Consider the following 144179-nt stretch of genomic DNA (forward strand, 5'->3'; position numbering starts at 1 on the left):
TGCAGCATTTGTACTGGGTGTGTGTGACCTGTGGACAAGGTGAGACCATGGCCAGACATAGAGCTGCCCCATCCCAATCACAATCTCCGTCCAGCCTTTGGTCTGTGCCTGAAGCAACAACTATACCAGCCTCGGACAGCTACACACAGTGGACCTGGTCACAGAGGCATCTTCTGTGCCATGGAGGTTTTTGCTGGACACCCACTTTAGAAGGAACTTGGAAAATTATTTTTTTATCTAGTTAAAACTTCCCTTTCTGGTATTCTCAGAATAAAGTGTTTTGATTTCAACCAATTTCTTTTAACAGTCTTGGAAATAATTATGAAAGGTGATGAAATTATTTCCTATTCCTCTGAACTAAAGTGTTTATTTCTTTTTTCACCAAACCTTGATCTACTTAATCCGCTAAGCCTACATTGCACTGAACTTCCATTTTCAGCACTCAGGTCTTTACGAATGTGATGTCTGGAACAATCTTTCAAAGTTCAAAAATTTCTGACTGTGTGAAAAAAAATCCCAACCCTACAACAAACAGGAAAAAAAACCAACCACAACATCCCCCCCGCCCTCTCCCCGCCCCAACCTAAAAAAAGAAAGACTGAAAAAGAAAGAAGAAAAAAGTAAATTACTTGGAGTAGTGACTGAACAACTGACCAAAAAAAGTCCTTCACTTGAGAAACAGGTACCTAATAATAGCTTACAAATGATGCGGAGAAATGAGGAGCTCTTTTTATGTGCATGTATATATATATATACACATACACACACATGTACATATATATGTGTATATGTGTATATGTTTATAAGTCTGTGTATATATCTATGTATATAAATAATGTTATGACTTGACACTTTGAATTTGGGAGGGGAGAATATAGTGCAGTGCTTCAGTACTGAATACTGACAATGCTGCATTTTTTTTGAAGTTCAATCATGTTTCAAAGGATTAAAGTATTTTTCACTTGTTAAAAGAAATACAAGTATCTCTTGGCTGGCACCTCATACGATATGTCATGTCTATGCCTGTTGTGTTTTGGGATGGGCCAACATTTCCAACTCAAAAATCAAGATTTAAATTGGGAACTGTCAGACCCCTACAGTCATGCAAGTAGTGATGCTATTGTGAAGAAATGTAATTAAATTGTCTCGGTTGGGCATAGATTTGGCCAATCACCCAGTGTTCATCTTCTGTGCAAGTAATTATTTCATTAGCTATTAGGTTCATCGTCTTTAGGTGCATTATTTTCAGCTGGAGCATCGTGCTGATAAAACTACACCTTAATTAGGAATGCAGCATCCTTCTGTTCTCAACTTAGGCATCTCAAAAGCATTCTTGAAACATCAGATCCTCTGCCAACTGAGTTGAACAACATGATCATTATAATATTTTTCTTTCTAACATGAGATCAAAGCTCCAGAAGAGGTGACATACGTCTTGGATACTCAGACTCAAGCATGGAGGTCAATCGAACCCAGAGATGTATTGCTGCTGATTTTATAAGATAAAAGCTGCCTTAAAAAGAAGTGTTCAGTTACATGGCAGTACTTAAGTGCTGTCCTAAGTTCACATATACTGCGTGCTTTGTTAAGGTGTGTGGATTTTTTCCCTTCCTGCACTGCCATTTGTTTTAATACACAAAATGAGCCTGGAGCCAAGGGTCAGATCTGCAGAGGCCATTTCCTCTTGTCCTATTGCCTGTTCCTTGGCAGAAGAGACTAACTCCCACCTCTACATCCTCCTTTCAGAAGGCAACTGCCAGAGGTGGCAATAGAATCCCCTGAACCCTGCCTCTGAGGATTTTAGGAGAATGGGGGACAACCCTCACGTGGCCATTGGAAAACGAGAGCTGTTTTAAATTGACAAAGCACCAAGCAGAAGAGAACGTAATCCAGACAGAGGGACTGGTCATGTTTCCCGTGGCAAAATTCCCGATTGATGGAATGTGAAACTTTTCACTTGAATTAGTGCAAGAGCATTTCAAGGGCAACGGTCCAGAGAAATAAAGCATTTTTAATTGGGGTAGCAGGAGGGAGAAGGGAGCGCTTCTCACCCTGCTAATTGAAAAAGCAAACTCCCTCATTTCACACACCGGTCTGGTCCAGAGCCTTCTATTATGCTTTAGTTTATTTGAACACGGCACATCTGTGGCTCCAGTGCATTGCACACAGATGGCATCCCTTTCTGTTAAAGTACTTGACAAGAGCATAGATTACTTGTCAGTCTGGATCACCTCAGACAACATGAAGAAACTGCTTACATTATGCTTAATGATAGCTTCATTCATTACGCTCCTTCACCCTTTCCCTTCATCTGACTTCTGTTAGGGTCCTAAAACTCCTTTCATCTACGGGGATGCCCTGGGCATGGAAAAGCTGCCTCACACAAACAGCACATCACCTTTCCTTCCCTGGGGTGTGCAGCTCCTCATGAAAGCTCCTGTGAGACACCAGGGGCTGCTGCCTGAAAAATGGGAGAAAAAAAGCAGGTGGGCAGGAGGGAATGACAGCAGGCTGAATACACACTAAGTGCTACTCATTACAGGAGGTCCCTGGTGAATATGGCCACTACCAGGGGAGAATCATAGAATCATAGAATCATAGAATTTCCCAGGCCAGAAGGGACCTCCAAAGGTCATCTAGTCCGACCTCCCCGCAGTCAGCAGGGACACCCCCAACCAGACCAGGTTGCCCAGGGCCTCGTCGAGGCTCACCTTGAATATCTCCAGGGAAGGGGCATCAACCACCTCCCTGGGCAACCTGTTCCAGTGCTCCACCATCCTCACAGTAAAGAACCCTCTCCTAATCTCCAATCTAAATCTGTTCCCCTCCAGCTTGAAGCCATTACCCCTCGTCCTGTCACTACAGGCCTTTGTAAACAGGCTCTCCCCAGCCTTCCTGTAGGCCCCCTTCAGGTACTGGAAGGCTGCTATTAGGTCTCCCCGGAGCCTCCTCTTCTCCAGGCTGAACAACCCCAGCTCCCTCAGCCTGTCCTCGTAGCAGAGGTGCTCCATCCCCCTGATCATCCTTGTGGCCCTCCTCTGGACCCTCTCCATCAGGTCCATGTCCTTCTTATATTGAGGGCAGAGAATTCATGACCATCACCTCAGCAATGACAGAGAAGCAACAAGTGACCTTCCCACACTGGCCTTGATCTTGCCAGCATCACGCATGGTGTCACACACGAAGCAGCCTTGGCCCAGCCCCCATGGTGTGGGTAAAATTAGAATCATAGAATCATAGAATTGTCTAGGTTGGAAGGGACCTTTAAGATCATCTAGTCCAACCATCAAGCTAACACTGACAAGAAAACATCACTAAACCATGTCTCTAAGCACTACGTCTACCTGTCTTCTAAATACCTCCAGGGATGGTGCCTCAATCACTTCCCTGGGCAGCCCATTCCAAGGCTTAGTAACCCCTTCCATGTAAAAATTTTTCCTATTATCCAATCTGAACCTCCCCTGGTGCAACTTGAGGCCATTTCCTCTTGTCCTATCGCCTGTTCCTTGGGAGAAGAGACTAACTCCTACCTCTCTACATCCTTCTTTCAGGTAGTTAAACAGTGGACATCATTATCCACAAGGCAGTGGTAGGAGTCAAGTTCCTGTATCTGTTTTCTTACTTGGAAGAGTGGGATTGGGTGGGAAAGGAGACCAGGTTCTGGAAACCGTGCCTTGTGTCCTACCAGGGGCTGGAGGAACTTGCACATCTTCCAGCTGAACATCAGTTAAAGGAGGGGGTGGTACACACAGCCCAGACCATGTCACACCACTGGGCTGAAGGAGCAGGCTGCAAGTGGCTCTTAGCACCAGTGTTCAAAGGGACAATTTTACTTTGGGAGAATGACAACCCCTGGACATTTTGGCCTGGACATTTCCACGTGCCTGCTCATTAACCACTTCAACAGGCACCACAAACAAAGGACATACCACCTCTCTGTCTCAGGGTGTGCAGTTGTTTCCAAAATCTCCATGATATACTGGGGATTAATGTACAAGAAATGGGAGAATGCTGTTCTCATGCCAGTTACTTCCTTGCATTTTCCCCCTCTTCCCTTGAGCTTGATCCAGCTGTTGCCACCACCAAGGTTTAGTACAGGGCCATGGTCTTTCAGGTCATCTTCCTGGGTGGCAGCAGGTACCGCAGCAACTTGAATATGCAAACACCTTTTTTCCTGTCACCTTGACTTTGAGAGTCAAACAGCAGAGAGTCATTACCTGCACGTGGGAAATCAAAGGATGTTGCCATATCGCTCATCCTCTGAGATGGCAAAACATGGAAACATGACCTGACTTAAGTTTGTGTGCAAGTTTTGAGTTCCCATCATCAGAGCAGCGTTTCAGGACTGATGTACAAACACTTTGGATTAGAAGAGCATTCAGGATGGTCTGGTATGCAAATCCTGGGTAAGTTTGGCATGGAAAGAGACAGGCAATTTAAGCAGGTTTTGTGCTTTCTTTCATTTTGACCCCAGCCTAAAATGCTTTACAGACCATTTCACCTCACAGAATAGCTGGACGATCCCAGTCTCCTGAGACCCATCCCTTCTCTCCTCACCGTACCAATAAATGATTGATTAGGTATTTCACTCCCAGCCTATGCCACCAGAAGTAGTGATATTGGTAATACATGGGAACTTTGAGGTAAAAAGATTCGTGGAAGCAAATATTCATGAAATATGTCAACAGAATTTTGAACATAAATTGCATTTTACATATAGGAACTGGAAAATACCTTAAAATGACTCCTAAAATGAAGACGCCTTTGATGGAAAAAGAGCTTTGATGGAGGAAGGTAAAATTATTTTGGATAGTCAAAACTTAGCAGTCCTGCCTGAAATACCAGGGCAATATGGTCTTCACCACCACTGTGTCCAAGTGTCTGACCAGCTCTTTAGGCTTGAAGACAGGACAAAGTCAGTTTTCAAAAGTCACAGTGAAAATGTGGACAAGATTTCCTTTCCTCTCCTCTCTAAGCTCTAAGTTTATAAGAGGAAGATACTACTTCAATTTCAATCTGAAACTTCTGGAAGAGGCGTATTCTGACTCTGCAGACAGAATGTGTCTCTGTGATGAAGAGATTGCTGCCTCCCCAGCACAGGGATGTGTGGGTAGAGTGGGAGGGCAGGAGGACTGTTTTGGAGCTGGTCCATGTGGACTTCCAAAGGTGAATCCAGGCTGAGGAGAGTATTAATTCTAAAGAAAAGTAATAGAAAAGTAAATAGAAAAATGAGCATAGGCTTGCCTCTGAATCCTAATATCTTTATCCTTGGGGATTTTGATTCCATTACAAATATTAGCAAAGATCAAGGGCATTTTATTTTAAGGGCAAGTCTAATTGGAAAGAAGTTAATTCTACAAAAGTGGAAGTCAGTTAAAGAAATTAAAATTGCGGTGAGGTCTGCAGTGGATGTGTTGGATCCTTTAGGATTCTTCCCACACCTGAGTCAAACTTCAGTCTTCAAGGGACCTCCTGTATCTTCCAAACCTCAACCCATTCTTCCCTCTTGTCCTCTTAAGTCCTTCCAGCCCTTCGTGTCCGCATTTTGCCTTCGATGTTCTTGTGGTTCTTTCCCTCCCCTTGCCAGCGTGCTCCTTTGGAGGCAGAAAATGCTCTCTGCTACCTATATAGACCACCAAGAGAAGCAGGGGTGTGCTTTCCCCATTGGTTATTTTATCTCCTGCACACAGTGTGGGTACCCACTCTGCCTCTCGGCACTGAGAGAAAACAGCTGCATGCACTGAAATAAAAATCAATGACATAAAGGCAATTCTATGATGTTGCCCTTAATAAAAAGGTCCATAATAATAAACCCATTTAGGGGTTATTTTGGATATACAGAGATTTTACCATTACATTAACAGCTCCTGTAATTGTGCTAGCAGAAATATGGAACTACAAGATACCACAGAATGATAACTGCTCTATTAAAATTAATAGAAAATTAATAGGAAATGCGTCATAACTAATCAGTTGGAAAAGTAGCTGGTTAGAGAAACACACAAAATCTATAGGTACAGCATAAGCAAAATCAAGGAACCACACCACATTTAAAAACCTATTGCCTGAGTAAATGTCGACTTCCTGGTTTATAAAAAAAATAAATATTGTGAAATAAAAACACTTTCAAGAAAAAACATGCATTAAGTTACTAAACCAAACTAGCAAATTATAAATTTAACTTGATCATCACATTTGAAAGTAAGAGTAAAATATTTCAAAATAATCTCTATAATGAAAAAAACCAGTCTGAGAATAGCAAAGAACTGGAGTCTTGTTCAGAGGCCTCAATTACAATGATTTTATCAAATTTGGAGCAACCTGGTGGTTGTGAACGTGTCAAAGTCCTTCATTTATACATCCACTCTTATGCTTTCATATTGCAGAAAAAAGAAAAAAGACACCATTGGAAAATGGAACTACTAAAACATCTGCATGTTAAACTAAAATGTTGATAAAGCTATTACATTAATTTCTAGCAGATTTAATGGTACAGAAATTCATGGTTAAAATACGTTTTTTAACTGATGAAGAAGTCATTAGTTTTGGTCTTTGGAAATGTTTATGATAGGGACTAAGTAACGGGGGGGGGGACAACACGGTTCTGAAATTTCACTTCATAGGTATAACATTTATTTTGACCCAAGAAAATATTTCCAAGACATAAACACATACTTATAGCTGTGGTTATGCCAGCGGGCACACAACAGCCAGATTTCTTAACAACCTGCTTAGCTTTAATCATCAAAATCACGATCAATAGCACTCTTTATAGCCTTGAGATTGACATTCGTTAGGCTATCGCATTGCAAAACTGAACTGAAGACACGCATTAAACACACAGATCTATTACCCATTAAATTCTACTGCCAGCACTGCCAATCCTACCTCTACAGCATGGCCATTCTTCACCATTGGGATGCTCAGGGCTGGACCCTGCTCCTTGTCCCTTCCACCCACTGCAGGTGGTTATTACTGACTCTGGTACATAACCCGGCAGAGGTTTAGAGACCAAAGGACAGAAGTAAAGCAGGAAGAGGAGGAGACACCCCAGGCAGAAAGGGAAGGTAGAAATAGTTGCTGCTTTGGACGAGCAAACATCCCTGGGGACCAAAATTTTGTTGTGGTGAGTCTACCCACTGCTGGGTTAAACTCAGTGGAACAAGGACTGATTTTCAGAAAAAATAAACACAACGGAAAGTACTCAGTTCTTGCCAGGAATAGAATATTTTAATTGCCTGCTGGCATTTGTTAAAGCTCTAGCAGCTCCAGTTCATTCCTCGGGCACATCCCAGGGTTTGAGGTATTGTAGGCAGCTCTAAAACATGCAATGCTGCAGTTCTGAGTGTACACACCGGGGAGAGAAATATTAGGAGCAATTGTGTCCCCAGGGAAGGCCATCCTTCTGGATAGCAGGGGAGGCCACAAAACAGCATGAGTTTGCTCTTACAGGTATCTCTTAGAGGAAAAGAAAATTACAGGCAGTGCTTGCTATTTTAAAAGTATCTGTTGTGCAGTTTTTCATGTCAAGTAATGTGTGAGGTAACATCACCAAGGAGGATGGGGAGCGAATGGGTTGCTATTTCAAAGGGAGAATTAACACTCAATCAAATAGTTAGGATTTTGGTCCCACTGAAATAAGTAGGCTAGACTCCCACTTTTTATGACCACCTAGACATGAACCAGGCCTGTAGAAAAGATTTCCAATGGAAACTCTGAAGAAAAGGTACCGGTCAGACAGTTTACCTGGGGAATTTTGCCACCTCATACGGAGTAACTTACTCATATGCAAAATACCACAGGATACTTTAAATGTCTGTGAGGGTGGAAAATCTTAATATTACTTTTCAAATGAATGCACTTTCATCCCTCCGGCAACCTCTACACTCTACTTAGATCTGACTCAACTGGAGTTTTTGCTTGTTCTTGGCACACTGATTTTCTTTGGTGTAAAGAGGCTCCCTAAGACATTTCTCTGCCTGATGCAACCAAGTTTATGGCATTTGACAGGACCACAGTTGGCAGTGTTACATTTGGAAACCATACTATTAAAAACATATTTTTCATTACAATTTAGGAGTATAATTCCAACTAGGGAGCAGATTATGAATGAATAATTATTGCTTAATCTGCCAGAGGTTATATTTTTCCACTGTACATCTCAGGAGACCCAAGCCAACAAGCAAAGTGCAATGGTAATTTAATAAGGAGCTTATCCTATAGATATAGGATATAGAGCATGAAAGTAGAAGGAACACAGCGAATTAAAAAAGCAGCAAAGCAAGGATTGGGTCAAAGTGGAATCAAGACTTTGACATCATAATGTGAAGGACAACTGAAATAAAGATTAGTTATGACCTTCAGAGCAAGACATTCCTGTTTATGGTGCTCTGGCAATACATCTTCAAAAAACATTTCTCATCAGGATTGCTTTCATATTGAAGGAGGCACTGAAAAGGAGCTATCTGCATTTGTGCACCCGGTGTTCACACAAACCTGTCTCCAGCATGTTCTTCTATACAATCTGGACCACTCCGCACAGAACAAACCTTGATGTGTAGGTATGAAAAAAATGTTGACCTGGGCCGTAGCTGGCAATGACTATAAGGGGGGAAAAAAATGTGTGAGTTAGAAATTATCAAAACTAAGTTATCGTGATGGCATCTTCTGGAACTAAAGACCCAAGTGTTACGGGCAGAGTAGCATTGTACATAGGCCTTGAGACTGCACCATGATAAAATCCTTTGGGGAAATTTGAATAACGGAACAAATTACTCTTAAGTTAAATGATACACTTTATAATCCACTTCTTATTTTAGAAACATTTAATAATATTAAATTACCTAAATGGCTAGGGAGGGCTATGCTTAGCGATTTACTAATTGCCGGCAGAGTCATTCCAAAAGTAGAAACCCCAAATGAGCCCACCCCAGTTCTGGCCCACTCACTAATAGATTGTGACTATTCTGAAAAAGTTCACTTTCAGAATGTGAGAGCTGATTGCATTTGATATTGCTTTGGGTTTGAATACATGAGGTGACCTCCAAACCACTCTCAAGTTAATGTAAAAAATTTCTTGCAAGTTTAGTGAGATGAGGAAGCCACACACTTGAGCCTTCTCCATTGCTGCTTCTTCCCATTTGTTCAGAAGAAACTCCAGTAAACCATTGCAAAACTTAAATTAGCTGTGGTGGGAAGCTGCTTTTTTTGAATTTGCATAGGATGCAAATCAGTGACGGGGTCAACAACACATTCAGTCCAGTGAGCTGTCTGCTATTCATCCTTCTTAGGGCAGATCATATGCTTAAATTCATGTATATATCTACCTTTTCTTAGTTTTTCGGAGATATGCCTCAAGTCTTCAAATTACTTGTAATGAAAGTATAGTAGTACAGGCAGTGACTCTACTTCACTAGTAAGGCATAAAGCATTAAACTAATTAGCTGCTTGATTAATATACAGTTCTTTATGGCATAATGCTAATGTTAAAACTTTTTCTGTAAATTATGTATAATGTATTTATTCTATTCTTAACTTCTTTAACTTTAAGAAAACTACCAAAAAAGAATATATAATTGGAAAGAGCTCACAGGAATATTTTCACAATTTATATATCATTTATCACAATTATATATCATTTAAAACAAATAACTTCCCTGGGAATTTTGCTCTTTTCTATTTTTTTTGGTTTTGTTTTCAGTTTTTTTTGTTAGGTTTCTGTTGTTGTTTGTTTTTTTTAAACTGGGTTAGGATAGTTCCTGTAAAGTGTCTTCAAAAACATGAGTAGTGCTGAAATGGCAGAGCTGGGCCTGCAAGAAGGGGGAGAGGGACCCACTTGTATGTCTGGGAGGGCTGATAGACTTGTGGCAGTGAATTAAAATAAGGATGCTAAAGCTCTTACTGCCGTCAGCTGTCTGACCCATCTTTCAAACAGATGGATGGTCAAATCAGCATAAACTAATCTACTCACAAATCAGTTCCTGATTTGCTGGTTTTCAGCCTGGCACACTAACATGAACTAATTTAGATTTTGTTTTTTCTTAATAAACCATGGTGAAGCCAGTGTCAGTTCAGCAGCTGATTCGTGAATGGACTGGATGGGCTTGCCTCAGGGGTAAAAAGTGTCATGGGAGAGACGGGACAAATACCTGAGGGATTTGCCTCCCAATTTTCATCGGTTTCATCAACTCCTTCCTCCATTTTTATAAGCAGTCTGTCTGCCTATGAATTTTATTATATCTTTTGTATCATAGTTTTCATGGTACTGCCCTGCAATGGATACCTGAAAGGTACCATTCAGTGAAGCACTTTGAAGCATACTTAAAGCTCATGGCCTTTAACGTGTATTAATAATTTGCCATATTTCCACATATTTATCCATGCTTCATCTAACTCTTTTAACACCACAACATTTAATGGCTTTACCTGATGTAAAGACAGACCCCTAGCTGATGCAGAACCTAAAAAGGGTTTTTAAGAAGCTTTTGCTGTGCCAAACTTTAAAACGCATTTAGGCATTGAGAACAAGCAAAATCATAGAGAATTGAGCCTCACACATGGATGCTTTCGATTCCTCCTCTCCCACACACTCTGACACTGGGTGAAAGTAATCATCCCATGTGTGGCTGCTAGCAGCATGGGGCATAAAGGAGACATAGTAATGGTTTTAAACTGAAAGAGGGGAGATTTAGATGAGATCTCAGAAAGAAATTCTTTCCTGTGAGGGTCGTGAGACACTGGCCCAGGTTGCCCAAAGAAACTGTGGCTGCCCCATCCCTGGAGGTGTTCAAGGCCAGGCTGGATGGGGCTTTGAGCAACATGGTCTTTTGGGAGGTGTCCCTGCCCATGGCAGGGGGTTGGAACTGGATGGTCTTTAAGATCTCTTTCAACCCAAACCATTCTATGATTCAATCTTGCCCACTTTGGGGTTCCTTGTCATTGCCATATCACAGTAATAAGGAACTCATTTTCTTAAGGCTTGCTTGCCTGAGTGCCTCCTCTCCTTTCTCACCATCTTCCCCTGGCTTCACTTTCAAGGAATGTGAAGATCACCTCATATTTGACCTGGGAAGATTCAATAGATGCGAAATCTGAAGCAATCACAAAACCCTTGAGATATTTTAAGGAAACGGATGGATTTAATTGTTTCTCAAAGCCAGGAAAATATAGAGCACCACTTTTCTGTCTGTCTGGATTAAAAAATCTTCTTGGCCCACCATTATTTTCAGGTGTTAACGTAAAAGGAGCAGGGGCAAACTTTGGGTTGAGATCCTTCCCTGCCGTTGGTCTTCAGCAACAATTTCTAGCACCACATTATGAAACACCGCTGTCTAAGGAGACAAGCTGATTCCCCCACAAGCCTGTGACATCATTTAGTATTAAAGAAATTAAATTCGAAAGGGATGATCAGATTAGTGCCCAGGAAGTGGGGAAAAAAAATCTCTTTAAAATCCAAAGCAGATTTTAATAAATTAGAAGAGAGCCAATTTTCATCGTTTCAGCTAAGATTTCTGAGAAATCCAGTAACATCCACATTTTCACTTCAGCTGGCATGATGTCAGAGCTGAGATCTCTTGTCAGGAACAGTTGATGGAGCAGGTAGACCTTGGTGAGGAGTCACTGGTATAACAACAAAAACTGGTATTGTATGCCAAAACATAGATGTCAAAGAAATCTGGAAGATACTGAAGTGCATAGAGTCTGAATCAGAACCTTTTTGATTAATTTCCTTCACTTTCTGATTTCTAGCATTTTCTCCCTGTTGTACCTGCATTTCTTAAACCTACCATTTGTAAAGCAGGTAACACCATCAAGTGAAAGAACTCTGTCAATACAGAGGAGCGAGGTTGCAGCTGGCCTGTATCTCCATCACTTGATCAGACCAAAAGTCTTCAGATCCCTACAGATTTTCTGTTACCAGGGTAGCTCCCATCCCTCTCTCCCTGCCTCATGTCTTATAGCCAGTACTTGGGATGTAAATGTCAAAGAGCTGAAAGGTATCTATTAAGGTATTGACAGCCATTATAAAGGTCAGAATGCCTCTTCTCTTTTCTTGATTTTCAGCTGCTGTTGATAAAACTGGCAACGCTTTCTCTATTTGCACAGAATGGAAGTATCAGGTATATTTGATGAAGGAGCCTGAGTAAACTGCAAAATAGCAATTAAATTCCTGGAAGAGACAATGAAAAAATGTTTGCTATGTCACTGCTTAATGAGAAGAAGAGCCTGGCTCTTTCAGATTTTTTCATAAAGAGTTTCGATGACTTGTTACTAGTTAACTGTGAATCTTTTGATCTCCTGATTTTGACAGACAATGACCCTGTCATCATATCAAAGCGCTTCCTATTACAGTAAGTGGAGAAGCACGGCTCTCTGGAGATATCCTCAGGGCAAAATGTGTATGCACACACAAGGAAGATGGAGAAAAAGCATCCAGCCTATTTAGGTTTTTTCTGTACTGGAAACACAATTGTGTCATGGGACCCACTTACAACATGGTTTCATTGTGGAGTGCAGCTGGTAACCTTAACCTTTAAGCCTTGCTGTGGAACATAGTTATGGACCCATCAACACCACAAAATAGGACCATATTGTATTTGGGTCAGGGGATAACTATGTTGTAACTTCGTCCCTTGTCACGGCTGTGATTTTACCACAGACAAGGCCTTCCAAAGCCCAGTATTGTATTGTGTGTCTTGTTCACCACTAATAATTGCTGCTGCTACTCCTGCTGTAGGAGAACCACCTGCTGTGTCTCTTTCTTTTGTAAAGCAGCCCCTTTAACAGCAATAGTAGTAATTCTGGGAAACTCTAATACACACTATTAATGTCATTTTATTAGACAACGTTTTGCATAGCAAATTTCTGAGTTTGTACAGGAAGGTAAAGACCAAATCTGCAAAGGAGAGTGGTTGCTATCAGAAACTGTCTAATTCTGAGCTTTTCTGGTGTCAGTAAAATTCAAGGCTGTTAACGAGCCTCCTTTCAGCTTTTTCTACTGACATAAACTTGGTAGTGGCACATGAAGGTGTGTGCAGATTGCTACCTTAACATCACTGCCAGTGTTGGGTGGTAAACTCAGCAAGAGATGTGGTCTTTTCCTGTTGCATGTAAAATCCATTAGTCTGATATCTGGGGGGATAGAGGTTGGGAAGGGGTTGTGTGTTTGTATTTTGGAGGGGAGCAGGTGATGAGCTCATCTAAATTCCCACCTTCATTTCCAAAGTTTGGGAGGGACATGGGAAAATGCCTTAAGAGCTGCAGTGGGTCCAATTTTCCACTGTGCTCCTACAAACGGGAGGCTCAGTGAAGGCAACCTAGAGGATGGCATGCCTTAGGAGGAGACCCCTCCATGGAGTAATGCTCCCCACTTCTCCTGCTCTAGTCAAGTGGTGCAGAGCTCCTCTGAGGGGATAATCCATCCCAGCCCCACTGGATACTCTCCAAGTCATGAGGCAGCCTGAGAGGAGAAGGGGGATCTCTACAGCAACACACTGCAAGGCAACAGGTCCCTTGTGCCCTGAGCTACCATACATCACCTACCCTACAGCCTACAATGTGCTCAGAGGATGGCTTGTAGCTCTGCTACACACCAGACTCTTAGAGACCCTACCAGATCTTCAGACAGGGGTGATAATTTCCCTATTGATAATCTGCCCATTGAAGTATCTTATCAAAGGGCAAGGTGTCAGCTACCCGATCCCTTCATGCTCCATACACAAACACACCAAGAAGGGATGCCTTGACTGAGCTCAGGGCAAAGCAGCCCGGAAAATTTGAATCGCATTTGCCTTGAAATCTTTGCAGGGGAAAACTGAAAGAAAGACACATCTCCTTAGAGCACAGTGCAGCTTTCTAGAACAGCCCTTTCCTCAACAGAGGGATTGGCGGAGCGGCAGGACCTCCTTGCCCAAAGAAGGCCAGAGAAATGCAGCTGCCCTGATGAGTGGAACTGTGAAGCCTTCAAAACTGTGTGGATGGTGCCTCAGCACCAGGGTGGCTGGCATGCTAAGCACAGAGAGGGATGTGGGCACCTCGAACGGGAGAGGGGGGAAGCAGCAGCCCCTCTTGGCAAGAGTTCGGCACAACTTGCCCCGAGAACATGGCCAGAGAACAGACATTGCTGGGAATAAAGAAAGGGGAAGCAGATTGAGGACCAGAATAAACTTTGTTACTGCAATAGTTTTATTTGCAGTAATTTCATAGTTTATAAGTTTCCCTATGTCACCTTCCACCACTGCAACTTCTGCCTCTCCAAGGCTGAAAAACAACTTGCAGCACTTGATACCTCCTTGGCACTTTCTTTTTACCCCAGAGCACTTTGAAGTGCACCCCAAAACACACAAAGGCTGCATGACTGTCACGGGAGAAATGTGTGAAGGGAGCAGGAGGGCAGGGGAGGCACTGCACGGCGTCAGCCCCACATTCGGGTGGGAATACAGCCACTGCTTTACTGCTCTGCCTTCCCAAGGGCTGTCCTGATTTTACAGTTGCTGCCTGTAGTGCCTCCCCTGCTTTCATCTGCGGGAAGGTGATACAAAGCCGAGGGCTGGAACTACGTCTCACCCACTTTCCCCCTCCTCCAAATTTATGCACGAAGTCTGGTTGATGCTGATGCAGTGGCATTTCCCTTGTAAAGCCAGTCTCTGCCATGGTAGAGCCTGAGGGGATACACAGCTCTGCCTGTAGCTACAGTCATCTGCTTTTCAGGGAATTACTGCTGTCGGACCCGCTGCACGCTCCCGCTGCCAATTCCCTTCTGGCAGCTCCTCCTGCCAGAGAGCCAGGGGTCTCTGCAGGACACAGTTCTACCTGCTAATTCATCCCAGTTTTTGCTAGTAAAGATTGCTTTCCCTTTTCCTTTCTCCACTTTTTACACCTTCTTGCTGAAGTTTGAAGTCCCTTCCTCCAAAATAGTAAAATTGCATCTCCCATGCTGAAAAGTCTTGCAAAAAAAAGTTCTGTCCTGGTATAATTTATTAATTTTTTTTGTTCAGGAAAACAAATTTATCTTTTGGTGGAAAGTAGAATCATAGAATCATAGAATCATAGAATGGTTAGGGTGACCTCCCTCCACCTGCTGGCCACACTCTTCTTGATGCACCCCGGGATGCCATTGGCCTTCTTGGCCACAAGGCCCCAGGGCTGCCTCATTGGCATCCTATTGTCCACCAGGACTCCCAGGTCCTTCTCCTCAGAGCTGCTCTCCAGCAGCTCAGCCCCCAACCTGGACTGGGGCAGGGGCTTCTTGCTCCCCTCGTGCGGCCGAGCAGTCCGCACCCGATGCCCGCCTTCCCCCCAGGAACGCTGCACACACACTCAGAGACGCAGCTTTTTGTGCAAGACATTGTGTATTGAGAACTATGTACAAAGGGAAGAAGCTCCCAGGGAGAAGGGGCCCTCTGGCAGACAGCAGGCAGAGCCCCAGGGGACACAACCACGCAGGTGCTGCCAGAGGTGAGAACCTCTTTCAGGCTCCAAAGAGCAAGAGGCCCATGAGCCGACCTTGCAGCTCCTGGAACTCCCGCAGTGCCTTGGCGTGGGCTTCTGGATCCTCCGCCAGGCACTGGAAGAGGTTGACTGGCTCTGATGGCTGGGTGGCTGGGGGCAAGACGATGGCCTCGGGCAAGCACTCATTGCCAAAGATGAAGTGATGGAGGCGCTTCTCCTCCAGGCAGCTGCGCAGGTAGTCCATGACGTCCTGCAGCTGGAGGGTGAATGGCACGCTTGTCCCGGGGCATAGGTTCAGGAGGTGCATCAAGGCCGTCTTGAAGGTGTAGGAGGAAAGGACCGTGCCTCCCAGGCTGCCGGTGAGGAGCTGCAGACATTGGAGGTGGACGCTGTCAGGCAGGGCCCGCCTGGCCACGTGGCTGAAGAACTTGGCCTCTGCCACAGCAGAGGTCTCTGTCCACATGACGCCAGGGGTGAAGATGGCCTCTGGAGCCTGGCTGCTCAGGAAGAGGTCCGACTCGCCTCGCTGCACCCCGAAGAGCAGCTCAATGACGACGGATCTCCCGGAGGTACTTGTCAGCTCCAGCTTGCAGGAGCGGCGGGAAGGCAGCACCCTCAGCCGGTAGCGACGCCCAAGACCCATCTCCTCCCAGGCTGAGCTCACCAGCTCCTGGAACCAGCGGGCGATCTTCTGCGCATCCAGGTAGCGGCCGGTGCAGAGCTGGCACAGGAGGCCGGAGTCCTGATCTCTCTCCAGCGCCTCAAAGGGCTGGTGGACGAAGCACAGCATGGCGTCCTCCCCACGGGCCTCCTTCGAGCAGGTGCACGCCAGGTCCACGCGGACACGGTGCTTCGCTGGTGTGTCTCCCGCAGTGCCCAGCTCCACCTGGAAGGCATGTCCCCGGGAGGGTTTCAGGGGCACCAGCAGGCGGAACACAGCGTCAGGCCCACAGGGACTCCAGCCTTCAAACGCTCTGCCCACCCCGATGGCTGCCTGCGGCACCAGGAAGAAGCTCTGGGACAGGCGCTCCTGGAGGACGCTGAGGAGATCGCCCACCACCGTTTCCACCTCCTGTCTCCTGCAGGCCAGGCTCTGTGCTGAGTGCCGGATCTTCTCCCTGACCAGCCCCTCCTCCGCATGGAAATCATCTTTCCTTTTTAATTTGTCCTCCTCCTCTGCGATGCTGAAGGACCTGTCCCACTCATCAACGCTGTCTGCCGCACGGGTCCTTCTCCAGAGCCCCAAGCCGAGCGCGACAAGCAGCACCAGTCCTCCCGCAACCACCCAGAGCTGCCAGTGTTCCAGAGGAGCAAAGAGAAGGGCTCCCTGGGAAAAGTCGCCCTCCTCCAGCATGGGTTCCATCTCCTCCAGGATCCGGTCCGTCTCCTCCAGGATCAGGTCCATCTCCTCCAGGGTCCTCTCCTCCGCCTTCTCCAGCACACCAGTCATCTCTGTGTTTGGGAGCTCCGCATGCTGGTGCATGGTGACCCTGGTGGCCTCATCCTGCTCATTGCCAACCATGGGCAGGAGCCGGATGATGCACAACAAGAGCACTCCAAGGACTCTCCTCGAAGCCATGGCCAACAAGGAGTAGCGAGAGAGCTGCAAGCTCCCTCACCGCCGGCGCAGGCCGTACTGGGCCAGCTGCCTGCTGGCGCCTTTTATAGCCCCCCCCCCCCCATTGTGACACCCCCACCCCTCCAGGGATGGGGCAGCCACAACTTCCCCGGGCAACCTCTTCCAGTGTCTCACCACCCTCAGAGTAAAAAATTTCTTCCTGAGATCTAATCTGAATCTTTTTTCTTCCAATTTAAAACCGTTTCCCCTTGTCCTATCATTACACCTCCTGGCAAAGAGTCCCTCCCCAGCTCTTCTATCGGCACCCTTCAGGTATTGAAAGGCCGCTAGAAGGTCTCCCAGGAGCCTTCTCTTCTCCAGGCTGAACAAGCCCAGCTCCCTCAGCCTGTCTTCACAGGAGAGGTGCTCCATCCCTCTGATCATCTTCGTGGCCCTCCGCTGCACCTGTTCCAGCCGGTCCATGGCCTTTCTGTGTTGAGGACTCCAAAGCTGGACACAGTGCTCCAGGTGGGGTCTCACGAGTGCAGAGCAGAGGGGCAGAATCACCTCCCGAGACCTGCTGGCCACACTTCTCCTGATGCAGCCCAGGACATGGTTGGCTCTCTGGGCTGCCCACATGCACTGCTGGCTCTAAAATATTCAACATGTGGCCAGCTTGGCTTCTCAGCTAGAATTTATGGTTTTGTGCTTTTTTCCTTCTGAAAAACAAGACATAGTTTCTTTTTCTACAGACTCTCTCCCAACAAAAGTTTTCTCTTCTCAAACACTGCTAAAGAACAACCTGCAAAGAAGTGTCATGGGAGCAGGAATCAGCTCTCTGAACTTCAGCTGTCTTTAGCCAGCATAATGTGTATATTTTGTTTTTACTGAGTAAAAAAGCAGCTTCACTGTTGAAAAGCTTTCTTCACTCACCATGAAAAAAAAAAAAGCAGACACTCGCATACATTTAATTTTGCTTTTTTTGTTTTTGTTGTTCATCTGGCACAAAAAACTTACATTTTCCATTCTAAAATAAATGTTATTAGGCAACTGTAATTAATACCTGCTGGAGATAGCCATTTCTCTCCATGACAGGGCATTGAAATTGACTGTACAGGAGCCACGGGTTTCCACCGTGCATCTCAAACAGCAATTTTTTTGAAAGAATGCACCAAAAATGCCTTTTTTTTTTTTTTTTTTTTGAGAAAGTGCACTGGGCACTGTTTGATTGTTTTTTTGGTGGTTTTTTGTTTGTTTTGTTTTGTTTTGTTGTTGTTCTGTGGTTTGTTCGGGGGTTTTGTGACTTTTGTTTTCCATTGTTTTGTTTTGTTTTGTTTTGTTCTTCCTGGGTAGTTATTCCTAACTTAAAGCTGATATTTAACATCTTCCCTCTGTCCCAATACCAGGGCTTCCTTCTGCTTTGAATCTGTTGGCTGCTGAGAACCTACAGATGCTGAAGCAGGTGACTGAGTGTCTGCATAGACAGCACAGAGAGGAAGCAACCTAAAGGTGGCCCTGGTGACCGTGGTGGAAAAGAGAGGAGGCAGAGGGACAGCCCAAGGGCAGAAGGGGCATCATCTGCCTCTCCCTCTGAAGGTTCTTTTTTGCTTCCTGGGTAAAGGCATCCATTGACTGAAAACTGTTTTATTGCATTAGGGCACATCCTACAACGTGGGTGCTCCTGAAGGCATATTGATAAAAACCCTGTGCATCCCAACACCTGCAATTTCAACAAAGGCATCACATAGAAGGGGCTCCACAAGGACAAAATTCAGTCTCCAGCAATTTCAGTAGAGACAGTTGCGGATGCTGAAAATGCTTCTTTTGTACAGACTTGTTGAAATTAGATTAATGCCACAACCTGTTCTACTACTGGGGAGCCAAAACACATTGCACCCATGAAATAGCTTAAAAAAACAAATAAAACAATTAAAAAAATATTTCTGGGGGGGGAGAGCAATTAAAAAAAAAGTAATTAAACCTACATTTGGCAACGACGTGTCCAGGAGACAACTCTGGTGTCTTAGCAAAAAAAACATGTTTCCAAGATTAGTCTCATCCAGACTCTTGTTTTACAGAAATATAGAGGGACATTGTTTGACAGTTGTGAGACTTTGTAAATTCATTATTCGGGTTCACCCCTATAACTGCATACCTGGATTGCACTTCTCTACCACTGAGTTGCGTTTAATTACTCCTAGGTAAAACTGGGATGATTATTTTTGCCTATTTTGACCTTTGTAGCTACCCAGAAACTACTGCTTGTCTGACATATGAATAAGCTGTCACCTTTATTTTAAAAAAACAACAAACCAAAACAAAAGCAAACCCAAAAATGTATCTCAGTGGGGCTTCGTGCACTATTCTGTTTCAATACCATTTTAATTTCCTCCATAAGCCCTGCTACTCCTCTTCATAGCTTGGTTATGATTCTACATCCTTCCCTGCATCGCCTCAAATATATAATGGTCAGTAAGGATGATGTTGTTAATAATCACTAGAAAAAAGGCATTTCTTGAAAGAATTAAGAGATGATCTCAGCATTTCTCTGTGTCGTATTTGTTGAAATTGAATGTTTCCTTTGTGGCAAAGGAAAATGTGAATATTTCTCTCTCTTTTGGATACAACACTTATTGGTGTTTTCCCTGTGTATTAATGATGTTGTATTGCTTGCAATACCTTGACTTGAGACTGCAAAGTCTCAAGTTCTCTTCATGCACTATGAGCCCTCACTGCCTCTTTCTGAAGAGTTTTGGTGATATTGCTCTATTTCGGACATTGAAGCTAAGGCAGACATTGCTAAGAGCCACTCACTGTGGTGGCAGAGAGAAGGGACAAGACTCAGGGCTCTTGGTCTATGTGCAGGTCACATCCACACAGACAAGGCAGGAACTCATGCTTCAGCTTTATGGCTCAGTTTTTCACCAGTTCTATTCATTTTTGGGGCAGCCGAAAGTCACAGGTTCAAATTCACGATGGAAGCAATGTCACCATTTCTGCACCTATCTATCAGCTGCAGAGAAAAGCTGGTAGGCATGGCCAGTGTGAAATTGTGTCCACCAAAGAGATGTCATTGTTGGAAATCAATCTCTGTTTCCACTGAAGAAAGAGCAGGTAAGGACTTGACTTTATCAGACATTACAGATGTTGCGTCAGCAGCAAAAATATCTTTAGACCACTCAAAACTACTTTAACGCCCAGAGGCACATCCAAAGAAAAAAGGATGATTTTTTTCATCCTACTCCTACTTTCTCCAGAAGTATACTTCTCTCACAGTACTATATATTAAGGTGAAAGATCCTTTCCTGATGCTCAGTGGAGCTTATTCCCTCAAAACCATAAAAATAGATTGTTCATATGATTCCATTAACTGCTGTATTTCCAAGAGCTATTTTAATTCACCTCTGGCCCTCTGTAGCACTTCTTCCTTGCGTCCAGAGGCAGGCTTGGTTAGTTTTTTTTTCAAGAATAGGGGACACCTAAGGGTGACGAGACAGGACCAGGATGCATTGGCAGCATTCTCCTGGGGGGAACAGTTGTGTTCATTAGCCATGATGACAAAATAATGAATGGGAAAGAAATTCTGCAGACAAAACTAGGCTTATCACTGCTGTGAAATCTGTGTCGGGGATGCTGCTGGGTGGAGAGAGGGATGCTGGAGAGCGGAGACAGCACAAACCCTCCCCACCACTGATGCCGTGAGCAGTTCGCAAAAGTCTAACAAAAGGCTGAAAATTGTTATTTTTCTCCTAGTCCTACAGTGTGTTTCCCTGCCCATCCTGGAGGAGAGTGACCTTCTGGTCCAGAAGCGGCAGAAAAAATACAGGCAACAGCTGTACATACAAGGATGGCCCCGCAACAATTGTCAGGCTGTGATATACAGGTCACCAGGAATTTATTTCAAGCTGGTGGAGATTGGTGGAGCTCCATAAAGCTGTACGCCCTCAACCCAATGAAATAAGGTTAGTAAAATACATAAACCCTGATACTGCCTGGCAAAGTATGCCTCCAGTCAACCACAATTCACTGGTGGCATCGTGATGGATACTCCAGCAGCTGGGTTTGTTTGCTGATGGATCTGACCAGAGCATGCCTTCAGCTCCCTTCCTTTCCCTCCTTTTTTGCCTCCCCACTGCTCTGCTGCCCGTTAGGATCCAGGGTTGAGGTTTTCTGGCTGCTGAGTCAATGCCAAGTAGTGAAGCTTCAGCAAAACCTGCTGCATATCTCCTGGATGATAGCTCATCTCATCCAAGGTCCAGTCCAGGACAAAAATCCACATTTACAAAATAAAAAATACAACAGGAGACAAAAATTAAAAAAAAAAAAAAAAAAGACAATTTAAAAAAAATAAAAATCTGTGCTGATGCTGTCTGGTCTGTCTCACAGGAGAAAAAACACCAGGCAGAAACACTGGTTTTTTTACACTTCATACTACTGTCAGTGGGATGTTGAACAAGTGCCATTAATCAAGAGGTCTGTAATTCATTAGGCACAGTGAGGTACTTGAAATGTTTTTCAGTATCATTGTTCAAAGCCCCTGTAAAGGTTTTGTAAAGGGGAGCTAAAAAGAGTTAGCTGCTGCATTATAAAGCCAGGAGCAAATTTAATGGGAAATAACAACTTTTTCACCATTAACCCAATTCTAAATATTAAAACAGGGAAGTCTTCAGTGCCTTGGAGGATCACCCCAGATGTTTCCCTGTCAGCATCCTCAGTGACACTGCTCCAGGAAGCATTCCTCATGGGAAAGTGCAGACCCTACACTGTGCAGGATATTTCCCTTCAGGCCTATATCCCTGTTTCTGTGAGTACAAAACTGTCTCATAAGCAGCAGCAGTTGGGTATTTATCCTTTAATTAATACAGACTCTATCTAATACAACTACAGATAATCTCAATACTTATACCAGCGCCCAAATACGTTTAATTGCATTAAACTGTAAACCTGCGTGGTGTCTGATGGCAATTATTTCCACACATACTGCAAAACAAGACTTTTTCATAACCTTTTCAGTTAACTTCTTTGTCACGTGTAGTGAGTATGATTCACATTCTGCATGCAGCTTGGTTTATATTCACCTATCATGCAATCTCCTACAGGATTCCCTTTTGAAGAGAGAATTTTTGCTTTTTTTTGGTAGCTCTTCAGACAGGACACATTTTACATATTTATTTCCATTACCTTCACTGCTTCTCTTTTTACTCTTCTCTTGCAATATGGTGACAATATATCTGAACAGATTATTCAAAGTGAGGGAATGATAAGTTCTTAGCGATTGGCACAGTATTCTCAGTATGGAGAATCTTATACTGTCCTACTTGCAATATTTTCTTGAGGTTTTTTGCCCATGTGAACGTCTGTATTTCAATCAGAACCCAGGTACATTAGAAGTATTTTGACCCAGCCTTGACAATCTTCATTTACACATCCTGATACTGAATTCCACCTGAATTCTTTTTTGTTACTTGCAGATCCTGTTAGGCTTTGCTTGATCATCAGGAAATAGACTACATCAATTATTGTACAGGAATTAGAGCATTTAATTATTACTTTTTACTAAAATAAAAATCTGTGTATTTCTACTTCTCTTTTCTGCCTTTCAGTCTGGTGTGTATTTATAGATAATCTGTCTCATCTATTTCAGGCCTTTGGCTTTTTATCTAAAAATATCTTTTTTTTCTTAACAGTCAATAGTGATGGATTTTCTCAAAAGATTATGTCACATCATTGACTATTCTTGGTTCACCGATCCTCATGACCATGCCAGGAAGCCTGTCAATACCCTGATGGCATCACATGTGATGATGCTTCAAGAGCTCTACAGGTAGATTACACATGATCTGGAGACCTGTAGTAATGTGACCTCCTTTCTGAGACTGTGACACTGGATATTATAGGAGAATATGTCTAAGGGCATTTGTCTCCATACAATGCTCAACGTGATGATGATGTTGCAATGCCAGGAGTGACCACCCTGGTCCAGTAGCACCCAGAAACCACACGCAGCCTGCAGTTAGTTCCAACATGACTTCATGGCTGTTTTGCCCACTCCCACCTACACTTGTTCTACCACAACCAGCTCAAACAGCTCTTCCAAATGGAACCAAGTTTGCAATCTTTTAAAATTATCAATATATAACTATTTAAAGAAATAATTCACCACCATGTACCAGACGACCTGCAACTTTTTTACACAGATGTTAATGAGCAGCAGGCCCACCCTTCTTGAATGTCTTCTTACTGTCTCTCACTCACAAAACCTAGAATCTTCTCCTCTGGCACAATTGAAGCACTTGAAGAACAGAAATTGGTCAGCTGTTTCAGTTTTATCTTCATTAACTACTGCAAAAGTATGCACAGCTAATACACCTTACTTTCTGTGTGAAGTAGTGGTTGAGTTCATCACCTCAGGAGCCTGCTTCAAAGGCCACAGATTAATCAAGCTATTTTAGTATCATGAATACCTCTGCTGAGTTTTTTGCCTTATCTTCATTACAGGTAACTAATTCTATACACCTTTTTTGTTTTTTTTTTTTGTTTTTTTTTTTTTAAAAGCATTACCCAGGTCCTCCCTTGAGGTTTTGTGAACCCTAATCTTTTAAAACATTTAAGTCCCTTTGCCATTATTTAATTTCCTTCAATTTAGCTTACAGCCACAGAATATTTTCTTCATAAAACTCAACAACTGATATTATTAGGCAGTTTACTCAATAAATATTTAAATGCACATTTGAAACATGATTCTGGAAAGAAATATGACATAGTTTTATGTTACTTACTAACTTGCTATTATTTAAATATACATACTATATATCCTCTGCAGAAATTGTGTGTGTGTGTTCCTGTCTGTTACTTTCTCAGGGAAATACTGTAATGGTGAAGGCATTGGAAATTTATGAGAGTAATTTCCAACAATACTCCCCCCTTACCTCATCCCTCAAACTATCTCTGACTATAGGATAGGTCAAGAAAATCAGGCAAATGCTTGGTGACTCCAAAAATGAACCTCCTGTTCATACTACCAGTAGTTCTGCAAGACACTAACACCATAGCTGGCATAAAATGCAATTTCTGGTAAAATTAAAATGTATATTTTGTATTTGGTTAAAATATGCCTTTTTTAAAAAAAAAAAGATGTAAAGAAATAAATTTTTTGCTCAGGCTAAAATGAGATTTAGCTTTAGCTGCTAAAATAGGATTTCGTTTTAAAGAACTTTCATTTTGATAAGAGTGATGCTAGATATTCCTTCCACACCATTTACCCAACACTTCTTTTTATTCAATTATTTAGCAACGTTAAGTGAAACAGCATTTAGTTTACCAGGCTTTTTGCAGTGCCATTTGCTGAATCAGAAAGGATTTACAGTTCCCAAATAAAATTAAAATTATATGTACCAGGACTAATTAATTATATTTACTGCAGACAGTAAATATTCTTGCATGTAATTATTATGTTATAACTAAAAAATTGATGACTTTCAAAAGCAAATACACAAAGGGTGTATTTAACAAATCAGGCACACAGGAATCACAAACTTGCTATTTGAAGTGGACAAATTGCAGGCGTGGTTTTGACTGCAAAGAAAACTTATCTCTCCCTCCATCCATCTATCCAAGGTATTTTAAGGCATTATCACTTTGGCATCTACGTCCCAATTAGTGACAAGGGCTGCAGAATGAACTCCCATTTCCATTACAGTTTGCTGCTAATGGCAGGGCTGAGTTTATTTAGCAACAATAAGCACAATGTTGTAAGTGCCTACTCCATAAAATTCTTGTTCATACCAGTGCCTGCACACAAGTGTCACATTTTTAGACCCATAGCTGGGGCATTCATTAAAACTTTTCTGCATGCAGATGCAGTGCTGGGTCCCTGCCTTATAGTTTTGGGTAATCACCACCCTCAAGTGGCAGCCGTGTGGCTAAATGTACCGCGTCGTGAAGAGGTTTCATCAGGCATCTGAAACTTATTCGACATTTAGGCCTATTGAGGAACCGTCTTTGTTAGCAGGCTGGGTATAGCTGTGCCTTTCTCACAGGTTTATGTGTTTAATTAGCTGGCAGGATGGGGGAAAGAGTGGGAGCTGAGTGAGGAGGAGGGCTTGCAAAAGAAAATCGTGTGGAAGCGTGGTGCCACTCTGAAGGTGTCAAACACTGTTAATAAAAAAATTTGAAAGAAAGAAAGAAAAAAAAAAGGAACAACAAAAATAACTAACTTTTCCCTTCATGATAGAGACCTAATTGTCACTTGACCTGACTTTTTATGCAGCACAAATAATTTGAGAAATCAGTACACAATGACATACACAGCAGACAATTTACATCAGTATGCTCAGCTTCAAGGAAGAGTCTTTATTCGCGCTGCAGCCATAGATTCATCAGGAACAGAAACTGCATCTTTAAAAATGCCAGCAGTTTCTCCTCCTGCATCTCACTGGTTACGGGTTCAAATGTTGTGAGTGAGGCCGGAAATTAACACCACTGAAACTGGGTGAAATATTCATATTCTGAGCAAAACACATACACATAATTGAAACAATTGTGCCAAATGATGTCTTTGTCATCATTTTATATACACATGTAAATATAGGGCTGTGTAAAACCAGAAAACTAAGTGAATTTTCTTTTTTATTGCTGCTCATTTTTATTTTGAAGTGTGTTAGTTATAATTTGCATGGCAGTGATTTTGATTTTCCTGAGGGCAGAGAGCACTGATAGAAGCCATTTGGCCTCATTTTCATAAAAGGAACAGCCATATTAGAGTACTGTATTACTCCTTGCTGGCCCTATTACTCCTTGCCCAGTTGGAATAAAACTCCAACAGCAGGAAGAAACAAACCATACAGTCAGAGCAAACGTAGCAGAGGAATTGTCTTAGTTCTCATTATCTTTCCAGCCAAAAGCAACACCTTTGTTTTAATGAACTTTAGATCCCGGGTTTGGTTGACCCAAAGTGACATTTCAGACTTTTCTGAACTACGAGAAAAGACAGAGGCACCATGCCATATAAGAACTCCCTTTCAAACTTTTAAAATATTTTTGTAGGTTTTAAAAAATAATACTTTATCATAAGGGATTAAAATAATTAAGATTTCAGAAGGATTTGGGGAAGGGAGAAATCAATTAAAACAAATATTCAAATTTTTTTACTTCTAACCTCAATCATTCTGTGATTTGGTAATTTTACAATCATCTCCATGCTTCCAAACAGTTTTGTTGTTTTTTTTTTTTTCTTTTTTTTTCACAACAGCTTACCTTCCTCAAAAAAGTCAACATGTAATATGCTTTCATGAATGTCGTCCTCAATTTTAGGAAGGCAGTGCCCTCAGCCTAGAAATTTCTGCTGAAGTTATTCTGGCAGGCAAGGCTTCGTTTGGAACTTCTACCCAGTAAAAGAATTGGGGTTAATAGAGCTCGTGATGGGAGATATGCCATAGGATTTATTGATTTTTAGGTAGACAACTGATCCTGTGCCCTGATGCAGGCTGATTAATAATCTTTCATTGATTTTTCCGTTTTCTTTACAGTAGATATGTTCTTAAGCTGAAATTCACTGTATCAATCTTGGGGATGCATTATTGATACCATTTCATGGCAGGTACATAGAATTTGGTTTTGCTAAACTTGGGCTTCATAAGCACTTATGTTTTATTTCTCTCTAGTTGCAAGTATTGATTTCAGTGTGCAGCGGTGCTGTAGTTGAAATAAGAAATATTGTTGGGAGACTACTTGCTGTCTATGCTGCAATAAAAACTATGGTCCAATATAGTCTAATAAAAAACCACACTGAGCATAATTTTTGTTGTATTTTTACTCATCTATCCAACCCGCACCCTGAGCACCTGGTGCATGTCCAGCTCCAAACTCTTCACATCCCGAACTTTAATTTTTGTCAGGTATTGATTGAATGGGTCTATTTTATCCAGGAATTACCATGAACCAAAGAGCTCACCCACAGCTATCTACTGTAGAAGATGTGCCTGCTACATCAAGCAAAAGCTATGAGATTTTGGTCTTTTATTGATCAGACTGTGTATGAGGTTCAGTTGCCTTCATTCCTTAATTGACCTGCTTACTCACCGCTTATGTGAATAAATTGTTTTAATCTGCTCCACATCTTTTCTGTGCATCATCATTTCTCTGGTGAATTATTGTGATGCATTCAGGCAAAAATCTGAATGTCCACATTACTGAATGATCAAACACAAGAAAGTTCAAATTGAAAAAAGAAAACCCAACAATTTAAAGGCTTTGAAAAGGAAAGGCATTTTTTAAGGAAAAAAATCAAAAAAGAAAAAGAAGTCCCCTATTCTCCAATGCATTTTCTTTGTCCAGAAATTATTTTGGAAATATGAGGCCCTACTATATTATGCAAGAACCTGCTACAGCATTTTTAGATTCTGACCAAGTTGGATGTATTGCAGGAATAGTTTTTCTTTGTGAATATTCCTCATCCTCTCCTCCCATTTCTTACACATGGGACAAAGTTAAGAAAGAGAAAACAAGCCATAGATAGCTGGTACTAGGAAGGAAGTTTCTGAAGAAACGTTTCTGCAAATGGGAAAAGTGAGGGATTGGACAGAAAGAACTTCACTAAAAAAGGTGAGAACAGGAAAAATAAATGAAACTTTTTTAAATTGAGAGTTTGAAATTGCTGTATTTTATATTTCATTTCACTCCTTTCTTTGCATCATGTATTGCATATGCAAGACAAATAAATTGCATATTACGTGTCTTTCCTTATTTGTTACACACACACCTTTTCTTTCTTAATCTGAAGTGTAACCTCAGACAGTATGAACTGTCTCATCAATGATTGCTTAATATCGGCCTGACCGGGAAGAGATATTTTCTGTAAGAAGTCAGAAAGGAGGCAGTATGAAATTACACTGATGAATTAGCAAATTGAGACAATTGTTTGCGATAGTAATGAGTTGCTGTGGTGAAGCTGCCAGCAGCTGGAGCCACTTTTAACACGGGTGCTAAGAAAATTATAAAAGCAAGATTGGCAGAAGCAATAGAAAAGGATAGGTGTGGAAGAAAATAAAGGGGCAGAAGGAGAAAAAAACCCCACACTAATTAACTATGAAATGAAGTACCTTTACAACCACTTTTCACAGCCTCAGAGAAATAAAGGCTTGGATCTAGCAAGGAATAAATACATGCAGAAAAAAAATAAATCAGATCAGCTGATTACCTAAGTAAATGTCATCAAGGCTCTACTGTATTTTGAAATAGCTGAATTAATACAGACTTGGATGACATACCCCATATTTGCCCCTAAAAGAGTGGCAGAAAAGGCTTCCTTCGGGTTTGCAGGGAATGCAGCGCTTTGCCGTGTGCAATTATCATTTAAGCAGTGTTTGTTAGTAGCCACTGTAAGCAGAAAACCATGACGATAGAGCAATTGTTTAAATAGCAGCCATGCCATAATACTGCCTTGAAATACTGTCCACTGAGATCTCTGCTTTTTTGCTGAGAATCCAACATAAGGTCTCATGTAAACTTTATTTCAAAGACCTTGGGTAAGAGATAAGGAGTGATCTTTATGTACCACTTTTGTGAACATTTACCATGCGGCAAGATGTGGGGGGGGGAAAAACTCAAACCCACAGCAAGAGTTGCTCTTTTTTTCTTCCCCTGAACAGAAATTATGATGTCCATCATTTTTGTTGTTAGTCATTATTAGTTGGACGCCTACAAGCTGAATGGGATGTGAAACTGGTGGTTATGCTGTTTGCTTTCTGTCCAAAAATAGGCTTCTTGGAAGCCTATTCCTTGTTATCCCAGAAATCAACCAGGTATTAACTAACCTAGGGAGGAGCCAAGCTAACTCTGGTAAGCCTTTTTGTCTCCTGGGTGTCCTTCACTACATTTTTCACTCTTTTATCACAACAGAGTGAGAACAGTTTTGAGGTCGCGTACACATCCTGTTGTTCCGCTTTCACTCATGGTTAAGTGATACACTTTTCCTCTTGGCATGCATCTATGATTTTAAACCTAATCATTTTAAATTACCAAAGCATTATGATAGTTTTAATTTTCAGGTGATATTTTAGTAATAGACAGCAGACCCTTTTTGTTACAAGGAAGTAGATGGGAGCAGTCCTCAAAACATAAGCGGTACCCAGAGAAGAGTCTCTTGTAAATGCACTTAGAAACAGACAAGCTAAAGAAAGGGAAAAAATAGATGAAAATATTTAAATATTTTTTCTTCTGCCACTTAAATATGATATAGAAAGATGTACAATCAAAAAATGCAGCAACCTTACACCTGAATGTGCATGTGGCTTATTGAGAACTAGAAAGGTGCAGCAAGTTCCCAAGTACCACATCAGTGGTGGGACTCCTTCCAAAACAGTAATTTTAGCATCCTTGCCTCTCCAGTTTACCAGTTCAAAGCTCAGTAATGTCTGCTTCAAGAAGGAGGCCTTGTTCCACCTTCTCAACTGGTGTCACCATCAGTCCCTGCCTGGAAACAGTAAGTAATAACAGTGTGCCAGCCCCCTTTCCACTTCTGGTGTGTCATAGGAAAGGCAGATATCTCTTACTAAAAAAGCAGATTTTCACTTGCAGGTGGTCAGGATTGAGCTTTCTGAGAAAAAGACTTTGTGCAGCAAGGGCTGGGAGTAGCTGTGGGAATAATTTTGTTTATTCTTTTAGTGGAAATAAATTGTGTTTTTTCCATATATCAGTAAGACGGTTTTTTAAGTACATGTGCTGATATCTGAAACTTTGAGCAGGCCTTTCTTTAATGCCTTTTACTCACCCAAAAAGAATTCTTAAAAATTCGTGGTCATATGATTCACTCACCTCACCAAGCAAAACATTGTCAGCTTTTACAGGTGACTCTAACTGCACATTGTTAATAGATAACTTAATTCAACTTCCCGGAGGTATTAGGCTATTTCTGCTCTTCTGTCCAGTCTCATCCTGCTTTAATAAGCCGAGCCAAGAGAGACTTCTTAACTCTTGCTGTTTGTCTTATATCAACTCTGGCTTCACAGAGCTGAGGTGACACTAAAGGTCTGCAAGAGGCTTGAAGTTTCTTAACTGCTATGGATTTCAACAGGAATAAAAGATGCCACCACCTGGGAAAACCACACACTGCAAATCCAGTTCTTCATCAGTTTAGTGCAATTTCAAACCAAAACACATCCCACCCTCCAAGTCCTATCTCTGTAAACTCATATGTTGAAATCCCTCTTGTGCCTCTGAGTTGTTTTGCATATTTAGTATATTAGCTCTGTCCGATGGAGTATCACGTCTGGACTTTTACAGGCGTCCAGTAAAGGGTTAGAGTTCATTTAAAAGCTATTCCTTGATTAATTTTGGATGTGCTACTGACCTGAAATTGGAGACATTGAAGATTTTACTGTAACTTCTATGAACAATGGAGATGGTACAAGTGCAGAAACAGAGATGTAGGCAACCATACATGCAAACATAATAAACACAAGTATGTATAGTACCTAGAAGCAATATAGAACAAGCTTGGAAAATTTTTTCATTCTCTGGCATTCAAATACTCAGTCAGCAATAGTTTTATGGGATTTGTACAGAGTGAAGATACTGTAACTTAATGATATTAAATGACTCTTCCTAAAATATCGAACATGTCTCCACTTTCCTTACATTATCATACATTAGTAACAATCCTAAGTAATTGTAATGTATGAAAATTGAGTTCCTTGGCTGAAACAACCATCTATTCAGCAAACAAGAGCAGCTGATAAATGCTTCATTGTCACCAATATTCATGGAAAGGGGACTCGAAGAAATTTAGAGGGGGAATAAAAATAAGAAATGTGAAAAACATTAATGCGATGCTGGAGATGAAAATTGAACAGGCACTTTTGAATGTGTGTTTATAGAAGTGTAATCAACTTCATATCATTTCTTTAATAGGGAAAATTAAATGTGGAAATTATGCTAATAGGATGGTATAGTTCAGAATTTAAACACAGGAGCTGGAAGCTGAAGTTACACTTCCCACTGCAACTGAACAAAGGTTTCTCCATCTCCACTGACTGAAAGTCTAAGCAAAAGAGTTGTTATACCTGAAAAGGCATATACTCATTATATGGGCTCTGTTCTTTTAATGTGTCCAAATTAAAGCTGGTGTTGGTAACTTAACATTTCATGGCTTTTACTTTAGCATAAGTTTAGCATTTGGTTCTCTAGGGAACATTAAAGAAGCCTGCCTTCTGAATCCGGATGAGATAAGCCAATTTTTTTTTGTTCACTTTTAGCTATACAAATCAAATTGCAGTGTGTTGTATAGGAGCACAGGGCACTGGCAACACCACGTCCTGAGAGGACTACGGTGCCTGGAGAAATGTCTGATGAACCTGGTAATCAGCCCAACCCTGCAGGACGGTGAGGTATGAACATGTAATGTTTGTTAGATTGAACATCTAGGCAGATTTCAAAGAAAAACAACTCCTGGTCCCTGAGACGGCAACTGTTGGCATGTGTTGGGTGGGTGTCTGCTCCGTGGAGGGGCTGGCATACAAAACACTGATGGGAGGCTGGCAGAGTGCTGGAGGTGAATTTAGGAAGGTAAGATGAGCATCCTTCATCCTGAAAGTGGAAAGGGAAAGGGAAGGAGAGGAGCTCAACCACCAGCATTTGGTAACCAACACCCTGAGATGTTTAGTCCTCTCCCAGAGCATGTCATGAGGCTGTCTGGAGAGACCTGTTTTCCTCCATGGAGCATAAAGAGAGCCTAACCAAACCCTCAATCTGTAAAAATTCATGATGAGAATCCTCCTAAAGGTTTACCTCTTCAGCAGATCACCTCTGATGAAAGCTGTTTGATTAAACTCTGATGCGTAAACAATGCACACGTATTTCTGTACATGTGTAGGTCTGCATGTATGTCCTTCTGCAGATATACCTAAAAATGGAAATGATCATATAAAGCAATTCTTACTAGCTAGAAAGTGTGCAATAAAGTAATTGCAGGCAGCTTTAAAAATTTCTATGAATTCCATGAATGCCATTAAAACAATTTAGTGAATATATTTAAGATCCAGAAACACACTTCCTACTTTGATAGCCTGCATTTTACAGCAACTTCAAATACATATTTAAACAGCATAAATACCTGAACTCATATACTTTTTCTCTCATCTCATGTTGGCTGAAGCAGCAACATCACCTAATTGATAAATTCAGCTAATAAATAAAAATAGATGTTACGGTAATGTAATAGGGCATGACAATTCTTGGGTTTGTGTAATTAGACAATGAACTCCAGCCCACTCTTGCCCAGGTTGCCTGAGAGCACTGAAACTTAAACACCATTGACATGTTAAAGTGAATGACTGACATCAAAATACTGCTTCCATTATGTTATCGTTACCTTAAGTGCATGGCAAACTTTTCAAAATATAAGATTTTAAAAAAAAACAACAAATAATTCAGCTTGGAAATTTTCAAGCGCAGCTTCTTCCTTAGAGCTAGGCTATTTTAAATTGATTGGTTTTAAAGGACACTGTTAAAATGCAACATGAGAGGAAAAATTAACAGATAACTAAAAGTACTTCCTATGCTTAAAATTACAAATTTTGCCAACAACTGTTAGAAGATAGATGGAAATACAATGCATTGGTGTAGTTTACCATCAAGTAATTTGCACTCATATACCTGTGCCTATGTATTGCTTTCTGAAACAGAATTCAAAGAATTGCTACCTAGAGAGCAGAGAATATAAGCCAGGAAAAATCTTGTAACATCCTGAGCCATTAGATAATATTTTCATAGAGCTTTTTAAGGAAAACAGACTTTGTGAAGCAGGTGCTGATGGTTGAGTTACCAGATTTCACTACAACCAAAAGAATGATGTTAGATGTTCTTCCTGACAGCACAGATATGCCTAGAAATGGGTAATCATTAGTATAAAACTAGGATGTAACATTTGTGCTTGAAAAGTCAAATTAAATGAAAATACAATTAGCCATAGATTTCAGCCAGTAAATTATTCATCCTGAGCAGCATATAAAAATTTAAAGCTCTGTAACTGGCAAGCTGTATTTATAAAACTTGTTCAAGACGTTGTACTCTTAAGCTTAGCTGAAATTTTCACAATATGACTGTTTCAAATCTCATCTGTGTGTTACATACGGATTTTACCATTATAAAATTTGCCATTAACAATTGTATAAAAAAACAACAACAAAACCCAACAAACCACCAAACAGGTAGCTGTAAAACTTGGTACTTTAGTTTCAATTTAAATAGCAATTAACCTCTGTAATTTTTAGACACAAGAATGTGCAGTTAGCTTAGTAGGGGAGGATTGTAATAAGTTTTTATTAATGTTTTAGATTAATGCAAGTTACAGTATGAAATCACAGGATAATCCTGATGGACTTGACATGGAGAAGGTAAACAAATGGAAAATATTAAAAGGCAGCAAAGCAGCTATTAGGATAAGGATAGTGTAAATCAATCAAAAATGAATATGAACATAAATATAGGATTATAATATAATTAATTCATTTCTTTATATCCTTTTCAAAACCATAATTCTTCTATTATTCTGTGCTGTTTTATCTTTTTTTCCCCAGGATTTTCTTCAGAGGCTTTCACAGCACTAGTGAAATATATCACATTTTCAGACATACAAACTGTTTTATTTCCTATGTTCATAGTATGAACACATTATTTTTAATCCTCTAATTTTATTTTACAAGTATCAAAACAATTTTTAGCTCTGAATGGTAGGTTCAGAAATTCTATAACAATTTCAGCTATTCCAGAAATACATGTTTGGTTGTGAAAAGAGGCTTTTCATGCAGAATAGTGCAACTCCCTCAAATAAGACTATTAATAATAAACAGCAATGCTGCATTTCTTTGATAGTGATGAATAATAACATTAGTATTTAAATCATTATGATCTAGCTGATTATTTGATTCTTCAGTCAAAATTAATTCAAAAGCAAAATTTTTACACAGTTTATTGAATTAGGTATTACCTATTACATAGAACAGTGATGCTGTTTATAAACAGATTGTTTTCATCGTTATTCTATTTTTATTCCTTTAAGCAATGTCCTTGGTTCAGGAATCTTCTGATATGACCAGGAACAACTGTAGACCCCTGGCAGGAAAAAAAGGGAAATTAAATCCCAAGCAAAATATTTAAAACAAATAAATTCTTCAGAGGCTGGCCCAAGATTCTCTGTTATCAGAAGAAACACACTTGTAGGATTAAAAGTGTGCTTATTCATGTTTCATCATTTCCTACAATGGTCTGAAAGGCATGATGCTTTAAATATAAATAAATCAGTGACAGTTAACACACAGACCTATTAAAGAGGTCTCCTTAAAAGCAGGCAGATTCAAGTTATACAACGATCACTGACATTAAGGAAATTTTTGTAGTGGGTTTCATAAATGGATGACATGGCAGGTGAGTAATAAAAGTAGCCTGAAATAAAATATGAATTTTAAAAACAGTGTGTTTTTTCGTTGCTTTCCAGAAGCAGCCTTTACCAAATGGTTTCATTTGTTCCATTCAGACAGATTGTTCAAAGCTACCCTTGTAATAATTAAGGGCATCCTGAAGTCAGTGGCAGTTGCGATAATTGCTCAGAACAGTAAAAAAAAAAAAAAATCAAAATGAAAAAACCCGAGAGTCTTAACTTTAAAGTTGTTGTTGGGATTTCTTGTGACAGTCTGAAAGATGAATCACGAGTACTACAGGGACTGCTACTGGCTATCTGTGATTGACAAAGCTGCTATAATTGTATGACTTTCTTGTATAATGGTTTAAGCAAAAGCAAGGAGGCTTTATGAAAAAAAAAACCCAACAAAAAAAAAAAAAACAAAACCAAAAAAAGATAACCAAACCCAACACAGCAAAAGGACTGGAAAGCTTAACTGTGTTCACTGTCCATTGATGAAAGCACTGTTCTCTGATCCATGCTGCTATTGTTGGTTTTAGTTTAGCTCCTTCTCAATCAATATCTAACGGGGCATGATTTAATAAGGTTTTATAATCTCCAAAAGTGGGGGGAGGGCAGTTGTAGTATTGTCATTCATCAAAGGAGGCCTTTCAGGTTTCTTTGCTTTCACCTGCTGGGACCCATTTGGTCTCTTTCAAAGAGAATGCAATGACAAAATGAATAAGAAATGCTAGAATAAGAGTCCCTTATTCTGCCCAATAGTATAATCAATGAGTACTTGTAATCCCTATTGTACTTCACAGAGGTAGTTGTAAGACAATTAAATCTTGCTTCTCAGGCAAACGATTTTGGTAGTTAACCTGAAACAGCCAACAATATTGTAGAGAATGAATGCATCTGAAGCAATGATGTAATGGGATACTGCTTAGCTAGAAAAGCCTGGTGGTTTGGGGTTTTTTTTGTTTGTTTTGATTTTTTAGTAGCCTGAAACTGCAGTATATGCGAGCTACAATTACAGAAAAATACTGGAAAAAAAGAAAGAAGATATTTCAAATTTAATTCTCAAAGGTATGAAAGGGGGGAATAATCCATATATATGCTCTTTTAAACACAGTTTGTATCCTAAATGTACAACAAGAGAGTCTTATATTTTTATGACAGTCTAAATTCTAAGTGGTGGCTTAATAAATAGCAAACATTTACATAGTTAACATCATCATGATGTGACAACCAATTTAGCTTTAATTTCATTTGCATCATCTAAATTCAATTCTAGCCTTTTCCCTCCTTATTGAATTGCTTGCATGTCAGAAGAGAGCTTGTACTGTTTTGAAGAGACATGCATTCATTCTCTACTCTGCATTATTTGTCCACCTTCTACTGCGAGGACATTATTCTCTGAAAAACACTTATCTCCTGCATCATATCACTTTATGTACTTTTCTCTTAAAAATTGCATTTTTGCTATTAGACTCACTCTTGCATTATCTACATATTTCAGCAGAACTGTAAACATTCGCACTGCACAAAACAGAAATGGTAAAATAAGAATTGTTATGCCTCAGACAGCACATCCAGAAGATGCCAGAGTCAGCAGATGTATTTTATATAGAAGATGAAGGGAAATAAGTGTTATTTGCCATTTGTATTATGAAATATTTCTAAGGTAAACATATGTACTTCTATTGTCTTGAACAGCAATTGTACCTGTAGTTGAGATTAGACTGCCAATTTTCACTTTTCTACTCCAGATTTTAAAGAGAAGAAGAAAGCAAAAGTGAGATCTGCCATGGATTTGTGCTCTCCTGTTGGAAAATAACTCCATTCTCTCCTTTTTTGGTGGTGTAAGAGTGTCTCTTCGGCAAAAGGTCCATGACATCCATGTGAGACAATGCTTTGCACTGGATAAGGGATAGTGTTCTTTCAGAAGGCAATCCACCTTACAAAAATTTTAAGATTTCTGAATATGTTAAAAAAAACCTAGAGAGCTATCTGAAAGGACTCACAGAAATATAGCAAGAGTTTCAAAGTCCCTGAACCACTGTCCATAAATGCTACTGGAAGAACTCTAATCCTTGCCAGCTTTCCAGGTTCCACATGACCATTTTGTGATAAATCCCATACATGTTGTTTTGTACCTTGAATCATAAATACTCCCAACCTTGCCTTAAAATTAAAGCTCCATTGCCAGGGAAAGGCCACAAAATGCATTTTAAAAATTTCATATGGAGTAGTTACTCTTTATAAATACTACCCAGCAAAGTAGAGCTGCAACAAGAGAAAACAAAAATATACTCATCTCTGCCTCAACTGAAAGGGTCGAGTCTAATTTTGGGCAGAGAACATCAAATTTTCTGATTGGTTTAGACTAGATATTGTGCTAAGATTATTCAGCATTGAGTAGGAAAAAGTGTTGCATGTGGGATACAGTGGAAAAAACACAGAAAGGAAGAGAAATGCTGTCTAGAAATGGTTTGGAGGAGAAGGCAGAGGGAAACCACAGTGGGGGTTACCAGTGAGAAAGACCCTTGCCCATATGCTCGCAGTACTGCTGGTTACTACAGTTTCAGCTCCTTCTACTTTTTTATACAGTGAAAATCACTATAGTTTTAACTTCTCCCTCTCTCTTTCTGAATGTCCTGTGTCAAATCCCATCCTTTTGCACTGAAAGTCCAATTTGCCCTTGGTGTTAGCAGGAGCCTGATTTGGTCTCCTGAATCAAACTTGCCTTGCCAGTAGACAACCAGTGGCAACCGCACCGGTAACTGAGGTTTCACACAAAAACAGTGTCTCTTGCTGGCAGTCATTGTTTTCTGTATAGATGAAGCTCTTTCTACTCTTTTATACACAATAAAGATCATTATAACATTAACATTTTATGACCATGGGAGCTACATTTATTACTTTACTTGCGTGTTTCCAATTCTAAAATAAGAAGTATGACAGATACCATGCAGAAGTCAAACATCATTTCTGGGCGTTATAGCTGGTGTTGAACCCCTGGACTCTGATTTTTAGGTCTCCTCTCTATGAAGAAGAGTCTCTGATGACAATTCCAAGAGTAGCTGGCCATATGTGTCTGCAGTGCCAAGCCAGGCTCACTAAGGGCTCCCCCTCCTCGGTCAGCACTGGCCATGGTGACCACTGGTGTGCAGGAGTACGCTGGACGGAGAGAGCAGCCAGCTGTGCTCCCCTTGGCTTTCAGCAGCAGGAACAGGAGAAATAATTTCTCTAGCTGCCTTCTTTCTTCCCCATTTTTGTGTTTGCTGGGTGCTTACTTTGCCTTGTGAAGAGGAGATGCTTTCCTCCTGAAGTTCCTCAGCCCTGGCTTAAGGAACGCAGTGGAAGAAGGAATCTGCCTCTACAGCTCCATCAGTACAGAAGGGATGTTTATAGCTTCGTGGTGCTGCTGAACTCAGCTGGTTAACCAGCAGTGGCAACATTGCTGAGAGCTTCTCCTTCACCCAGATTGCCTGGCATAAGAAATCCATTAGAATCATAGAATCATAGAATCGTCTAGGTTGGAAGAGACCCTTGGGATCATCGAGTCCAACCATCACCCCTACTCTACAAAGTCCTCCCCTACACCATGTCCCTCAGCACTGCATCTAAACGGCCCTTAAACACAGCCAGGGATGGGGACTCCACCACCTCCCTGGGCAGCCTGTTCCAATGCCCGACCACTCTCTCTGTGAAAAATTCTTTCCCAATGTTCAATCTAAACCTACCCTGTTGGAGCTTGAAGCCATTCCCTCTCGTTCTGTCACTAATTACCTGTGAGAAGAGACCAGCACCAACCTCTCTACAGTGTCCTTTCATTACAGGAGAAGCAGCAAGAGTTGTCCTGCTCTTGTTTCTTTCAAAAGCAAAAGCTCAGGAAAGTCAATTAGTGGCAGCCAGGTCTATTCCCTTATTTTCATTCCTGGTGGCCAGGCTGAGCTTGCTGGAGTCCAACAGCCTTGGGCAACTTGCAGGTGGATGGGAATTCAAAAAAACTATGTGGAAAGCTGCTAGAAGATGACTCCTCAGGTAGCTGTGTGCTGTTTCTGAGGGTGGCACTAGCACGCCTGTTGAGTTTGGTTGATGAGATGAAGTGTCCCTCTGCACAGAAAAAAGTTCAAAAGCATCCTTTCATTTTCTTTTCTTCTTTATTTTCTGTGTTAAGGATATGGGAAACATCTGTTAAGCTACTGTGAAATTAGTTTTTTTTTTCTTGAGCAGGACATAATCATCTCTGAATACAGAGGTGCCTTCGGTTGTATTTGACCCATGGTGGCTGGCAGGTAGTTGGCTGAATACTCTTTTTTTACTGGACTTTTATGCTGTTTTGCTTATGAGAGGTTTTAAAGAAATTGAAACTGAGTTTGTAATACTGTTCTTATACTTCAAAATAATAAAAAAGTAGGAGTTTTTTCTTTCTTAATAAAAGACCAGCATTTTGTTCTGGATTTATTTCATTTTTTTTCTTGGGAAAAGGGTAGTGGAAGGTACTGATTTTTCGGTGGAGCTACATCACCAAGAAAGGAACTTTGGGGAATAATACAGCTGTATGCATTGATACACAGTGCAATAGCATTCAGCATACGCACTTGGTAGTTACAGAGTTAATTTTCAGCAGTAATTCAGCAAGATAAGCTAACCAGGATCAAATCACAGGGCCACACAAAAATCCCAGACGAAAGGAGAAACCACCAGTCCTTATTTATGTCAGCATGTCTGCTGCACAAACGTAGGAGGGCAAGTTTGTAGCCAGGAGACATTTCAAATAAACAAGCTTATTTTTGCAAAAAGCAAAATAGAAATCAAAACATCGGCTAATGCAGTTAAAAGCTCTTACAGAACTCGTGCTATCTGGGCACAGGTGCAACACAAGGATGCATTTATTTCCTTTTCATAGCCCTACCTTTAATCTTCAGCTTAACTGGACCCTCTGCTCTTTGTACTTTCCCTGGCGATTCCCCCAGCGGCAGGGTTAAATGAGAGGGACAGACAGGATTGCTCTGTGGCCCTAACGGGGAGCACTAACATCTGCCAGAATCGTAACAACAAAGTTATTAGGAGCCATGCCAACTGTGGCTTCTATGGTGGTGTTCAAACCGTTTCAATGCAAGCCTTTAAGGCAAAGCTTGCCATTTAAAAATTGCATTTCTTGGCTCGGTTTTGCGCACACAAAAATGAGGGTGCCTCCGTGAGAACAGGTACCTGCCTTTTTGTGCAAAAAAATGACTCGAGAGTCAGAGGAACAGGTCTGCCATTAACTCTTGCCACCTTCAAGAGCACCTGATGAGTTGTCAGCAGGGTTTTATTTTTTTTTAAGACGGTATTTTGTTTTAGTCTGTTTTGGGAGGAGATGCTCCATCTGACAAAATTTAACCTCAAATTCTTTCCCGCACAAAATTCTACGCAAGGATTCACACGTGCAATAAAATTTGCCACAGTGGGGCCAGATTCTTAGCATATTTCAAAGGAACTGCACTCACTTGCACTTGCTGTGCCCTAGAGCTTTCTGCCATACATAGCTCACGTTTGTGACAGAAACCAGGTGGCCATACAGACCTTCTGGCCCTTGAAATAACCCAACTGGGCTGAACCCAACTCAGATCTGCAAGGCTTTTGACAAGATTCATCCCATTAGTTGCAGTAACACAGAATTTTAAACTATAATATATTAAAGTAAAAAATAAAAGAAGATGGTTGAGGAGGATTGTTAGTTCAATAGAAAGTGTAAATACACACTGTCTTACACTGAGAAAAAATATTATTTAGAAGACAACTTCTTGGTTTGGGTTGCCTCATCTCAAGGTTTTCAGGGATGTGTTCTTTTGCCTATGACTTAGACATAAATTCCTAATTCTGCCTCTGTTACAAGATGTGGCAATTTTTTTAAAACAGCTTTAAAAGGAAAGATCCTCTCCAAAATCCCAAGAGGTCTATCTGGCATCCATATTATAAGTCAAATAATGCAAAAATTGTCCAGCCTCAGAACTTGCTGTGTGAGGCACAACAGAAACTTTACACAAAAATCTCAGCTTTGTCTCTAGCCAGTTTAGAGGTGTCTGGGTTTTGAATTCTTCTTTTTGTTGGAACCAAGTGAAATTAATGATTTGGCAACTTCAAACATTTCAACTTGGACTGAGAGAAAATAAAATCTTAGTTTGAGCCCAAGGCAAAAAATTTCTGTGTTTCCCATAGCTTTAGAAAATGCAAGTAACTTTAAAGCCTCTGTGATTGATATGGACTTGTATAATAGTAAATCAGAAGCTGGGAAATCTATTATATCTGTATAAACTTAACTATATCAATAGCATATGAAATGAATCATGCTGTTCAGTTTCCTAGGCTGTAACAACTGTTCTGAGAAGACGTAATTTTTCTACAAGAGTTTTAAAAGAGTTTCTTAAAGTGAACTTCAGGCTACAACAGGTTTGTCGTTCATCCACTGCTGAGCACAGAGGCTTAATTTTACTTTTTTTTTTTTTCTGCTGTTGCTTTAAATTAAGCCAGTTACCCAAAAGATCAAAAGAGCTTTTAGATGGCTACTTTGTGATGGAGGAAACGGTGGTGTGGACCCGGAGTACAATAAAGTTTGTTAGGCCTGTTGCAAAAAATATAGACAGTTGGGCCAAATTTATCCCGAATACAACCTGGTGGAAATTGCCAAGTCTGCACCAGGAAAAAAAAAAAAAGGGAGAGGTGTAAATTCTGCTGGGAAAGCAAAAACATGAAAAACAAATGAAACGGCAACGAAATAAAAAAATAAAAAAATTAAAAACATAAATAAATAAATAAATAAAAACCCAAACCAAAACAGAACAACTCATAACCAAAACCGTGCACTTTTTTTTTGTTTGTTTGTTTTTTTCCAAGGGGAAGGCAGACCCCAACCGCGTTTCTTTGCCGATGGGGTCAGGCTGCTCCGGCCCCCGCGGGTCTGCGCGGGGCTACGCGGGGCAGCGCGGTGCTGCGCGGTGCTCTCCTGCCATCTAGCGGCTGCCGCCCAGCATCCCGGCGGGATAAAACAGCACTTAAATCTGGAGTCCGTGTATAACGATGCGTATCCCACGTATTTGATGGCGCACCAGGGTAATTATGAGTCAAATATCTGCTCCTCCCGAAACCAGCAGGTTCAGAGCCAGCTGGCACCAATGCTTTTCTAACACGCTTTGGGTGTTTTTTTTGGTGGTTTTTGTTGTTTGTTAGTTTGTTTTCTTTTTTTCTCCTCCCCCTGTGTTGGCACAGGAATTTATGGGCTGGATCAAACTGCAAATCTCCATGTTGGCTGTGTGTTTCAGCCTTTAATGGGTAACAAAGAAACATCCTCCCTTGGAACATAATGGAGAGGAATTGGTTGGTTTCACACAATAATGCGGAATAATTAACTTCACAGACTATTTGTGGATCTAAGCTGTTTCTGGATGTCCAGAGGTATTTATTTTTTCCCTTCTCGTAGCTCCACCACTTTCCCCATTAACCTCATCCTACCACTCTGACCCACACTGGGGCCTGTCTATTTTGCCATAGGCCTCTGAGCTGGTTGATAACTGTCCCCTTCCCTCTGCTGTGTATCCACACCATTTCCAGATCTCCTCATGTCACCTTTATTGTCTAATATTTGCAAATTTTTTGGCTTCACACCATCATGAAAGGCCGTTGCAGGTGGTGATGAGGACCTTACATGCACAAATAATTACTATTATGGATCAACATTCACGTTCCTCAAATACCATAACAAGGAAATCCAGATAGTACATAATAAAGGTTGTATATGAGTCCTGCCACAAAACATCAAAAACAGCCCAAACCTTCATCTTCACGTCCCTCAAGCAGTATCCCCATCTGAATATTGAGAAAAACAACATAGATTTTTTTTTCTACAAGACATATTTAAAACAAGAGCAAGAAGATGGGGGAACACTCTTTAGGACCAAGCTGAAGAACAGAAGGAAGTGTTTTACTGTACCATCTGCATTGGAATAATTCCCCAACAAATAATTGATGAAATTATGTCCGGATCAATTCTTTAGCCTGGAAACCTCTGTACTACTTTCCTTTGTAAACTACTGTAATGTCCTTTTTATGTTGTTTGTTTGGTTTGATTTTTTTTTTTTTTTTTTTCAAATTTCCTTCATGTGACACCTTTCTTTTGCTCCCTTTTGGATTTCTACAGAGTCACAGAACAATCTGGATGTTCAGTCTGGAGCACAAACATAAAACCTAAATATGTTGAATAAGAATTTTTTTTTTTTGCATTAACTCAGAAAGGACGCAAATACTGGAATTTTATGTCAAAATTATGTGCTGTGTTTTGAATATCATTCCACGTAGAACAGAATTCTACCATTGCTTTGCACATTTTCTTGCATGAAACAGAGAAAAATTCATAATTGTTCTGTATAACCCAGTTAGCCACGTAATTCCTTATCTAAAACTAGAAAACCATGTCACAGAATCACAGAATCTTCTGGGCTGGAAGGGACCTTAAAGATCATCTTGTCCAACCATCAACCTAACTGACAAAAATAGACACCCGTGCAACAAACAAGAAGCAACACCATCACTGACATTATATCATGTCTGATATAATAGTGCTCTTATTCTACTATTGATTTGAGTTGACCTTGGTAACTCAATGAAATAGGAAAAAATATTTCTTAAAGGTCTATGCTGCTCTCCTTAAATAAAAAAAAACTGTTCTGAAGCTTGGTTTTCTACATTTTATACCCTTGGCCTTCAATATTTTTCCTGACTGGAGCTACTCTAAGATATTTTTTTTAAGACCAAAACCTATGGGGTTCCTCCTGTGAGTGTTGCCATTTAGGCTTGTACAGTAAGGTCCCCTGTTGTGCAGCTTAGTGTCTTCTGCTGTTCCTAACACCTCCTCTGAGTTTCACACACATTCCCCCCATCTCCTGGTGTTCCAGAGCACCTTTTGTTTCACTCCCAGCTTCCCCTTCTTCGGTTCTGTGTTAAAAGAAGCAGAAAACCCTTTTTCGCCCTGTATTTGAGCAGTGGCTTTCCCCTCGTGGGTTTCTCACCCACTTTGCATCTGGGGCTGCCTTCGACCCGACGACACACAAAGCCAGGCCAGCTCTTCATTCACCCCACCATTCTGTGCGAATCAAAACAAATTCAATGGCAGATGGCTTGTGGCAATTTAATGAAACGTCTAGTCACCGAGCAGCCTCACCCTTGTAAACTTGGGAGTAATGAACTGGCTGTTGTACCAGCTACTGTAATGAAGCAGAGGAGGCTCCACACCAAGGAGACCTCAAGAGGAGGTGCCTCCTTCAGCTCCTGCTCCACAGGCTCCAGCTCTGGGGCTGGCAGATGCCCCACACATCCCAGCCCCACACAGGTGTTGCTGCTTCACACCACTGTCATCACTATAAATTTATTTTTATTTCATTTAAATAGATTGTATTTTAAAATATTAAAATATTTTTAAATATTTTAAATATTTAAATAATTATAATGAAATTTAAATTTAAATCATAATAATAAAATTTAAGCAAAAATTTAAATATTGTTGTATTTTAAAATATTTAGAATATATAAATATATATAATATATATTTATATATTATTAGATAGATAGATAGATATAAAATATATATAAATATTTTAAAATATTTAAATATTTTATTTAAATTTATTTTACTCTTTTTTAATTTTTTTTTTTACTACTTTCGCCTGGAGTGTACAGTGCCTCCCCACATCCTTCGTGTCTCAGAGGGAAAACAAGCACCACTACAAGACCTGAACGTTATACATGCTACACATGAAAGGGGTGTCACCGCTGCCATCGTAGTAGGATGGGGGGTGTACATCCTCACTTCCCTCTGCAGAAGATTCTGCAGGCAAAAAAAAAGTTCCAGTGGGGTTCAGTCGCTCCCTTCCAGCCGTGCTTTGCAGAGCATCTGCACACACCTCTGCATTTTCTGTACTTTCTCGGGATTTGAATAGTGCTGGTGCAAGTTTGCTGGGTTTATAGGGCCATGAGTCAGTCCTGGGGTACCATGGCCATGGGCCAAATACAGCCACCAATCAGACCCCACTGCAGAACATGGAAGTGGCCCCAGTGACTTCAGAGGGGGGGAGAAAGATCCTTGCTGTTAAAATCTGCTGTTAAAAGGCTCAGAGATATAGTTTCTGAAGCATGGCACTTTTTGAAGCATCTCTGAAACTGAGGTTCTAAGCGACACAAGGAACACTGCCGTCCCGGTCTGTCCCCAGTGCTGAGCAACAGAAACAGAGTTTTTGTAAGAATTCTATGTGAGTGTGATTTTGGTGCGTACATTCTTGTATGATTATGCTGATTATATCTGATTTCTCATGGGAACCAGCATAACTTGCTTCATTCCAGTCAAATGGCATTATACTAAAACCCCAGTTTTGGGTTCATTAGTACTAGAAAGAATTTTGCCATCGACTTCAATGGGAGCAGAAAATGCTACTTTTTCAACATTGTAACCTATTACTCCACAAAGCCTTCTTTTACACCCACACTGATTCTCTAGGTTTAGATTGAACATTAGGAAAGAATTTTTCACTGAAAGTGTGGTCGGGCATTGGAACAGGCTGCCCAGGGAGGTGGTGGAGTCACCATCCCTGGCTGTGTTTAAGGGCCGTTTAGATGCAGTGCTGAGGGACATGGTGTAGGGGAGGACTTTGTAGAGTAGGGTAGATGGTTGGACTCGATTATCCCAAGGGTTTCTTCCAACCTGAACGATTCTATGATTCTATGAAAAGGTGAGATGAAAAAAATAAGAGGAAATGCAATTTTACAAATTTATTATTTCCCTAATTTAAAATGAAACTAGAGAAAGAGAACTAACACCAAAATGGGCTTTGAAAATGTAGAAAGAGATGAAAATCAGATGAATTCAGGCATATCTCTCTGAAGTTACTCAGATGATGAATTATTTTCTGATTATATATCTCATATTAGTGTGGTGCTTGCACAGATTGGTCCATGCCTGTTGCATGGCTGTAGGTGCTAAGTGTCTTCCAGCTCACCAGGACAACATGCAACATGAAGAGCTTACGGTGGTATTGTTCAAGTCAGCTTGATAATTAATGATTTTTAATATTTTTTTCGCCTCTTTTTGACCGTAGCATTTTTTCAGAGTAACGTAGTAATGGGATGAATCCCTGCAGCCTCTGTTCTTCCTTCTGACCAAAGGCTGTGCACCAGAGAAACCCTGCACAAGGCATTGCACCCATCTGGTGGAGGCTCTTCCTGAACGTGGGTTGATCTGGGGAACAAGGGCTGGAGATGGGGACGTTGGAGAAGAAGGACATGAAGAGCTTCAGAGCGCTGTTGCTGTTGTCAATGTAGGGTCCACTCCTGTGCCCCAAGCATCTAACCCACCAGCATTGATGCCTACCTAGCTTTCATTAGAGACACTGGCTTCCCTGATGCAGGTAAATCAGTATGTCCACAGTCGTTTTTTCCCTCTGCTGGTGCACAGGTCCCCCTCCAATGCATCACGTGCACCGCTCAGCAAAACTTATCCAAGAACTTCTAAAAGTGATGGAAAACCTCCCGTTCGTTGGCAAGACAAACCAAGCAAGTGAGCAAAACACTAGCGTCCCATTAAATGATAATCAACTTTTTAGGTAATTTCCCTTTCATACCTTTGTATTTATCTCGTGGACGCACTAATCAACAGCCACTGTCACTGTTTTTCAACCCTTTGCACACCAGTATTTCCCTTCACCGGAAAACAACCTCTCTGGCAACACAGCATAATGAATGTTCATAAATGATGACATTTTAATGATTCACTGCATGGAGGGATGCTTTGTAAAAGTCAGAGACCGGCAGACATGACGATTGCTATATTCATGGAATTATTCCAGGACACCTGGGGAAATGAGCCCTAAAAGAGAAATCCAGACGAGTTATTTTAGCTTGAGGTTTTGGGTTTTTTTCCAAAGAAACACTGTTTCAGCGGTAGTATTGTGCAGTGATTAATTACATCACCCACTCACTGGCTATATTAATCATAGGTGAGCTCCTTATGGATATTCCAAAAGATTTATTCTCCGTGCTGTTCTCTTTCAAAATCCCAGCAGAAATTCAGATAGGGTGAACAAAGCTGTGCCCTTGAATATGTTACAGGCCCTATTGCTTCCTTACAATTGATAGTCTTATTTCTGAAAGTATATTGGTTAATTTGCTTCACCACTACTGAGAGCAGAGAGAGAGACTAAGCAGCTGAGGAGACATTATGAGCACAGAGTCAAAAAGTGTTAGTTTGCTTGTCCTGGGATTGGCAGGAGCTCAGGACACCAGATCATGGTCTGTTTCTCTATCAGGTCACTGAACCCAGTGGTGGCAGCACCTTCCACAACAGAAGACCCTTCCCAGAAGAAGACACCCATGGGACGCATCATTTTCTGGCAGTTCAGCCCAGATTGCTGCTAATTGGGGAACCTCGTTAGTATTCAAAGAGACCCCTAAAAGAAATGCCCAAAGCCCAAGTTTTTAGGAAAGTAAAACAAAAGTAATTAAACAGTTAGCAGAATGTCTCCATTTACAGTATCAGGAAACTTCCTCATGTTGAGAAGCAAAGTGTTGAAGAACTCTAGAAAAGGAAGAATCAGAGGCAGCTAAAAGGAAGAATTTGTTGACATGTAGAATACCATAAATATTGACCAGATATTATTCTCAATTGGTCCACAATTTAAATAAAAAATAATAAAAAAAAGGAAAGGCAAAAAAGGAAGAGAGAAAGTTTTTTTTGTTGTTGTTGCATACATCAAACTCCTTGAAGCAAGTCAGTGTCACTGCTGTAGGTTTTTAAAAAAGTGGGGTAATTTTAGCTTATGCTAACATTTCTGTTGAGAAAGGCCTGATGTACACAATGCTTTTTGATAAGTCCATATATTTAAGGTAAATTTAAATTTTTTATTTGAACTCTAGAGACTTGTCTCTAAAACAGCAACCTATGATCATCTCCCGTAGACTTCCCCAGTGCGCTGCGTTTCCAGTTTGAAGGGAAGAAGGGAGTTTGCCCACAGGAACTCAAGATGTGTCACATGTACCATCCCTGACATGTGCTGGTCCATGATTCTTCACGGGTCTTGATTCTTCACCTGCATCAACCCTCCTGAAGTAAAGTGGCAGAGCAGCAGCTGCCAAAGAACAAAATCTGAACTTACAGCTGCTGCGAGGGGGTCTGACACCCATCTTCCACTTGTCTGATCAAAACCAGAACACATCTTCTCCCTGTGTCACTCACCCCAGTCCTGTCACCCTCCGACCAATGACCATTATGGACCTCCACTTCAGTGCAGCCAGAAAACCCTCCTTGGCCCCTCTTGACTTACACCGTGAACAGCACTACCTTTAAAAATTGGATGCCACTCAAAAATCTAAACAGTACTTGCTTCTGTATTGGCAGAAAAGTAATTAGGGGTCCAGCATACTATTGTATTGCTGCTTGGACAATTCCTATCATTATTGTAAGCTGGGCTTGTTCCTTAAGTAACACAACACGGAGTGTCTGATTACAAAATGATAAGAATAACACCAAAAAAAAAGAGCCAGCAGGTGACATTGCTTTAGCACCATCACCCCAGAAAAGAGGAAAAGATGATTCTCACTAATCATCATTTAAAATGAGACAAGAGAGAAACCTCACTCACTGCTAATTCAGACTTTCCAATAGGGCTTAGCTTGTCACCGTGTGTAGCTTTCTTCCCTTTGATAAGGTCAGTTTGCCAGAAAGAACAAAGTGCCCATAAGTAATACATTACTCAACCACTTGTATACATACACCTATTTTTCTTACCAGGTCTCACTATTCAGGAAGGTACAGACATGGCATCATGATAAAAAGGGTCATTTAAAAGGCTTCACAGAGGCTCTGTACTGTGAAGGATTGAATTTTCACTTGAACGCCTACATTTTCACATCTTTTTCTTTACAGAAATATTAGTTTTGAATGGCAGGCTGCGATTGGGTGTTTTCTTCTGTCACTGACCGGGAATATATAAAATATTAGCGCTTATTTGTCCCAGGAGAGGGCTGTGGCTAGCTCAGAGGTGCATCGTTGTGGTGATGGAGAGTATACATCCAGCCCTGGCCAGCAGTCTCCTCCAGCTCTGCTCCGATGGGGCTGCTACAGAATGGCCAAATTAAGACAAATTCTGAAATCATTAGTTCCCAGGCATATTCGCAGGACTGACTCTCTTAATCACCGTGCTTTCCACACGCCGGCAGAATGCTGACTCCGATCTGTTTTTTTCCCTCTTCTCAGCGAATTTAAGTGTTAAAGGGCAACATTTAAAAGATATCTGCATGCAAATTGCAGGAATAATTGTGGGCTTGCATTTGTGCACACTTTACAACTGAGTAAGGTGGAGTAACTCCGTGGTCCTGTTGGAATATCTACTTGATACCTGAAAGTACAGAAGGCTGCACAGACACAAAAGCCATCTCAAAAAGAGTGTATGGATAAATTTAGGAAAAATTGTGGGTTTTTTCAGGTATTGTAATTCCTCCAAAACACAGTTTTGGTGACGTTTTTAAAGGTGAGTTTAGTTTTACCTGAAGGGGAGTGAAAATTCTGGTTTGATATGGGCATTAGGCTGCATATCTGATGGTTGTGTTTTTACAGCAAGTTGTACAATGTTTGCTAGTTTCCTGCTGAAACCCTGAATTAGGTTTGGGCACAGCAAACCTGATGAAAGATTTACCCAGTTCCATGCAAAAGCTCGGGGGACAACACCCTCACCCCTGCCTTAGCAGTGATGGTGGTTTCACATTCTTCCTCCTTGCAGAGCCCCCCATGCTGAGCACCGTGCAGATGTGAAAGAAAGAGAAACCTCAGCATTTCATTTGCAGGAAAATTGCCTTCTGGTTGAAAAGCAGGGAGGCTCTTCGCCTCCACAGCCTGTTTGAAAGAATGAACTTTTTTCTATTGATCTGCAGTAGCTTTTGAATGATGTTCAGCACCACCTTGAACAATTGTTGCGCCACAATATTTATTTTTATCAGGGTATTCTAGATACTGACAGTGGGGAATTCTGCAATTAATTTGACTATTGTGACAGTGGAAGCCCAGATTGCACTAAGGTTCATTTTGTGTGTAAAACTCTCATTTCAGATCCATGCCTGCTTCTTTCCCAGAAAAAGAGATTTCTTCTGCTAATCTCTTAGCTCTATTTTTCTCATACTCTATTTTAAAACACAGAAGTAAAAAGAAGGTGCCAAGCAGGGTCAAGAAGAGAAGCATATCTTAACAGGCCACAAAATACAAGCACTGTACTTCTGACAAAAAGGGAAATTAATATACACTGCTTTTCTAAACTGTGAATAGATATATGAGTTATTACTTTTTCTTTTATTTGTCAGGCATTCTTACACATTTTTTCCCTTCTAACAACCTTTATCTTCATGAAATTCTTTCTAAGGTGCTTCTGTTTGTTGTATGGTAAGCTTTAGAATAACTGCAAAAGAATCTCATAAATGCAAAATAATTTGAAACTGTCTCCTGCTCTAATATATGCCTTTCCTCTCCTCCAAGGAAGAAATCACCTTTAAATAAAACTACATAAATGTAATCCCTTACAAATGTCTCATACAGAGAAGGTAGTACAGCTAAGCAGCAAACTATCTGATGTTATGAGCTTAAATACGAGGTGTTGATTCATCATATGTTATAAAAGAGGCTTCCCTGGATGCTTTTATCTCAAGTTCTGATTCTCTGCTTATTGACAAAATTCAGGAGTATTCCTGGGCAATATGTTTTCTAATGGATTACTCTTCTTCACATTTGTTGCAGTACAGTAATTTTGAGCAATCACAGGCTGTTTGAGGACAGCTGGGAGGTAGAGCCTGAGTGGGTACAAATGGGATGAAGAGCACAAGAACGAACACGTTGGGTCAGACGAAAGCTCACGTAAACCCCAGAGCATGGCTGGCAGTGGGCTCTTGGGGGAGAAGACCACCAGCAGTGTGACCCTTCCCTCAGCACAGCCGAGCTGTCCCTTATCACCTCCTGGTATCTGACAGCCACAGGCTTGAGAACTTCCAGACTCGAAGCTCCATTTGGGACTTTGTTGGATCAATCAGTTATAAGTCTATCTGGATATTTTTGACAAATTAGATCTATGAGTGTCATAGACTCCTGAGAATCTATTAAATGCTGAGGGGAGGGGGCAAAGCCCCTTTCTTCATTAGAAACCTGCTGCCAAGTAATTTCACATGGTACTCCAAAGCTCTACTATCATAAGGAAATCAAATGTTAATTCCCTATTCACCTTCTCTAAGTCACTCATGATTTTATTGATCTCTGTCATTCTCTCTATCAGTTGTGCCTTTCCTATTCTCTTTTCCAAGTTACTTTCCTTGGTTTCATACCCTTTCTATAACAGACTGCTCAGAATTGCATTAGATGCCCAGGATCAGGGAGTACCTGTGAATTTACAGCAACATTAAAAAGCTTTTTTGTGTTTTTGTTTTTTGCTCATGTCTGAATAATTACTAGCATCCTAGTGCTGAACACCAGTGTCTGTGATAATGCAGCTCAAAAAGAGGACCCAACCTGGGATGTAACTAACACAGACTCATTTCACACGCACTTCCTTCCTTCCTTTTTAACGTCCTGCTCTGCTCCTGTGTGTGTAAGATAGCACAAGAGGTTGAAGCCATAGGAAGGGGAAGTTACGCTGTGGTGAACACCGATTTTCCTACACATTTCACATAATCAGCCTTTGAGGAACATTAAGTTATCCAGCTACTGTATTTACTTTGGCTGGTTTTCAACAGTATCGATTTTCTTGTAACATGGTGTTATATCTTACTTATTTGTGAGTTCCTCTTGTATTAATTATTGTTCCTTTATAATTCTGTGGTTATTTGGACTTCCTTTTCCTTTGAAAGAACTAGCACTTTAAATAATCTCTTTATAAACTCAAGTGAACTGTTTATCCCCCATCTCCCTTATTTATCCTTTGCTCCTCATTTTGCAGCCAGGTCTGCACTTGGCATCTGCTGCTTTTAAACTGGATATCGAGCCATACCTCACATCAGTTCTTGCTTTTATATACTTAATTCCCCAACATATTCTTGTTATTGACATAATTAAAGTAGCTAGCCCTCTGTTTTCATGATTTTGTCATTTTCTTAACTGTGCAGTTTTCCTTCTGTAGGGTGGTTACCACGAAAAGTAATGAATTTTATGCTCTTTAACATCTTAATAAATGACCTGAAAAAAATGAGTGAATGGCAATATGCCAAAATTTTTTGGTGCTGAAAACCTTTTCAGGATATTCAGATTTAATGCTGCTTGCAAAAACTTCCAGTAGAAAAGTAGAGGAAAATCATTGCAATGTAATGCAAATGGGATGAAAAAGAAATGCCATTGCATGTGTACAGTGATGGCTGATACATTTAGACACAGGAAGTGTAGACCCAAAACCAAATAAAAATACATACTGAGACACTAGGAAAATAATACTAAAGAAACCAGAAAATATCATCATGCCACAGCTTAAATTTCTGCTGTTCCTGTGGCTTGAATATTCTGTGGAGTTCCAACTCCTTCATCTCAAAAAAAGATGTAATAGAACTTGCAAAGATATAGAGAAAGGGCAAAAAGCATGATCAGATACGAAACAGAATCTATATGAAAAGAGATTAAATAAACTAGGCTTCTTGGCTTGGGAGAGAGCACAGAGAAAATGAACATTGGGCTGCAAACTCTGATTACTTGCAACATAAAAAATAGATCAAGATAACAGTGAGATTCACTTCCATGGGGGCAAAATGAAGCCCATGTTCTGTGCACTAATTGTTAAAAAGGGGTTAAAGAAAAGAAAAAAGAAAAGATTGAACAAATTAATGGGGGGGCAAACTCACTGATGCTTATGAAACATAAAAATCTAGATGTAACCTCTAAATCCGAATATTCCTAAATTACTGTTTGTAGAGATGGTATAGCAGGGAGAAGTTCATGCACATATATGTGACCCTATCTCTTATACTTTTAATAGTAACTTCAAGCGTTGCTGGTAGTATGTGCCACCATCTGTGCTGAATAATTCTTGCAGTGATTTTGATACACTCTAGTTAACACTTTCTCCATGCAATCACAATGGAAGCATACAGAATTCTCTATGTTGTAATATTGCCTTGTATTCTGCATGTTTATGGGGTTGTTTTTTTCAGGTGAGAAGCCAGGTGAATAGAAAATCAAATTGACCACAAAAATCAAACTGACCTCTGTAGGGTGTGTTACTCAATAAGCAGCAAGAATTTAAGGTCTTCCTGTGTCTCTAAGACGTTACCACAATGACTATCCAAGAAATGTCTACCCAGACAGAAAAATAAAAAATTTTGAAGCCTACGAACACAAAAAAGACCTTTCCATCATTTAGGAAACAAGTTTTGCCAGATTAATTTAGCAAAAAGTTGCTAAGCCATTTTCCATTATGTTTGAAAGGTCATGGCTGTCTGGTGAAGTTCCCACTCACTGGAAAAGGGGAAACGTAACCCACATTTTCAAAAAGGGAAAAAAGGAAGACCCAGGGAACTACAGGCCTGTCAGTCACCTCTGTGCCTGGCAAGATGATGGAGCAGATCCTCCTGGAATCTCCGTTAAGACACATGGAAAATAAGGAGGTGACTTGTGACAGCCAACATGGCATCACCAAGGGCAAATCGTGCCTGGTGGCCTTTTACAGTATTGCCACAGCATTGGTAGAAAAAGGGAGAGCAACAGAAGTCATCTACGGGGCAAGATCCTGCACCTGTAATTCCCCCCAGAATATTTTCAAAGACAGTGGACTTGGTATGGTCAGAGAGAGAAAGGTTTGTTTGAAATGAGTTGAAAAGGATATGAATAAAAGAGATGGAGTGATTGAGAGGAAAAGAAAGAAAACGGAAGTTCTCACAACATCCAGGCTAGCAGGTATCCCACTTTATTCTTCAGCAGTTTATGATATAAAAACAGAACAAAACTCCCCTCTGGTATCTGCTTCCGTATTTCTGTTCTATAAATTATACGGGTAAAAGTATACCAGCAGTGTAATTGGAGATCTCTGCACTCCCTTGGTGTTAGGGTCATAAGTAAATAATAAAAGGACAATGTTTAAGATTGGGATAAATGCCTTTTCAAAAAAAAAAAAAACAAACACAACATTGCTATGATAAATAATTATTATTTATATTATATAACATATAATTATAATTATATAATATATTATAAGAATAATAAAAAATATTAATAACAACAAACAAGGAAATGGTAAAATAGCTTGTTTCCCTTGGAGACAGAGGGAATGAAGTCTACCTGAAGACTAATTGAAATTTAATTTACATCTCTGATTTATTTGACTGCTCACTGCTGGGTGGTAAAAGCTAGATACCAAATGACTTACAGTATTTCTCCCTACACTCACGTAAGTTAGCAGACCAGCTTACTGTCACCCTGGGCTAACAGAGAGAATAATTTCACCATTCCTGCTGCTCAACATTAAGGGGAATGAATCTCATTCTCTTCCTTCTTTTTGTAGTTTATCAGATGATTTATTTACAGAGCAGTCTGTATGGCAAGTAAACAAATATGTTATTTTTACTGTCTGCAGCCTGCAAATGGATTCTGAACATGAAAAAGAGACAGAGTAAATGTCTTTCCTGGATGTGTGAAAAATTCAACAACAGCCCTGGAAAATAAAGGGAACTGTATTACCAGGCGTTTAGCAAGAGCTGATTTACATACTGGAGTAGATCTTTCATGAATTACACAGAAATGCAAAAGAGAAAGGGGTTTTTTTAAAAAAAAAAGCCTGCAATTGCTCTCTACCACTGTGCATGTTGATGAATCTCTAGCACATGTTAATTAATGCCCTATTGTGTTTGGCAGCTTACCAAGGGTTGGGACTGAAGACAGAGGGATCCTTTAGACTAAAAGTCGCTTACAACATATATTGAATGGAAAAGATTTGTATTTATACAAGCTGTGAATATTCATTAGGAAGAAGCCTTTTGCTGTTAGTGAAATTAACTGAGATGAACTGCCATCTATCACAATATTTTATCATTAATACAGTAAAATCTTATACCCTATAGACTGAGTAAAAACATTTCTAGTATTAATGTGCTAGTTGGTCAAAAGGAATATTCTGAAAAAATTCCGTAATCCTTCTCAGATTCCAGAGTAGTGGAGAGGAAATGATAATCACCATCAGAGCAAAGGAAATTCTTTAAAATATTCAGTGAGAATTTGTTCACATTTACAAACAAATGCATTTGATTGTATTTTATTCTTTTTCTTTGAGTTTCCTGTGAGCAAATTTCTAGCAATTCTCAAAAAAAATCCAGGAAGTAGGAGAGGTATTTTTGACAAGAGTATCAACCAAAAAACCCCATTCTTTTCAGATGATTAATTTCAACTAAATCTACAACAGAAAGCCAATTCAAAGCAAGATGTTCATTCAGTCTAGAACAGAAACTGCTGGCGTGACCCCTCTGTTCAGGCGAAATAGCACAACTTCTCAATTTCAGAATTACAAAACAAATAGCTTGCAAAAGAGCTACCAGCTAAAGATAATTCACAGAAATTGCTGGTTGAATAATTTCAAACAACAAATACATCTGTGAAAATTATGATCCAGCTTTTGGCATCTTGAAAGGAAGAAACGAACTGAACAGATTTTAAAAATCCATGAAAAACGTACCTATTACAAACAATTAATCCACGCTGTTAATATGATATATAGACAATAACAGTTATACACTGCAAAGATAACCGCACTGTGCACTCTGTAGGTCATACAAACAACTGTGTGCAGAATAAGAAACATGTGATCATCACAACAATCATACAATACTTATAATTCTGTAGTTTGCTCTAAGAGGTGGCGTATGGGCACAATAACCATGAAGTTCTCAGGTGTTTGGCACTATCCAGGTGCCAGAATTTCTTCTTTGCTTGTCTTTTCTAGGGGGAAAAAACCCCATGAATTATTCAACCACCATTTTCACTAGAGTAGCTTAATTATCCCTGCACTTGTAGTCACAGAGGGTGGAGCCAGGGCCCCTCCTAGACTTCATCTCCTGCCCTGGGCATGAGAACAGTCTGCAGCCCCCATCACCTGGAGAAAGTCAATCAGAAATACCTCAAGAGATGTTTGGGCAACCAGAGAGCAGCTGTGGTGGTCCAAGACCTTAACAATAACTTGGGCAATCTCAGTAAAGATGTTTCCCTCATCTGGCTGCCAATCTTTGAGAAACCTTTCACATGTAAGTTAGAACTCCCAGGTTAATTAAATATATCTTAACATTAATTTATAGAGCCTTGTAATGCTTTATTTCAACACTAACTTCACAGATTTTATGGAACTAGTAATATTTTTAGATAACAGAGAAAATTGGCATTGCATTATTTCTATGAAAATAAAAGCCATGTTTGCAGGCATAATGAGACTTCCAGAAAGAAAAATTACAAAATCTTTCTGAAAACAAGCTAGACAGATAGCTTAGTCCCTAGTGAGAAAGGGCTAATTCATACCCTGTCATCATTTACCTCAACAGAAAAAGAGAAAGTCTTAAATTTCAGTCAAGGAACCCCCTCTACAACAGATGAGACAAAAAACTCTATCTCCACATAGTCTTATCATTAGCTTAATTTTTTATGAAGCTAAAGAGAACATGGAGGTCTAAAAAAACACTAAACAACTCACTTCAAAATTATTTCCACTTACTTCCTTCTCAGAACATAAGAAAAGTTAAGTTTTACAACCAGCAATTGACTACATTTGAAGAATGACTTTGCACCGTTGATAACTAATGAACACACTTTGAGTTACTTCTTACGTAATTTCTTCTTTTCCATATTAGCTCTTTTTCCATATGTTCTCCTGACATCTCCCTATTAATAGAATATACTTTTCCCCTCCCTCCAACTACCAGTAACTTAGGGGTTGTTTACATAACACACTATTCATTGATCTATTTAACCTTATTTGTTTAGCATATTTATACCTCCTTTTCCACCTGTAAAATGGGTATTGAAAATGGGTATGAAAAAGTATTACTTGCCTAACTTTAAGAATAAGGAAACAATTTTTTAAAATTTTTGTTTTTACATTATTTCCAGAAGACAGTTCCTCTGTGTACCTTCCCCCCCCATCCCAGAACACAGGAATGAAACGGGTGTTCTGAGTGGCAGGAAGGTGCAACAGGTCACTTCTTTGCAGCCAATTAAGAGATGGAGGGCGTTCATGCATGGTTTTCCAGATACTTAAGATGTCAGCTGTGCTTCAAAATTCAGGCCATCTGTCATCAAACAGATGACACGCTTCATCCAGATCATGGACTTCTATCCCTACAAACTACTGGTGATGCACTGAAAGTTTGCTACTTAGGTTGTCTTCAATTTTTTGAACAATTTTTCTATTGACCAGATATTATTTCGTGTTACTCATACTACATATGAGCATTGTTTTGTATAAAAATATTGTTAGAATATGCTGTACATTTCAAAACCTCTCAGTTTATTTGATACATGATCATGAACATAATCTGTATCATTTATTTCGCAAACTTCTTTGTAAAAAATGCTATTTACATTTTTATGTGCTATTGGTCCCAAATAGTTTGTTCCTTTTAAGTGGGCTTGAGCTTTCTCAATTTTTATACTAATGATCTGAATACTGAGATAAATATTTTTATTAAAATTGCACTCCCACAAGTCCCATGGTTTTCTACTTCTTTCAAAATAAAATTAAATTCAGTGCTTTTCTGTAATGGCTGTTATTCCTCCTTTGGTTGACAGGGTAAAATTTCTCAAAGATGACCAGCATTATTTGGTCCACACAGGCAACTATTTTTTTGTCAGTGAAAGAGACAAAAAAGAGCAAAATACGTTAAAAGATGAAAAGTAAATCAGGGTAGGAATGACTGGACCTTGTACTTGTAATAAACATTTTCAACACTTCAGGCATTCAGGCATAGGCTTTGCTCCATAAACTGGATTTACCTCCACTTCCACCATGAAAATTCCACCTGGAAGCAAGTACGCAAGTAAAACATGAGACATCCTGGAGGTGGGTATAGAGATGGACAAAGGAGGCAGGAGGTCAAGGAAGAGAAGAAACACAGGCAAGGCACAATTAATCCCGGCTGGCAAAAGAGCCTGGCAAAATAACTGCCTCATGTTAGTGTTATAAGCAAAAATTTAAACGATTGGGAAATGGAGGTGATGATTTCAGCTTTCAGTGAATTAGATACTTTGAATTCCTAATCCTTGACATGATACTTTCTTGCCCCATAAATCAAATCACAGAGCCACCAGGAACTAGTGTTAAGCAGTGGAGCACCTCTCTTATGAAGACAGGCTGAGAGAGTTGGGGTTGTTCAGCCTGGAGAAGAGAAGGCTCCAGGGGGACCTTATAGTGGCCTTCCAACACCTAAAGGGGGCCTACAGGAGAGACAGGGAGGGACTCTTGATCGAGAAGTGTAGCAGTAGGTTGAGGGTTGATGGTTTTAAATTGCAAGAGGGGAGATTTAGACTGGATACTAGAAAGAAATTCTTTGCTGTGAGGGTGATGAGACCCTGGCCCAGGTTACCCCAAGAAGATGTGGATGCCCCATCTCTGGAGATGATCAAGACCAGGCTGGATGGGGCTTTGAGCAACCTGGTCTGGTAGGAGGTGTCCCTGCCCAGGGCAGGGGGTGGGAACTAGATGCTCTTTAAGGTCCCTTCCAACCAAAGCCATTCTATGATTCTATGATCAGGTTCACTTGGATGCTCTGCTTCTCTTCAGGAGGTGAGATAAAGGCTTTTGTTCCTGCTTTCTAAAGAGGAGCCTCAGACCATAAACATTTTTTACACTTCCACCCAAAGCAAAAAACAAAATAAATGCAAAGACAAATGGGTTTCTCACCCACTAGCTTTGTTTACAGCTCTGGGAGGAGGTTCCCACCAGTACTTGGTGCTGGGTGTGCTACGAGCCACCAGCTTCCTCCCAAACAGCTATTTTTAACCATCCTTTCCTGACCGACCTCATTCTCTGCCATCCTCCCACAGCTTCTCAATAATAATTATGTCAATTAACTCCTTTTCCCCTGAGTTTGCTGATAGGCCAGATGACTTTGTCCAGGAAAAAAACAAAACAAAACAAAACAAAAACCAAACCAAACAAACAAAAAAACCACAAAAACCCCCCAAAAACCCAAAAAAAACCCAACCCAAAAAGAACTTGGAAAGCAATACATTTTCAGCCAAAAATAAAAACAATGGGGACATGCCTTTCCATCATCTCTTCATGTCAATACCAATATCAAAAATCTCTTACGACCTGTACCACTCCTCTCAAATCTCAGAATGCTAAAGTTTCTCAGAAGCTCCAGACTTACACCACATGCTCTCCAGTGGTGGGATGCACATTTGCAGTGCACCCAGTAAATCTGGGAAGGATTTGTTGCATGTCCATTATAGATCTGACATCCATGGAAGCACTGTACTCCACACATGCACCACAGAGCCTACCCACCTGTGTGAAGTGGATGTATCTAGACTTTCTAGTATGCAGTAGCTGGTGTCTCAGCTGAGCTATTGGTTGTCTGGAAGCACTGAGGAAATATGTAAAATCCTGTAATTCCGTCAGAATTGAAATGCCATGAGGAGTTGAGGGACCTAGCTAGAAGTCCATGGGAAGTTCTTCAAGGGACATTGGGTGGGTTTTCAGACACCATGATCAGGAGCAGTGGTGTGAGGAGACAAACATTGCAGGGATGACACCTTTCCTGTAGCACTGGACAAAGGGAAGAGACCCAGGACATAATTCCACCTTTCTGTCCAGTCTGATTTAGTTGCCATGGAGATGTTACAGCTAGTTGATGTAGTAAACTAACCAAAAATAAACTAACAAGAAATAATTTTCTCCACAAAACTAGAGAGAAGTATGACTTTTTTTTTCCTTATAGACTATGTCCCCATGGCTCCTGGGGCTGCATTAGGATGACATAATATCACCTGCTGATAAGTATTGAATATAACAGTAAAAATCAGGCCCCATATGACAAGAAAAATGTAATTTTTATTTGCTATTATGACATCAAAAAAATTGGGTTGCTTTTTCTGTAGATGGGATTATGTTAGAGCTCTGGTTAGAACATGTTATTAATAGTGGTATATATTTATAGAAGGACAAAGCTTGAAATGAATGGGTGAAAGGAGAAGAAACTTGTTCAGGTTTTCAAAATCTTTTCAGCTGAGTACTTTTCTTCTAATTATTCAGTGAATGAAAGGGTACTAATTCAGCAGGGAAATGGATCTTCCTAAGACACCTTTTAACCAAATTCCTTCTCAATGCTTTAAGGTAGATTCTGTCATTCTTGCTAAATAGGGACAGACTCTGAGACAGCAGAGGAAAGGAATCAGTTGCCTCAAATCGCTGGCATTTAAACTTATTCTAAACGAGTATCAATGCTGTGGTGTTTAAATCATTGGCAGCTGATTTCACTGGCATTCCTCCCATCTGTGCCAGGAAAGGAGCTGAAATAGTCATGGTGACAGGCAGAGAGTTTTACAGGAATAGATCCAGCCTCAAGTGTTTGCATCATTTTTAGTACAATGAAAGCGCTGCTACTGCAATAGCTAAGAGCAGTAAAAAACAACTGTAACATAAATTTTTGAAAGATATTAAGATAAAGGGCTATGAAAAGTTAGGCAAACCAAAGAAATCCAACTTAAAATCAGATGAATGGAAAATAAAGAAAATAGAAGCAGAGGATGGTTTTTGAAACATTATTCTCGGTCATTTTTTGTCAAGTACTGTCAGGCAGCATCTGGAGGAAGCTCAGTGGGGAGACTTTCCTCATATTTCATTAGGAACAAAATCCCCCAAGTGTAGGTGCTATGGGGGTGCTACACCTCACTGAACCTGCAGCAGAGTTGTTACTACAGAATTAATGTCTCAGTCCAGCTTGAAGGCAAAACTCCAGGCTGAACAATGTGGGGAGGCAGAGTGTGAGTGGCCAGGTGTCTCTAACCAACACCATAGCATTCTAATTAACTTCTTAAAAATAGATTTTCCAGATCCAGGTGTGGGATGTGGAAACAAGACAACCCTGTCTGACACCTGCAGAGCTTCAGTTGCTCAGGATCTGAAAGACCAAGCTCTGGCATGGTGGCAAAGGAGCATGAGAGGTAGGATCAAAGTGCAGTGTCATATCTCAGTTGATGGTACAACATGGGGGGTAGTAGGGGGTAGCTGGGGGTAGCAGATCTGTTCAAATTGGTATCTCTGTGGGGCCAGTGCTGGACTTGCCTAAGACATTTCCTGGCACTAGGGACATCAGTGCTCAGACATGACAAATCATGACCAGGGGGAGACAACATGCAGAGAAATGAGTCATCCAAGGTACATATATGCACCTGATGTTGGCCAACGGATGGAGAAGCTGATGTGAAGGTTGAGTGCCTGGCTATGGGGAAGCATCTACGGCTGATGGATTGTTGTGCTTTCCCCAGACTGACAATGCAGTTCTTTCCTTAACTATAATTTTCTTTGTTTTAAACAGAGAAGTGCTGTTCAGCAAGAGTACCACAGTGAAAATGCACACCTTCATATCTGAGCACAGCCCCATCACTGCTGTCCACACCTTGCAGGAGGGTTTTGTAGGTAAGATTCAAGGAAGGTTGAGTAAAGACAAATGAGTTTACATAAGGCCAAATTAAAAAGTTCAAGTTTAAAAAAAATAATAAAAATATCCACATGCTCAAATAGATATTGCCTTAGAACAGCTTGGGTTTTTTAATGAAAATTTTCTACTCCTTTCCTGAACCTCTTAGGATTTAGTTTGCAACCTGACCATAGTTTATCTGGGAAAAATTTCATGATAGGCCAGCAGAAGGACAAAGAGAAAGCTTCAGATTTACGACACTGTCTTCATCCTGTTGTGCTTAGGGCTCGAACTGGTCACCAGGATGTGGGTTTCTAAAGCCATTTGAGAAGCCCTGAGGTATTCGTCATGCACAGCATTTCAGAAGAGCTTGTGTTTCCACCAGGCCCTGCATCATGCTTGCCAAGTTTGTATAAAGCGTGAGGCTCCAAGGGTGTATTCCCTACCACAAACACGTATCCTGCAACTGAATCCCTCCTTATTTTTCTGGAAGATAGTCACAAATTTCACTGAGGCAAAAATTCTAAAAATGTTGTCCCAGCTGTTCCAGATCCAAGAACCAAGCCTGTTTCCGTGCCCTGTTAAACACAGTTCCATGTAAGTCTTTGCACATTTTAAGGCAGGGTTATATTTTATTGAAAGGTCATTATGATAATTTCTATATGTTTTCATTTGTAGCACCCAGGGAGCCTCAGCTTATGAATGCCTTTGTCATTTTTCAAACTCCTGGGAGTAAGTGCATAAGAATTTAATACAGAAGCTTGCCTGAGTCTAAGTTGATGCACAGGTTTACCCTTTGAATAGGCTGAACATTCAAAACGTATATTGGTAGGGGCTTTAGTGGTGGGAACACTACTGCCAGCTTCTTCTCTAGCTCCTCCTGACTCACATAATATTTACATCCCCCTAATTTGCCAGTACTTACTCATCATGGAGGACTCTCAGTGAAGCATAAGCTCTGAAATCAAACATGCACTACAGTGTTAGACAGAGTAAGGCCTGTATTCCCTTAAAATCTGGATTAAAATTCTGTTAATATTCTTACTCATTCAGGAGCTACAATACCATACATGTGTAAGTACTTACTCTAGCTGGTGCTTATGTTTTGGCCACTTTTCTTGCTGGTAAAGCACTGTGTGATTTTCTCAGACGTGGAATATTTTGTGGGATGTATTAGTTTAATAAAAAATGACAGACAGGTTTTCCAAGTCCCATGTAAACCTGAGACCTTCCCCAAATCTCTTTTTTTCTTTCTGTCTCTGCTGTTAAACTGGTCATTGGTTCCCATGAAGGAATTGACTCCAGTGCTCGACATCACACAGGCAGGGTGTGACGCTCCCAACCATCATGTGTTTTGTTATTATGCTGAGAGTCTTTTTACATAAATGGAAGACGATTTGGGAACTATTTATTTTTTATGTCCTCTATGTGCTAGTACTTTACTGGACAAGTCCTGTCCCTATGACAGACATATCTTTCTCCATTTTGCTCTCTGCTGGTGTGCCAGTGATTCTGCTTCTGTTCCTTGTTATCTTCTGGTAGAAACACACAACTGAAGGTTCACTTTTCCTCCCTATCCAGGATCCGTGACTTTCCATGAATTCCAGTGCACCTGGATGACCTCAGCAGTAAAGGCTTGGTGTTTGCAGGAAACTGCAGCAATCACCTTTGGTAAAAAGGGGGATTTTCCATTCCTGCAAACATGGACTATTTATGAATGTATGGCTTGCAATTTGTGCTCGAAATGAACCAGAGCAAAGTCTGCAGAATGGTGTGAGGACAGGAGTCACAAAGCTTCACAGATCTTTATCAGAGGATAGAGCAGGAGAAATTAAGTGGATTAAGACTTGTTTTGTGTAATAACTTCTGTTTCTGGTCAGTGGTAGGTTTCACACAAAATTAATGCACTAAGAGTGGAGAAGGTGTCAAAGATGCCTGGAGAGCAATGGAAAAGGTGGGAACAATAGCCAACTTAAAACTGTAGTCAGTTTGTCCTTTCTTGGTGTCCTCAAGGCTTCCACACTCATCAGCAGCTCAACTTGCATATATTCTTGAGAGATATTTCTTACGTCACCTCAGAGGGGTTTTTTTTCAGCTTTGGTTTGGCACCTTTCATCACCCTCTATTTTAAGGTAATCATCCCAAGGCAAATTGACCACTTCCCAAGAGACAGAAACTCTGGTGAGGTTTGCAGATGCTCATAACATGCCAGTCTCTCTAATGCAGTAAGAACACTTACAATGTCCAGGACGTAGCCCCTGCTTGCATCAAAATCCTGTCAGTTAAACAAATAAAGCTAAACCCTAGGAGGGAGAGTTGGAGAAATTAACTGCTGTGGGATATAGTTAATGAGTAATTTGACAAGGAGAAAATCATGGTCATGAAAGTGTACAAATAGAATAGAAACAGGATTAACACCACAAAAAAAGAGTTTGTCCACATACATTAGAGGCTTATTTCATCCAGAAGTTTGTTGACTTTTTGTGGGATCTACCCCCAACCAGCTACTGAAGATTTTCCAAACAGGATCAGTGAGATCAATCAAAATATTGAAACTTTGAAGTGTGGCTAGGCTGCCGGGTAAAAGTATGCAAAATATGTCTAAGACTTCATTAAAAAGTGTCTGCATGACATCTTCCATGAGATATGCAACAGTCTGGCAGCGTAGGCTCATTAAGAAAAGAAAATGGTCACTCCCCAAAGAGTAGCTGTTGTGCCACAAGGGCGTTTGGCTCGTGCCTGTTGTTGAGATCCTAAGCATGAAAATCTCCTGCACAGGAACCAGATTTACTTAATGCAGACTACATCTTGGCTACGTCTGATACTTTTGCTTATTCAGACCCTGTTGTCCACCCAGATGGCCTTTATGGTACGTAATTATCTGGATTATGATTAGAAAATCATGCAGCAGGACAGGGGAATTGTCCCAGGGTGATAGGAGGAGGACTGCATGGCTCAAGGGACCTTTTTTGAATTTTCTGCCTTCTGTGACAGTCTTTTCTGGAAAGAAAAGGTGAAAAATTAGACTATTCTAAAGGTATTGAAATCAGACACTTTGGAAGGAATTCCTTTGTTCTAATCTCTATCAGTAACATTCAGGTTAAATCTACCCTACCTTTTATTTTAAAGCATCCAAAGAGTTGTCTTGTTATTTCCAATCACAGAGTATTCACAGCCTGTACTTGCTCTTACTTCCAGGGCATATAAAACGCAGAATTGCTGCAGGTGATCATGACCAGCAAAGACCATGATGTCAAGAAAATACAAATGATACACAACTTCACAGTGTCTCCCAGTGCACATAGTTAGAAGGCAAAATTATTTCTCTGTTTTCATGAGTGCTGGCAGAAGGATTAGAGTTTTTTGCCTATTTCCAGTTCTTTAAAGAAAACCAAAATATCCACAGATCAATGTTCAAAGCTGTCTCACAATTTAGATGACATGTTACACTGACCACTTTTTTCCAGTTAATTTCCATGAACCTCTTTAGTCTTTTTTTTTTCTTCAGGACAAGAAAAAACCCTCTCCCATTATCTGTTTCACAGTCACCTTACCTCTAGGCTCTGGAAATACAGTCATGCAGATATATCAGGGAGATAAGATCCAACTAGTTCTTCAAACTGAAGGCAGAATAAGCACTGCCTGCAGCAGGGGCTGCTTGATTTGTTTTATCTAAACATGAGTTTCAGTAAGGATTTCATATTATTAAATACAAATAAAAAACAGTATGTATCCAGGGTACATAAGGTATTCCCAAAAATGTTAACTGTGCCTTGAATTTGTTGACCTGAAAGCATTTTCTTGTTTTTCCTCTGTCATTTTCTGTGCACTTTACCCCTGTCATTCTTCCACTTACCTTCATCTTCTCAAGGAAAATAAGCCTGTTATGTTATCCTAAGCAACCGATACACAAAACTGATTTTTGGTGAATTAACTGTGATTGGTTGTTCGGGGTGGATGTTGCCTGTACTTTGGTCACACAATCTGCATTGTTAGAAGGAAAGTCTCAAGAAGAATGGAAGTTTTAATTTTTCTAAAGATGAAATGAGAAAATAAATAAATGAGTAGAAATGAGTTTCAAGAAACCTTGGGTTTTTAGGACCAAAATATCACAGTGTGAAACATTCTTAAAAAACAGGCCACTGGAAGGAAAACTGACTAAGTGCATGCAAAGTAAGGTTTTCATTTTGATTTGTTCATGCCAGCTGAGCCTGCATGAGTAGAAGGTTTAATCGCATCATATCACATAGCAAGTGGTGTTCCCCAGGGGTCAGTACTGGGTCCACTCCTCTTCAATATATTCATCAATGACGTGGATGAAGGGATGGAATGTACTCTCAGCAAGTTTGTTGACAATACAAAACTGGGAGGGGTCATTGACACAATGGAAGGCTGTGCTGCCATGCAGCAAGACCTGGGCAGGCTGGAGAGATGGGCAGAGAGGAACCTGATGAAATTCAATGAAGGCCAGTGTAGGGTGCTGCACCTGGGGAGAAATAACCCCCTGCACCAGGACAGGTTGGGAACTGACCTGCTGGAGAGCAGCTCTGAGGAGGAAGACCTAGGAGTCTTGGATCTGATCAATGCTTATAAATACTTAAAGGGAGGGTGTAAAGAGGACAGGGCCAGTGTATTTTCAGTGGTGCCTAGGGATAAGACAAGGGGAAATGGGTACAAACTTGAATGTAAGAAGTTCCAGCTAAACATGAAGAGGAACTTCTTTACTTTGAGGGTGGCAGAGCCCTGGAACAGGCTGCCCAGGGAGGTGGTGGAGTCTTCTTCTCTGAAGACATTCAAACACCCTCCTGGACACTTCCCTGTGCAACCTGCTCTGGGTGGACCTGCTTTGGCAGAGGGGGTGGACTAGATAATCCCCAGAGGTCCCTTCCATCCCCATATGATTCCGTTATTCTGTGATTCTTAAAATACTATAGGAAAAATAGTGCAGCAAATAGCTACCACCAGAAAGGAGTTTAATGGTACAAAGATGAAAGAAGCAGGCTTTAAGAAGTGCAAGGGAGCATGTTTTGAGTGTTTCAGAGTCAAAAGGAAGACTTCAGTTCTTCTTATTCTCTGGTTCTTATTTACATGTATATATTTGGAAAATAAGATAATGCATAGATAACACATATATAATGTGCGACATATGCCTAACTCTGCAGTGCATTATTTGGTTTTAGTTGGTGTGGAAAATCAGGTTCACTGTTAAAAGAAAGATAAACTCCCTCACCAGCACATGCAAAAAAACCTTATTTTTGTTTTCGGTGGTATTATCACCAAGATCTCATACTGGATTATTAAAGGAATACTTCAAAAGAAGTAAGTCATGTTTCATATTTTTATTTATTTATTATGCTGTAGTTCCTCTACCATATTTTACAGTACTGTATCACATTAAGTTCACAGGCAATATGCTCAGAGAAAGAGCTTATCAAAGAAAGAAGAAGTAAAAAATCAACTTGAAGAAACTAAGGTTCAGCTTCTTGCAGAGCCTTATTTGCTGGTTTATATAATAGTTTCAAAAGTCAACCTGTTAAGTTGTAAAGCATAGCATTCTGTACTTCCTTTATCTTTAGGAAAAATTAATAATGGAGATAGACACGTTAGAGGAATCCATAGTGCAGTGTTGTGACCACATATTTAAAAAATGATGAATAGGGGTGTAGGAGCCATGACATACAGCTCAAATTTAGTTTGAATGGTGATGGGCACCACTATGTCGAGCTGACTATTATATTAAGCCCACATTTGCACAGTTTTGGCTGACAGTGCAGAAACAGGAATATAGTGATATCTGTGACACTTTGAATAGTCCCAACATAAAATGGGATGAAATGTACACTGCTGGATGCAGGCAGACATTTTTATGGTTGTATGCACTGACTTCCCTTTCCTGTGGTCTGAAAAAAATGTAAGAAGCATGAACTTAGCAGCGAGTGGTGACGACAGAGGCATTCTACATGACATTTGGCTTAGCAAAGCTAAGGCACATTGGAAAGATGGGACTCCCTGCACTGCATGCCTCAATACTCCGCTTTTTATCACTTTGGAGCTCCGTGCTCATTTTACTGTTACTGGTAATGGTGGCAACATGGTTCAAAGGCTATCATAAGCATCCCAAAGCATCCAAGAAGGTTCAGCTGGCTGGATTGTTCAAATGGCTGAGCCTTCTCATGGCTCCTTTATCTGTCTTTACAAAAGAGATGTCAAACCAGCAATTAAAAATCCCACCCACCCACCTGTTTTCACCACTGATGCAGGAAAATGGATGCATTTATATTTTTAATTTAGGTGTGAGGATAGTACAGTGTAAGATACCAGTAAGACCAGTTTCACAGGAGTGAGAACATCTGTTGACATTTTTTTCAGATGAGAAAGATGCAATATTCTCCATGGAGGTGAAACTAGATTTGCTTTATAGGGTCCTGAAACTCCTATATGAAAAGAAATGTCATCTTGAGCGATTATTAATATATAATTGAATGTCAGACTGCATCTCTCTTGTTCATCATTTTCCCTTCATTTCAAGGTTTAATTTGGGTGGCTCAGAAAACAAGGAGCAGAGCTATTTTCTCCACAGAAGACAGAGATATCCAAAAGCTGGTTTTGATCTAGTCCTGGCAATGTTAGTCAGAAAACAAAACCCAAAATACCTTTTTCCTGAAGTATTATTTACAAAGCTGAGCACACATTCCACCCTGAGGAGAGATGAAAAAAAAAATAGAGAGGGAGAGATTTTGAAAGAAATCAAGACATTTAAATCAACCAGAAAACAACACCTTGAAGAACTATTTTGCCAGTGAAATGAGCGTGCTGAAAACAGAAGATTTCTTGCACTGGATTCTCATCTGAGCTGTACGTGAGTAAATCACCAACACAGCTGGGAGAAGAAGGTGACCCCAGCATTAAATTAATATCTTGGGAAGGCTTCAGTAGGGTTCCTACTGGTTATCTGGACTGCAAACCAGCATTCAAGACCATAGACGGTCCCAGAGAGGTGGCTCAGGGAGGTGGCTGCTCTCCCCAAACAACCAGATGTTTGCAAAATTCCCACACTGGTCACTGAAGAGTTACACTTCACAGCCTGAAATACAGAAAATGTTTGTGCAATGTTGCAATAACATTCTTCTCCTGTGCTCCTAGCGAAAAAGGTTTAAAGACCAAGACGATTTTTATTCAGGAAGATAATCTTTTTCTATGCTCCATAAAAGCTCAGGGCATCCCCTTCTCCTTCAGCAGATGGAGGAAAGGCAGCAGGGAAAGGGAAAACGGAGAAATACTGTCTTTCAGATGCAGCCAGATGGAGTGGACCATGGTGCCTGAACTGCCAAGCATGGGAAAGGAGATTCATTCAGCAGGACATTTACATTTCACACCCTCATTTTTATAATTAGATATCAAAGCACACAGTTTCATTGAGCAGGGAAAGTACTGAGGTATCATTTCCAAAGGACCTTTGCCATGCCATCTCTTGGGACATTAATAGGATCCCTCAACTTTATCAACTTTATCTAACAGTCAGGAACCCTATGGGAACCTAATATGTTTGACACATCAGCCTAGCTAGCAAGCTCGGTTGAAATTAGCCAAGATGTTCAAATGTTATTTGGAGGGGAATAAAATAGAGAACTAAACAGGAGAAATATGCATGTCCTCTTTAATAAGAATTAAATAAACCTTTGTTCTTGAGGCAAGTGGATTAAAATAATTAAGATCTGAAAGCCATCAACTACTGTTCCATCACCTCTGGTACTTGAATCCCATTCTCTATAGGAAGCTGAAGAAGAGATGACATATTTGGGCATAGTTCCTTCAGATCAGTTCAGGAGTGTTAGTGCAGTGCCAGTCACTGTCTCCTCATTCCAACTGTAAGTGGAGGACTTCATCACTGCTGATTGGGAGTTCAGTCTTTGCTTTCTCCTTCTCCTTGTTTTTTTTCTCCCACCTCCCATTCTCCCTGTCTCGTGTACGTGCTGGATTTGCTACAACACAAAAACTTACTGCCCCTGTACCTCTAACATGGCAAACCCGGGTTACAGCCACTGGGAGGAGAAACATCCCAGATTTCAGAGCAGAAGGTGGAGAAGCTCATTCATGTACATATCTGCAACTGAGATTAACTACTTGTTTCAACTGTGCAAACTCAGGGAAAAGTTATTACTAATACACGACAACTTTTAGATGCTTATTATTCATCCACAAATCCCAAGGCACCTTGCACTTCATAATTATTCCTAGTTTTAGCGAGGATACAGAAAGAGAAAGTCAAATTAATTCTTAAAGACAATCTACCCAGCATGAAGTAGGACTAGGCAGAGACCTTGGCACCCATCTCTTTGCCCAAACATCTGTGTCCTAGATTTCAATAAAAAACTGACATTTTTTCCCCCTTTGCTGTAAGGTTATTGCACTGCATGAGGGCAGTGATTGAAGCCGAAATATCAGTTTCATAGAGAAAAGGTTCATCAGGAATGCAAACTTTTTTTTTTTTCCCAGTGCTTTTTTTCTTTTTTTCAGTAAGCAGGATATTTTAATATGATTTTATTAAAAAAAAAACTCATAACACCAAGGAGGAAAAAAAATCACACGTCAGTTCTAAATGTCATCTGTTTCAAAAGAAGCACTGTGCTGGTAGTTATATGGACACCCAGAAGGTCATGAACAGATGAGCACTCATTTAAAATATGTATCTGGCTGTGGTTTGCTCTGCTTTAACCGAGAGTGGAACATGGCCTCATTCGTTAGAGCACTTAGGAGGAAAGCTGAAATAAGCTTTTTTTATTCCTGAGCTAGACTGTAGGAGAGCATGGGCTTAGTTCTTGCTACAGCACCTGAGATGTTCAGCACTCGAGTGGCAAATCAACAAAACACTAACACTTTAGAGACCGCATTGTCCTGCTGACATCAGTAGGGCCTCTCACACGGCTAAGTGAAGTATATCTTTCAGTGTTGCTGTATTAAGATCAAAGCACCTTGAATGACCATTTGGCAGAAGCTCTAAAATGACAGCAGAACTTGTGTTTTGCTTGAGATTGTTTGGTTGGTTTTTTTTATTTACGAGTGAAATTTTGTGTAGTTCATATGTGAACTAGTGACCAGCTGATCAAAAAGCTACTGCAGACCACCAGCGAAAAATCACTCATCTTTCTTTTTGCACAAATTCACCTTTATGTCTGCCGTACGCACATTTTGTACCTCAAGTTTGGATGTGTGTATACATGCTGATAGATGTCTCAGATTATAAATTAAAGTAGGAAAATAGAATCTTCTTATAAACACATACACACACATATACATTTTCCCCTAAATACTAGATATCTATATCTTTCTATTTCATAGAATATATGCATATAAAATATACTTTATATGTCTGTAGCTTTGTGTGCATATTGTAGATAAATGATTTATTATAGAAATATCAGTGTTTCTAGATTACACCGCATAGTAGATGAGCTGTCATTAGCAAAAAAAAAGATACACAGCTTTCCATCAAAAGAAGAGAGTGAGGCTGCCAGAGTGTTGCAGTGGTTTGGGTGGTTTTATGTGCATGCATGTGCTTGTGTGTGTGTCTGTGTGTGTGTGTCTTTTTTTTTCTGCTTAGCATCCATCCCTGCCAATCTTTACACTGCCAGTAGGGAAAATCATATCCATGGCAACCAATAGCACCATTCCTACCCACATCAATGACGCCTCCAATCTAAACTGTCAAATATTCTATGCACATCATGTAAAATAGGTCTCTTTTCCTTATACCTCTGTGCATCTAGTTTCCGTGGCTACATGTTTATGCAAATGAGAATTGTCCTTTTCCTCTCAGGTTGATTGAACACTGAATTTGTTTTGCACCTTGGCAATGCAAAGCCATGCTGTCTTGCCACCTGGTATACCACGTAATTGCAAAAGCTATATTATAATGATAACTCTCCTTAAATTACGCCGATAATACCAGATACCTGGCTTGTGAGGAAGAATTGGAGTGTGTTTTAAAAGAACAACATTAATATGGGGCTGAGATATGCGAATAATGTTTAATTGGCTCTCTAGAGTGTACTAATTTTCAGGACTGGAAAGCTAGTATTTGATTTGTTCTTTATAGTTAGTGAAAAGGAGAAAAAGTCCTTCATAAATCCTGAATGACAAATTAGCCACCATTTTTGTACAAAGATGTCAGATTCTAAGGCTTACCCTTTTCCTACTTGGCAGGGAAAAAAAAAAAAAGCCCATCAAACACTCTAGGTTTCTGACCCACATTTTAATGGATGTATGGTCAAATCCTCTTTATTTGGTCTCCTTTGAATTGTGATTCTTACAACAACCTACAAACAACTGACATTAGCCCAATAATTCCCACTGCAATGCTGAGCAGATGTGCCAAGGTGCCTCACACAGAACCTGAATGTTCTCAGCAGATGGGGTGCTGAGTCCCTCCATCACGTCCCCACTTGTGGGTGCAAATTTTGGAGCAGAAGATGCTTCCAGTCTCAGCCACCAGCACCCACAGCAGGCTCCAGAGAAGTGCAAGGCTTCTACTTTTGCTTTTTATGCATAGAAAGGTCTGGATGTCAAGACCTTTACAGTGCTACCTGGCAAATAAAAACTGCTGCACAAAAGATACAGCAGTGGTGGCATTTTTGAAGTGGTGGCATTTTTCTTTGGTGTGCAAGAATAATTTGGTGCCTAAGACCTTCTTGTAGGCCGTGGACTGTGGGAAGTGTGAAGCGGTTGCATAAATCTGTGACCCAGCAGTGCAGTCATCAAAAGCAAAATTGTTCTTGTTGAGAAAAACAACCCCGAAACGTAACTAAAGAAAGGGGGTTTCCTGTTGGCACAAATGTTCTCACTTGAACATTGGTGCAGAATTGTGCTTTCCTTTCACAAAGTTTCAGCTAATCAAAGACAAAAGAGTTATTTGAAAGCCAATGTGCTTGCAAAGTAAATTGCATATCTTTCTGTGAATACCAGTCCTCATATCACTTTATCCTACCTTAACTAATAAAGTGTAATACACACAGTGCTGTACATGCAGCATATTATGCCTGTAAATGCAGTATAAACTGTATTGGTGAACTGAGCGCCGTCACTATATCCCCCTCTGTGGAATTAAAAAGCTCATGAAGATACCATTCCACTGACAGCATTGTGCCTGGGATGGTTGTCTCCAAAGGCATTTGCCAGGAGGACAATTTTAGCACCAATTTCTAAAACACTTACTTGTCTCTTTTGAAGGGAGCTTGTGGAACCTGTGAAAGGTCACTGCACCCATTAAAAATCAGGATTTCCCCCTTGCCAAGGGGAACTCAGAGATGTGAGAGATGAGATGGCTCCACCATCCGTCTGCTTCTTCCTAAATTTTCCAGCTCATCTGCTGCTGAATGAAGAGGTGGTGGGAACCCATACTCTGCTTGTGCTGCTCTAGGAATGCTTCTAAGGCAGACACTGAGAAAGACAAGAACATGATGGGGAGAGAAACAACAGTTTAATGGCAAACTACCTTCCTTCTCTTCACCAATACTCTGGGGATCATGCTCTACTGTGCTTATCCAGAGTTTCACACAGAAAGTCAGAGTGATTACGGCCATATAGTAATTTGGAGACATCTAGGCCTAGGGCCACCTGTTAGATCAAGCTCACTGTCTACAGATAGTAAACTTCTTTCATATTTGCTTTAGTTTTTTCCATCAGTTACTGACTTTATAAGATTTTAGACGACCATGTCCAAAACTGAAGTTCTGAAAGGAATACATTGTGGTGGATATTCCAGACTGGGAGCATCTTTAATCATAGAATCACAGGATGACCCTCACTCTCTCAGCCTATTTTCATAGCAGGGGTGCTCCAGCCCTCTCATCATCGTTGTGACCCTGCTCTGGACTTGGTGCAATAGGTTCCTGTCCTTCTGATGTTGGGGGCCCTAGAATTGGATGCAGTACTCCAGGTAGGGTCTCATGAGAGCAGAGAAGAGGGGCAGGATCCCCTCTCTCGCCCTGCTGGCCATGCTTCTCTTGATGCAGCCCAGGATGCAGTTGGCTTTCTGGGCTGCCAGTGCACACTGATGGCTCATGTTGAGCTTCTCATCTACCAAGACTCCCAAGTCCTTCTCCTTAGGGATGATCTCAATCCATCATCCTCCCAATCTGCATTTATGCTTGAGATTCCCCAGATGTGTGGATGCATTACAATACCATTTAACTGTATCAAAGGCAAACAAGGGGGCTAACCAATATTGTGCACTTTTACAAGGGAAAGTTTTGCAACTCTAAGATTTCTGTAATTTTTTGGCTTGGGAGGAAGAGGATTTATCAATAATTCGTTATGAAAACACTTTAGTCTAGTTTTACACTTGTAAATAGATTTTAAAATATGAAGTGCAGAGGATACTTGTCCCAGGAAAAATAAAGAGTAAAAGCACATAAGTATAAATGCCCTACGTGCAACCTCATGAAATTGGCTGCAGCCATTGAAGTGGAGTGCTTTGCAAAGCAAATAGGTTTTTCAGGGTCTTTACAGATAATTTGGGGGAAGGGTATCAGTCTGCCAAGTTTTCCAGATGCACAAAGAAAACAGATTTATTTTACCCAAGGTTACCAGCATTAACAAGTATTTTTGTCTTTCTTGCTATTAATGGTGTTACAGCATCCTTTTTCAGAGTTATTCATTCTGACACACAAGGCAGTGAGCAGTGCAGATTCAAAGTGCAAATCAAAAGGGTATACATAAGAATAAAACTGCAGCTGCCTTTGCTGTTACCCACCTGGCAAATCTTTCCTGAGCTATTGCTCTCATCACCAAAGGCACACTTTCATACATCACGGCGCCTTACTACTTAGGTCTCTTTGATTACCACTTCTGTTCAGAGGAGAGGTGTGTGTGGCTCAGTAAAAATAGCCTGCAGTAGAGTGAATGGAAAGGAAGTCTTTTTGCTCAAAAATATACCATAACTGCATACACATTTTTGAAAATGCATTCCAAATGAACAGGATCATATAATACTCCAGAAGAGTGGACACAAGGTTTAATCACCGGAGCTTGGGAGAGGACACCAGACTAGTGTTCTTTGCTGAAATGGATTTTTAAAAATATCTCTAAAGGTACAATGAAAAGAACCTACATGGTATTTTTATTGCTGTGACAGTCAAGAGTGAGGAGGGTATATTAATAAGATATGATAACTGATAATAATAGAGTCCCTGGTCTCTGTCTTGTGTCACCAGAGGAAGCGTCCTCATGAAAACTGATGATGTCATACTGCTGTGAAATTTATGAGATCAAAAGTGTTCACATATTTAGTAGGGCAAATGTAATCAGGACAGTGCAAAATCATGCAAACAGTGCAAAATCAGGAGCCAATTTTGTACATGAGTATTGAGTAAAAGACCCAGTTGCTAGTATTAAACAGAGAAATGTTCAGGATTATTTTTTCCACTTTCAGCACCAGTGCTCTCAGAAGACAACAGGAAGATGGCTTCCAACCATAACCATCCCAAGAAACATCATTCGAATTATTATTTGTTCATGAGAAAAGAGATTGCATCCTGCCTGGTCTGGGAGTCTGCCTATACTGAACTGTGCAAAATATAGTCAGAGCTCTGACAAACGTCTTTATTCATCAAACAGTCTTTTCTCAGATGCTGTTGCACCACTGAAGCTTCACCAATAGTTTCTCTGTTGTTCTAGCATAAAGCTAGAGATACCATCAATCTGGCTTTAAATAAGAGAGAACGAAATTGTCACCATGGTGCACAAGTTCACACTTCAAATGAAATAAAGGACTAACTATATTTCTTTAACAACAACATACAATTTGATCCAGGGAAGATGAAAATGATATTTAAATAAGTCTAGAACCACACCTGTAAACCAAGACATCACTAAGTGCCACGTTTCTTATTTTGAATGAATTTACGTATGCATTATTATCCAAACATGTAGCCATGCCAAGCTGATTATCATCATCATTACAGCTTTTGACTGATTTTTGTCCTACAGTGGACCTCAGCCCATTCTTAATAAGTCTACACCCCTCATTAATAACAGTCTATTCTTAATAAGTCTACACCCCTCATTAATACAATGGGTTATACGTTGAGGATGCCAAAAGCCAAACTCCTTGATTACCTCTTGCCGATTTTTACATTGTCTGTTCCAAATCTGAAATTGCAAGGTTGCTTACAACTGCAGCAAGAATATTTTCCTTTACATACACATTCATACACTTTACACTGTTATATTGGCATAAATTCTAGATGGTACCACTTATTTTCTTCGTGATAGTGGAAATTTATCAACACGCAAGCCAATTCAGATTTAACCTAAATAGTCACTTTGGCCTTCTTTTTCTTTCAGGTTGTTATGTGGTCTGGATTGCAGAAGACAGTCTGAGACCAAAGAACTAGGGAAAACAAACCAAGAGGCAAAACCCTAGCATAATCGACATGTAAACACACACACAAAATGACCAAAATGACATCAATCTATGGCATATTGTTAGTTCAATTCATTTAGCAAGAGTATTTGTCAGTTTCTACAGAGTTGTTATTGATGTCTTTATTGTTTGCTTAATTGAAGTTAGACTCTGTGATTAGCAGCTCCATCTTGTGTCATTCAGAACTTTCAAATGAATTTGTCTTTGGTGTGAATAATGATATTCCCCCTCTTTGAGGCAGATTGAATAGCAATCAAGTGAATCTTTTAAAACAGTATAATGCTTTGAAGAACCAACCCTCCTCTTCCCATTATCAACTTTCCTATTATTCCCAATTCAGACAAACTGCCGTTTTCTAGACCAACTCATAAAGTTCCTAGTACGCACAGTAGATAAACATGGTGCTTGTGGGAATCTGATGAGATAAAACTGGGGGACATAAGAGGCTGCAAAATCCACAAATCACAGAAAATGCTTTATGTTTTCCAACCAGCTACAGTTATTACTGGTTTTGGCACCTTAATGAAGGATGGTATAAATTCATACCGGACTGGATTGATTATTGTTGAATGACCATTATTATATAAGCCTCATCCTTCAGCATTGGCAAAACCTTAGCTGACAATGTTGTTTAAGCTCATATACAGTAGGAATATCCATCAGTTAGCCACACACTTTTATTCCAGGGTGTCCATGTCTAGGTGCAATATCCACAGAATTGCAACACAGGCAACAACAATCCTTCAGCAGTCCGTTTCTCATTTAGAAAAATCAAACAAACAGTTGAGAGTAGTTCTTAATGACCAATGTCAGCATTTTCTCTCTCATGATTGCCGATGTGCTAGCTCTTTTCACCGTAACAGTCATCCATCTAAAGCATCACTGGTATCTCTTATTTCGTGTTCCTCATCCCAAATACTTTCAATTTTTTATGCACAAGCACGAAATCCTGAGGATGTTCGCAAATCACACCTTTATTTTCTTCTTTCTCATGTTTAGTAACAGTATATTCAGTTCACCCTTACTCTCACCAAGCCTATTTCGTTGTTTCTTTCTCTTTCACCTGCAGTGTTCCTTCTAAGAGTGCAGATAGCCCAAAATCTTATGATTTATTGGTTCAAAACTGCATACTTTTTCTAAGTGTTGTTCCACCTGTTATTTAATAATCTGCAAGGTTTCCAGCTCTTCATGACTTTCAAATTAGCTAATGCCTCTTTTTCCTGTTCTCATAAGTCAGGACATATTTATAAATTCAGTTCATCAACTCAGCCATTTTACAATTCATCACTGATTTCCCTATTCTGCCTCATTTATTAATAGATCTATTTATCTAGTGTTCGTACTGATATGTTTGAAACCTCTTTCTAATTCCCATACAGCATTGCATTATTCTGACAACTGACTTTATAAATGGAATATGGGGTCTATGTGCACGCTCACTAATTCTACATCGAATCTTAAGCACAAAATCTGCCCAGCCTTCTAGATGAAAATTGCCACTGCTCTGCCACAGGCTGCTGAGTTTTCAACATAAAATCAACATTTTTATTTGCTATCTGGGCAAATGAAACATTGAAGCTTAGCTCACACTGGTTTCCACAACCTCATGATGTAGGATCAATCTCATATTGAGTTGGAGATGGACATCCCACTTACTAATGTGTGTGAAAGTGTAAATCTAGTTTATGATATCTCAATTTTTGGAGACAGTGCTGGAAGAGAGGATAATCCATTTTGACTTTTGTCTCCTATGTGAACTTCTGAAGGTTAGAAAATTATTGTTCCACTTACATGAAAAACAAGTAAACCAGGAGTCAGTGAAACACAATAAATAAATTTCTCCTTAAAGCACTTTGTCTGCACTGTTTCAGACAATTTCCTTCTACACACCATGAGTTTATTTTGCTTGTCTTTTTCTCTTATATTGACTTTATGTTCACTTTTTGCATCTTTTTAAGACTGGCTCTGATTCCCTACCATTTTGTTAATGTATTTCAGCACACTTAACATAACTGACCCAAACACCAAAAACTCTATCAGCTCTTTCAAAGAAATATATTCAGTGCACCCACATGCTCCAAAGCCTCGTGTGGTGTCACCCTATGACACAGATTAAAGCCCAGATTTTACACTGAGCTGAGATCTTCGGGAAGACATTTCTGGTCTTCATTACACCATTATAATTCCAATGAGGTTAAATTTATCCTGATATAAGAGAAAGGGTTGAATTTTGTCCTAAACTTCTAAAACCTTATTTAGCAATATAGACAATTTCTTAAATACAGATTTTTGGTCAGACACAATACTGTTCTCCTGAATCAGGACCCAAGTATTATACACTCCATTTAAGTCACAAAGAACAACTATAAACACTCTTTGAAATATATAATGGTAGGGATTTTCTTAATATTTGGATTGAAACCTTAAAATCCTAATATCCTACCTGATATTAGGAGGGATATTAGTACGAGTCAAAAATAAAGTTTTAATTTGTTTTAAAGTCTGACCTGCAAAGGCAACAGCTTTGGCAATTGAAAATCTCATTAACGAGCCTCTCTTGCAGACCAAAAATGGATCTGTGGACCAGTCATGTTGTACTAGTTCTTAGGAGGGTTTTTTCCCCATAATTTCTTTAAATGAATATAAATTCTGGAGGAATAAGAAGCTCTGAAACAAGTCTATTACCCTGTTACTGAAACCCAGTTGAATGTGAACTCTCACAGATTATCAAAGAGTTTTATGAAATGCCACAAATCAGAATTCAAACACCAGAAAAAATAGGACACTTAATTAGTGGTAAAGAAAATATACTTTCTCCTACTGTCTTAACAGCTCCTCACTTCAGATGAATGCAACAGAACTAGTCAGTTTTGCAGATGATGTTGATAAATAATTTAAGGCTTTAACAATATAGAGGAGGGTTCAGTAAGATGAGACCTAGGGGTTGAGAAGAAGAGACAAGTTGGTGTCTCCAAGTACTGCTTTGCTCCTGTTTGAGGGACACTTCAGTCGGTACAACAGGGGTGAACTGAGCTGCTGGGAAGACTACACGGCCAGGGGAATTGTGTCAGACTCATCCTTTTCATTCTGCAGAATTTTGCTGGAGAATGATGACATTTGAACAAGATTGCACAATACAGCTGTGTCACCACATCTTTGTATTTGCTAAAAAAAAAAAAAAGGCGGGTTTTGAATCAGAAATTTTGCATATTTTTGATGTCCAATTAATTTCTATTCAGGAACTGGATTTGCCAGAAATGTCTTGATGAACACTCAACAGAAACTCTTGTTTCTCAGGAAAAAAAGCCCAGATGCAGAATAATTTAGAACGCTCAAATATAGAAGCTATTCCACCCCAACACACCAGAAGAGACTGAAACATGTTTATTAGGCTCTAAAGTGGTTTGAAATAAAAATGCCAAAAAAAAAAAAGGAGGAAGCAACTTAAAAAAAAAAAAATTCTCTTTCACACAACAAATATTTCCTTCATGGGGTACTACCAGGTGACAGAGGAATTTCAGAGAGGGAAAGGACGAAGTGAAACTGTATGATGTTTAATTTTTAAACAAGACAAACATTTCAAAGTAGATCTCCTTTTCTACACACTCACAGAAATAGAATTCTGGGATTATTTGGCTGAGAAAGGAAGCGCCAGTCCTGCTGGTATTAGGTAGCTTGTGTATTTCAGGGTGGCATTTCACCGTGGGTGAAAGTAATGGCAATGAGTTTTTGACAGAAGGAAGGTTAGAATTAAAAATAAATATAGAAATTAACTGTGCATCTCTCTGTCTTTAGCTTTCAAGAATGGGAACAGACTATCCGCATCACTTTCATGAAAGGTGATCAGAGCATCATCTCCCAATATTTTCTCTGTGGCTCATCACATGAGATAAAAAAGGACCCCTAATCCAGAAGAGTTTGCATATTAAACACTAATTTACAGTGTTACTCTGCCAGCATTCTACCCAGGAAAATAAGGGGGCAAAAAAAAAGTCCTATACTTTTTTAACAGGAAAAATCTTCCCATGATCATTGTAAAACCTACTGGAGAAGTGTTGGGATTGACTGATGTGTTTCATCTTTCTTTTTGTGTGAACAATATCCTTCACATGTAACCTCACTCTCCATAGCAAAAGACTTAACACATTTGACTCCCTTTTTTTTTTTTTCACACAGTGGTGTGAATGTTTGCATTCCAAAACTGACCTCAAAAAGGAGGTATTCGTATGTACAGCCTAGTAATGGTAATAGCAGTAAAGTCTTTACATTGCAAAGAACGGAGTTCAGACAATTTGTATTGATGTAAGAAAACGGAACAAAGTGTTCCAGGAGAGCAGCTGCACTAAAACAATAATGGCACTCCCAATAAACATTCAAGAAGAGTTTTGATCTCAGAAACTTTTAAAAAGTGAAAACCTAAAGTCTGAAAAAGGTTCCTGAGATTATTCATGCAAAGTGTTTGAAGAATTTGCCGCAGCCAAATTCTGTTTGTTTTTCAGAAACACTCATTCAGTCACATTTTACTTGCATGAGTATCTGCAAAAAGTGAATTTCACACCCGTGTGCACAAATATTTGAAGAAAATGAATGGCAGATCCATAGCTGTGTATTCATGCAAGAAAAGTTCATGCGCTAATCTAATCAGGCAATTTACACAATGCCATCAGACAAATCCACCCAATCACAAAGAACCTAAACATTAAACCATGATTATAAAGAGAGACCCATTTTTGAGCAATTCCAGGGGAGATGGTAATAAACTTTGCCAAAACACCAGTGAGGATGTCACACCAAATCAAATTAAAAAAATAAGATGAAGATACTCCACAAGCAGCAAAAGGAACTAATTTCATTGAATAAAATATTTATTGTGAATTATTCACTCAGCATTAATATTTGGTTTATAATTGATACTGAATAATTCATTTCTTCAACCATGGAGAAATCCCTGAAATGCTTTATTTGCATTTTTAAATATATCTTAAGTCTTAGTTTTATAACTATTTCAGCATCTTGAGAGATCTAAATTATCTTATTTTTCTAGCAAATTTATCACAGGATTGCATCAGGAGAATCCTCTCCTGCAACCAGGAGGTTCCCTCCAAGGACTGGGATGAGTCCCTTTCCCTTGGCCAGTCTGTCTCAGCAGATTCAGAAAAAATGCCTGATCTTCTGATCCCCCTCTTCTTATCCCCTGCTCTCTAATGCTTGCTTTCCTTTTTTATGTTACTCTATGCTCTTTTTGTTTGTTTGTTTGTTTTCTCCAGCACTCTGTTCTTCCATAGATTTTTGTGTCCTTAGACAAATGATGCTGAATTTCTCATTATTTACCCTGCTCTTTGTTAGCCAGTGTTCAGATTGGGATAAATAATAAGCAATGTATTGGAAACTGGTTTTGCATGGAGTAAAAAAGAAAAAAAAACGGATATGTTCAATGAAATACTTGTGGCCATGATGATATCCCCCAAAAGTGAACAGAAATGAGCTTTTGTGTCATAGAGACACTGCTCTTCTTTCATCCACACGCTTATCTCTGCACAGGTAAATGGTTCTTGTATCTTTCTGAGCTTCCCAAAATTTCTCTTGTCTATACTGTCACGTCAGGACAACTGTTTACTGATACTAAACCTGTGCAAACCCAGGGTAAGCACAGTCCAGCGCATACTGGTATGTTTGGAGCTGGGATTCTTCACAAAAACTGTCCGTTTTTGGATTAAAATGCCTAACATTGGTATTTTTTACTTTTCCTCATAAACTGACAAAACTCACCAAGAACAGGAAGCAACCAATTAATAGCTACAGGTGACAATTTTGATTTTTAATGTTGGCCATTTATGCTCTGCCTCTGCAACAATTAAACACAGTGAATATTAGGGGATGCCAAAGGGACAGCTACAACTTTTTGCTGATTTCCTCACCTACTTTCTGTTTTTCTGATGGAAAAGTAGGGACCTATTTTACAAAAAAACACAATAGGTTTGGGGCATAACATGATGAGGGAGTAATTAGTAATGGAAAATACACAGCAGCAAACCATTTCCCTCTGAGATGCCACTTTAATGTTTTGGTGGCTGATACTACCATCCCTTTTATCTATATAAATATAAAACCTTAATATTAGCCAAGCTTATAAAGGAGGAAAAATATTTGGATTCTTAATGCAAGTGACTGGAAGCCAAATACAATATTTCTCTGTCTGCTAAAAAATACTCAGTTTTCTTGGAGAGAGCATTTCAGTTGTCTGTTTCTAGTTTCCCTCGAAGACAGGACAAGTAATACCTTCCTTATGTGAATAATACCAGGTTCAATTCCTCAGTGTTTGTGACATGTTTAGATAACACAGTGATAAACCACGCACAAAGATTCTTTTTATCAGGTCAAGTTCTGATTAACTTCAATTGAAGTTTGCTGTGATAAAGGTGGAAATTGAATAAAAATATATAAATAACAATTCATTTAAACCTTTTATTTCAGTTTATTTAATGTAGATTCCTCACATCTATGTGGTATGATCTCAGGAATGTAGGCTGGATCTTTTTTTCTCTTCTTTTCTTTTCTCCTCCTCCTTTTTTCCATGCACAATGCCCGAATTAATGGAGCCCTGCGTTACCCAGGGATTATTATAATGCACTGAAGTAATGAATAACCATTTATGAGCAAAAAAAAAAAGAAGACTAGGAATATCTGAGGGATGATGCTTGAAGTAGTTTGTTCAAATCATGCATGTGGATTATTTAAATATAGGTTTATAATATTTAAAAACCCTTTTGAATTGAAGGACATTAATTTCCCACTGAAGCTTACAGCTGACTCCACTGTGCCACAGTTTTGTATATCGGATTGGGATTTCAGGTAAAAATAGAGTTTGGGGGAAAGACATTTGTCCCCCCTGAAAGAAAGGGGAATTCTGTTTTAAAATGGTTGCCACTAAATGTCGAGGGTCAAGAGTAGAACTGATGCCCCCCTCTGCCCACTACAAACCTGAGTCTGACCTGGTTGAACACAATGTGAAACCGTGTGCGTTACAGATAAAGGTTTGTTCGAGGGGCTCTCCCATCGTCAGACTCCCTTTCTCACAATCTAATGATCCTCTGAAGTGCACGAAAAGCTCTTTTGCCTTTGTTATGGAAGCCAAACCACCATGTTTCAAGGTCCTTGTTCCGAGCAGAGCAACTATTTCTGGTGTCCGCACGTGCGAAGTGAATCCATCCCCTTCCTGAGGAGCAAGATTTCACCTCACAGCAGCATCCCATGAAGAACACAGGCACCTGGAATACCACTGCCGTAGCTGCTGGTGGTTTGTGAGAGGGAGAGCCCTTCAACAGCAGGAAATCCAAGCTTTCTTTCACAGCAGATGTTGCTCTGCTTTGGCAACATCTGCCTGAAGGTCAATGAGGCGTTTCCATTTATTTACAGTACAGCAAGTCATCCCTGTACCTACATAACAGCATTGACTGCATGGTTTCAGCCAATCTTAAAAATTTTCATGGAAAAAAACCCTCACACACTGAAGGTTTTTAAGTGAGAAAAGTTAAAGGTACCAGAGGGCTACAGCTCAAGAGAAATTTTGCTGCTGATTTCACTGTGCCAAGACTTTAATGGCAACAGCCATGTAGTAAATATTTCCTTTTTTATATAATCAGAAACTGTCTCAGCAGTCAGTTCACACATAAACATCTTCTGTGAAGGTATTGCTCTCAAGACAAGGCATATTCCTGTGTTTGCCACAAGAAAGATCACACCACAGGATCTCCCTTTACTCTTCTCATTAGTCATTTTCTCCCTTTTGGTTTCTCCTCATCCACATGGTTTCACTTCATCCAAATCAAATCACCTCTCATCCTCACCTCTCTTTTGGTTACCCCATCTCTCTGCTCCCCTTTACTGTCACATTTCTCAGGTTATTTAATCCCCAAAGCATAGAAAAGGGTATGACCAAGCCCTAGAGTTTTCTCTTCAAAGCCTCCTGGCACAAAACCTGTGCTCCTGAAGGGAAATATTTTGAAAAAGAGGTCACCAACTTGATGCAAACCTACATGCAATTAACACTAGGTTTGAAAAACAGACGTTGTAGCCACTCATGCAAACAGGGCACGTAAATATGAACACGCAGGGGCAGGGGCCCATGCCCAGCTTACACAAAGTGGCAGCATCCCACTCAAAACCAGTCCTACTGCTGGGGAAGGTGGTGGGTGAAACAAGCCTAAATTTTGTCAGTGACAGTGGCAACATGTGTGTAACATTACAGGACTGCCAGAGCTGCTGTGCCTTATACAGGTCTGACACTTCTCATGCGCCATAAACCTGTAGAAATGTGATTGATGAGAAAAACTGAGTGTTTTTTGCTCTTACCCCTCCCATTCTTTCAGACTTTTTATGAGACATACTGTGAATGTGAGCTCTGAACTTGCCACAGGGACCTGGGTCAGGTGCCACTGGGGTCCCCCTTCCTCTGCTGGGACCGGACAGACCCCTTGTTTCAGATGCCCCTTACCCATCTCAGGTCACTACCTGTGGTCTCCACAGCTGTCATTTGACCTCTGGTAATGATTTGAAGGGACCTCAGAGGAACCCCTCTGAAGGCTGCTATTGCTGCAAAGCACAGGGAAGAGACACGTTACCCTGATCAGAGGGCTGAAGCCTCTCTGCTGTGAGGATAGGCTGAGAGATTTGGGGGAGTTCAGCCTGGAGAAGAGAAGGCTCAAGGGAGACCTTAGAGCCCCTTCCAGTCCCTAAAGGGGTTCCAGGAAAGCCAGGGAGGGACACTTGTCCAGGGAGAGGCCACAGAACAAGGGGAACTGATTTTAAACTGAAAGAGGGGAGATATAGAATAGATATTAGGAAGTAGTTCTTTCCTGTGAGGGTGGTGAGAGCCTGGCCCAGGTTGCCCAGAGAAGCTGTGGCTGCCCCATCCCTGGAGGGGTTCAAGGCCAGGCTGGATGGGGCTTGGAGCAACCTGGTCTGGTGGGAGGTGTCCCTGCCCAGGGCAGGGGGTTGGAACTGGATGATCTTTAGTTGGATGATCTTCCAACCCTAACCATTCTATGATTCAACAATTCTCTCCAGCAGCCCACCCTTGAAATGGCCCTGATTTGACAGATGCAAGCACCAAACTCCAAGGACAATCACTTCATAATATAAATGTAACTTCTGAAATGACAGCCAGCAATTTATTAAGTATTCAGTGATCATTTAGGTAATTTTTAGGTTGCTTTGCATTACCAGTTCTTTTTTTTAATTCTTTTTTCAATCACAGAGATAATTTATAAATGGTTATTCCCGTGCTTTTCTCTCTTCTGATGCTCCACATTCCATGAGATGCACAAAACAGTCTAACATGAACTAAAAATAGCACGAATAGAATAGGAAAATGTTAACAGACCATACTCACAATTCCCTATTGAATTTCCTTCCAATAGTAGGAGATTAATAGGATAAAGGGCACTAGTGCAATACAATGGAGATCTCACAGGTAAAATACCAGACTACTACATTGTAATAATAATTAACACTGCAGTATCTAGCTAATATGATGTCTATATAATATGATACAACCGTTTGGCATGGTAGATTAAGAATACAAGCTAAATAAAAGTTGGTGGAGGGGTTATGTTAAAGAAAACTATATGGTCCTGTGGTTACTGAACAGGAAAGGAAAATCATAGAATCATAGAATCATTCAGGTTGGAAGAGACCCTTGAGATCATCGAGTCCAACCATCTGCCCTACTCTACAAAGTCCTCCCATACACCATATCCCTCAGTACCCCATCTTAATGTCCCTTAAACACATCCAGGGATGGTGACTCAACCACCTCCCTGGGCAGCCTGTTCCAATGCGCGACCACTCTCTCTGTGAGAAATTCCTTCCTAATGTTCAGTCTAATGAAATACTAAGGTTTAAAATAAAATGCCTTTACCTTTAAGCAACTGTGATGGAGGGGCATTAACTGAAGTCATTTTCTGTAGTTCAGTTTCATTATTTCTAAAGATGAGCTGTAGCTGCTGAGACTATTGCTGTGATTTATACGACTGGGGCTTGTGCAATGCGTCATTGCAAACAGAGCATGCTTTTCACAGCCATGGACACGTTACACGAGGGTTTCTCTCCATTGTGAAAACCCGTATTGACATAGCTGCAGAGCTGGCATGAAAGCGAAGCCAAACACAACCCAAGCAGGACTTCCACCCACAAAGACAACACCCAACTCGTTATTTCATGGCACTGGAAGGGAAGCATCCAAGCGAGTAGTTCCCAGCAAGGTGGCTAGTATTATGCCTACAGTTTTCACAGCTGGACAGAGAAAACTGTGAGAGACTTAGCAACTCTCAAAACCTAAACATTAACATCTATTACTGGTTCTATGGGGTTTTTTCCAGTTTTTTACTCAGTAGGTCTGTTTAGGAAATTACTCTCACTTATGTGCCACAAGGAGTTCTGACAAGGTCAGTATTTTCCCAGCGCAACACATGAGTTTTAGGTCTAGTCTCCACAAACATGTTCCATTGGATTTTCATGTACATATTTATAAGTCAAACTCGATGAGATTATACACTCGTGCTCAAATTATGCGATACAAATACTTGCTCCTGTTGGAGACTGACCAAACCCAGGCACAAAACATCAGTGTCAGCATACTATCAGCACTATCAACAATTACATCTAAGGAAAAAATCCAAAAAATTATTTTATGAGACACTTTTTCACAGTGCAATTTCTGAAAGGTACCCAATATTTCCATTACTCTCAGTTTCTGATCAGATAAAAACACTGTTGTCAACAAAACTGTCCACAGGCTCCAGGAGTCAAAGACACAGATGTCAATATAGAGATTTGGCCTGGGATTGTATTTATCGCTGTGCTTCTGTATATGATTGTAATGTGCTGATGCTCACATTGCCTGCTCTGGAGAAATACTGAACATGGTGCTGGAATCTGTTCTGTAAAATGTTATCACAAAATTCTCAGCTAAAGAGTAAACATTTTAATACACAATAAGGAAAAGTTCTCTTAACTACTTTTAAATTACAGGAATACAGCATCCTGTCAGAAGTTAACCGTTAGGTGCTTTTAAAGAGACTATTGTGCAGGTGTTTAGGGTTTGCTTGTTTAATTTCATTACATGTCTTAACTGGCTGTAAATTAATAATATTATACTATAAAGCTATTCACTGTAGTAAGTGGGCTTGTGACAAGAACATCAGCATTTTAAAAAGTTCTGAGCTGCCACATCACCCTGTTCTTTGAAGAGGAGAAGAGAGCTTCCCTATAGCTCTCATTCTCAGCTTGGTCATTAGTTTCATAAACAGGATGTGCAAATTAAGCACTTTTAGGTATAATTATAGGGCAAACCTAGCTTCGGGCAGGGAGGTGGAAATATTCCAGGAACCATATCTAAATCGCTTGGATTCAAAATACCGTCTTGTTAATTCTGCTCAAGGAGAACGAAGCAGGATAGTGTATACAAAGCACAGCTGTATGCAGACAAAAATGATTCAGAACTCATTATTCTGGATGGGATCACATGCGTTTAACGTGTCATGAGCCGAAATTCACCCAGATCTTTGAGATAGTGAATGGTGATACACAAGTCTTCTAGAGAGGATCCAAAGGGTAAGTAATCACAGGTAGTTGCACTGAGTCAGTATTTTTTTCTACAAAGCTATTGCTATATGTAACCCATATTTCTATGTATAAGCTACAACAATTGTAACAAGACCACAATAATAGGAAGCTATGGCCGTCAGCTTGAGTCTTCTCTGAGGAAGGGTAAGAAAAGGTTAAGGAAGTCAAAATACCAACTTTTTTACATTTGAGTTATGGAATGTCTTATTCCCCTTCCATATTGGGGAAAAAAAAGGGCACTGCAGTTGCTGATGCTACTATCAGCCTGCACCACAACGGCTAGTCTCTGTCTTTGGCATGCAAAGATGAAGGTCACCTTTCTGATAGATTTCAAGAGATCTCAGCAATACACAGGCTTTGATTGAGTCTCAGTTGGGTGCTGGGACTATTTTCCCCAGCAAGCACCATTATTTCCGATCCTACAGAATATTCTGTCAGTTCAGAAACCAAATTAGCTGTTATCTGTTCCAGCAAAGGTGCATCCATCCCACTCTCCTTCCACCCCCCACAATGTGGAATTAATGATACAAAATAATAAGAGGACAAGTTAAATGCCAAAAAATTATCTCAGCTGTGCCATGGCTGGGATAGTAGTGTATCTGATCCTGCCCAACAGCTAGTACACAGAGAAGAGCAATAGTAATAATTAGAGGGGCAGAGGTTCTTAGCACAGAGATGGCTTATTTAACAACAAGAGGAGAAGGAAAGGGTCAAGACTGAGTGCAATCAGAAGGGGAGAGTGGAAAATTAATCAGTTACTGCTTTTTTGAACCCCCTCCTAACAAATGATCAATGAAAAAGAAAGAAAATAATAGAGAATAAATTGAAAGGAAATTTTTTTTCATGCAGTGCATTGGAAACTGCAAAATTCACAATATCTTACAGTGGGATTGTGAACACTTAGTAAAAAAAAAGTAATTCAGCAGGATTTTTTTTCAAAGGACTGAATCATTTTATAAGCTTTTAACATTTTCTGTTATGCAGGCAAAGTGAGCAGGAGGAGGAAAATCAGAGCTGGTGTCTCAGGGCAGTAATCTGATTGCCTGCAGGCATCAGCCACGTACTCCTGTGCACCACTGTAACATCGCTAAGTTGAGTAGATGCATTGTACATCACTTCTTTAAGACTGCAGGTGTTACCATCCACCCTAATTAGCTGATTAATGGACCAAGGAACAATGAGCTTTGCCTCTTTGGTGTTACTTAATCCGAGAAGTGGCTCTGTGTTAGGATCTCCTTTCAAAGAGGTTTCACACAAACCCTGAGAGCCTCCAGTCCTGGTACCCAACATCCCCTGCCCCAGCCTCAAGCTTGTATGTCAGATATTTAAAGACAAAAATCGGAGCACACCTCTTAAAGGCAGCTCTGACCAGCAAAATCACAGGGTTGGCGCTGCCCATGGCATAACCCTAGAAATCACCTTAACAGATCATTTCATTGACTGTGGTATGATTGGAGAAAAAGTAGTCAATCCTGATGAGGGAGTCACTAGAGATATGTGTTTATCTTTCCAGCATTATAGTGTCTGGTTTTGAAATACCTCTGCTCTGAGAGCATGCCTACTGTCAGAGCCTATTGACGACACCCTTAATCACCAGGTTCTCTGTATTTCCGTGCATCCCTCTCTCTCTGGTATTTTTAATATCTCTTGCTTTTGCTTTCAACTCATTCACAAAGCTGTCAATTTTCTGAAACGCTTCTCTCGCTCTCTCCTTCTCCATGCACATCTACATTTCTGATGATATCTGGATAACTCAAACGAAAGGCTGAGCATCCTGTTTCAAAAGTATTGCCAGCCCATTTTGGTACATTTGAATCAGTTTAGAAAGTTGGTCTATTTGTCTGCAGTGTTGTAATGAGGTCTCACGGACAGCAAAAAACCCACCACATGTACCTCTAAGGAGTCGCTGGCAACCTTGGCTGAATCCTCATTTAGCCTGGGGTCCTGGACATTTTTTTTTTTTCTTTATTAAATTTTTTTTTTTTTCACTGTATTTGCCCTGTCTTTTATTAAACATTTCTATCAGTCTTACAATCATTGTCTTTTACTTGCTGCCAAAAATACATCCACGTTATTTAGAGGGAGCTGATTTATGGATGAATTATAGCAGATTAGATGAATAATAAATTAATTCTAGCAGATTGACACCCTTTCTTTGCCTTTGCTGAAAAGATGTTTCAGGTTTATCCCCAGCCTGCAGGAAACCTAAGTATCTCTAAAAGGCAGATGGACAACAAATGTGGTAAAATCTATACAGTTGAATGAATCTTTTTTCCTCACCAGCTCTGGGCACAGTGGGCCTCTTCTGTTGGTTTGGGTTTTTTTTTTAATTTATTTATTTTATTTAGCTTTCTTTTCATCCAAGAGGGGAAAACTACTGGTTGACATCCCCTTCAGAGGGCCTTAGCCAAAGGTGCAGGTGTCAATTCCCTCCCTGTCCCTACCAATGTCCCTGCTGGTCCCTGTTTCTAGCCCTTCATCAAACCAACACTGCCCTGAGCAGACCCTCCACAACCGGCATGAAAACTCATTGTTTATCGTTTACTGCCCAGGAAATCAGCTTGGGTGGCCCACATTGTATAAAATCACTCTTCTTCTTCCATCTCAGCACCCCCAAATTCAGGCCAATTTTGTTTTTCCCTATTTATTTCTCTGTTCTCTGGAGACCTCCACAAGGGAAAAAAAAACAACCAACCAAACAAAAATCACCTTAATTTTTAAAAGTTTACACCTTATCCTGCCTTTTGGGTTAGCCTGTTTTCTCAGGACATGTGGCTGGTGTTGGCATCGCTGTAATATTTGAGAGGATAAATTATAATTTCATGTGGAGAATATAGGCTGAGCATAGATGAAATGCTGGAGAATCAAAGACTGTCTTGCCAAGCAATTCAACTGAGTAATAGAGGGCTGGATTCTGAAGGTGCTGATATTGGTTTCAAGTATTTGCCAGTGTTTGGCATTAAGTCCATAAAGAAAGAATAAATGGATCGTAAATAGACAGAATTATTTTTTAGAGCTATCTCCCAAGCATCATCTGTCCTTTGCAGAATTGAACAAGCTAAATAACATTGTCAAGAGAAGGACAGCTTTTTGTGCACTAAACTAGGAGAAACTCCCCAGATTATTGGCAAACATCAGTGATCTTATTTTCTCTTCAGATTTAATAATCTCTTTAAAATCTGTGAGAAAAGGTATAAAATCATTTTGAAGTTAATGTCCCTATGCATACCTGTGACAGCACGTCTTAATTGTTTAATACAAATGTGTTAAAAAGCTTGACATTGGATTATATTTTTGTTAACTTGCCTTCAGAAGAGGTACAGGTACATGATTCTTCCTTCCCTCCATAATATTTTGAATTTTGAACTTGGAAGTTGATCTCTTTGCCCTTAAAATTTTAATTTACCTGAAAACTTATTCCTGAGTTTCTTCTCTCCCCTGAGATCTACACTGAAGACTGAAATATTCTAGCTTTTCTTAGAGTATTCATCCTTGTACACAGAATTTTTACCTGAATTCAACTGCAACAAATAAATCACAAATAATAATTAATTAATTAATATTAACTTTAAATTATTTGTTCTTTAGTCTTCAGGATCCATGCTGCAAGGACAGCAATGGGAACTGCACAAAGACCATGGGGAAGAGACGATACTATTTTTTATGTTATTTTTTGTGGGTTTTTTTGTTTCTTGTCGATAAACTTGTAATAAGAATATCTAAGTCAGTTCCTTGGCTGAAAAATCAGAATGAGATTGTGTGAAAAAGTTAATATTCTGAAATACATGGATCGTGCTGAATTCTAAAGCAAAACCTTGCAGTAATGGTCAAGTGAGAATATTTCTAGTAAATATTTTTATAGGTTTTTTCTATGTTTTCATTTGTGGTATCATGAATAAAGAGATTGGTAATGCTGTATTGTACTTCCCTTTACTGTACAAAATAGACTCCAACTGCATTATGCAAAGAGGAGTCAGTACTATTGACATATTTCAGTTTGATAGAAAAGAAACCTTATAAATAAATAGATAAACAAAAACATGGTGCCAAGGAGAATTATCAATTTTGTGATATCAGTTTTTACATACTGATTTAGTACATGCCCCATCATGTTCTGTACATCTGCAATGATGCAATTTACACACACTTTCTGGATGTAATGCAGTACAATTATACTTCAAATTAATGAAATTTGGAGAAAACTCTGTTACTATTTGGAAAACATAGCAAATGATGTCATAAAAATAAAAGGATACTTAGGAATCAGATATTCTCAGGGTATTTTAGGTGAATAAATGCAATACTACATGTGCCACACTCAGATTTTTTACAGTAGGAGCAGATTGATGAGTGCTCAGGAAGGTCCTAAGTGCTTGGATAGGACTTGGATAGTCCATGCCACCTGCTGTTGACTCTCACACATCACCCTAGGACCATATTTAAAATTTATTTGGGGAGATGTCCACTATGGACATATCTAGACCTCGTGCACTCATATGACAACAGGGCACGATCCTCCTTTCAGCGCAATTAATTCTGAGAGATCTCCTGTGTCTGGCATCAGGCCTGATATAGCAATAAAGTCATTGCTGAGAAGTTACCACTCACTGCTGAAGATGTTACCAGCTCACACTGAATAAATTGCAGTCCCTGGCAAAACCGGAAATTGATTCATGTAATCTAAACTAAAATAATTATAACACTTAGTCATGATGCAGCTCTACACATCCCTGAAGTGGTGAATGAAGACGAGTTAATTGCTCCTTCAAGCACCCCGCGAGGAGATACCTGTTTCTATTTAGATGAGAAAGCCACTGAAGGGTCAGCAAGGTGGAGGAAAACTGGAAGATCCTCCAACAGAAATCCTCTTGCAGGGACACCCTGAGCTGGAAGAATGATATTTCTCCCTGCAGAAGGGGAAGGATGGTGCCAGAGGATGTGTGGGAACCTCCTCTTTCACCCCAGCCCCATCTCTGTACCAGTGCCCACTTGTACCTGCAACCGAGCTATAAGACGTGCTATATTTTCTTAATTCCTGAAAGGCCAGAAAGCAGAAGGTGGCCTACAGTGACAATTACCTTCAACCCAGCCCTCCATCTCTTTTCCCAGGAAAATAGACTCAAGAGGACAAATGAGTCCCTTTTCCATGACAGAAAGACACTACCACGAGTGCAATAAAGCCCCACCAGAGGAGTTTCATGAGGAAAACTAAATGACAAGCAGTTCTCCCCATCACGATCACCGTGGGAGGAGAGCCCAGGCACTGAAATGACTTCTCCAAGACTTTTCAGGCAAACTGTAGCCAAGCCAAGAATGAAAAATTGCACTTGCTAAATTGAAATTCTTCTGCTGCATTGGCTCAGACTCACCCCAGCACATCTCTGTTTGACTACCTGGTAAAAGAGAAAGCCGAGTCTAATGGTGTTTTTAAATGCTCTTTGAAAATTACACTTGAAAGACACCTCCTCCAGTATTTTTCTCACTCCTCAACCCCCAAAACCAGAAAAAAAAAAAAAAGCCTTGAGATAAAATCCCAAGCCAAATCAGAATATGTGAACTGAAAATATCTGTAGGTGCTTGCTAAAGTTTGAACTGTTTTCTTTTTCTACTGTAGAAAATGCGCTTATTCCATAAGCATAAAAATTGATTGTACAGAACCCAGGACTATCAGCCTTTTGTTCCTGTAGCATCATGACAACACATATTTGAAATATTTTTTTCCTGATGTGCTCTGCTTTGTTTCTGTGAATAATAATAACTCAAGCATCTGATATTTAAAGAAACAATAATTCTATGGGTCTGATCCACATTGCAGTTCTGGATATGCTAACAACTCATTCATTATGTAAAAACGCTTCTTTTCATTATAGCTGTTTTTCTATTTTTAATAAGCTGTCAGCAACTTTCATTCAAAATCCTGATTATCAGTGGTTTGCAGCAAAACATCTTCAAAAATACCAAGATTTCTGTTCTTGACGGAAGAGGGAAGAATTTGTGGAAGATTAAATGGATACAAGGACGCTAATGCAGGCAGCCTTGGGTGGGTAAATGTTTGGGAAAAAAACGATTTGCTGAGTGTTCGTGCAGTGTTGCTTTTTCAGAATGCACAAAGGTGAAACACACCCAAGCTGAACTAATTGTGAGTCTGTAGTTTATACCAAGGGCTAGAGCGACACATCCAAAGTAACTGTCTGTGGGGTTTTGTTGTTAGGTTTTTTTTATCACTGGGAAAAATGAAAAATGCAAAGCTTGATTTTCTTCTTCCTTTCCTCAAGGTAAGTCAACAATACCGCCACTGATGTCAATGGTGTTACACTGCTGTAAAATTGGGGTGATAGAGAGACGAATCAGCACCATAATTTATTTCTTCATGTCAAGCTATTATTTTTCTTTTTAAGGCTCAGTCCTACTGTTCTCCAGCACAGCAACTGAAATCAGTGGTACCGTGCCTGGCTAAAGGTTACTTGCAACAACAAAAAGAAAAAAAGAAAAAAGGGTTTATTTCTTTTTCTTTTTTAAAATGTATACAAGCTTGTTTCCTCCCCCTTCCTCCCCACAATTTTTTCCAATACCAGAAATACAAGCTTTGTTACACGCCGTGGTCAGCCTGGAGAAGCAGGAGTACACCATCACAAGGACTGCAGGAGCAAAGAAGGTGGAAGGGGGAACATTTATATTCAGATTCCCTTCTCCCTTTTATACCCGTTCAATTAAAAACCTACAGAACAGCTGGATTAAAACACATGCATTGCTGGCCCACCCTGCCGGGCAATTAAGGATGAATTAAGTTCAAAGTTCACTCCCCAATCCCAGTTATTAAAGATATGCTTCCAGCAATTATTTATTTCCCCTAGGGGAAAAAAAAAAAAAAAAAGAAAAAAAAATGCCAGCAAAAAAAAAAAAAGAATGCAAGCAAGGTCGGTGGGACCAGGCACGGCTTTATTCAAAGCTTGATTTTCTTCTTCCTTTCCTCAAGGTAAGTCAACAATACCGCCACTGATGTCAATGGTGTTACACTGCTGTAAAATTGGGGTGATAGAGAGACGAATCAGCACCATAATTTATTTCTTCATGTCAAGCTATTATTTTTCTTTTTAAGGCTCAGTCCTACTGTTCTCCAGCACAGCAACTGAAATCAGTGGTACCGTGCCTGGCTAAAGGTTACTTGCAACAACAAAAAGAAAAAAAGAAAAAAGGGTTTATTTCTTTTTCTTTTTTAAAATGTATACAAGCTTGTTTCCTCCCCCTTCCTCCCCACAATTTTTTCCAATACCAGAAATACAAGCTTTGTTACACGCCGTGGTCAGCCTGGAGAAGCAGGAGTACACCATCACAAGGACTGCAGGAGCAAAGAAGGTGGAAGGGGGAACATTTATATTCAGATTCCCTTCTCCCTTTTATACCCGTTCAATTAAAAACCTACAGAACAGCTGGATTAAAACACATGCATTGCTGGCCCACCCTGCCGGGCAATTAAGGATGAATTAAGTTCAAAGTTCACTCCCCAATCCCAGTTATTAAAGATATGCTTCCAGCAATTATTTATTTCCCCTAGGGGAAAAAAAAAAAAAAAAAGAAAAAAGAATGCCAGCAAAAAAAAAAAGAGAATGCCAGCAAGGTCTGTGGGACCAGGCACTGCTTTATTTCTGAACCTGCTTGCACAAAACAGACGAGTCCCACTCTCACCCAAAACGGTGGTTTAATTTCAGAGGTGAAAAGAAAACTGCTGTGTTCTTAGGAGGCAATGGGTGTTTCAGAGATGCTCAGGAGTGAATGGAAGCAGCTCGTTCAGCCGAGCCCTGGTGCATATGGGAGGGACAGGTTTGTCACAAATACCTCCCAGCACCCAGTGTGAAGGGCTGGATTTCTGGCTTCCATAGCATCCCTGCTCAGATAAGACACCGAAGTCTTTCCCACCACGTACTTCCTCCCATGTCTTTATGGATGATTACGGTGTGCTCATCACCCCTCTTTTTTTTTCCTCCAGAAGATGCCTCAAGCATCATCTCCCTTCCCCTCTGCTGTGCCCATAAGGACATCATCTGCTGCTCAGAAACGACTGACAACGGCCCAATCCTAATGTCCTTCCTACAAGTAAAATCCCCACAACGCTTCTAGAAATTCCACCTAAGCAGCAACAATAACAGTCACAGGTGAAAAACAGTGTCATCAGGATATTAATGAGTTATTGTCTTTTCACTGTGCAAAAAAACAGACACCGAGGAAGGGCTTAGCACAAAATAAAGTCCTGCAACATATAACCACCTGAGAATAACGTATTTATTAATACAAATATCCTTCACACCATTTATTTGGTAAGTCTTCTAGTTCTAGGGAAAGAATATTCTTTTAAAACTGCCAGCGCTACAATCCCTACAGTGTGGTACAGACTGCCTGGTGTTTATTATAGCTGTAAACAATTAATGACTGATGATTAAACGCACAGTGAACTTATTAAAACCTGAAAGATTTAATTAAGTGTACTTGGCAGGAGATGTACATTTAAAATTAGTTCTAATAATTCTGCATAAAACCTAACATTTCTTGCATAGGTGCACGTAATCATAAGAGACTTCCTTTATTTATTGTATTTTTACATTTTATGTTTTAAGCAACTTTTAAACTTTCCCCTTCAAAATGATTTAAAGTAAAAAAAAAGAACAAAAATTGACAAACAGGTCAAATAATAAAACCTGCTCCTGGCAAACCGCCTGTTAGGAATCTTGAAAATATGCCTTTAATGTCATTTAAAAAAACAGCAGAAACATTTGTTGAAAAAATAACATTGCCCCAAATAAGAAAACTAGCAACTAAACCAAACAAGGCATTTTTGCTTTTTCCTTCATTCCCCCAGGTTTTGTCTTTCACTGGGTTCACAGGAATAGCTGGTACCGGCAGTGAAAACACATTTTTTATTCCGGGATGGAAAACAGCTCAGCTCCCCATCTTTTGTATCACATTACTGCGAGTTGCCCAGAGCCAATGTAATGTGTAATTTTAGCAATGTGGCATTGTTAAAATCCAGCCATTTCAGGTTTAGCTGTTCTACCAATAGTCCGAAGCCACGGGCAACTCAGGACTCCTCGTTATCGTTTGTGGAACACACACATTGCTGTGTTTGATGCAGTTTAACACATAGATGCTCTGATTACAAATGCCATTTAATATGACTTTTACCATAACTTATTGTGGATCATGCTTCTGTTTTATTAATTTTCCTTTTCTGCACCTCTTTGGTGCTCACCTATGTTATATTTTGCCTGACTCCCCCAAGGGCCAGCATGCCTACCAGCTTCTAGATCAGAACCCTTTGTAGCAAGCAAGTTTTAGATGTGATTATTTTATCCCCTAATGGCTCATTTCAAGACACTAACACAGGCCGAGTACTAAGCTAAGAACGATGCTAATTTTCTGCGGTAATTTAAATACACAAACAAGCTTTGACCCTCTATACCTGGTTTTCCAAGTGCCAAGTCCTCGATTAATTCTCTCCTAATCACTTGTCCTTAATTTATGAGAAGATATCCCTTCCTCCTGTCCTCAAACGACATTTTAGACAGCAGAAAAATCAAATCAGCATTATAAATAGCTTGCTTAGTGTGCAATTATTCCTTTTCCAGATCGCATCCCTGTTGAAATGGAGGAGAGTGGAGAGATTTCCAGCCTGCGAATGGGAGGGTGCATGTTGCATACCAACACCATGGCTTCCTATCTACATGTTGCTCGTGGTTATGCAAGTTAAAGACAAATGCAGCTGCTGCTGCCTTCCCCAGGAATCTCAGACACCAGCCAAGGCTACAAAAAAAGGGACCACAATCAAGCTCATAACAAATATTTCATGGAAAGTGAGAAGCGTCAACAGCCAGGGAGGGGGTGGGAGGATAATCTCTGTGACTTTCCTTGAAAAAGCCGACATTTTCAAAAAACAAATACTGTACGTTCAGTTCAGCTCCTTCAGTGGCTTTCATGTTATAGGAATATTTGCTGGTGATGAAAACGCTGTGGAGCCAATCAAACCGTGCCACTATACAGCCCGCCGCGCTAGGAGCCCAGTGTTTAAAATAACCCTTATGCATTATTCATTAAGAGTTGATGTTTATGCAAATTACAGAGGCATGTACCCACCTGGCCATCATGGGTTAACAACAACAAAAACAATAATAGTAATAATAATAAAAAAAAAATACATACACACACAACCTCTCCCCAAACAGACCACCAAGCTTCGAGCCATTCCCAGAATCTAAATAATCAATGATGATTCTCCTTCATTAAATGCATCAAAGAATTGCAATCCTTACCTGGTTAGCTTTGTAGGACCCTCAGATTTTCTGGATGAAATAACTGACTGTGCATGCAACCAATAAAACTGAACTGAAAAGCTGATTAAGGGCACTTACTTAATGCAAAGCCACTCACTGAATATTCATATGATGCCTGTGTTTATGCAAATTAAAGCAAAAGAAAGCCCAAGGGGATTGGTTGCCATAGCCCACAAACACTGTGTACAGCAGAAAAACAGAGAATAGAGACAAATAAATCTTGAAAATCATAGCTGGGAAGGAGAACAAGGAGTGTAGTAAAATATTAAAAGAGTTACATGAATCACAGTTTTTAAGAGCTTTATGTAATCATACCATTTTTAGGTCTATCGGGTATTTTTCCACACTGTAATAATCTGTGATTATCATCACCCTATGAGACAATATCACTAATGTTTGTCAGCTTTATTTATTCTATAAATGTGTAAGCAGAATCCTTAAGCATATCTAGTAGGTGAAAAAATAATTACAACAAAAATTACAGTCTTTCATTTGAGGCTGTCTTCTCAAGTGAATGGATAGAGAAAAGTAGAGTGTGCCAGTGGGAGCTTGCTAAAAATGAAATTTAGCTCCTTACTATCTTAATTTCAACGTTTATCTGCTTCATTCTAAATGCAGGCTCATATGTGATATAGTTAATAGTACTGTTGCACTGGGCATTGTAAAAAACCACTGTCTTATAAAAATTACTTCTTGAAAAGACCATTTTTTTTACAATGAAAAAATAAAATACATGGGAAATTTATATAAAATGCTATTTCTCAAATCAGGTTCTAATATATCGATTCAGATTCTTAATATGGTAATCACTAAAACTGATAATTTTTTTTTTTACAATGAGCTATTTCATAATCAGAAATATATAGTATATCAGCATCGCTATTTCCCTGATAAGCAAGATATGCATAAATAGAAATCCTACTCCCCTGCAGTATATTGTATTTTAGCCTTTTCCATTTATTTCTATCAACAAATTATACTTTCAAGAGAGCTTCCCATTTGTAGATAGCCATGAATTTATAGTGCCATTGTTATTCAAGTTTTAAGACAGATCAGATGAAACAATCTTATGCAAGGTATTTGAGTTATGGATCAATAGGTACATCTGGCTTTTAAGTTTTCTGTGATTTCCACTGATATCTATTGGCTGCTGTTAGTATATAACTTTTCATCTGGAAAAAAACCAACAACCACCAAAACAAAGCACAACAGCTATTCCTCCATGGGCACACAAGAAGTGGGATTGCTGGCTTGTAGGAAGGTAATGGGCACCCCTTCCTGGTAAAAGGAGTTGAGATTAAATGCAGCTTCTCAGATAGTGGAGTGATGGTCTGACTGCAGGAAATCAAGATACACTCTTGCCTTCATCACCATGGAGATTCCACTGACAGTTTTGCTTGTGAAGACTATCCCATTCCCATGTTTCCACTAGTCCTAGAGGGGACTGGGGAATTTGCCACACCAGCTTATGACTTCTGAGTTGATGCCATTGCCTGCTGTGAGATTCAGGACCATGCAGCAAAGCCACCAGTAGCAAGGTGCCAGTGGGTATGTCCTGTTGGTTCTTGAACAAGGGCAAAGAGGCTCCTTGGTCATGGCATACCAAAGCTCCCCGGGGGTGCCACAAGCAGAGGACCCTAACAAGCAAGAACAGGGAAAGGCACCAGGGTGACCTGCTTGGATGGCCATGAATTCCTCCCTGAATAAGGACCTCTAAAGGCAAGAAAGCAAACCATCATATGGAGAGAAAAAGTGAGGTCCCACACAGCCTGAGGAAAGAGCTGTGTCCTGAAAGATGAACTTTGCAAAAGGTCAAAAAGTTTTGCAGGGGTACAAATGTGCTTATTTATATCTAATATTTTTTCTTGACTTATGTGAAGGATAATTTTGTTTAGAGATCCTTGGAAAACCTATGTATCTTAGAGCATCAACATTACCACAGATAGCTGAGTAGCTAAACAGAAAATGCAGAGTGCTCACATATTTACAAGAGGCTGGGTCCTCAACTTGAGGAAAAGAAAGGTATCTAGGGACGAGGGAAATTGGTTGCCAGGACAGAAGGCAGAGATGGAGACTAGAAGGTCAAGAGAAGGGCAGTCCTGCATTCACTCTTGTACAGAAGAGGCTTATGCCAGGAACTGGGGTCTCACGAGCAGCTGAGTAATAAATATCCAGCACAAGATTAATCAACTGGTGAATATATCTATGTGTGTTTATAAAAAAACAAACACTGATCACCTCTACTTCACCCACTGAAAAAAATATGCAACACAAGGACTTTACAATTTTCAAAGCAAGCACTGGGGAATTTAAAATTATTCCATAAAGCTTTTTAGAAAGTTCATGAAAATGTAATAGAATTCAAGAGCTTCCAAGATTTCCCATTTCTTCTTCCAGTTGTGAGTGAAGAAAGCTGAGGTGCTGCTGGCTTTTCCAGCAGTCTTTAGTCATATTCTCACGTACTTCAATGCATTTATTTCTAACACTTTCCACAATGTGATTCAGAATGTGCTATGGAGCTAGCTGCTTTATTTTTTCCCCCCTCCATTTTTCTTTTCAAAAAAAGGGAATTTGAATTTAAATTTAAATGGGAGTGGAAGTTGCCAAAGTCCTACCTTTTCAACTCTAGCTTTAGCAAAGATGTATGTGTATGACCTGCTTCTGTGAAGTGATATTTCTGCCGTGTAGTCCTGTCAATCCCTCACCATTCAGGAATACTAAACCAATAAAGTAAATTATTTCAAAGAATAAAGAAACAGGGAAAATCTAATCCATAAATTGACTTCTTTGTTCTGCCAATTGACTAAATGATACTTAAGTCATCTCTAAGTGCATGGAAAAAAATAAAAGGCATTTCTATTGTGAAGCTGATGAACAATTAGGCAATTGTAAAGTATGGAATAGTAAAGTGGAAAACTCATAGTAATAATGCTTTCCATTTTTCTCTCTCCCATTTATTTAATTTTTTTCTCTGCAGCAAATACCATAAGCAGAGCAGCAAGGGAACTTCACATTCTAACTTCTGGATTAGTGGCAATACAGGAGATCTAGCTACTTTCCAGAAGCCCACGTACACAAATTATTATCCCTCCACTGTTTCACCATCATTTAGATAAAGCGGGGGGAGCTGCACTCACTTGTCCTTTCCTGCAGAGACCACCTGCATCTGTTTGCCCTCAGGTGTTACACCATTTTCAAAGCTGAATGACAGAGAGACATGCAGAAAAAAGCACTTCATACACTCACCTGTATCATGTGTGTCTCCTGGATGTCCAAAGCAATAAAAATAGTAACTTGCACCACAAAACCCTACTGGTGCACGACTCAAAACTTTTCAGACTGTGCACACTCCCAAGCATTTCACCTCACATTTTGGAAAAGATGGTGTTGAAGATGTCTCCATAACAACAGGTTTGCTGCTCCTTGTCAAAGCAGCTTGTCTGCATGGGATGCAGTGCCCTGCATCAGCTCGTGTCTCACCATTTTTCCTTCCTTTCTTCAGCAGCGTTTCTTGTATACCTCTTTTCATATTTTTCTAGCTCCATCTCTCTTTATCCTTCTCTTGTCTCTCAGCTGCTGTCCCAGTAACCAAGTATTTACTCCTAGTTAGCAACTTCCCTGCTCTCCCACCAATAACAAAGTCCATTTCAAATCCTCCCTCTCCTGGCATCGTCATTCCATTACTAGCTATTCATGAGACAAGACCAGTATATGCCAATATAATTGTCTAGACACATTGCATCAGTAAAGTTTGATCCCACATAACATAAACATAGGTTGGGCATCACAGGAAATTAGATTGAGCTGGAAAGGTTACAGTGGAACAAAGAGGAAACTTAACTTTCTGTCACATACCATTGAAGAGTCAATAGAGAAGAATGAGAGGTGACCACTCAAAAATTATACAAAATATTCCAAGTCTGTTTTAAAGAAAGATGTTACACTGTAAACCTTCACAGAAATGCCTGGAATATTCATCCATACAGAAAAAAAAAAAAAAAAAACAAAAAAACCCCCCAACAACAACATAAAAATAACACCACAAAAAAACAACCCAAGAAGTGAACTTTTCTTGCTGGTGGAAGTACTAACTTCTGAGAGAGGAAAAGCATTACCTCCAAACACAAGTAAAGATTAAAGAGTAAGGAGAACTCTATGTGTGAGGCTGGAAACAGTTTTTACAGTGTTTGTGACATTAGCTCGGATGAGACAAAAATAAACCTGCTATGATGAGGATAAGGGCAAAATTGTGCTGCAGCCAAAGATTATTTTTTTTTAATGAAAACTGGTGCAAGATGGAGGAGAAATGAAAGAGCAAACATAAATTTTTATGACCAAATGGGATTTTAAAATTAAGCACAGCAGGTGGAAAGACCCTGTGCTATTGAAAAAAAACCAAACAACATTGCATGTCCGTGCATGAAACCCTTTTCTCTTCTCAAAACACTCTGCTGTCACCTAGGGTATGGGAAATCAAAGCGTGGGATAGGAATGGCCGTACAGCTCTTCCCACTGGCAAGTGGTGCAGCAAAGGCATTTGGAGCCAGGACTAGAACTGGAATCAAGATGAGAAAGAGAAAAGGCCCTACTTTCAAAAATCACCTCTGGATTCCAATTTCTTGATACACTCCTGCTCCAGGAGGTCTGCTAACAGCTGCTTTGAAAAGTATCTGGTCTGAGAGGAATTCTTTTTTTTTGTGATCACTGCACCTGCGGGCAGCCCTTTGAATGGACACACAATCTAATATGAGTGTAAAAATCTCACTTTCAAGCAACATAAAAGACAAAGAGCCACTGGTAAATCTGTTCAGGGGGAAAGAAAAAAAAAAAAAGAGAGACAAAAAAACAGATTAACTGATTCCAGTACTGAAACATTGTTCTGTAGCATGAAGGTACAGATTATGCACTGTGAACAAAGTGCTGCAAGGTCTGGAAACTGGCTACCCGGGTTGGAGCTGAGGTCCCCTGTGGAAGACATAATTTTGCACAGGAGCTGTAAAAAAAAAAGTAATTACCCAAGTCTGTATATGAAAGGTGAGGAGGTTGGCAGTGAGTGTTAATAATCTGATATACCACTTCTTTAGTGAATGTGAAATGTATGATACTCAACAGCAGGAATGAAAAATTAAAGAATTTCAGTAGATGCCTTTTCTTAATTTTTCTCCTTCAAATAGCAAGTATTCTGTATCTCCAGGTTGCTAGGGACAAATGACCTAGTCAGAGAGGGTCTGTGCAAGTGGTGAAGAGTTTTCAAGGACTTGTATTGTCCCTTTAGAGAAGGGAAAATTGAGAACAAAGGATGGCTCTTATTGGGATGTTCATTCTCAGAGCACAAAAGAATGTTTCTCTCCCCTATTTTACTTTATGATAGAATCAATAATTACGAAAGACTCTTCAGCATGTTTCAGGCTGAACCCATGAATTGCTTACACGGCTTTTAGCAGAAATTAAAATCTTGTGGGGTCAAAAACCATCTCTCCACCATTCCTTTGTCCCTGAAAACTTCAGCTTGTGAACACAAAATCAAGCACAAATAAAAACTGGAAAGCTTGAAATTTCCACTTACACAAGCACTGTCACCTGTACACACTACTAAAACCAATGTACTTCTTCGTAGAGCAACAGTGGTTTTATAGAGCACGTGGGCTTATTTGCTTTTCCTTTCCTGAGAAGAAACAACAGTTCCCATCCAAGGTCTATAACGCAGTTTGCTAACACAGTCAATAAGCCTTTTTTTTTCTAACCTCAGAAAAACACATCTGAGAGTGCTGAGTATCCATTTTCCTTGGAAATAGAATCCAATACTGTCTCTCTACCTTGTACCATACACATAGCATGAAAGGGTTGAAGTTTTGGTGAACAGTCAACATATGACAACAAACCTAAGACATTCGATACCAAAAGCTATACCGGAGCATTCACAGCATTTCAGATACTCCTCTCGTGTGGTGTCTCAAAGAAATTGTTTTCACACCTGAAGCAAGGTGACAAAGAAAATATGTTTATTTTGTGTAAAACATAATAGAACAGAATGATACATCTGTTCAGAACGATTTTTCAGAAAAGGATGCTCCCTGTAGGATGGAGCCATTCAGAAAAAGCTTTTAGAAAGCAGCACATTTACTGCATTCTTTTTGTGCTCCTTTATTGGATAGTTCCTAAAGACAGTTCTTACAACAAAGCTATGTTTTCCATTTTGCCAAGGGAATGACCTGAGAACAGTTGTGCCTCTGTCTCTTGACACACAGGTTATTGGCAACAATAAAAGGATTTATAGCTGGTGACTTGACAGCAGATGAACCTCACAGCCATGCCCCAGATACTGTATACACCATGAACAGGCTTCTGGGGAATCTACAAAAGGTCCTGCTGTCAAAGGGCTCCCCAGACTGATGTAGAATCATAGAATCATAGAATCATATGGGGTTGGAAGGGACCTCTAGAGATCACTTAATACAACCCCCCCGCCAGAGCGGGTCTACCTAGAGCTGGTTGCACAGGAACTTGTCCATGCGGGTTTTGAATGTCTCCAAAGAAGGAGACTCCACCACCGCTCTGGGCAGCCTGTTCCAGGGCTCTACCACGCTCAAAGTAAAGAAGTTCCTCCTCACGTTTAGGTGGAACTTCTTATACTCAAGTTTGTGCCCATTTCCTCTTGTCCTGTCACTGGGCACCACTGAAAAAAGACCAGCCCCATCCTCCTGGTATCCTCCCTTCAAGTATTCATAAGCATTGATTAGATCCCCCCTAAGTCTTCTCTTCTCAAGACTAAAAAGACCCAAGTCCCTCAGCCTCTCCTTGTATGAGAGATGCTCCAGGCCCTTAATCATCTTTGTGCTTTGCTGTACCCTCTTCAGCAGTTCCCTGTCCTTCTTGAACCGAGGGGCCCAGAACTGGACACAGTACTCCAGATGGGGTCTCACCAGGGCAGAACAGAGGGGCAGGATAACCTCCCTCGACCTGCTGGCCACGCTTTTTATGATGCACCCCAGGATGCCCTTGGCCTTCTTGGCACATTGCTGGCTCATGATCATCCTGTTGCCCACCAGGACTCCCAGATCTTTCTCCTCAGAGCTGCTCTCCGGCAGTACTGTACCCCAACCTGTACTGGTGGAGGGGGTTATTTCTCCCCAGGTACAGCACCCTACACTTGCCCTTTTTAAATTTCATTAGGTTTCTCTCTGCCCATCTCTCCAGCCTGTCCAGGTCTCACTGGATGGTGGCACAGCCTTCTGGGGTGTCAGCCACCCCTCCTAGTTTTGTGTTATCAGCAAACTTGCTGAGGGTACATTCCATCCCTTCATCCAGGTCATTGATGAATATATTGAAGAGGAATGGACCCAGTACTCGCCCCTGGAGAACACCACTTGTTACAGACTTCCAGCTGGATTCTGTGCCCCTAATCACAGCCCTCTGAGCTCTGTCATTTAGCCAGTTTTCAATCCACTTAACTGTCCATTCATCCTAAGCTTAGCTATGAGGATGCTGTAGGATACGGTGTCAAAAGCCTTGCTGAAGTCAAGGTAGACAACATCCACCACCCTCTTCTCATCTATCCAACCAGCCATGCCATCATAGAAAGCTATCAGGTTAGTCTGACATGGCTTTCCCTTGGTAAATCCATGTTGGCTACTTCTGATAGCTTTCTTTTCCTCCATATACTCTGAGTTGGCACCCAAATGTAAGCAGACAGCTTTTGGTCCTTCAAGGACACCTTTGGGAGGGCAGTACATTGGCCAGAAGAATTACACCCACCCACTGCTTCAATAGCAGTCTAGTTAATGCATTATACCTCGCTGTTTTATTATGAATACAATTCTATAAATATGGGTCATATGCGACATATTAAAAGTCTAGTAATTATACTTTTAAGAAAATCTTACAAAAGAGAAATTGACTGTCTAATGCTCACCAATTAACATGCCTTTGATGGCAGTACAATGGAGGAAAACCATAAAAGCAATTTTTGTCTCTTAAAAGGCTGAGGAGAAAGTAACATCTTGAGAGACCTAAGGCAGCATTTGTAAGCAAAGGTGTTCTTTGCTCTCTGCAGTGTGCAATAGGAGCTGTTGGGCTGTATGTTGTTTAAATAGACTATCCTTGACCAGTGTTCGGAACTCTCGTTGTTATTAGAAACCACAGACCTATTGGGTGACTGGGAAGGTCTCAAATTCTGGTTCTTAGTCATCACAGCTATAAATGTTTTAGACCGATTTCAATAAATACATTGCTTTCATTACTTCAGTTAAAAGAACAGGGAAGTGCAACTTTCATGACCAAAAAATGGGGAAAAAAAAATTGAGAAGTGAACATAGAGATCAGAGCCCTGTCAAAATTTTTGTAGTCTGTGAACACTGCAGATTCCAACGCTGTCTGTAGGTGTGTTGGGTGCTTTGCACCCATCAAAAATGAAGCTAAACATAATAACCATGTGTCAGAGTTCAATAGGTAAAAATAACAGCACTATTAGTTGAAGGAGTGAATTCATTATAATGTCTAATTTGGGAACTAGTTGAACACTGGGAGTTTGCAAAGTGCATTTGAACTTTATTGGGTTCTTATCCTCTATAGGAAAGAGTAAAAAAGAAAAGAGGATGAAGGAGACAATATAAAGTATGCAAAAGAGCCTTCAAGTGAAAAGAAAGACCTCAGGCTATGTTTTTTCAAATTTGATCTTTCTCCTCTAAGTGGTTCCATTCCCTGTGTCTGTGCAGGACCTATATCTATGTGCATGTACATATGGGTCTCCAAAGAGATGTATAAATGCCTCAGTGATCTTTTATATTTAAATTTTTGAAACTCCGTGGTTTCACTAAAAATCTGCATAACCAGTTTTGCAGTTCTGAGGCTGCACTAAGAGATAAAATTGCTAATATAAGTGAGATCTCGCTATTCTAACTTTCTAGAGCTAGAAAGCCTCTGCAGGGGCCCAGAACCAAGTACTTCAGACTAACTCAAATATCCATATCAAAAAGAATTACATTGAGGTGCAAAAATTGAAAATCAGATAGCATCCTACTTCAGTTTATAAATGAAAAGGTACAAACAACATTCCAATTTCCCCCAACTTAAGTAAAAATACATTTTTTGAACCATACAACTGGTCTATTAATGCAGCAGCAAATACTAGACCATGATTGTGGTCAGCTCTAGACTTTGTAAAGCTTACTTTCAAGCTACCCACCTAAATGATTACATAAAGATTCACAGGCAAAGCATGAAGACCTACTGATCCTTAAAGTCAAACTCCACAAATACCTTTAAGTTTTTCAGTGGTGATTAGGAAAGAGGTATTTTTATTAGTTTTCTTATATTGTACTCTGAAAAAATCCATTCACAGAGAAGAAATTAAGTAAATCACTGGCAATGGAAAATTAGCAGTAATTTGTGAGAAATATTTCACAAACAATACTGCATTTGTCAACATTTCACTGAAAGATTACTGCAACATATTGCTTCTATATGGCCATGCATTTTATTTTTGACTTTTACATTATACTATAAATCCCAATGCAGCACTTACAAATATAAAAGCTGAAGTAGAAATAACCATCTGAAACAAAATATTTCCATAAAATATTTTTTTTGTTGTATTAAGTAAAAGTTTAATATTGTATTTTTATATTTTTAAAAGGCTATTGATACTTTTCGTGGTGATAAAAACAATTTTCAGGGAGTTGACATTCCAAGTTTTCTTTTGCATCAGTGATGAGAAAAAATGTCAGAAAGCTCTGCACAGCTGAGGATCATTCACAGGGGAAAAGAAGTCTCATAAAACAGTCTAAATGCCAGAGAGCTGATGTGCCAGGATATCACAATAAAGAGGAAGATGGAGGAATTTCTCTCCTCTCGTGTTCAGAGGGTCTTTCATTCATTTTTCTAGGGACAGAGGGTAAGATGAGAGCAGATATTTTTAATTACCAGAGTTTCTGGAAACTCATAAGATTAAATGAGCTGTAAAGGTGAGAGAAGAAACAGACTGCAGTCCTCACTTCTGTCCAATACTTGCAGCTTTTGGAGCAGCTGCTATAACTCTTATAAGTTTATCAGAAGTTTCCTGCTATTTGGAGATTTCCTTGAAGAGCCGGTGGCTGGTATCAAGAGATTGCGTGTGAATTTCCACGTTCTTTTTTTTTTTTTTTTTTTTTCTAATGAAAAGCCAAGTTTCCATCCCTCCTGACTCTGGAGAGAAGCTTGCAGATATGAAGTGAGTGCAAACACAGAGCCTCTGCACAAAGACTTCTAAACCAGAAGGCAAAAAAAAAAAAACCCCAAACCCGAAAAACCATAACCCCAGATGACTATATATATTTTCCAGCCTCTCCCGTGATTTTGGGACTTTGATGGTGGATGGCCTTGGGTCAGTACTATTGCTGTTGTAGGCTAAGTCTGAACCCCACACCTCAGCCCTGCTCCCATATGACTAATCCCATTTGTTCTGTTATCCAAGCTATGCATTTTCCCTCTGATTTCCAGCATTTAAAGATGTGTTGCAAAAGCAGAAATGTGTTTGCTGTGATACGCTCACCACGCTATTACCCATGCGATTAACAAAATAACTCACATCAGGGGCTCCTTGAGTGGACACTGCAGAGCTCGTGAGATGAGAAAAGCTGCTTCATTAAAATAATTCGAGAAAGAGCAAAAATAGAGCGTCTCATTTTACCTGCCGGCATTAAACTGCCAGAAACTAAAAAGGTGGAAGGGAGAAGTGGCAAGGCCAAAGGGGAACACAAGCAGCAAGAGACACTGAAGCTCTGGCAGGAGTTTCTGCTAATACAAAGTGGTCGCAGAGTCAGTTTTTCTCCTTTTTCTGACCACACAGGGGACAGAGTGCCTCAAGAGGAGCAACTGCAACAGAAGCACATCAAAAACAGATTACCCTTGATTTTGTAGGATTTGGGTCAATGATTCAGCATGTCTGAGGGAGGTAAAGAATCATTTCTGTACAGCTGCGTGATCCAGTTAAAATTGATGACCCTTCTCCTGGGAGTAGACATCCTGATGCCGAATTTGCCCCAAAAGGCGAAATAGAAACTGCAGTCTCAGAAAATAGAAACTGCTCAGAAAATAGAAACTGCTCAGAGACTAAGTTTTCAAGTCCATAAGCAGGAGGTATTTATTAACAACGCATTGGGGAACTCTCCAGGCCGCCCTGGACAAAGAGTTCCGTCGGTTAGCAATCAGTGCAGCTTTTTTATACAAGTTTGAGTGTAGGTTACATCATCTTTACATGCATATTCATATCTTTACATGCATATTCATATATAGGCGGAGTCTTCCATTTTGGGGAGTCGTCTGGTGGGAGTTCCGGTGCCTTCATCAGGGTGGGGGATCGTCTTGTGAGTCTTCCTCGGGTTAAACTCCTGAACTCTTCCTAATTTGGGTAGCTTCCTGGTGTACTTGGCAAGGTCGGAGTGACCTTGGTTCATCCTAAAATTGCTGAAGCCACTACTTCATGTTCTGGTGTTCTTTCCTATCAACTCGTTCTGTTCTCTCAGACAATTTATTACCTCCGTGATTTGGTAAGATCTAGCAAATGTAGCCTGACTGACCACAAACGGGGCCTGCAACTACTCAGAGCTGTGATAAGTGACAAGAGAGGAAGGCAGGAATGTAGGGAGTAGTCCTGAGACCAGCACAATGATGTCTTGAAGCAGCAAAACAGTATTGTCGACCTTGTTAGGAGATAGGGGATTCAAAGAAGGAACCCAGCTTACATTTTAACTCCTTATTTCTCGAAGACTGCTTCCTTTTGAGCGGTTTCAATTCCCACAGAAGCCAACACTCAGATGTTGCCTGATAAGGAGGAAGAGATTTTTACCTTTGTCTTTTGGGTTCTTTGGAAAGAAGCGTTTCTCTCCTAAGACCACTGAATATTTGTTATCGTTCATTCCACCAAAAAGTAATATATTTTAAAAGGTGTTACAGTCTTATAATGTTCCTATGAACAAACAGTATATCGGCTGTATGTTATATTGGGGGTGTTGGTGGATGGGAAGCTCAACCTGAGCTGGCAGTGTGTGCTCACAGCCCAGAAAGCCCCCAGCATCCTGGGCTGCATCAAAAGAAGCATGGGCAGCAGGGTGAGGGAGGGGATTCTGCCTCAGAGACCTCAGAGGCAGTGTGCATCCGGCTCCAGGACCACCAATATCAGAAGGACACTGCTGTGTGGACAGGCTGAGAGAGTTGGGGGTGTCCAACCTGGAGAAGAGAAGACTCCAGGGAAACCTTAGAGAAGCTTTCCAGTATCAGAAGGGCACCTACCAGAAAGCTGGAGAGGAACTTTTTGCAAGGCCATATAGTGATAGGATGAGGGGTAATGGCCTCAAACTGGAAGAGGGTAGATTTAGATTAGATATCAGAAAGAAATTTTTTACAATGAGGGTGGTGAGACACCGGCCCAGGTTGTCCAGAAAAGCTGTAGATGACCCATCCCTGGAGGAGCTCAAGACCAGGCTGGATGAGGCTTTGCGTGACCTGGTCTAGTGAGAGGTGTCCCTGCGAGGGCAGGAGGGTTGGAACTTGGTGATCTTTAAGGTTCCTTCCAAACCAAACCATTCTATGTTAAGTCCCGTTCACCTCTTACCCTGATGGGGAAACATGTCAGCTGGCAAATCTGCCTCTCCTCACCCTTCATCTTTCCACATATTTTATTAACTTCACCACCTGCCACAATTTCTGACCTTTAACTCCGTTACCTTCACATGCCATCCTTCACAAAGTCCACACTCTGCATTTGCATATTCCTAACGTTACTTGTGTTTTCCAGAATCCGTATGAACTAATTTGCTTTGGCCACTCTTTGGTCTTCAAGATTTTCTTACTTTTTGTATAACATGAAGCATAAGGAGGATATTGTGCTAGAAAACCTGGCAGCACCAGCACCGCTTTCTTTCTTGTAGCTTCAGCAATTTGTTCAATTTTATTGCATGAACCAAACAAAAATCTGAAAAATATAATGCAGCTCACATGCTGTAAGCAATCTGTGAATTTAGAATGGCTAAAAGCAAAATTTAAATTGGACAAAAGAATATCTGAGCTCGAACTCTGCTCTTTCTGCATATCCTCACTGGTGAAGCTTGATTAACAAATGTTAATGTTATAAGAAGATGAAAGAATACAGAACTGAATTAAATCAAGGTATTTTTAAAGTAAGGCAAATATTTGTGAAATAGTTTTCTACTAGTTTTTCATTTCTGTTAGCTGGCCAGTGATCTGGGACTTAAATCTTGAAAACATTCTTTTATCCCTTGGTTCTGATTCAGTCCAGAGAACAAGCCATCTCTATATTTTTATATTACTTCTATGTTGTGGCCAGGGTGAGAACAGAAACTTAATAACCTGTTTCAAACGCGTCGACTTTTTGGAAGGCTTTCAAGTCCTTCACAGCAGAACTAGCTTCCTGCTCTTTTTTCACATGGGTTACACTGCTCAGCATCCTCAGATTTATGGAGACAGTAAAACGTTGCTGCAAACCTCATCTTCTGCTCTACTCTTTTGACCACATTAATTTTTCCCTATGGCCTCCTTTTCAAACAATAGTTTTGTTTCCCACTTTCAAAGTCCTGTACAGACTTGGGAAGTTGGATCTCACTCTCAGCCCATCAAGCCATTTCCCTGTGTACCACTCAAATTATTTTGCATTTTCTTCCAGACCATACTCCTCACAATTGCAAGGAGCTCCCAGCAGGATTTATGTTCCCCCTTCCAGCAATGACACTGGGGACCAGAGGGGCTGGAGAACCTCTCCTAGGAGGACTGAGCGAGTTGGGGTTGTTCAGCCTGGAGACAAGAAGGCTCTGGGGAGGCCTTAGAGCAGCCTTCCAATATCTGAAGGGAGCTGCAGGAGAGCTGGGGAGGGACTCTTGATCAGGGAGTGGAGTGATAGGACAAGGGTAATGTTTTTAAACTGAAAGATAAGAGATTTAGATTTTGATAGGGAAGAAATTCTTTGCTGTGAGGGTGGTGAGACACTGTCCCAGGTTGCCCAGAGAAGTTGTGGATGCCCCATCCCTGGAAATATTCCAGGTCAGGTTTGACAGGACTCTGAGCAACCTGATCTAGTTGAAGATGTCTCTGCTTGTTGTAGGGGGGTCACCCTAGATGACCTTGAAAGCTCCATTCTTTCCCAAACCATTCCATGATTCTCCAATTCTGTAAGGGGAGCCCCTGCACATGAATGCCTTTTAAAACAACTGGGCACCCCCAGGCTGTGAGTCATTCTCTTCTTGGTTATGAAAAGTAAAACGATGTGTTCGATAACATGTTTGGCCTTTTAAGAAAAGAGCTGTAACAGAGTTATTTGAAGGCATCTGGGATTTCCAGATCAGGAGACACTGGAGGAGACCAAGGCTGTATGGAGATCCTCCTGGCTTACCAAAACAGATGGGGGCAGGTTCATATGTTACTTGTTGGATGGGTTCCTCTTCCCACACATCTACTGCAGATGTTAACCTTGGCTGAAAAAGGGAGACAGGCGTGCCCCCATAGCTACATATATTACATCTGTTTGGTTCAGGGATGTCACAGTAAGAGACAAAGGATCCTTTGGGACTGATGGGCTGACGTGTTCTTTATTAAAGACTAGACACCTGATACTGCAATCACTTAAAACTCACCCACACAGCTTTGATGTCTGTTGGCCTTGGTGCTGGGTTACCAGTTAACTTGTCCCAGTGCTTCTGAAAAACCCCACAGAGACCCACATCTGCAGCTAAACACATTTGTGAGTCTGGCTCTGAGTTTAACCAGCTCAGTGGCAGCATTTGACACATCTTCTATTTTACCACTTTTTACACACTGAAGAGCCAAATAATTACCACCAAGCTGTTATTTATTCTTTTTTAACAAGACAGCTCTTGCATCAGAGAGCAGTATTAATCCTCCTGTCTCATCTTCCTCTGATGTACTAAAAAGTCCAGTAAACAGCCAGACTTTGCTGAGGGGAAGGGAACAAATAAAAGTGGTGTTGAAGTGGAAGTATTAAAAGAGGGGCAAATAAAACTGCACGGATAATTACCTCGAACTATTTTAACTCATTTTAAAAGGTAATAAATATGGCTATTCACATGTATCCCCCAAGGACTGTATTCTTCTATAATGATGAAAGGTAGAATATAAACCAGTGCTGCTAATGTTATTATGATAATCCTATGTACTTCTGCAGCTGCTTGCACTTAACTGTTTGAGTCACAAAACAGTTTTGGTAATCAAGTTCCTTTACACTGTTTTCTTCCTATTCCTTTTCTTTTTTTTTTTTTTTTTTTTTTTTTTTTTTTTTTTTTTTTTTTTTTTTTTTTTTTTTTTTTACCTTAAGGCACATTTTTTTTTTTTTTTTTTTTTTTTTTTTTTTTTTTTTTTTTTTTACCTTAAGGCACATCTAAACATTTGTATATATGAACTGTATCAGTGTTCATCCACATTAGCAATTTTCCCCAAAAAATCTTTTCCATGCAGAAGCTCTGCCTCCAGAACATATCTATTACCAACCTCAGCGAGTTGTCATACCAGTGCAGGTTTTCTGTCTCAGAATCCATCTAGATGTCTCCCCCATTAGAAGAAAAAGCTTTTGCAGGCAAAACAGCAATTCACCTTGGTCCACTTTGCGGATGCTTGACACACGACGGCGCCGTTCTCGGGCAACTCATCTACAAATAGTCTAATGGAGCACTTTTACGGGGCTGCTTCTAAAGAGCTGACACTACTCTGGCACTGCCAGCCGTTAAAGTGATGGATAAGACACATTATTTTAAAACTCCAATGTACTCATCACCAAGGAGCCATGCCTCTGTTGATCCTGCTGAGCCAGAGCCGATGCTCAGCCAACACGGTGAGCCCTGGGGGGTCTCTGGTTGTCCCTGGGGATCTCCCACCCCACTTTTTGGAGGTTTGGAGCCAACAGAACCAGGGCACAACCCACCTCCTCACCGCAGCTGACAGCAGGGACCTGCTCCGTGACAAATCAGCATTATTCACATCTCGGACTCAACCCTAATATTTTATTCTGGGCTAGGTGACAGCGGTCCCAGGGATAATTAAATTAGGTGCGGAGATTCTAGTCCCAACGTGTAATTTCGAGTGTCTCCCTTCCCTGTGCAAATTAGCTGTGGGCCATGATGTTAGTTACCACCGAGCTCACTGACGTTGCCTGTGTTTAGTGATCCTGTAGTTATGTTCATCTAATTTTTGGTTCGCCTGTTCTGTGACTGAGCTGACAGGATTTTATCATGCATCAGCACTGAAGCATGACACCATTAATCTCACAGATGTGCCAGCCTCACTCAGCCCGTTTTGCTAGCAAGTGCTGTAAAAAAAATATTCCCACAAAGTATTTTAACCCGCTCGTTACCTGCACAACTGATTGGGCAGGTGGGACCTCAGGGCTGTATTTTGCTATGGACCAGCACCAACCAGGCTCTCCGTGCTGCTTGCTGCACCTCCAAAGGAGTGGAAAACAAATGATGACTTTTTTTCCAAGCAATCTGAGGAATGTCATGTATTGAACTCTCCCAAAAAATAATGCTTTGAAGGGTCTCAGCCTCTGTGTTTTGTGTTTGCATTTCAGGTTATGCCCCTGATTGAGTAGATAATATGCATTGAAGTGATATGAGGGAACATTGGTGGATATATTCAAACATTTGTAGTGACATTTGGCACCTCTCAATGAAAAGGAAGGAGAAATGGGCAAATGAATGACCCTGAAGCGTCACCGAGCAAGTGCAAGACAAACATAACAGCATGAAAAGCAGCAAGTAGCAGCACAAAGTGTTGGCTGTTCGTGGGGATGAAATGGCAGAGAAAGCAGGGAGAGAATAAATGAGATGCATATTAAATTATTGCTACAATTATACTGTTAGTAATGATGCACAGAGACACTCATCTAATATCTAAAATTATCCTGTGGGCAAAAGTAGTCTTTCTCCCACTACACAAATGATGGCTAATTAGTGATACAAATGCTTGATTTTCATTTCTTACACACACAAATGTAAATCAAGAGTCTTCCTATAAATAAAGTTATGCTAATGCAAACTGATAAAAGAACAAAAATAAGACATAGAGAATATATTTTTAAATTGTTTCTCTATTATTTTTATCTATTTATCTGCTTATTACAAATAAACAGGAAATTACATGGATTGGAGATCTTGATATTTTTTTCTCAAAGGAAGAATAGAAGGCAACTTTGCACAAGCAAGAGGGACACAGCAGTGAAGGAGGTCTGAGGCTGGACATGAACAAGATGATGACTGCAAAGCTTTCATAAATAGATTCATAGAATCATAGAATTGCCTCAATTGGAAGGGACCTTCCAGATCACCTAGTCCAACCATCAACCTAACACTGACAAAACCCACCACTAAACCATATCTCCAATAAGGTTTAGTCTACCAATAGCCTTGTTTCTTTCTGTTATTGTGCCAGGGCTAGAGCTACTGCATGGAAGAGCTGGGAATTCAGGATTGATTCTCTGTCATCTACTGCATAGTCTGAGAAAGATGAAAAACAGGCACAACCCTAACAAAGTCGGATATCACACCTTGCATTGCATCTTAGACTAGGAGGATGGGATGACTCGATGGAGTAGTTTGGTTCTTGTGCCAGAATCACAGAATGGCAGGGGTTGGAAGGAACCTCTAGAGATCATCTAGTCAACCCCCTGTGAAAGCAGATTCACTGAGAGCAGGTTGGACTGGAAAGCATCCAGGCAGGTTTTGAATACCTCCAGAGAAGGAGAGTCCACAAACTCCCTGGGCAGCCTAGAAGCCTGATCCCCACCCAGAATCCAGGCTTGTACCAACAAAGCTACATCCAGTGGACTCCTTGCCAACATGGTATCCCAAAATGCTGTCAACCCCGACTATTCTCAGCCATCTCAGGCCAGCAAGAGCACAAGTGGGCAATCACCACCAGCTCAAGCACAGGCCGGCAATGACCAAAAGATGCCAGCAGCAAATTCCTCTGCTCTGCATCACAACTGTGCAGGCCATTCCTGGAAGGCGCTTGTCCACTTTGTTTGTATCCACAGTGATGCTGAAATCGTAGCCTTCTCATGCAAGCCATCCCAGAGCTTTAGTACCACCAGAAATTTTTTCTTAATTCCCAACTTCAGTTATTCACTGCTGCAATTTAAGATTACTGTTTCCTGTTCTTCCTCCCGTAGACATGGAGGGGTTGTTCCCTGCCTTTCTGTAGCAGCTTTCACAAACCTGAAAACTTCTATATCCTGCTTCAGCCTTCCTACACAGACAATCCCACTTTGTTTAAATTTTTCTACATGGGCCATGGTTTTATAGACTTCAGCTCATTTTCACTTTTTCCTTGAAACTCTGTGCATCTGGCCCATAGTTTTCTTGTTGTATAGTGGATAAGACTGGGTCACTGGACTGGATCCTGCTGAGATATTAGCGATGAGCCACAGAATAACTTCAGGGCTTTACAGGTTGCATTTCTGTTTATACCTCTCTCCACCATTCTCATCGTGGCATGGGACTGTCAATACATGTTCAGCACGTGGAACATGGTTGGAGCCTAAAGCTTTACTCCAGTTATTCCCCATTGTATGTTGCTGTAGATAATTGTGCCAACATGTAGTACCTGGTATGTAGAATCATAGAATTGTAGAATCATATAGAATCATAGAATCATAGAATGATGTGGGTTGGAAGGGACCTCAAAGATAATATACTTCCAACCCCCTGCCATGGGCAGGGACACCTTCCACTAGACCCCGTTCCTCAAAGCCCCATCCAGCCTGGCCTTGAACACTTCCAGGGATGGGGCATCCACAACTTCTCTGGGCAACCTGTTCCAGTATCTCATTATTACAGTAAAGAATTTCTTCCTAATATCTAATCTAAATCTTCCCTCTTTCCGTTTAAAACCATTGACACTTTCCCTATCTATCCCCTCCCTGATCAAAAGTCCCTCCCCATCTTTCCTGTAGGTCCCCTTTAGGTACTGGAAGGCTGCTATGTGGTCTCCCTGGAGCAGTCTCTTCTCCAAGCTGAACAGCCCCAACCTTCTCAGCCTATCTTTGTAGGAGGTGCTGTAGCCCTCTGACCATCTTCGTGGGTCTCCTCCGGACTCATTCCAACAGATTCACCTAATCTGCCCATCAGCCAGTGGCACTGGAGTTGCAAACTTGCCACCTCAATAGCTAGCATATCTGCGAGGTGTGTGGTGTGTCCCTACCCTCCCTTTATGGTCACTTCCTCATGGATAAGCTGCATTAACATCTTCACTGTGAATATTGTAGAGCCCATCTGTAGCTTCAGCCCTACATCTCCCTGTGAAGAGTGTAAGATCACACCTACAGTTCCCCAAGAGCACTTTGAACTGCAAGAACATCCTCCAGCACACTGGCAACGGTGCCAGCACAAAAGAGGCTGCAGATGCAAGAGGCATATTCTCTGTCTTGTCATCAGGTTTCTAGTGAGAATATTGATTACTTGGCTGACGAAGCACTGCATACCAGCAAAACTGTGGAAAGCTGGATATTGTTTCTGTACAGAAATGATGGCAAAGCCAAACGCAGAAGAGCTCCTACTTTTTTTTTTGGACAGACATACTCCCATTTGACACTTTTTACACTGTGGTCACCATAGCTCTAACATCACATAGCTATTCTTAGAGAAGTGGTACTATCAAGAGTTTTATTTTACACTGACTAGTCTTTCTTAACTATAAAAAATAGTTAAAATCTGCTTTACAGAGATTTTTATTATTGGGGCGGCTGAGGAATCCTAAATTCACTGCATTGAATAATATAACTAAGCAGAAATATCTGAAAATATACTATAGTGCTATAAAGAAAAATTTATACCAAAGAATCCAGCACAGAGCTTATATTAGGCTTACATATTTTATTTATGTGCAGTTCATTTCTGTCACGGCATCTAATAGAAATTGTAGAAATTAAAATTCAATTAACATTCTGAGTAACTTGGCATAACTGAGTTTTAGACAGTTCTTGCCATAACCCCAGCCACAGTCATTTTAGATCCAAAAGTCATCTGTTATACTCAAGGCTTCCACATATGATAAATTTCCTGTACTGACAGCTAAAGGAAAAAAAAGTTTAAAAAAAAATCTAAGGAAGAAATTGTTTTATAAATTGGAAAATAAAACATGGCAGATACTGAGGTGTGTGAACACAAACTGACGAGAGGGTAGAGGGCAGTCTTTTTTTATGTTAAGCCTCCCTTTTTATGGCCCTGATGTGAGTTTGAGGGGGATAAAATTTCACACGGAGATTTGTAAGCCGTCAGTAGGATGCCCATGCAGCATGCTTTTGAAAAGGTGAAGTTCCCCAAAAGTAGAGAAACAACACAAGCCACACAAGAGACCACACTTGGTGTTTGTAGTACTATAGCACAGTTTCCAAAACCCCACCCCCTATATCTTTTTCAAAAGATATTGTCACCCAAGCAAGTATATTTTGCAACATACCTGCGGGCTGAAAATCACAGAGCCGAGTTGATGGGTCTGGGTCTGGATGAAGCCTATGGATCATGGATTAAGATGAGCACCACTGTAAGTGTAATTGGCCCCACATCAGAAGGAGGAGTTGGTGGCTTAATGATGTTCTGGAACTCAGTAAAAACCCTTGATCCCAAAAATACTTGTAACTTAACAATTTTGTCCTGTTGCCCGGATAAAGTAGGCAGACAAGAAAGGAAAAGGAAGTTCAAATAATGTAATTTTGTAAAAATTAATACAAGCAGAACAAAGCAGAGGAGGGACCAGAAATAGGGTTTTGTGTAGATGTTTCTTCCATTGCTGGTGGATTTACCATGAATGTCTTCCCACTACTGTGCTACTGCACATTATGAGGTGAAAGTGAACCTCTGGCAGATACCCAGAAGCTTCAAGGTCTTGGATCTCCTGACCCAAGAGATCTACATTGAGGGCTTCCCTCAGCTCCTTCCCCTGAGGAAAGGGAATCTATGTCTGGTGCGAGCAGATAGGCTATGACAGGGTGGAGCTACATCTGGCCCTCTTCTTAATACAAAATGAATGCAGAGGGACAACTCTGCTTTCTCAGAGTGCTTCCAAAGTTCAGTAAATTGTTCACTTTGTCTTGTGATCAAGGAATAACAGAAAAACATTCTGCCCTTCACCGAGGTACAATGAATGGAAGAATTATTCTCTGTTAGAAAGAAGATATGGTTTATACTGGGGCTGCAACATTCAGATACACCATTACACTGGAAAGCCAGGAACATTTTAAAATTAATTCTTACTGAACACATGGATCACGAAAAGCATTGTTTGTCAGCACATGGTTTTAAGATGGGATATTCATTCAATAATACACAGAACTGCACTTATCCAATGTTGTTTTCAGATTTCCTTCTGCTCAGTATTTTCTGCAAAGAATTAAACACGAACGGGAGGTTGCAGCACTAGAAGTTCCCAAGCTCTCCCGTACTTCAATACCTCCTGGCTAAAATAAGATGATGCATCTGCATTTCTTACCCGAAGAGTGGGTGCTGACAGAGGGTGCTAAAGGAGGGCTTGTGGCATCCTCTCCCTCATTAAACCTGCCACTCTTTGAATCTGCTGCAAAACCTGATGAAGTTTCACCAGATTTGTGTGAAACTTCACCCTTTGCCAGAGCCTCAGACGGTGCCTGTAGTGCAAGACCAGCTGCAGGACTGCTCTCCAGGTGGATGGACACCCAGACCTTCAGACATGGGTTAGGCACCCAGGGCTCTTCAGCTGCAAACCTCCCAGCTCTTTAAAGTCTACTTTTTCCAGTGCCCCAGTATGGGGTTCCTTCAATGATTTTGCTTAACCATTTTACTATTAGTAATTCTGAAAACGTTGCCTGGAGCCTACACTTCTGAATCTGTTGAGCACCCACCATGCCTACAAATGTCAATGGGAAATGAGAGATATTTCTTTACACCTTGCTTTAAATGAAACTAAGAAAATCTTTTCTGTAGGAAACTGTCATAATCACTTGGCCTCAATAGATATGATTATGTATAATTAGAATAAAGCTGGTTGATGACATCATGATGAATTCATTCCAAGATGCAGCTGTGCAGGATCTGTAGAATTTAGCAAAATGTGGCTAAAGGAAATAAATGCCGCAGATGTAATTAAACATTTCACACCCATTCATTCATCTGTTAGAGTGGCCAACAAGCATCTATTCATGTTGATGAGAGGGAAAAGTATGTTACTCTAGGCATATTTCACAATTCTGTGCATTGCAATCTTTAAAAAATTTAAATAGAAATACCTGACTATGCAAATTCCCCCATGAGTGACCATCTGTTGTGCAAATCTCTGTAGCTGACATTTCCCCCTAAGCTGTTTTGCACCTCACCAGTTGCATGGGTTTAGCCCCATTAAAACAGGGCTGACAAGTCAGCACAAAACAAACCGTGCCTGAAATGGAGACTATTGAATTCTACAGTGCCGTCAAGAAATCAACACTGGTAATGCCAAAGATGTGTAATGAACAAAAAATAAACCTACATGAAATGCGATGCTGCGTTCCTTCTGGCACAGTTAGCATTTTTAGGCTCTAAGAAGCTGGCTCACATCACTTTGTCAGGTTACAACTTGCCAGCCCAGGTTGGGACACATTTGCAGCACAATACTGACAAAGATTTCTCAGGAACTGGAATTTTTCAATGGCAAAATTTGCACTATTCTTTTTCAACCTTAGCAGCATTTACAAAACAATTCAGCCAGATCAAAGCTAGTAAAACTTCCCATTCTTCAAAACTTCTCCTCAGTTGGGTAAAAGTGATCTGCAGCAGGCAGGTATTTTTTAAACACGCAGGTATCGTGTCAATCACTGACCTGAAACAGGGGGAATACTGCTCACCTATCTTCCACTAATAAAAGAAAGAGAAATGTCGTGTCAGTGTAGATTCTCAAAGGAAAGGAAAAGAAGGTTGGGGTTTTTTGCCATCCTAAATCATCCTCCTCTCCCTACACCTCAGCATGCAGTTTTTATTAATAACATTCCATAACAAGAAAGCTTTCCATACAAAATTTCATGTGATTCACAGCCTAGTGCAGACATCCTCTCAAAGATGTATGCACAGATCTCTATTTTAAAAGAGCTCAGCACAGCCCAATCGAGTCCAAACTTTCAAAAAGACTCAGTTCCCATTTAATCCCCCAAAGGACCGTCAGAATCTTAGAAGAACTCAGTACCCAACAGCTCAGCTCTCATTGTCACATACACTGCCCAGAGCTTGAAGAGAATTTTAAATGTGCTGATCTTTTTTGAAAATGTAGTTATTAGTTTTGGTCCCTCAACTGGGACAAGCTCTTTTGACAGTTGAGGCCCACCTGTTGGTGCCAAGCTTCTCCTGAAAATTCTCCTTTTGTGGTTGAGAGAATATACTGAAGAAAAAAGAAAAATAAACCATCTTCCATCGACATTCCTGTTTTGAAGTATTTTCATTCAGAAGTGCTATGAAGTCCTGAACTTAGCAATAGAAAGAGACAGACCTTGCTCAGGACATTTATTTGGGCTATGAGAATGTCAGGTCCTTGATTGAAATGGTATCCTGCTTTCTGGTCAGCTGTTTATGGGCTTCCTGCAGCAGCTAAGGAGAAAATGTGCCATTTAATTTGATAGGGACCCAATTCCAGACAGAACATCATGCAAGGCAAGAGGGAATTGAGGGTTGTAATAGACATTTTAAGCCAACCAGGTTTTTGAAAGCCTTTTGTTGAAGCAATCTGAAAAATTTCCAAAGGGCAGGACTACCAAGCAGGTATTGAACTGGGGGTCTTTGTCCGGCTTTGAAGTCCCATCTGTCACTGGCCGTTCAAATTATCTTGAAGAAATAATGCAAGATGACTCAATTTTCTACATACATACAAAAAAAAAGTAGTTAGCGTATAGTGTATTGTATAGATATATAGTATAATGTAGATAACTTATAGATAAGATTTCATCTGCTGACCAGGTGATTTAGCTTAATTACACTTTGAAACTTTATTTAAAATTTGAGAAATTTGCAATTACTTTCATGTAAAATGTAAAATTTGCAATTACTTTCATGTAAAATTACTTTCATGACAAAATTTGCAATTACTTTCATGGGCATACATTACTCGTATGAGTTTTCTTTTGGCACACGGTTTGAAAACACAAATATGGCATATTTTGGACTTAATTTCTGTGGACTCGAGAAATGCTTTCCGTGGCCAAACACGCTAGTTCTGCTGGGGTGGTAAAACCTGGTTTGGTAGCAGCACATCACACCAGTTCAGGAATTACAAGTGGCAGGGAGGGATGTGTGGGCAGCAGGTAGTTGCTCATCCCTCCCAGTGGGAAGGGCTGCACGATACTCTGGAAAGCTGCATTTCGGGCAGCTGATAGATAGGGAAGATAGGGAGAAGGAAAGCAGACAAGCAGTACATACTTGAAAAGCAATTTTCTTATTTTTATAATAAAACAGAATTCTCTGACTGTCACATGCTGGGGAGAAAAAAAGTATTTGTGTTAAAGAGATACTGTAGAAGTTACAAGACTGAGCTGTACTTAGTATGGAAAACATTTTACAAAGTTGAAAAAAAGTGAAGTCTATATGAGATAATGGCATGTGTATATTGCTAATTTAATCTAAGAAGCATGCACATAGGCACAAACACTGACACTCACACACAAACACAGACAAAACACACAAATGCATCACATAGAACTCACACAACCCTCTCTACCATGCCAGAACATCCTAATTCCTTGCCAGGTATCCGTGAATTAATATATTACAAACATTCTTCCCAGCACAGCAAAATTTATTGCTGTCATGGTCATCTCAACTCCGAATGCATGAAGTTTATAAAAATAAAAGTTTGATTATTGATTTGTCTTTCTTATACCTGTCCCCTAATAAATTTACTGCCCAGTCGCAAAAGCAACAATATTCCAGTTGCTAGAAACAGGAAAAGATTTGATTTTGTAATAAAGGTTTGCTAATCCATGTAATCTAATATAATCCAGAGTAAACCAAATTAATTTAAAACGCACGCACACACTCCTGAAGGTGAGTGTATCAGAAAAGGAAAAAATGGAGTTGAAACTGTTTTCTATTCAGTTACTCTTTTTAAGCTCAAGGAATTAAAAGTGCTTAGAGTGTAGAGCCATTTTAGCTACAGAACAAGGAGAGAGGCCTCTTTTCATTATTTTTTTTTATTGTATTATAACTAACTCAGCAGAAAGTCCAGTAAAACTCTATTGCTTTCAAACACCACCTGGCGTTGCTAAAGTGTCACCTATTTTGTGCCATCTGTTTTCTTTAAAAGTACATTGTTTCAAACATAAAAATGTCTAAGTAGCCTAAAAAACGACGTTAATAGATGCATACATTTTAAACCTTGACAGATCTATTGCAATCACTAAATCTGACCTCCTCTATACCACAGGGCACACAAACCCAACCATTAGTTTATATATTGGCCCATAATTTATAGAAGAACAATAGCAAGTATTTTAGCAAGATAAACAGTAATGTTTTCATTATTTCCAATGATGGGGAACTCATCTCCTCTGTAGAGAAGCTGCTTCATTCATTAACCAGTGATGAATATTTTTGCCTTACATTTGATTGAACTTTTTTTACCTTCAGCTTCTTACCACTGAATTTTACTATCACAGTGCAATTAATTTGTGTGCAGTGAATAAGTGTACTTCCTTCCAGGAGCAGTTAGTTCCTGGAATCATCTAAATTATCTAAAAACTATCTGAAAACATTATATCCACGCCCAGTTTATAGTGTATACTTTTGTTTCTCTCAAATAATTTAAAATTATGACTCCTCCAACTTTTTAAATAATGTAGTAGGCAAATCAGGGATCCTCCAAGACTTACAGTATCCATGGATTTTTTTTGTTGTTGTTGGTTTTTTTTTTCACAGAATGGAGTCATGACACTGTCCCACTTGGATACTGCCTCATATTAATGAAATATATCGCTGAAATAAAAACTAAAATTTTCTGCTAGAATGAAAAAGAAACTAATGGGACCCTTCATATCACTTCATATGTTTCACTGAAGCCAAAGTCCCCTCCTTTATTAGAAAATTAGATCAAGTTAGGACATGAACTCTAGGAGTTACATTTGATAAGAGGATGCTAAAATAATTTTGTCATTCACATGGACATAGGCTGTCACTTAATATTGTGGCAGGTCTTGAGAAAACCCCACAGGGAAAACCTTACTAAAGTTAGATTTGCAGTTAGCTGACACCATTTCCCAAGACATGTTCTATCCTGACCTAATTTTCCAGAAGAGGCAAACCTTGAAAGGGGCTAATTTGAAGTACTGATTGGAGAAGAAGCATCTTGAGCTGCAATTTCCCTGGCTTATTAGGGCACATGGTTGAATTTAAAATGTAAAAAGCACTGAATATTTTTTCAAAGAGTATTGTTGATGGTAAATAGTTTTAGCAGGCTTTTCATTGTCACTCCTTTTTTGCTTTTGTTTCATAGCTCTGCTCGTTATAGGCCTACTGTCTGTGTTACATCTACGGCCTGTAACAGGTCTTGGAAACCGTGAGGACTAAAGGTTGTGGAGAATCTCCAGGGTCTTTCAGAGGTGCTTCAAAATGATAGGGGTGTTTACAGTGCACAAAGAAGCTTACCCTGGGCAGAAGCATCCTTGGATCCCAGAATCAGGGACTACGATCCTGGAGGGGCTCCCAGCTGTGCCTTTTTAAATTCAGAGAATGAAGTATAGTTCGTATTTATGTGTGTATATGCATACATATTTCATAGTCCAAGTATAAAGGCATTTTAACCATGGACATGCCAACATTTCTGGATGGTGAACAACATAAATTATCCAAGAGAGACGGCTTTCAAAGCTAAATCCTCATCTAAGACATATCGAAACAAAACACTTATATCAATTCCAACACAAAGTCCCTATCACTTTTTTCTTTTTTCCTCCTGACAGCAACAGTGTTACTGACAAAAAGGGATATGTCATCCAATCCAAAACCAAGAATAGCTGAATTGGCAATATTATTGCTCTGGTTTATCTTTCCAGCTGTTTTTCCAACTCCTTGTTTCTAAAGCAGGAGTCTACTCTAACAGGATGGAAATTAAATGCAAGCTTCCCAATTTGGATGGTACACAAGCTAAATTTAGAGATATGGCTTATTTTCTTCATTACCTTTAGAAATATTTCAATAGTAATTTAAATTTTCCTCTGAATTACAGCTTGTTTATATTTTAACCTGGACTGGACTTGGATGTATGCGTCTTCAAATAGTAAGTTCCCTGTTTATACTAGACAAAACAACACTTGAAATGAATATGATTCAAATATTCTCTAAGAAAATGCTACCACAATATCAAAAATATTCTCTCTCCAAGAATTTTACTCATTGTCATGTTACTCTTGACATAATCTAAAAGGTTCTACTGCTTGATCCAAACCTATTAAATTGTAGAGTTCCAAATCCACACACCTGCATTTGGGTATTTGTGAGCTACAATGTTATGGAAGAGCATCAAAACAATTTCTATTATGAAATTAAATTTGACAAAAATAATTGCTCTGAATCCCTGAGAAATCACCCATAAGGGAGTAAGATTCAGATACAAGTACAAACAAACATTAGTTTCATCAGGATATATTTGCAGATGATTTATTTCCTAAGATCTCATTTCTTTTCCCCTAAGAACAAAGTAAATACAAATTTGTATTTCATGCTTTGAAACTCTTCTGGAATAATGATGAATGACTTGCTCAAAATAATAGGAAGTATTCAAATAAAAACATGTTTCAGAATGCTAAAAAAACCCCAACTCTCTCCCGTGCCCTTCTAAAGCACAGCTGTTGAGAAGAAGAGAAAAATATTAATAGCCTTTAATGGAAAATCTTTTAGTTTTGCAAAATTTGAATATTTTTTCTCATTGCACTTGGAACATCTTCATAGTACTTCTGGGTATTAATTTTATATCTAAATTTTACCATCAACTGTTTTTAAAAAAGTTAGAAATATTTGCAAAAATCTAATGACAACCCTGCAGTAATTCCATAGAGGTATAGTAGAAATGCACCTGAACCATTTATTTAAGTACAGGGTATGTACGAGTTTTTCAGCTTTTTCATACTGACTATCCCTTAATTATTCACTAAGTTAGGAGTGAATATAACTATTTTGTTGTTAGAGCTAGTTTAATTTTTCGACTTTGAAAATCAATTTTAATGCATAGTATCACATCCATGATCTCCTTATGAGAATAGCCTGCAACAGAGCTTGCGTGAAAAACACGGCAAACTGTGCCCTCTCAAGTATGAAAGGCTTAAAGAAAAGAAAAGAAAAAAAATCCTGAAATATTTTTAAAGAAAGAAAAAAATGTCAGAACTCCAAAGCTGCTTTTCTTCTGTTTGCTGAATAAATAGAAAACAAAATAAAATACTGACAGCAGGTGACAGTACTCTTTCGTGGTTTTGGCCATGAATGGTTTTGCTATTTCTGTCGTATATGTCCAAATCCATGCCCACATCCATGTCCATGGCTGAATGAATGCTTTGGAAGAAGGGATGGAGCTCACCAGGAGTAATTCCTACATGATGAATGGAATAACATGAATGTAAGTCCACCCCAAATGTGAGAAAAACCCAGCTCCACTGCCTGTGATGCACTTAGAGCTATGTGGAAAATTCATTACTGAGGAGAAGTCCACAAAGGACCAAAAATGCCTTGTGGGATAGGAATGAGTTACCAGGCACTGGTTGAACTACCATCACTAATTGGGTGTGTGCTCTTCGCCCACACCAATTATGAGATAACTAAGCTGCAGTGCGAGACATTCAATTGTATTCAGTGTGTATCTTAATATCTTTTTAATGAACAAATCTGTTTTTCAGAAAGCAGTGCAAAGAAAAGATTTTTATACAAGATGAGGGATTTAGGTTTGTCCGGGTTTGAAGTAAAACTGAAGCAATTTTCTGTTCTGTAATTTTACATTTTAGCTAGGCCTCCTCTAACTCTCTGAAATGAACAGGATATTGTGGAGAAAACTGTTCGTTCTCAGAATGATAAGGCCAATGTTTGTGCTCCATGCCAAGGAACAGTGTGCAGAGAGGCCCTTGCTTATACGTATTGCTATAACAACCAAGGTCAGCCAATTTTTGTTATTTGCCCCTTAGAATGTCGGAAATGGAAAAAAAGTAGAAGGGTCACATCTGTGGGAAGGAACAGACAGGACAGGTGACCCAAACCTGACCAACAGGTGTATTCCATCCCATCTGCCCCATGCTCAGTATTAAAGTAGTTTAGTTCATTCTAAACTTCTGAATCTCCTTATCTCTTCCTCTCTTCTTTTGGCGGGGGAGGGGAAGGGCCATCTGTCGGTCCGGTTGATTTTGGCTGAAACCACGACAGGGTTTTTTTCCACCTTGCACTTTATCAATTTGACTATGAAATTCTTTCTCTTACTGCCCAACTGGAAGCATGAATATTCACATTACATTTCTTGTAAGCAAGGAGGAATGGGCAGCACAGTTGTACTTAAGGTGGCTGAAGAATTGTACCCAGCAAATAGCTATCCATGTATTTCTACCAAACTGGGAAGATGAAAACAGTGAGATCCTGCAAGTTGCTGCTCGGGGTCTGGTGGCATTTGATTTTTAATTTTCATTAAGGACTTTGTTGACAGAATACAAGGTATGCCTAATGAATCTTCAGACAACAGCTAACTGAGAGGGACTGCCAGTTGATTGGAGACGGGATTAGAATTAAAAATAACTTTAACAAATTGGACATATGGCAGGAAAGCATAGGATATTCCTCAACATACATGAGTGTAAGGTGTCCTTGAGAGGAAGTACCCAGGCAAATGATGCACCAAGGGAGAACAGACCAAGTGAAGGACTTGGGACCTGCACAGTGTTTGAAGGTGCCTCAGCATTTGCATTTCTGCTGAACCAGTGGCTGGCCACGGCTGAGCTCATCAGTGACAGTGGTAGTGCCTCTGGGATAACACAGTTAAGAAGGGAGGGAAAAAATGTGCAGCAGCAATTGCAACCAGAGAGAGGAGTGAGCATACGTGAGAGCAACAGCCCTGCAGACACCAAGGTCAATGAAGAAGGAGGGGAGGAGGTGCTCCAGGTGCTGAAGCAGTGATCACCCTTCAGTCTGTGAAGAAGACCATAGTGAGGCAGGCTGTCCCCCTGCAGTCCATGGAGGTCCACCATGGAGCAGATATGCACCTGCAGCCCATGGAGGATGCCATGCCTGAGCAGGTAGATGCCCAAAGGAGGCTCTAACCCCATGGAAAGCCCATGCTAGAGCAGGCTCCTGGGAGGACCTGTGCCCCCGTCGGGAGAAGAGCTCACAACAGAGTAGGTTTGCTGGCAGGACTGTTCCTGGACTGGAGAAGTCCGTTCCTGAAGGACTGCACCCCATGAAAGGGACTGACACTGGAGCAGTTGGTGAAGAACTGCAGCCCATGGGAAGGATGCAGGTTGGAAAAGTTCATGGAGCACTGTGTCTCTTGGGAAGGGACCCCACGCTGGAGCAGGGGCAGAGTGTGAGGAGTCCTTCCCCTGAGGAGGAATGAGGGGCAGAGGCAAGGTGTGATGAACCGACCACAATCACCATTCCCCGTCCTCCTGCATTGCTTGGGGGGAGGAGGGAGAGAAAGGGGGAGTGAAGTTGAGCCCAGGAAGAAGGGAGGGGTGGGGGAAAGGTGTTTTAAGGTTTAGTATTTATTTCTCATTACCCCACTCTGATTGGATTGGCAATAAATTAAACTAATTTCCCAAGTTGAGTCTGTTTTGTCCTTGACAGTAAAGGGTGAGTGATCAGTCCCTGTCCTTATCTTGACCCATGAGCCTTTCATTTTATCTGCCCTGCCCAGCAGAGGAGGGGAGAGACAGAGCAGCTTTGGTGGGCACCAGATCCAGCCAGCATCAACCCATTACAGAAGCAGATGGTAAGAGCCTTCAAATATGCAAAGGTTGCTAAAGAAAGGCTGGGAACAGCACACCCATGTCTGAACAAGGATGATTCACCATTAGAAAAACTCTCAAACAATAAGGGTGAAGAAACCGTGAAACAAATTGCTTGGGGATGCTATGGACCCTCCATCTCCAGAGACTTCTAGGAACAGTTAGGATGAGCTTGTACCACAATCAGCAATTGTCAACAGGAGTCGTTCCTGCTCTTGGAGAATGGGTAGACTTTCGGCAGTCGCCTTCAGCCTTTGGTTTTGCACATGAACTGAGATCAACCGACAGGAATTTCTCACCACATGATTTCTCTCTCCCTCGATCACAGGAGTCTCCAAGTGCCTCCTCTCCACCATTGGATCTGTTATACTATGACCTACAGATTCCCACCCAGGTAAATTGTAAGGTCTTAAAAAAGGCAGCCCCTGTACCCAAACTCTAATTACCCCCTGTACATCCAAAGAAAAAGGAGAACCACCTTCTACCCTTCCTTTCACACTGCCTTTCACAAGCTACATGCCCCAGTGAGCACATCTGAGAGCAGCCAGGTATTCTGATAAAAAATGTTATAGTGGATGTTTGCTCAGCATCATACTGCTAAGACATCTGCCCCACACTGAGTCAGTAGATATGACCCCTTGTAACTGCATTTCTCTGAGGAGCAGGGAATAATTCAAGTGAAATGGGCAGTGGAGCACCTCTTTCCTTGTTATATTTTTAAAGAAAATACTAGTGGTATCAGTTCCTCTTTTTTTTTTTTGCTTTTATTTTTTTTGTTTGTTTCTATCCAAAGCAACTCTTCAAACATCATTAAAGCAGCAGTTTTAAGTATGTTGCTGAAACGTGAATGCTGATGGATCAGAAGTCTGAGTTTAGATTCATGTTTTCTGTTCTTACAGAAGGGAAACGAGACACCCAAGGATGTTGGCCAATCATCTTGCAAAAAGAATAATTCTAAAAATAAGACTTTATTGAATATTTTGCAAATTATGCCTAGCAAAGCAAAGCATATTAATGAAGTCATGGGATTTACTGGCCTCAGCTGCTACTGTTGAAAGAATAAAAGAACAATCTTCCACTGATTTTGAGGAAGATCTACAGTCTTCATATTTTTTATGATAATTACACGTTTCAGATGCAGAGAATCTACCTGGCAAGCAAGCCTGACCTTTTTTTAAAGGTCACCAAAGTAATTAGACTTATAAGCCTGGATAAGCCTGATTAAAGCCAATAATGAATTTCAAAGTGTAGATTTAGTCATATTCTAACAAATTCACGGGGGTCTTCCAGTGTGATCATTGGCTATTTTCACATTTCTTTCAGCCTGACAACCCCAAATCCTACCAAAAAAAAAACCCCACCCTTTGTGTGCATGATTTTTGCCTGTTATATGTAGCTGATCATGTCACAGATAACTAGCTGCTGAGAGGAGAAACAGTGATGAGCACATCAGGGTTGCCTGCCAAAGAGCATCTCCTCCTTGAAATATTCCTTCTCATGCTGCTGGCCAGCCTCTCCAGCCTTGCCACGTGGTGACGGTGGAGAAAAAACATTGTTTACTGTAGGGAAAATGAACTAAGAAGGACCACTTTTCTAAGGATATGTGCCCTGGCCCCCTAATTTTTTCCCCTGTCCTCTGTTTGCCGTGCTTGACAGCATGTGCCATGACAATGCGTGTGCTGATGGATCAGCCAGTGCTAGCATGCTGATCGACCAGCTGGCTGTTCCCTCTTAGAAAGGACAAGGATCTGAATTGCAACTGCCTTTGCCTCACCGGGGAGTGTTAGTTTGAGCTTGCTTTTCCCATCCTGCCCTCAGTTTGCTGGCTACTGCCAGCTGGAAGAGGATGGCCAAGTTCTTCACATCTCCACTTTCATCATGGCTGAACACACATCCCTTTCTGTGAGTAGCTCCCAATTCTTTATAGCATTCACAAGAAATTAATATCTTTGAGCCCTCTGGCTGGCTGTCAAAAATGGCCAAAAACTTTAAGAATTATTCAGTGAACACTAACAGACAGGTAGTGTGATCGGATATGTATAATTTTCCCAAGAGTTGAGCTGATGGTATATGCATAACTGCAATTATGGGCAAAATCCACACTCAAAATGCAGGACAAAACGTGAGCTTTGGTGATGTCATGTATTACCATATCTGTCAAATGAGTCACAGGAACCAGCTGGGCACACACAGTCACCCTGTCCCAACTGTGAAAATAAAGCTTATTAGCTAAAACCTCAGCAGTGTTCTGTAAACTTTCACCTTTGGAGATTTGCTTCTGACTCTCCACTCTCTTCACTCAAGCACTTGCAGTTTGCTTCCATTCTGCCATGCTGATTTTTTTGAAGCCAAAGTGATTTTTAGAGAAAAAAAATTAATCTTTTGCAGACCTGACATATGACTTTACACTCTTAAATTGATGTTTGCTATGTGGCACAGTCGCCCTAGCCCAACTTTCAAAAGCAACGTATGGCCTTAGCTAAAGAAAATAAAAAATTCCAAAATTGATCTTGATGCACAATATAAACACAATAAATATGTTACTTTTCTTAAAGGATTGCTTTGAAAGGCATACCCTTTTCTCTGTTCTAACAGGTAATTTATTTAACTGCAAGCCTCCCAATAGTAAACCATTAACATCTTTTGGAACATCTGCCAACAGTAACTCCTCTGGACCATTAACAGGATGGGAGCACGCAATGACAGGATAACAGCAACAAGATCTGAGGTAGAAAAATACCTCAGGCTAGAAAAAGTACAATAACAAGGACTGAATAAAGATTTTAATACGCAGAGTGAAAAGTAGCCTAACTCCTGGGCTAGTGGATTTATTCCTATAATGTTAATCAGAGACTCTGAAGCCTAGAAAACCTCTAATAGTCCTTTAGTGCCCGATATGCAAAGCTTGAGATGGTATATTGTTTATTTCAATTAAACAATCCTTGATTCTCCCCCACTTTAAACCTTGCCTTATCACTTCCAGTGTGGTGTAAAATGATGATGGAGCAAATAATAGAGTTTTCCTCCACCGTGCCCTTTGCACAGCTGGTAGTGATTACACAAGGTGCTCAGAAGAAAAGTACTAGGATGACAGTTTCTCAAATATCTCTTTTTTCTTGTTTCTTAGCTCCCAGTCATTGACTTGGTGTCCATCGTTACATCAATAGTGTCAAATTCCCCGTAACACAAGAGTGAAGTCCATGAAGCACCGTGCTTCTTCCTTCCTCTCTTGGTGGCAGCCAGGACCCATCACGACCCTGCAGAAACCTGCTGTACGCTTGGCTTGACTGAAGCTCTACCAAGGAAGTCCAGCTTTAGTGTTCCACCAAAAAAGCCAGTGATTCTACAGATTTCCAGGTGACCAGCAAAAACTCTACCATATCCATAATCCTAATGGTCAGAAAAGACAGATTTTAATGTTTTAATCAGGAAACTGGTGTAAGATGGAAACATGTTATTTTGATGGCATAAGCTAATCATCTTTGCTTGCCTAGCTAATAAGCTTTATTTTCTATTAGGACAGGTTTACTTGCATTGTTATGCCCCAAAAATGCTTTTGAGTGAAGAGTAGTTCAGATAAACCAATTTTATTCTAGCTTCTGAAGAATTTAGTGGTGACCTTCTTGAAATCTTGCCCATTTCATACCAGCTGAGGAAAGAAATTATTTTTTTGTAAAAGACAAGAGTCAGTAACAAGATGGAACTGTCTCTTAGAATGGGAGAGCTGACAGTCAATATGGTACAAGGATTGGCAAAGCAGCTGGAGCCAATGGTCCAGCCGATGGGCCAACACACACACACCAACTCCTCACCTGGAAACGTGCCTGGAAAGTATTGTTCTTTTCTGATGGCATTTGACACATGATGCAAAATCCCTTCATGGCTGCACCTGCAGACTCATTTTTTAAGCAAAGGGCAAGGAGCTGCCAGCTCTGAGTCCTGGTAGTTTGTCTGAAAATGCAGTGTCAGAAGAAATATGTGCTTTTCCAGCCCAAGTCCTCTTCCACTTCATTTACTTGGAAATGTACTAGAGGAAAGGATGCAGGGGGGAAAAAAAAAAAGCATTAATAGCAAGAACAGGCAGGGAAATATCTTTACCTTCAAAAACTGGGACTAAATTTACAGGCAGGATGTTGAGATATAAGGGAAAGTAATGGCTGTGGATAAAAGAAAGTTTAAAGTATTTGGCTGTACAAGGAGAACTTTCAGCTGTCGTTCCTGGTCTGGCATGGGGAACACCAAGAGCATCTTGGATGTCTAGGACATCTGCCACAAAAAGATAAAATGTAAAGAAAATACATTCCTCTTCCCATTCTTGCACAAAAAGTAGGGAAATAGGATACAAATACTGGAAAGCATGGTACCGGCCAACAGAGAGACCCGATTGAACATATAGTCTTTCAGCTTTCTGCTTGGATGATGCCATTAAAGTCCTTCATAATCAACAAATTTCACTTCTGCTGAAGGAAAAGAGGAAGCCTGAGAACATCAGCAGTTCCTTAAGAATTTGCAAACAGCAAAAAAAATTAGTGAGTCATTAAGCAGATGATCCTGACCTTTAGAAGAGGTTCTCCCCAAGTTGTGCTGCCGTCTGCCCGAGAAGGCAGGATCACCGTGGTGCTCTCATGATGACAGTCTCTGCTTTGCATTTTTTAACAGGATTGGACGTAGTTTGTTTATAACCCAAAGTTCTGGCATTCCGTTGGAGGTGACCTGCAGGATCACAGCAGGTGACAACCCTCCCATGTCTTAATCCCACTTCACGCTCTTTGCTAATCCTGGGCTGGAGACTTTGAACTATCAGATTTATCTGCTGAGATTTCCAGTGGCCCAGAGCAACTGTAAAACTTCAGTTCAAACCCTCTTTGTCTTTTCTGCATATTAGCCCCTGTCTTTTTTTCTTTTTGTTGGTTTATTTTTTATTTTTTTTTTAAATGTAAAACCTGCAATTGATTTTGTGTAATGAGGCTCCTTTTCCCCACAGCAGTCCTAGCCAATAAGGGCACCACCTGAAAACTAACAGGCTAAATAATAATGTGAAGTGGCTGCAGCTTTCTGTTTATCATATGAATAGCAGCAGCGCTGGTCACAGTAGGGACGGCCTTACAGGAGGACATAAAGGACACACATTCACATACAGCTTTGTGTCAGTGTGCTACAAGCCACGCAGCGACAGAATGTGAATAATTGCATCAGATGTGTCAAAACAACAGTGAGCATGGGAATGGTGCAGATTTCTGAGCCATAGCTCCAGGGCAACGTGGGGAAATACGCACACATGTATGGAAATGGTCTTCTGTAGGTCAGTAGATTTTTAAAGCCAAAAGGAACTCCCTTATCATCGTCTCTTTGTGGTAAGTCATATTCAGATCAAGAACATGTTTATGGAGCAAAAGCACAGCTGGCAGATAGAGAGCTAACAGCATCTGTCTGGTTCAGATCACAGCAGTCATGAAAACGGGTCAAGGTGGGCTTCAGCCAATGTGGTTGGAACATAAGATCTTGGGAATTGTGGATCAATATTCTTCTGGATATCACTATGTTGTGCCTTCATTACCATGCTTGATTCCATTTTCTTAAATTAGCATAACTAAACTAACACTGACAACATTTTCAGTTTTCTTGTGCTGCACTGCACTGCATGATTTTCAAATTGATGCCAAAGAGGTCTGGCTCCATCAAGGAAAGTGACTGTCACTTCATAGAATCATAGAATCATAGAGTCATAGAATAATTCAGATCAGGTTGGCATCATCGAGTCCAACCATCTACCCTACTCTACAAAGTTCTCCCCTACACCATATCCCTCAGTACCACATCTAAACATCCCTTAAACACATCCAGGGATGGTGACTCAACCACCTCCCTGGGCAGCCTATTCCAATGCCTGACCACTCTCTCTCCTTCCTAATGGAGTAGGAATACTTCCTCACATTGTCAACAAGGACAGATGGAATCCATGGAGGTGGTTGGGACCAACCCACCCTATCCACACCAAGAGGCAAAGTACACAAGTGCTTTCTCCTGTGATGTAGTCCAAAGGCTGTCCCAAGCCCCCTCCAGCAGCATGGGAAACCAGACCTAAAGAAGCACTTTGAAAAGCAACAGTGTGAAGGCAGCCTCCAGGCACAGTCACCCCTCTGGCGTGTCTACAAGGACAATGAAACTCCCATATTTCTTTGATCATACAGCTACTATGTTGATAGATGGAAATCTGATGTGCAGATGTCATTCAAGATCTGCACATCTTAAACAAAATAAATAGTTCTCCAAATAAATCGACTTATATTTGCCTGTTGTGGATGTTGGAAGCGAGCCCAGACTTCTTTCTGTTGGATCTCTGTTTCTTGAATGACACAAATGGATTTATGTTTCAGATCTAAAGGCTAACCCAAAAAAAAGGACCTGAAAGAGAGAAAGAATGCAAATCCAAACTATACTTTTGTGGACGTATGGGTTCTGAGATAGATTGCTGTTAAATTCAACACCGTTAAGGATCTTTCTCATACCTTCACCTCCAACCTTGACGGTGCTTTCTCATGGTAATTGATGTTCTCCTAGGATTACAATGGTTTTTAGCTGCTTTCCTAATAAGTTTCTCAAGATAACATGTGAATCTCTCTGCCAAAAAAAAGTTTTTTGGGATTTGAGAATCCACCCACAACTTGTTTCTGAAGCAGCAGTAGTGAATGTCAGGAAAGCATTGATATTTGTTTAAAAATACACCCTCCATCACTAGGCATGCATATGGAAATGACGAACCAACCAAGAGATACTGGCTCTTTCACTGGGGTTCAGAAAGGATTTACAAAGCATAGTATGTTCTCAGAAACACATGGAAGGAAATATCCCTGGGAATGCCAGCTTCTTCCACAACAGTCTCCTTGACAACTATGTGAGATCCTATAAAATTAAAATCTTATGTGAAAGAAGAGGAAGAGAAAAGTTGGAACCTCAGAAAGCTGAGGCAACTGGTGGTTAACTTGAATTAACTTAGGAATTTTAATTGGATGTCGAATGGATAAAGCTGTAAAGATAGCCTCTTTTGGATGCAGATGTAACTCCTCATCCATTTACGTTCTGGTTAGCAAGACAAGGACATCAAAGAGTTCTAAAAGCAGGGAAGTTCTAGGATGTCACATCTTCACAGATGAATGTCACAGTGAATCAGCAGAAAATTTTTGTAGCTCTTCAATAAATCTAAGGGCATATAATCAGCAAAGGTAAAAAAAACCATATAGTTCCATTAAATTCAGCTTTACTAAGTGGATTCATATCAGCTAAAAATCCATCTCACAGTGTTTTAAAAAACAGCTACAAAAGTTTGATGGCTATTACAGTATACTGTCATATGTAAAGGTGGGTGGGTTTGGGTTTTTTTTCTCCAACAGGAGAGAAATGCACCTTTTCTTATAGGACAGGAGAACAGATACCAGCCTCAATGTTGACAATTACTGTGATAGCACACCTGCAGATCAGGAATATCTCCTAATCAGGCAAATGCCTGCAGCGAGAGTTGACTAAGGATTGCATCAGGACTTAAGGACTCAGCCCCAGAAGACTAAAATTTCAAATGATAGGAATAATTTTCAAACTGCCAAAGTTTTGCTTCACTTCCAGGAAGGAAAGGAATCTGATAAAGTCAATAATAATCAAGATGGCCAGTTCTGCCCAAGCTGCAAGAGAGGAAAAGAAAGTGATTCTAGTAGCTACGGCTCTATGACTACAATGTGCTTTTCCCCTGCTGCTTACCTCAAAAATAAAAAGCACAAGGAGAAAAAGGCAGGGAGATAGATTAAGGAGCATCAGGGTGGCCAAATGGCTTGATTTGCTCAGACACCTCACAATCTTTCATTAAGATTTACATCATGATGCTGACCTAAGTGGCAAGGCAATTTTTTCACAGCAGAAGAAAGAAGTGAGCACTCTCCAGCTGGGTCAGGGAATTTCTTGTGCTCACAGCAAGTGATCGAGTCCTCCTCGTGTGAACAGGACTGACCAATGGACCTGTCTTCTTCGATTGCTCTGAAGCAGAGTGTTTTTCATGTGGCTGCTTATAGTTGGACAGGCGGTACCTTGATTTTATCCATTTTCCTTCATGAAACACACAAGGCATAAAACACCACCGTTTAAAAACCCTGCTTGAAACTGGCATCAACGCTTTCAAATTGAACTTCAGAAAGCACCTCAAAAATTGTAATTTGGCACGAGAGCAGCTCAGCTCCCAATTAAAAATGATAATGTTGAAGGGTGCCTGAAGCATGATATCAGATCAAAATTTCTGGGATCTTGGCTTTACTGAATTTCATCCATGTGGCTTGATTTAAGGTGCATGAATGTGTGCATACACTATAAAACAGATGCCACGAGTTCTCCTGACCGTGAAATTTTAGTAATTAGAGGAAGACAAGCTATCTGCAAGAAAAACAGGAGGAAAACTCAGAAATGAAGAACACCAGAACATTCCAGGTCAGGTTGCTCTGAGCAACCTGATTTAGTTCGAGATGTCGCTGCTCATGGTGGGGGGGCTGGACTAGACAGCCTTTAAAGGTCCCTTCCAACATAAACCATTCTATGATTCTAAGATTCAAGGTGTCCTTCATGGTAAATTACCAGGATGGAAATGGCTGCGTGCCAGCACTGAACTGCTGGCAAAATTTATTCAGGACTTAATGGAACATCTCATGGTACATTCATGGTAAAACCAGGTTCAGGACTAGCATTTGACTACTGTGTTTTAGCTTTCCTTCTGTGTTAGTGATACCAGAGTTTTAGTGAGTGGGATTGGGACCAACATCCTCATGAAAAGACCCTTCTGAGCAGGAGGTTTTGAGCAGTCTCTGGAAGCTTGGATGGACCTTGTTCTTATGCAGTGAAACTGCTTCCCCCGGACTCCGCTGTCCTTGCATCCCAACACGACACACCACAGAGCTGTTCAGCATCCAGGTCTGCCCCAGACCCACCCAGCCCCAGCACCAGTGCTAATGGTGTGAGGGCACTTTGACACCAGTGCAATACGCCAACAACGGAAATAATTGCACAGCTGCTGAAACGAGACCCACTGAACAGTCTGCTCAGAAAGGAAAGGACCACAAGAATCAGAATCTTTGTCATTATAGAATCATAGAATCATTCAGGTTGGAAGAGACCCTTGGGATCATCGAGTCCAACCCTCAACCCCCCTCTACAAAGTTCTCCCCTCCCCCCTATCCCCCAACACCACATCTAAACGGCTCTTAAACACATCCAGGGATGGTGACTCAACCCCCTCCCTGGGCAGCCTATTCCAGTCTCCAACCACTCTTTCTGTGAAAAATTCTTTCCTAATGTTCAGTCTAAATCTACCCTATTGGAGCTTCAAGCCATTCCCTCTCGTTCTGTCACTAATTACCTGTGAGAAGAGACCAGCACCAACCTCTCTACAGTGTCCTGGAGGAAAACTAGTTTCAGGTACTTAACATCAAAATGAGGTGTTCTCATTTTTTTGTTTCATGATTGATTGTGGTGGAGGTGAGGCACCAGGTATACAAAAGGTAGATGTGATGAGGATGATCTTATGACCCACCTCTGAGGGGAGTGAACTCTTTGCAGGAAGCTGAGCGCTTCTCAAGGCCTTAGGACTAGAAAGTGTTTTGCACACTACAGTTGCAGAATACTAGCCAAGAAAGGGTGTTTTAAAAGGAAAACTGTCTTGTTAATATTGTTTACTGCTACTGTCTCATATTTTTTATGACGAAGGAATAATTTTAAATTTTTATTCTCAGCCATGACTGCAAAATAAAGGCAACTGCTCTTTACATCAGTGGCATGACCTAAGGACACAATGGCATCTGTGAGTTTTTGGTGTCTCTGTGCTTCACCAACTCCTTTTTCTGATTTCTTGGTGAGCATTTTTATCCACTGCCTCGTCTTCTTTGCTGCACAGTAATTCCAGCATTCATTCCTGCATCTCAGTGGTGTGTTTCAGCCCAGCTACACATGGCTGATTACCGTGGCAGGTATCTCACAGCCACCCTGATTTGGTCACCCTTGATTTAATCTTGATTTGGCAAGTGATTTGGCCAATCACTAGCAGTTCACTGCATAAATAGGATCCGTGTGCCCAAATATCTTTTGGGATTGGAGTTGTGTTTTTGCCCAGATATGCTGATTTCTAACTTTTGGAAACACGGCCACAGGCTCAGACAGTTCTGCTGGCTCCAGCAGAGCCCTTCTGACTTGCACCCACTGAGGAGCCTCTCAGTCATTTGATGGGCACTGTATCTTCCCAAATAAATTATTATTCAAGCAACGTCTTCTGTTAATCAAGTACTCTTCTTAATGGAGACAAAGGGCCATCTGCCAGGGCATCTTGATTAGGATTCCACTGTATTAGATTTACAGTAGTTGTGGGAAGATCAGAGCTAAGTGAACCAAAACAGGTTTTCTTCTTTCTCTCTTTTTGCTTAGAATTATTTAATGCATGGCAATTGCCTTTCTTCGCTTCTCAACCGGGAAAAAAAAAATAATAATAAAACCAAACCAAAAAAAGAGAAACCTCCAAACTCTCCAAATCCCACAACTTAACTTCCTATCTTTACACCAAGCTTAATTATGACAAAATCTCATCGAAAGCTGATTTAGTGCAAGGCTGACTAAAAAGAGGCCCTGATTTTGTGAATGTAAGAGAAGATTTTCTGAATTTTTGGTTTGTAAAACACCATGCAATCTGGCAGCTTCACTGGCTCAAGATTTCTGTCCAGACATTTGAGTGTCCCTGGCAAAAACCTTCTTTTCTGTGGTGATAAGCAACATGAAAGGTGTTTTACTTTTTAGCAGCTGGGTAAATAGCTTTTTATGGACATTTGTGTATTTGTTTATGACAGAACTGATGGTATCACAGAATCGAAACCAAACCCCTGGATTTTGCAGAGACATAGAAAGAAACAAGCAGGCATCTCACAGGGGGAAAACAGCCACGTTCACCTTCCTCCCCCTGCGCCCCTGAGGACATGTGGAATAGCAGGCCTTGCCCTTATATGGGTTATTTTCTCCCCAGAAGTTGTGTATTTACTTGTTCATTCATTTATTTGTCTTGGTCAGCTCAGGAGTAAGAAAAAGTTTTGCTCGGGTAACCTATCAGAAACAAGCAGTCATGGGCTTGAATACTAACTGCTTGACAAAGTTCAACTGTCGTTGATAAAAAGAGAGAGAAAAAAAAAGACATTTCAGCATTGTGTTTTGGTTGCTTAGATGTGATGTGTTATCACCAGCTAAAAATAATTCATTTACAGAACAGTTAATGTAAGTGGCAGATGGTGAAATGACAGTATCCTCAGCTATTAAAAATATTAATCAAAGCTAACTGTGAGAACTTGTACCGGGCCCCATCATCTACAGTTAAGCACCTTGTGAAAGTGTTTGCTATAGTAACCTTGGATACTTCACCATAATATTGAAAGAAATCACAAAAGTTTTTTTTTCAAGTCATTTACCGATACAGAAGCTTTTGAAACAAACCTTTGTTTGTGTATCTGGATGAAACAGAAGGATGCTTACAGGTGCAGTCAGGCTGACACACTGACTTTCATTTCATTTCAGGAGAAATACTATTTACTTTCATGAAGACACTTGAAGAACTTGGGAAATTACTGGTCAAATCAAATAATCAGAAGCATCAGGATCCCCAACCTTTTTTAATAAACAACAGTTTTTGTTGGGGAGAGGAAGAGAAAAGATCAATTTTCTTTCTGGATAAACATAATGACATGACTAAGATATTACTAGAAGTAAAACCTTTGTGTATCTTGGTTAATTAACACTGTTTCTTTGTCCTCTATTAAATATACATGTGACGATTAAAAGTAAGGATAACCTACATGCTGTAACAGCATCAGCTGACCCAGATAAAAATAAAACATGAATGTACACTTTAGAAGCCATTTCATTCTCCTGAAAAAAGCCCAGAATGCTATAAACTAAAAAGACTAAACTAAAAACTAGAATACTATAAACTACAAATTTTAATTTCTGTATGTTAAGATAGTTAAAATTCTTCTTCAGGTGCTCCTTAGCATTGCCTTGTTAGTTTAATTGAGAGACCCTAAGAAATCCGGTGGTTCTTTACTTATTTATAGCTTGTGCTCACATTTATGCGAATAGGGAAAAAATCTGGCAGTATCCTATAAAAAACCCCCACAGATCTGACTGAATCTACAAAAGAGCAATCACAAACCTTTTAATGCATTCTTCCCAGGGAAAAAAAAAAAAAAAAAATCAAGGAACAACAATGGCAGGCAAAACTTTGCAATACAATTGCCTTGAAAAGGCTACAAATATTTCTCACAAAATAAATATTGTCCATTCCTGTCAGCCTTTTCAACCTCTTTTGTGTTCCCAGAAATTGCCAGTAATAAAAACAAAGCAGAGCCAATCAAATTGTTGTATACACTACTGCACGGTGGGAGTTGGGAGCCCTGCATTTAAAATAAGTCTTATGCATTATTCATAGACTATGTATGTTTATGTAAATTACTGAAGGCGGAAATGTATACTAAAGCAGAAAAGGAAGTAAACCAGTGATGTTAAAAATACTCTGCTTAAACTATACCTTAACAGGGGATATATACATATGCCCCTTCTACACCTCATAGTTAAAAAGGAATGCAATCTTGTGCCATATCCTGTACGGCTAACAAATATACTTTCTGACTTCTAGGACAGACATATTTTTCAACATTTATATGGGAGCAAGTATATAAATGGAAAATAAAGTATTTGAGCCTTTCAGTCATTCAGAAAAGCACTGGGGATATTTGCTAGTGCTGTCTTTAGAGAAGCTATGCACTTAAAACTACAGTAGAGATTTTTGCTGGAATAGTCACCTGAAAAGTTACCAAAATAGAAAAAAATCTTAAACTTACTCTTGCCAACAAACCCAGAACATTTCTAGGTCAAGGCTTCTCTTTCCAGCCATTTCTACTAGCTATTATCGAGGCACATAGACCATCTTCTGAAAGGAATAGATTTAGAGAAGACCACATTCATTACAGAAACACAGTCAAGGGTTAAAATGCTAATTTCATTCAGGCATATTGAGTGACAAGAGGAGGAGGAGGCAGAGGAGGAGGAGGAGCGTTCCTCTAAAGGAGCTTTCTACCTCATGATCGGCTCTGCAGCCCTCTGCAGTTGAGTGGCACACGTAGCACAAATACATTGTTCTTGGATTCATGTATTTGCATAGAAAATTTAGTAACTTCCTTACAATGTGTTTAAATTTTGTGTTATATTATTTCCAAAATATATATTATACCTCTATGCTATATACTACACGTTACACAGTATTAATGAATATAACATACTACATTACATGGATGTTACATTCTGTGAAATCATTCTACTTTGCAATTTTTAAATAAATCTGCTGCTTGGCCTAAGCTCAGAGTACAATTTATTGAGTGAAAACAGCTGCATAATTACACATTTAGTGTGAGCAGGAAATTGTTTTCCTGTTCTGTATTGCAATTTTCTCGTAATGTATTATAACAAAACCAACACCTTTTGGAATACTGCAGATTTACAACTTGAACCTCAAATAATCCATGTTCCTATTAAAAATATGGGTATTTTGAGTGACTCCTGAACTATCCCACACAAACCAGAGGAAACTTAGGATCAAGGTGGCTGATAGGAAAGAAGGATTTTGAAAGACATTTTTCTACTCTACCACAGTGCTGATTTTTGAGCAACACCAGGATTATAAGGTGAAAATATTTCAGAAACTCCCTTGCTGAGCTGGTTTTAGGGTGTAGAAAATACTGTGGGAGGCAGCTGGACCCATAATCCTACATGGACAAGCAACACTCAGTGAATAACTGACTTCTGATACCAAACATCTCCCTCCAGGACAGTGGTCCATGCTGTATTTTTCCTACATGTACAGACCAAGTACCTCTCCATCATTGTCTTCCTGCATGTGTACTACAGAGACCATTTGAGAATGCCCATAATGAAACATGTGGGCAAGGTCGTTGTATCTGAGCAACGTTGCCATGAATGTCCAACGTCCCTTGGGGCAAGGAGCTGAGGACCTGCATTACTGTGTCAGTTCTCATCTCTGAAGGCTGCAGCGACAAACATTCAATGCCATGAAGTCTAAGAATAGAGTCCTGAAATTAGTTTATGCTGTTAAGCTAAGGATAAGCAGGACACAAAGAAAAGACTCTTCTGGAGAAGAACCTTCTGCATTCAGACCTCCCTGAAAAGACTTTGTGTCTTTGACAAATGTGTTGTACCAAACAAGTCTGGGGATCCCAGCTGCCACCTAAGCTTCTCAAAGACCCAGCCAGCTCAAGCCATCTCTGAGATCTTCTGTATGCAGGCATAACCCAAATCAAGCACAAACCTTGCATTGTAACTTCAGCTCAAGTTGGGCACAGTAAACACTCTGTGAGACAGCAGATGAAGAAAGGAGTTGGGCTCATATTCCAAGCCCTTCCATATGACTTGAGAGGGTCAGATCCAGAAACTGTAGCTTAGCCAAAATTGGAGGAGCAACGGCATTACAACAACATATTCCACTTGCTACATAGTCATTGAGTGAATGAATAATAAACCGATGGAAAGGCACTTCTAAACATGGATAAAGACAAAAATATCAAAAATCGGTGTGGTTACAGAATATTTGTGGTATTTTTATTTATGAAAACCCTTTTCTCAAATGTATATTAACTAAGCTGTAACATAAAAATGGAATCATTGCAAAATGCCAGCAATTATTCTGTAAATTGTTCTTCTCGCTGGCATGAGGCTGCAGCAGATTTACACACGGCGTAGTTAGAAATGAAGCAACGTGACACACAGGACTTCACCAACATCAGACATTCCTGTTAGAATTCTGCCAGCTCCAGCAAATAAATACTGCCACTTATAGATCACAGGCAGCATTGCAACTGTTATGTTTTCACTGTAAAAGTCTAAAAATACTCGTTTTTTCTTTAACGAGGTTAGGACTGGGAACTTCAAGATCACAAGACAACAGTTCTCAAATAAACTGAAGGAACACCCTTTTAAGTTTTTTATGGGGAGAAGTCTGTATTTTCAATTAGACTGCCAGGATTTTATGGAATGAGAAATTGTGCAGTGAGAAGATAAAAGTCTTCAGGGGCTTGATGCTCTGAGCAAACAATACATACGTGAAGCTTATTTTGCTATTTAAACAGTATGAATGCAATAACAGCCTCTGCCTGCACTGAGACACTGTGAAGAAATCATTTCCATGTCTTTGTACAGAAATGTCCTGTTTGAAACCTGCTGATATTTTTATTAAAAACACTGGTTATTTCAAATCATGTTTTAGGAAAGTGGTTGAGTGTCCTTGGATGCTGTAACACCAATGCTGCATCAACAATAAAAAGACATAAAATTTACCTCTTAAAATATCAGAGTAAATCCACAATAGACACAGGAGTTACTCTGTGATTTCTAAGGCAATTTCCAGGGGCATAAACTAAACAGATGAAATGGGAGCATGATCCTGGATTCTGTGGGCACAGAAATCTGAATTGTGTTATTTTGGCACTGGTTGCTAGATGATATTTGTTGCTGTATATTTGACAGCAAACAAGTGGTAACATGATTTCTTATTAATATTAGCACATATAACTGAGGCTATGGAGATCACTAGTTGTAGGAGTAGGCAAGAAGAATGGGAAAACATACTTTTTGTAACATAACTGCCTCCTAACCCGTTTCTGCTGATTTTCAGTAACACACGGCGGCTGGAATCTCCTCAGGTCTCCAACAGCTCAGAT

General features: G+C 40.3%; 1 long non-coding RNA gene across 1 annotated transcript; it reads right to left on the reverse strand.

Annotated features, from left to right (window-relative positions):
- Positions 1 to 33944: 33944 nt before the first annotated feature.
- Positions 33945 to 97520, reverse strand: LOC106885029. The gene is made up of 2 exons (XR_001411338.1): positions 97416 to 97520; positions 33945 to 34117 (listed from the first exon to the last, which is right to left on the reverse strand). It is a non-coding gene; the product is annotated as an uncharacterized LOC106885029 (long non-coding RNA).
- Positions 97521 to 144179: the final 46659 nt, after the last annotated feature.

The sequence above is a fragment of the Calidris pugnax genome, unplaced genomic scaffold (assembly GCF_001431845.1).
Source record: "Calidris pugnax isolate Ruff unplaced genomic scaffold, ASM143184v1 scaffold40, whole genome shotgun sequence".
Classification (NCBI taxonomy): domain Eukaryota; kingdom Metazoa; phylum Chordata; class Aves; order Charadriiformes; family Scolopacidae; genus Calidris; species Calidris pugnax.